The sequence below is a fragment of the Lactuca saligna genome, chromosome 4 (assembly GCF_052625555.1).
Source record: "Lactuca saligna cultivar CGN05327 chromosome 4, ASM5262555v1, whole genome shotgun sequence".
In the NCBI taxonomy this organism is placed as follows: Eukaryota; Viridiplantae; Streptophyta; class Magnoliopsida; order Asterales; family Asteraceae; genus Lactuca; species Lactuca saligna.
The window spans coordinates 317,686,398-317,830,576 of record NC_136420.1 but is presented as its reverse complement, the minus strand read 5'-3'; the positions used below and the strand labels follow the sequence as shown (position 1 = coordinate 317,830,576).

General features: G+C 36.1%; 6 protein-coding genes, 1 long non-coding RNA gene and 2 other non-coding genes across 10 annotated transcripts; 3 read left to right on the top strand and 6 right to left on the bottom strand.

Annotated features, from left to right (window-relative positions):
• Positions 1 to 29,453: 29,453 nt before the first annotated feature.
• Positions 29,454 to 29,560, bottom strand: LOC145044523 (small nucleolar RNA R71). The gene has a single exon (XR_013681471.1). It is a non-coding gene; the product is annotated as a small nucleolar RNA R71 (small nucleolar RNA).
• A 4,111-nt stretch (positions 29,561 to 33,671) lies between these two features.
• On the top strand, positions 33,672 to 36,651 carry LOC145044028 (COBRA-like protein 4). The gene is made up of 6 exons (XM_078992828.1): positions 33,672 to 33,877; positions 33,953 to 34,032; positions 34,287 to 34,743; positions 34,831 to 34,978; positions 35,287 to 35,564; positions 36,290 to 36,651. Exons 1-6 carry the CDS (start codon positions 33,826 to 33,828, stop codon positions 36,565 to 36,567), a joined length of 1,293 nt encoding a protein of 430 aa, XP_078848954.1. The 5' UTR covers positions 33,672 to 33,825; the 3' UTR covers positions 36,568 to 36,651.
• Positions 36,652 to 36,806: 155 nt separating this feature from the next.
• LOC145044027 (protein COBRA-like) lies at positions 36,807 to 41,186 on the bottom strand. Its single transcript, XM_078992827.1, has 6 exons — positions 40,849 to 41,186; positions 40,142 to 40,221; positions 39,186 to 39,642; positions 38,091 to 38,250; positions 37,273 to 37,550; positions 36,807 to 37,194 (listed from the first exon to the last, which is right to left on the bottom strand). Exons 1-6 carry the CDS (start codon positions 40,937 to 40,939, stop codon positions 36,911 to 36,913), a joined length of 1,350 nt encoding a protein of 449 aa, XP_078848953.1. The 5' UTR covers positions 40,940 to 41,186; the 3' UTR covers positions 36,807 to 36,910.
• A 21,469-nt stretch (positions 41,187 to 62,655) lies between these two features.
• Positions 62,656 to 62,761, bottom strand: LOC145044576 (small nucleolar RNA R71). The gene has a single exon (XR_013681525.1). It is a non-coding gene; the product is annotated as a small nucleolar RNA R71 (small nucleolar RNA).
• A 10,898-nt stretch (positions 62,762 to 73,659) lies between these two features.
• On the top strand, positions 73,660 to 76,920 carry LOC145044026 (Mitochondrial substrate carrier family protein). Its single transcript, XM_078992825.1, has 6 exons — positions 73,660 to 74,092; positions 74,596 to 74,977; positions 75,365 to 75,561; positions 75,644 to 75,788; positions 76,323 to 76,476; positions 76,574 to 76,920. Exons 1-6 carry the CDS (start codon positions 74,034 to 74,036, stop codon positions 76,597 to 76,599), a joined length of 963 nt encoding a protein of 320 aa, XP_078848951.1. The 5' UTR covers positions 73,660 to 74,033; the 3' UTR covers positions 76,600 to 76,920.
• A 557-nt stretch (positions 76,921 to 77,477) lies between these two features.
• On the top strand, positions 77,478 to 79,710 carry LOC145044025 (uncharacterized). Of its 2 annotated transcripts, XR_013681194.1 has the most exons (3): positions 77,684 to 77,839; positions 78,045 to 78,669; positions 79,369 to 79,710. It is a non-coding gene; the product is annotated as an uncharacterized LOC145044025 (long non-coding RNA). The 2 variants fall into 2 exon arrangements; XR_013681193.1 differs by having other exon boundaries at positions 77,478 to 78,669.
• Positions 79,711 to 95,128: 15,418 nt separating this feature from the next.
• On the bottom strand, positions 95,129 to 96,271 carry LOC145040890 (heat shock 70 kDa protein 16-like). The gene is made up of 5 exons (XM_078988777.1): positions 96,257 to 96,271; positions 96,044 to 96,190; positions 95,827 to 95,955; positions 95,617 to 95,747; positions 95,129 to 95,231 (listed from the first exon to the last, which is right to left on the bottom strand). Exons 1-5 carry the CDS (start codon positions 96,269 to 96,271, stop codon positions 95,129 to 95,131), a joined length of 525 nt encoding a protein of 174 aa, XP_078844903.1.
• A 404-nt stretch (positions 96,272 to 96,675) lies between these two features.
• On the bottom strand, positions 96,676 to 120,789 carry LOC145040888 (heat shock 70 kDa protein 16-like). Its single transcript, XM_078988776.1, has 6 exons — positions 120,555 to 120,789; positions 120,260 to 120,448; positions 120,006 to 120,205; positions 97,263 to 97,819; positions 96,942 to 97,185; positions 96,676 to 96,825 (listed from the first exon to the last, which is right to left on the bottom strand). The coding sequence occupies exons 1-6, from the start codon at positions 120,787 to 120,789 to the stop codon at positions 96,676 to 96,678; spliced, it is 1,575 nt and encodes a 524-aa protein (XP_078844902.1).
• A 4,581-nt stretch (positions 120,790 to 125,370) lies between these two features.
• LOC145039692 (small acidic-like protein) lies at positions 125,371 to 126,770 on the bottom strand. Its single transcript, XM_078987714.1, has 6 exons — positions 126,559 to 126,770; positions 126,410 to 126,462; positions 126,259 to 126,322; positions 126,026 to 126,068; positions 125,881 to 125,928; positions 125,371 to 125,724 (listed from the first exon to the last, which is right to left on the bottom strand). The coding sequence occupies exons 1-6, from the start codon at positions 126,765 to 126,767 to the stop codon at positions 125,563 to 125,565; spliced, it is 579 nt and encodes a 192-aa protein (XP_078843840.1). The 5' UTR covers positions 126,768 to 126,770; the 3' UTR covers positions 125,371 to 125,562.
• Positions 126,771 to 144,179: the final 17,409 nt, after the last annotated feature.

The following is a 144,179-nucleotide window of genomic DNA, read 5'->3' as shown; positions in this document are numbered from 1 at the left end:
CGGAATTTTTATGAGGAATGAGACCATAAACAAGTGTTTATGGTCTACGAACCTCCTTAGGCCGTGAACACCTCATATGAGGGTTTTGAAGCCTCAACACCCCTCCAAGACACTTTTAGGGCTTAGATTCGGCCTAGAAACTTGCATGCATGAGCTTAGGACCCCAAAATCGTATAATATGATGTATGGACATGAGTTTACGGCCCAAGCATGTTCTCGAATCGTAAACCCTCATTCATGGACCATAAACTCATGTTAATGAGTCAAAATGCCCTTAAACACCTTCAAAATGCTTCCATGGGAGTGTAGAACCTCATAAACCTTTATGTGATGCACCAAATCATCATCAAATGGGATAAACTTGAGTTTACAGCCCAAGAACATTCATGGACCATAAACCCACCTCCTTAGGCCATAAACACCCCTCAAAGGGTGTTAAGGTGCCTTTAACCCCTTGAATAGCTTGGATTTGGACCTAGAATCACATGTGATTAACCTACAACCACCAAAGCCCTTGATTCTTGGACAAACATGAGTTTATGGTTATAAACACATGATTTTAAGATAGCAAACTCCCCAAGAACATCTCTTTAGACCGTAAACTCATTTCCCAAGGCCATTTCAAGTCCCAATCACTTCCTAAGCCATGGAATCAACCCTAAAACCTTCCCGTGTGCATTGTATGACCATTTGGCATCCAAGAACCCACCACCCATGAGTTTATGGCCGTAAAATCATGGGGATATGGTTAATGGGTGGTAAAATACTTAAGGAGTTTACTCTTGAAGAGTAAACTCCATATTTAGGCCCTACACACCCTTAGATGCTACCCGGATCACTCCTACCACTTGAATTGAAGTGTTTTCACGTCTTGGGGTGCATATTCATGTCTAATTAGTGGTTCAAAGTCTAATTAGATAAAATTGCATATCATTTCATTTTACATAGGAACCTCGCGCGTAATCAAGCCCCGAACCGTCACATAGCATCCAAACCATTGCGTTTTCTCGTCTGGTGAGTTCATACCCCTACCCATTCTCACTATTTTCACTGTTTTCATGGGGGAATACAAGTAAAGTACAAGTGATACTTGTACTTAAAACTTGTTTTATATACATTGTGTTTCATACTATATATGCTTTTAACACTGACAGTCGTAACAAATAACCGTTTGAACTTAGAGGATACATTATCATGTTATTTGTGAATTACATTATAAATTGTTGTATTTATATTTTCACAAATGTTTTCCCACAATATAACAGTTAAAAGCATAACATTTGAACATGGTTTTGTCCTCGGTAACACTTCATAGAGATACGCAAGTGGAGGATAGTCATTTGATCTTTCAGTATTATTACTAGTAAATTTTTTAATCCTATAGTTGGAGACACGTCCTCGGTGAACACTCCACAGAGATACGAGAGTGGAGGACCGCCCGCCGTAACCCGAATCTCTTAGATAGAGAGTGTGACTTGAGTGTATAGATCTATACTGGGCTGACTACCCCGTACCTGGCTGCTAGCTACAGCCGAACCGAAAGGTTCAAGGGTGACGTAAGTCATATAGGGTGATGGACTATTTATTGCCCTAATTAGTCTATTGTATGGTTATGGAACTCGCAATTTGGATAACAGAGATTTACATAATAGTAATAATGGGTTAAGTAACTACTTTACTTGGAATATGTTAGTTGTATAAACGTGTTAAAACTAATACGTTTTCGGAGTACATATTTTACATTACATTTTGGGTTGGTGAACTAACACACACATTACAAGGATAACCAGGTTTTCAGTATACATCTTTCACATTAGGAATATATAGGATTTTCCTGGTATCTCTGTTGAACATAACGAGAACAGTGTAACCTAACAGTTAACCAAACATTACTTTTAAGAAAATATGGGATTTTCTTGGGTCGTAACATTTTCAGAAACCAAAAGGAAACTCGTACATTTTCACAAAACAAAACCTCTTATGAACTCACCAGATTTATGCTGATTTTCAAAAATGCTTGTATTCTCAGGTCCGCATTAGACAGGTACCCGATGATTCCTTTTTGACGAAGACGGAGTGCATTGAAGACACGTCTTGTTTTTGTTCATATAGACTATGTAATATAAATGTATAACTTTACTTTTGAACGAATGTAAATTTCTATATGTAATGTAATGGTTGTTTACTTTACTTACTATGTGCATTGGATTTGATACTCAACGTGGAGTCCGCCCCGGAAATTTTTCCGCCTTCGGTTTTCGGGGTGTGACAATACACGAGTTAGGGACCAGATTTTGGTCTCCGATGTACCAGTGGTCAGGGAGTTCAAAGATGTCTTTCCGGAGGAGTTTCCAGGGATATCTCCGGAGAGGCATGTCGAGTTCAGGATCAACCTAGTGCCAGGTACGCCCCCTATCGCTAAGGCGTCATACCGATTGGTGCCGCCTGAGATGCATGAATTGTCGTCGCAGCTGCAGGAACTGTTGGGCAAGCAGTTCATTCGACCTAGCAGTTCTCCATGGGGAGCGCCAATTGTTTTCGTCCAGAAGAAGGACGTGTCACACCCCGAAAACCGAAGGCGGAAACATTTCTGGGGTTGACTCCACGTAGAGTATCAAATCCAATGTACATAGTAAGTAAAGTAAATCAACCATTACATTTCATATATGAAAGATTTACATTTGATTCAAAAGCATAAGTTATACAAGTGATACATAGTATATATGAACAATACAAAATGAGTCTTCTAAGAACTCCATCTTCACACAAAAGGATCTTCGGGTACATGTCTAACATGGACCTGAGAATACAAGCGGTTTTGAAAATCAGCATAAAGCTGGTGAGTTCATAAGCGGTTAGTTTTTCTGAAAATGTACGAGTTCCTTTGTTTTCCTGAAAAGTAGTTATCCAAGAAAATCCCATATTTTCTTATGTAAAGTTAGTTTCCAAATCCGAAAGTAAAGTAAACGATGTTTAATTAAAACATGATTGTTCTTGTGAAATGTAATTCAATTGTTTAACTTATTACACTTCTCTAATTTCGTACTACTATTACTCAGGAAGAACCCCATGTTCTCCTGACTGTGTGTGTGTGAACTGTTACTAGCTTCTGACTATGTTCGGTGTCCTTCCCAGGAAAACCCCATGTTTCCCTGACTGTGTGTATATCTTTACCGGTTTTGTTCATGTTCATTGTTCTCCCCAGGAAAACCCCATGTTTCCCTGACTGTGTGTATATCTTTACCGATTTTGTTTATGTTCAGTATTCCCCCCAGGAAAACCCCATGTTTCCCTGACTATGTGTGTGTGTGTGTCTTTACTGGTTCTGGTTATGTTCAGTATTCTCCCCAGGAAAACCCCATGTTTCCCTGACTATGTGTGTGTGTCTTTACTGGTTCTGGTTATGTTTAGTGTTCTCCCCAGGAAAACCTCATGTTTCCCTGATTGTGTGCATCTGTCATCCCTAGATGTACATTAGCTTTACTACGCACATAAAGCTAGTAACTGAGTCTAAAATGTTAATAATCTAGATTGCGAGTCCTTAACCATACTTAGACTGGATATAACTCGGACCATGGTCAGTATCCTATTTATGACTTTTGTCACCCTTGAACCATTTGGTTCGGCTGTAGCTAGCAGCCAGGTGTGGGATTGTCAGTCCCGTATAGATCTATACACTCAAGCCACGCTCTCCTACGAACGGAGATTCTGGTTACAGGGTTAGTCCTCCACTATCTCGTGCCATGGAAGTGTTACAAGGACGTGTCTCCAATCATTAAGATTACTCTTTACTTTTCAACTAGGAAAGTAGTATTTACAACTGGCTTTATTCTACGTACCTGTCCTTTACACTCAAGCCTAGGTGTTTTATTAAGGACATTACACTCGAGCCTAGGTGTTATTTAATGATGGCTGTCCTTTTACACTCGACCCTAGGTGTATTATTAAGGACATTACACTCGAACCTAGGTGTTATTTAATGATGGCTGTCCTTTTACACTCGACCCTAGGTGTATTATTAAGGACATTACAGTGGTTTGTGCGTTATGATGGTATTTATCTATCACACTCGAGCCTAGGTGTATTGTTAAGGACATATAGATGTTTCATGTTTTCTAATGGAGTCTGTCTTTTACACTCGAACCTTAGTATTTTATTACAGACATTACAATGGTTTATGTATTCTATCAGTTTAAATGTGAACAATCAATTACCAAGTACACAATATAACAGTGTATAATAAGAATTGAAAATCGGGTTAAAAACAAACAACTCTGCAAGTTAAAACGGTTTGTTTAAAAGGTTTTCAATTCTTAAAGTGTACAATTATGAAACCATTTAATTGAAATCATGTGATTCAGTACAAGATATACTTGTACTTTTGCTTGTATCCCCCCCCCCCCCCCTGAAAACATTGAAAAACCATTGAAAAAGGGTAGGGGTATGAACTCACCGGATGCGGAAATGTGTCGATTTCGGATGCTAAACGTCGAATCGAGGCCTGATAACATGCGAGGTTCCTATGTAAAATGAAATGGCATACAAATATATCTAATTAGATTTACAAACTCTAATTAGATATGAAGTTACACTCCAACGAACGAAAACACCTCAAAACGGGTGTTTGGAGTGACCCGGGTGACATCTACGGACGGGAATTGAAGCGTGGGACTTGAGATTTGAGTTTACTCCCCAAACGTAAACTCCCTAATGATGTTTACGGCCTAAACACCCATTCCCCATGAGTTTACGGCCGTAAACTCATAGAGGGGTGGTTTATGGTGTTTAATGGCTCACAAATGGGTATGGACACTTGGAAATGCTTGGAATAATTTTAACTAAGGCTTGGATTGAATTAAAATCATCAAATACAACACTTAAGGGAGTTTACGGCCTAGGTATGGGTTCCATGGCCGTAAACTCACATATCTAATAGAATAAGTGTTGTTAAGGTCCCAAAATTAATCACATGTGATTCTAAAAATTCTCACAAGTCTAGATATCAATTTTGGGCACCATTTGACATCCTTTTAGGAGTTTACGGCCATGGGGCATGTTCTATGGCCGTAAACTCTCAAATGTGGGATTTTGATGTGTTTAAAGTCCTTAAACTATTTTTGGTTGGTTCTATGATTTATTCCAAGGCTTTTGGTGGTGTTGGATGGCTTTCTAACACCTTAGAATTGATTTTATACCCATTTATAAGGAGTTTACGGCCCAAGCATATGCCTTGGCCGTAAACTCACATAAATCCCCCAAAAATAATGTTTAAGGTGTCCAAATGCTAAAACCAATATTCTATAATTCATATCTAGGCCTTGTTTGAGATTTGGAAGGGTTTAAGGGCATGAAAACCCCATTTATATGAGTTTACGGCCCAAGCACATGCCTTGGCCGTAAACTCCTTCAAACCTCACAAAATCCATGTTTTAAATGTTTAGAGTCCAAATCTTGAAGCCATTTAACCATATCTAAGTCCCAAACTTGTCAAGGAGGGGTTTTGTTGCTCCAAAAACCCTCTTTATGTGAGTTTACGGCCTAGGACTATTCTAGGGCCGTAAACTCATGTTAATGGTCCTATCCTATGGTTTGAAATCGAATTTGAGGGCTAAAGATGTTGCATAACAAATTAGGGAAGGTACCTTGGTGATTTGAAGCCTTAAACTTGAGATTTTGACCCTAAAATCTAGTTTGAGGAGAGAGGTTGGAGTGATAGTTGTAAAATGGAGCAAAAGCTTCAAAATGGAGACTTGAGTCACTTTAAATAGTGTCCAAGTTCGGGACATGGTAGAATTCTACCCGATACCGGCGTTAGACGGGGCTTTTGGTCGCACCCGGCCAATTTGCCGTAACCCGATATGGTTGGTTCTAAAAATGTTCCGATCATTAATATGAGACGTTAGAATGAGTTCTAAGGGTATTAAGACACTTATTAAGTCATAAAATAAAATTCACATTAACGACTTAATAAAAGGTCGGAAATGGAAACGAAATCGGAAACGGCGATTGGATGATCGGAACGAGTCGCAAAATGGGTTACAATTAAGGATATGAATTTCGGGTTGTTACATTATCCCCCCGTTAGAGGGAATTTCGTCCCGAAATTCAAAGATTCGACCATAGATCACGAAGTGGAAAGATATATGGGGATGAATTTACTGCATTCAGGTCTCCGCTTAATATTCTAGCGAACCCTCACTGTCAGGATGTGGCTTTGTTACGCATGATTAATCTCTCAATCTACGATCTCAATTGATTCATACATGAAAATTTGGATTTTTATTTCCTCAAAGGAATTTACTAGGGTTTCGTCAGGTCGGCAAGCCTTACGAATAAAGATGCGGAATACCAGATGATTGTTACTGAGTCCTTAAGATAGCTCGGAGAGGGCTATGGAATCGATTCCTAACGAAGATCTCGAAGGGTCTAAGGTTCCACAAGTTAAGTTTTCCGCACTTCCCAAGATGTACTATGTCTTTCCAGGGTAAAACCTTCAACAAGTGGGTACGCTTTCACATGTCAGAGTAACTAAAGGTCCAATGGTTCTAAGGGGAAATCCTACGTGAGTCTACGATCGTAGCCGACGGGACCCAAAGATCGACAGGTCTCATGGGTGCTCCCGATGTCGACTAATTCTTTATTGCCTTAGCTTTTGAAAGGATCTACGAGTATGACTGCTTTGCTTATCTACATGAACAAGAGAATGGTTCGACCGAAGGGCGTTACTACCTCCTCGTAGTGATCGTATCATGCCCTGATTGCTGACTTGCACACATTGTGCTTACTGAGGTTCGGTTACGAGGAAATTCCCGGGATTAGATCGATGCGAGACTAGACTACACGTTCGGAAAGAATTCTCAAGAATTCTTTAGAAACAGCATTGGGAAAGGATCGTAGACTTCTCGTTTCTCGATGATCACTTGGACGAGAGATACATGGGCAAACTTTTTAAGCTTTGATGTACAAAGATCATGAGAGTCGAGTTGGAGGAAGATTAGAACAAATGGATTTCTCGAATCTAGGAAAGACAGTATGAATGAGGATCAGTCATTACATGCTAAGGGTGACATCAAAGCATTTCATAAAAAGTTTACCAATAGATAGAATGGAGAAGAATAATCACTCGGATTGAGAAAACAATCTACGAATACGACACAAACGTTCTTGTTTCCATGTGATAACCATCTCGAAGACATACATTTTCGGTTACTCGTAAATGACAGGGGTTAGAAAATGTTCAAATGGATGGTTAATGAATTTCTTTCGGTGCTAGAATCGAAAAGAATCACAGGCATATAACTTTAACGAGGGAAAATATACATGTGGCAATGGTGGGATCGATGGCTGTCTCTTCTTGTCCTATCGCTAGAACTCTTCCAATGTTACCAGGTTTTACAGTCTTAGGACAGTTTCGCTTGAGATGTCCCACTTCTCCACAACCATAGCAGGCCCAACTGATGCCCGCTCCGGAAGTTTGACTCGTTGATTGAGTTGGCGTCTTACGGTTCTTCTCCATGTGACCCTTTATGCCACATTTGTTGAAAATTACCTCTATACATGGACCGGACGAAAGATGATGATAGTTGCACTTGCCACAACTAGGAAGGGTTCCAGCATACCTATTAATAGATTTTCGGGTTGAGGACCCATCAACAGAAACAGTTGTAGAGGAAGTGACAGCGTGAATTGCCACCGTTTGCTGTCTCTTTGAAGACTTGTGTGATGTTTGGCTTTTCTCTTCCTTCCCAAGTTTTCTTTTCTCGCCACTCCTCACTGTTGGTTCAGTAGTGGTAGCTGCCTCTTCAAGGTCATCACTGTGATCGATTAGGATTTGTGCTAAACATTTGGCGCTGTCGTACGTATCCGGCCTCGCAGCTATGACATTTCCTTTCGTTGGCTGAGTCAGTCCCCAGATAAATCTCTCTATCTTCTTACTTTCCGGGGTAACCATTCTCGGACAAAGTAGTGCCAAGTCGTCAAACCTGGAAGTATAAGTAGCAATGTCGGAACCTTTCATCTTCAAGTTCCACAGTTCATGTTCTAACTTCTGCATTTCTCCCCGATGGCAGTACTCAGCCAGCAGAAGTTCCTTCATGGCTTCCCAACCCATGGCGTTGGCTACAGGTAAGGTTAGGGATTTGACTCGGCCGTTCCACCAAGTCAAGGCTTTTTCAAGAAAGGTGCAGGCGGCAAACTTCACCTTGTTTGAATCTGAACAAGCGCAGATTTCAAAGATAGATTCGATCTTCTCGAACCATCGGGTAAGGGAAATGACACCTCCAGTGCCATCAAAAGACGTGGGTTTGGTGTTCATGAAATCCTTATAGGAACCCTCTTTCCGGCGTCCCTGGTTATCTTCTGGGTTTTGGGATTGAGGACCACCTCCTGAACCGCTAGGGTTCATTTGTGACATGGCTGCCACCATTGCAGCTGTCATGACTGTCTGGAGTGATGCTAGGTCAAACTGAGGAGGAGGTGATGGCGGAGGAGGATTGTCGTTGTTCTTCGAGCTGGGTCTCTTTCTCGGAGGCATCTTGATCTAAAAAGATCAGGAAAGAGAGGATCATAAGTCCTCTGAATTGAATCAAGAGATATGGAACAGGGGATATCTCATCAAGACAGATATAGCATCATACTAAGCGATAAAGTAGGAAAGAGTTATCAAGACAAAACATTTTATCGCTAGAGGAATGTTCAAGTAACATCACATATACGAGGATTTTCTACGAAGGATTGGCTCAAGAAATACTCCCATAGTATTTCATGGTTCACTGTAGCGACGATTCGTTGTTTGAGATATTAGGTAAGTTTTAGGCATGCTGCGTACTACAGTCACTCTCAAGCACATGTTGGCCGTGTCTCGAATGAATATAGTTGGCCAGGCTATATTGATCCTAGACACGACTACATAACTGCCCAGGTTTAACCGCAGTGTACAACACCCAATTACTTATGTTTTGTTCTACATGAAGTTACGGATTTCGACGGTTCGGTATACTTGTATACTTTTGAAAATACTTATAGTTTTGAAGATACTTTTAATTCAGAGCACTTAGGCCCTTTAATGTTTATAGTTTTATACCATGTAAGGTTTGGTATACTTCATTCACTATAAACAAGGGCTCTGATACCAATCTGTCACACCCCGAAAACCGAAGGCGGAAACATTTCCGGGGTTTACTCCACGTAGAGTATCAAATCCAATGTACATAGTAAGTAAAGTAAATCAACCATTACATTACATATATGAAAGATTTACATTTGATTCAAAATCATAAGTTATACAAGTGATACATAGTATATATGAACAATACAAAATGAGTCTTCTGAGAACTCCATCTTCACATAAAAGGATCTTCGGGTACCTGTCTAACATGGACCTGAGAATACAAGCGGTTTTGAAAATCAGCATAAAGCTGGTGAGTTCATAAGCGTTTAGTTTTTCTGAAAATGTACGAGTTCCTTTGTTTTCCTGAAAAGTAGTTATCCAAGAAAATCCCATATTTTCTTATGTAAAGGTAGTTTCCAAATCCAAAAGTAAAGTAAACGATGTTTAATTAAAACATGATTGTTCTTGTGAAATGTAATTCAATTGTTTAACTTATTACACTTCTCTAATTTCGTACTACTATTACTCAGGAAGAACCCCATGTTCTCCTGACTGTGTGTGTGTGAACTGTTACTAGCTTCTGACTATGTTCGGTGTCCTTCCCAGGAAAACCCCATGTTTCCCTGACTGTGTGTATATCTTTACCGGTTTTGTTCATGTTCATTGTTCTCCCCAGGAAAACCCCATGTTTCCCTGACTGTGTGTATATCTTTACCGATTTTGTTTATGTTCAGTATTCTCCCCAGGAAAACCCCATGTTTCCCTGACTATGTGTGTGTGTGTGTCTTTACTGGTTCTGGTTATGTTCAGTATTCTCCCCAGGAAAACCCCATGTTTCCCTGACTATGTGTGTGTGTCTTTACTAGTTCTGGTTATGTTTAGTGTTCTCCCCAGGAAAACCTCATGTTTCCCTGATTGTGTGCATCTGTCATCCCTAGATGTACATTAGCTTTACTACGTACATAAAGCTAGTAAATGAGTCTAAAATGTTAATAATCTAGATTGCGAGTCCTTAACCATACTTAGACTGGATATGACTCGGACCATGGTCAGTATCCTATTTATGAATTTTGTCACCCTTGAACCATTTGGTTCGGCTGTAGCTAGCAGCCAGGTGTGGGATTGTCAGTCCAGTATAGATCTATACACTCAAGCCACGCTCTCCTACGAACGGAGATTCTGGTTACAGGGTTAGTCCTCCACTATCTCGTGCCATGGAAGTGTTACAACAACGTGTCTCCAATCACTAAGATTACTCTTTACTTTTCAACTAGGAAAGTAGTATTTACAACTGACTTTATTCTACGTACCTGTCCTTTACACTCGAGCCTAGGTGTTTTATTAAGGACATTACATTCTAGCCTAGGTGTTATTTAATGATGGCTGTCCTTTTACACTCGACCCTAGGTGTATTATTAAGGACATTACACTCGAACCTAGGTGTTATTTAATGATGGTTGTTCTTTTACACTCGACCCTAGGTGTATTATTAAGGACATTACAGTGGTTTGTGCGTTATGATGGTATTTATCTATCACACTCGAGCCTAGGTGTATTGTTAAAGACATATAGATGTTTCATGTTTTCTAATGGAGTCTGTCTTTTACACTCGAACCTTAGTATTTTATTATAGACATTACAATGGTTTATGTATTCTATCAGTTTAAATGTGAACAATCAATTACCAAGTACACAATATAACAGTGTATAATAAGAATTGAAAATCGGGTTAAAAACAAACAACTCTGCAAGTTAAAACGGTTTGTTTAAAAGGTTTTCAATTCTTAAAGTGTACAATTATGAAACCATTTAATTGAAATCATGTGATTCAGTACAAGATATACTTGTACTTTTTCTTGTATTCCCCCTCTGAAAACATTGAAAAACCATTGAAAAAGGGTAGGGGTATGAACTCACCGGACGCGGAAATGTGTTGATTTCGGATGCTAAACGTCGAATCGAGGCCTGATAACACGCGAGGTTCCTATGTAAAATGAAATGGAATACAAATATATCTAATTAGATTTACAAACTCTAATTAGATATGAAGTTACACTCTAACGAACGAAAACACCTCAAAACGGGTGTTTGGAGTGACCCGGGTGACATCTACGGACGGGAATTGAAGCGTGGGACTTGGGATTTGAGTTTACTCCCCAAAAGTAAACTCCCTAATGATGTTTACGGCCTAAACACCCATTCCCCATGAGTTTACGGCCGTAAACTCATAGAGGGGTGGTTTATGGTGTTTAATGGCTCACAAATGGGTATGGACACTTGGAAATTCTTGGAATAATTTTAACTAAGGCTTGGATTGAATTAAAATCATCAAATACAACACTTAAGGGAGTTTACGGCCTAGGCATGGGTTCCATGGCCGTAAACTCACATATCTAATAGAATAAGTGTTGTTAAGGTCCCAAAATTAATCACATGTGATTCTAAAAATTCCCACAAGTCTAGAAATCAATTTTGGGCACCATTTGACATCCATTTAGGAGTTTACGACCATGGGGAATGTTCTATGGCCGTAAACTCTCAAATGTGGGATTTTGATGTGTTTAAAGTCCTTAAACTATTTTTGGTTGGTTCTATGATTTATTCCAAGGCTTTTGGTGGTGTTGGATGGCTTTCTAACACCTTAGAATTGATTTTATACCCATTTATAAGGAGTTTACGACCCAAGCATATGCCTTGGCCGTAAACTCACATAAATCCCCCAAAAATTATGTTTAAGGTGTCCAAATGCTAAAACCAATATTCTATAATTCATATCTAGGCCTTGTTTGAGATTTGGAAGGGTTTAAGGGCATGAAAACCCCATTTATATGAGTTTACGGCCCAAGCACATGCCTTGGCCGTAAACTCCTTCAAACCTCACAAAATCCATGTTTTAAATGTTTAGAGTCCAAATATTGAAGCCATTTAGCCATATCTAAGTCCCAAACTTGTCAAGGAGGAGTTTTGTTGCTCCAAAAACCCTCTTTATGTGAGTTTACGGCCTAGGACTGTTCTAGGGCCTTAAACTCTTGTTAATGGTCCTATCCCATGGTTTGAACTCGAATTTCAGGGCTAAAGATGTTGCATAACAAATTAGGGAAGGTACCTTGGTGATTTGAAGCCTTAAACTTGAGATTTTTACCTTAAAATCTAGTTTGAGGAGAGAGGTTGGAGTGATAGTTGTAAAATGGAGCAAAAGCTTCAAAATGGAGACTTGAGTCACTTTAAATAGTGTCCAAGTTCAATACATGGTAGAATTCTACCCGATACCGGCGTTAGACCGGGCTTTTGGTTGCACCCGGCCAATTTGCCGTAACCCGATATGGTTGGTTCTAAAAATGTTCCGATCATTAATATGAGATGTTAGAATGAGTTCTAAGGGTATTAAGACACTTATTAAGTCATAAAATAAAATTCACATTAACGACTTAATAAAAGGTCGGAAATGGAAACGAAATCGGAAACGGCGATTGGATGATCGGAACGAGTCGCAAAATGGGTTACAATTAAGGATATGAATTTCGGGTTGTTACAGGACGGTTCACACCAAATGTGCATTGATTACCGGGAGTTAAACAAGCTAGAGGTGAAGAACCGTTATCCACTCCCGAGGATTGACAACCTCTTTGATCAACTGCAGGGCGCATCTTGGTTTTCCAAGATCGATTTGAGGTCCGGGTACCACCAGGTCAGGGTTAGGGAGGAGGACGTGGAGAAGACTGCATTCCGAACTCGTTATGGACATTACAAGTTCGTGGTGATGCCGTTTGGACTCACCAACACGCCAGCAGTGTTTACGGACCTGATGAATCGGGTCTGCAGACCGATGCTTAACCGCTCGGTCATAATGTTTATAGATGATATCTTGGTGTATTCCAAGATCCGAGAGTAGCATTAGGAGCATCTACGAGAGCTTTTGGGGGTCCTGAGGCAGGAACGATTGTACGCCAAGTTCTCGAAGTGTGAGTTTATGTTACGAGAGGTCCAGTTCCTTAGACATCTCGTTAACCAAGAAGGGATTTTGGTCGACCCGGCAAAGATTGAGGTGGTTATGCAGTGGGAGGTTCCAAAATCCCCCTTAGATATTAGGAGATTTTTAGGATTGGTAGGATACTACCGGAGGTTTATATGGGATTTCTCTAAGATTGCAGTACCCCTCACTCGTCTCACGAGGAAAGGGGTGGATTTTTGGTGGGGTCTCAAACAGCAGGGAGCGTTTGAGACCCTCCGTCAACATTTGTGTGAGGCGCCAGTCCTGACACTCCCGGGGGGAGTTGAGGATTTTGTGGTGTTCTGTGATGCATCCATCACAGGGTTAGGGCGGTCCTTATGTAGAGAGGACGAGTGATAGCCTACGCGTCACGACAGCTGAAACCGCACGAGGCGCGATACCCTACGCACGATTTGGAGCTGGGGGTGGTGGTGTTCGCCCTCAAGATATGGAGATATTACCTTTATGGGGTCCGTTGTACCATTTACACGGATCACAAGAGCTTAAGACACATTATGGATCAGCCGAACCTAAACACGAGGAAGCACAAATGGCTCAATGTAGTCAAGGACTACGATTGCAAGATCCTTTATCACCCTGGTAAAGCAAATGTGGTTGCGGATGCCTTGAGCCGCAAGTCGGCTGGGTCTTCCACTCCCACAATATGTATGAATATAGTTGTGGATTCCCGGCTTGTGAGCTTGATCAGGGATGCCCAGATAGAGGGCATTCGACCGGAGAATTTGAAGAGGGAGAGGATCAAGGGTGAAACCACCAGGTTCGTGCAGGATAGTCGGGGATTACTGACCAGATATAGTCGGTTTTTGGTTCCGATGTTTGGTGGGATCAAGCAGATGGTTATGGAAGAGGCTCATAAGTCTCACTTCTCCATCCACCCGGGAGCCACCAAGATGTATCGGGATATGAGTTTGAGCTATTGGTGGTTGGGTATGGAGTGCGAGATTGCTTGGTACATCGAGAGGTGCTTGACCTGCAGGATGGTCAAGGCTGAACATCAGAGGCTGCATGGCAAGCTGCAGCCCCTGGAGATTCCCATGTGGAAGTGGGAGCAGATCACGATGGACTTTATCACCAAGCTGCTAAAGACGGTGAAGGGTTTTGATGTTATTTGGGTCATCGTGGATCGATTGACCAAGAGTGCCCATTTCTTGGCCATACGGGAGAGTTCGTCGGCTGAGAAGTTGGCCGAGGTGTACGTTCGCAAGATCGTCTCGCCATGGGAATCCCGATTCCATTGTCTCAGATCGAGATGTCAGGTTTACCTCCCATTTCTGGCAGAAGTTTCATGAGGAAATGGGCACGCGGTTGCACTTCAGCACAAAATTTCACCCTCAGACAGATGGCCAAAGCGAGTGGACTATTCAGACCCTCGAATACATGTTGAGGGAGTGTGCCATCGACTTCGGTGGGAGCTGGGATTCTCACCTACTACTTGCAGAGTTCGCCTACAAAACCAGTTATCATTCTAGCCTTGGCGCCCCGCCATTCGAGCTGTTGTATGGGCGGAGATGTCGCACCCCGATTTGTTGGGGCGAGGTAGGTCAAAGGATAATGGGCCATACGGAGGTGGTTTTGCAGACAACCGAGAAGATTCAGCAGATCAGACAAAGGTTGCAGATAGCTCAGAGTCGGCAGAAAAGTTATGCCGACAGACGCCAATCTGAGTTGGAATTTCAGACAGGTGACATGGTACTCCTGAAGGTCTCGCCCGGGAAAGGTGCGATCCGTTTCAGAAAAAGGGGGAAATTGGGCCAGGATCATTTCCAGGGTTGGCAAGGTGGCTTATAGACTAGAGCTTCCGGAGGAGCTTAGTCGGATCCACAATACTTTTCATGTATCGCAATTGTGAAAGTTCATTACTGACCAGGAGGCTGTGGATCATTGGATGATGTTCAGATCGACGAGCACCTGAACTATGTGGAAAGGCCTGTGACCATTTTGGAAAGGAAGACGAAGGTTCTCCGGAACAAGTAAATACCCTTAGTAAAGGTACAATGGGAACATCGAAGGGGATCCGAGTGGACATGGGAGCCGGAGGAGAAGATGTGCGAGCACTACCCGACATTGTTTATTCCAGCGGACTTCGAGGGCGAAGTCTAGTTCAAGTGGGGGAGTGTTGTAACGCCCCGATTCTCAAGTATCGTTCAATTATAGTTTTTTGGTTTTGGCCCTACTCAACAAGTTGGTTACCCTACTCGTCGAGTAGCAGCGGGCTTGGATCGCAAATTAAGTGACTGACTCAGCGAGTAGGAGCTGGCAAGTGAAACCCTAATTCCCGGGGTTTGTGTCCCTATTTAAAGGAGCCTTAGCCTCCCTTGGGCCTCTTTACAGTCTTAGAGAGTCCCTGAGAGGTCTTATTCGAGTGTGTGTGCTTTGGTGAGTATGTGAAGCTTGATTTGAAGATTTTGAAAGAAGAAGGCTTGAAGGAAGAGGATGTTGGAGCAAGTAAGGTGGGGAAATCAGCACTATTCTTAGTTGTCATCTTCCAGAGGTATCCTAAATCACCATATCTTCTGTGAGTTTTCCTTTTTATGAAGTTCTAGGGTTTTCTATGGACCTTAAGGGCTGATAAGTTGAACAATGAGTTGGATCTGAAGTTGTAACTTCATATCTGAACATTCTCCAAGCTCTACCAACATAAAGTCGTAGAATTGATCATGTATGAGGTCCCTCTTGGGCATAAAGCTCCATTAAGAGCTTAGATTTGGCATTTAGAGCGTTAAAAGCAATGCATGTACGAAAAGTTTGTGACTTTACGTGATAAGTATGCCATAGAAGCCTAGATCCATAAATTTGAGCCACTACATGGATTAGAATAAGTCTGTATGGAAAGAGGACCGGACGAACTCGGCGAGTCACAAGGATGACTCGTCGAGTCTGATGAAGAAAGCCGTGAACTCGACGAGTTGGATGAACAACTCGGCGAGTTCGATGAAGATCGTCACGAAACTCGGCGAGTTGATGAAAACTCGATGAGTCGAATGAATTTCCCCCAAAGTTATGCACACGTGTGTACCCGTCGAGTTTCGTTTAGGAAACCCGATGAGTGGCTTTAGAATTCAGTCGAGAAATGACGGAAACTCGATGAGTCACTCGATAACTCGGCGAGTGCACCGGAAGCCAAGGAAACACAGCGAGTAGCCAAGGGAACTCGGCGAGTCAGGTCAACATGGACTGTTGACCTTGACTGTTGACTTCGACCATTGACCCAGGTTGACCCTTTGACTTTTGAGGACAGTTCTAGAAGGATCAAAGACTTACGTATACAATTTGTGATAAATACAGGCAGTGGAGTTCGTGACAGTGACCTGAGGGTTTGAGCTTATTCAGTGAGTCGACATTGCAAGGTGAGTTATCCTCATTATACTAAGGGGTCTAAGGCACCAAGGCTGGCCCATTGGATTTGATATCCTAGTAGTTATTGATATGATAAGTTGAGTCAGTAATGTAGGCCAGTTGATATGCTAGTCGGGTAGATCTATAGGACTGGCTGTGACATTGATTGACTATATGTATGTGCATTTATCTGTTACATGTCGACATGTTATGTGGGGAGGGTTGAGGTTGTACTTCTCCGTGCGGTAGCCAACAAACCCGAGAGTATTCCAGATATGAGCTGAGGGCCCGGTAGGCATTCCAGACTCATACTGAGGACTCGAGAGCATTCTATATACGAGTTGAGGGCCCGGTAGGCATTCCAGACTAGTACTGAGGGCCTGATAGGCATTCCAGACTCGTACTGAGGGCCCAGGGGTAGTCCATCTTGTAAAGTTGTGGACCCAGTGCATGTTGTTTTGTTTTATTGATATAATATGCCAATGCTGATATTGCTATGTGAACTGTATGTGTATCGGTATTTGGGGGTATCTCACTAAGCTTTCGGGCTTACAGTTTTAGTTTATTGTTTCAAGTACCTCAGGGGAGTGCGGCAAGGCCAAGGCGTGATCGTACCGCTCCTCCTATTATGTCATGTTTCTGGGAAAAGACTGATAATCAATGTTTTGAAAACAAAGTTGGAATATATTGATGAACTTGACATGTTTTTAAAAGTTTAAATTTGTTTGAAATTTTGGATGTTACACCTTTTCTCTTGGTTAATTATGCCACTACCACAAAAAAAAACAATTAAGCATCAGTCCACATTTAACATTGCTAATAATACAAATATCATGACCAATTTTCGTAAATGCCATTGCAAGGAAATGAAAAGCAAATACGATAAAACCAAAAAATTTACTTTATTGATAAAATGCGGAAAAATTTATCCTTATAATGCAAATATATGAAAACTATGTATCTAGACATATTTCTTAAGCAATCTATTAGATTATCATAACTCCTAATCAGCAGCTCAAAAATCTGATTCTCGAACCATGCTATCGAAATCCATCTCTCACGATCAGATTCAACTATCTCTTCTTAAGCTTCCTTCTTTCTCTTAGATTCTGAAAAACATCAAAATTTGATTATCACGTCATGTAATAAGGTGTACGAAGAGGAACTTAATAGATTTAGATAGTGGATATACCTGGATTGGATTTATACAACATGACTTTACTATCTCTAAGATCTTTCATGTAATCCGGGCAGTTTCGCATCCAATGACCCTTCAATTGGCAATAGAAGCATATGGACTCTTTGAGAATGGCATATGGGTTTTGATCATAACAACAAACCTATGTGCTCATGAAAACCTAATTGCTTTGGATCTAAGTTTTTCACTAGATGAACATGCAAGTTAAATACCAAAGCAAAACCCTAGATCTAGCATATATAATTCGAAAATTACACAATAAAAGGGTTTTGATATTTACCTTTCTTGTTATGTAGCAATAACAAGAACTCCTTGTAGATCCTTGACTCTTGAAAGCTTAATGCCTCAAATTAAATATCAAAGCAAAACCCTAGATCTAGCATATATAATTCGAAAATTACACAATAAAAGGGTTTTGATGTTTACCTTTCTTGTTATGTAGCAATAATAAGAACTCCTTGTAGATCCTTGACTCTTGAAGGCTTAATGCCTCAAATGTTGCACCTCTAATGGTTTACAAACACCATTATCAAGAGTATGAGAGGAGAGAGGAGGGAATGATGCTTAGAAATCGGTTCCACTAGGGTTCTTAGGCATAGGAATGAAAATCCTAAGAGGTAGGGTTCTTTATATAGCTGTGGGCTCCTAGGGTTTTTTAGAGGAAACCCTAATTTCCGGCTTAAGGCTTAAGTAGCCCATGGACCCTTATTAAAAATCCTTGGACAAAAATCTGATATGGCCTCCTATAATTTTTTTTTTCCACTCCATTGTAAGGAGTCCAGTAGCCCAATTTTACAACTATCAATAATTTGCAAAACAGCCCTCATTCTTTTAATCAGTTCCTTTAATCCTAAAATTAATTCCAACTTAATTTCTGATTAAATACTAACTAAATAAGATGATGTATTATTTCCATAATACATTAATAAATTAATTTATTATTCCAAATAATAAATTCAACCTCTCTCTCCAAAAGTCATCCTCTCAAGTTGCTATGGTGAAGGCAACCCAAAAGGTCCATGTTGCTATCAAATCAAGTACACACCAATTATAGTTATAGGCTTAGACACCTAATCCAATAAACACTAGGCCCAAGCATCTAGGATACACATAAATCCTGTATCTACTCTCTCAAGAGTGGCTAATCACTCCTCAATTGGCCCGCTACACCCATACTCGCTCAGGAAACTTCCACCAACCCTGCAACCACTCGTGCATGCTAATCATACATAATATTGGATCATATAGACAGTCAAATAATTGACTCTACCCTAATCCCTTAACTAGAAAAGAACAAGATAAGGCTAAATCAAACATTCTTAGGCTATAAAATCTTAGTTATGTACAATTATGATGCACATACTAAGCAGCTATAGTAATGATGTTAATTTCGTCTTGCATAGAAGCTAAGCTATCAAGTATCATACATTGGGAAATTCTATCATCCAATTCCTGAAGATCCTTAGCCTACTACTAGCATGCAGTTCTATCATAATCATCATAAGCAAATAAAAGTGTAGGTATCTTGGGGTAAACTTTCTTGCTCCGGCTGATCCCACACATCTCATCCTTCATTGGTTACTTTTGAAATAATTTGAGTTTACTTTGAAATAATTTGAAAACTTTCACAAATCCTTAGTTTGAGTCTGGATTCACACGAATGTTCATCCAATTCTCTCAAACCAGGGCTTTGATACCAACTTGTAATAACCCAAAAATCATAGAAATTTAAAATTTTAAAAATAATCCTTTTCATCCATAAAGTGTTTACAAAACCATTGTTTAAAAAGTATTATTCAAAATCAAAGTATCCTAAGATCCAATTTCATAAAAAAATAGGAAGATGTCATGATCATGTGATTTTCAAGTATCTACCTTTTAGTCCTTGAAACGAGTTTTGCTGGCAAATTGGTCCCATGCGTCATAAGGAAGAAAAGGCTTTACATGAGTCGTAAGGCCCATAAAAGGAAACGCCATCATTTTGGAGTACACGGGGCGAACTCCTAGTGTACATCAGGCGTAACTCGTCTGGATGTAAACCTTAAGCCAAGGTTTTTGGACCTTATTTATTCATAATTATCTCTCAACCTGGTTCCTTTCATAAGCCTCCATCCTCTAAAAACGTTTTTGCAAACCCCAATCTACATTGTGAGCATTTTTAAGCTTGAGTGTATGTGTTTTGTGCCTTTGAAGAAGAAGGAAGGAAGTAGAGATCATCTTTGAGGAGTGAAGCACCTTAGATCTAGAATCACACCATCATTTGACATCTCCTGGTGGTATAAAGTTCTGAACTTGGTGAAGTATTACTTAGATATTCTTTTGGGCTTGATTTTATGTTCTTTTTGCCCTGTAAGCCTAGTATTGTGAGTAAGGGTTACCCTAATCTATTTGAGTTGTCCTTTTAGAGTTTTTGGAGCCTCTTGAGTCATAAAAATATAATCTCGGACACCAGTTTCTTCTCATGCATGGTCTTAATGGATTAAGAGGTTCGGATCTTGGGTGTTGGGCATTTAATGGCCATGCAAAATCATAAAGTTGGAAACGTTATGGTCAACGACATCATTTTGGACTTAAGGGATGAAGGATTAAGCTATTAATGAGTTGGGTTAGCAGCCAGCAGCGTACACAACCCATGACTGGTCAATCATCATGTACGTTGGGCGTACAGTTGAGAACGTTGGGCATACTCAGCTGGGTTGACTTGGTTGACTTTTTGGGAATTTTAAATTTTACATGATTTTAACCAAGTTTGACCTAAGGGTACTTTGGATTTTGTTTGAGAATTGGTCATTTGGATGGATAGGTGACGATTAGATTTGAGATTCTGCGTTGGGACCTCATCAACTACTGTTCAAATCGAGAGCTGAGTTTTCCTTACTGTACTTTCGGGTCAAAGGCACCAAGGCCGACCCATTGAATTAATATTCTGGTTTACCGTATGTTTCTATTTTTGTAGTGATATGTTAGATATGTAGCCTAGTTTATAGGAGGTTGCTATGCAGTAATGATTTGTAGATCTGCTTATTTGACAACTGACTGATTATATGTTTATATGTTATGTATATGACAGCTGAGGGTCGATTGGCATGCCAGACTCACATTGAGGGCTTGGGAACATTCCAGATACGAGCTAAGGGCTAGTTGGTATGCCAGACTCATACTGAGGGTTCGAGGGTATTCTAGTTAGATGATTAAATGGACCCGTTGTATATTAGCATTCTAGTATGATGACTGATTGGTCTCAGAGCAAGCCAAACGTAAGTTGTGGGCCCCAAGGGAAAGCCAAACTTATGTTGTGGGCTTAGGAGTAAGGCAGATATAAGTTGTGGGCCTGATAGGCAAGCCCGAATCATACTGTGGGCTTATGGGTAATCCAATCTTTTAGTTGTGGACCCATTACATGTTGTTATTTGTGATGTTTTCATGGTGGTACTTTGGAGGAACTCACTAAGCATTAGCTTATAGTTTTAGTTTTTTTTTCAGGTACTTATGAGGACCGTGGCAAGGTGAAGGTGTGACCATACACATCCTTAGTTTTATGACTGGTTTGATCTTGGGAGACTCTGATTTTAAATAATGTTTTGGAAACAATGGTTTTGTAGATACTTCTTTTAGTAATTGCGTCGTTTTGAAAAGTTTAATTTGGTTGTGATTTTTGTTATGTAACAAGTGATGTGTTTTGAGCATAATAACATCCTATGTGATTATGTAACATCAATTGATTTGGATCTTAGTTTTTCACTAGTTGAACATGTAATTGACTACCAAAGCAATAAACCCTAGATCTAGAATAAAATTTTCAAAAATCATATAGCAAAAGTGTTTGAATGATAACCTTACTTGTTATGTAGTAGTAACAAGAATTCCTTTGTAGATCCTTGACTCTTGAAAGCTTAGTACCTCAAATGTTGCACCTCTAATGGCTCAAAAACACCACTAGCAAAAGGATGAGAGGATAGAGGATGGAAGCACTTATAATTTTGGATAGGTTTCTCTCTTGGAGAGCATTGGCCGAAAATCCTAAGCCTAGGGGTCCCTTATATAGTTGTGAGTTGCTAGGGTTTACTGGAGGAAACCCTAATTTCCTGCTTAAGGCTTAAGCAGCCCATGGACACCCCACTAAGAAGCCTTGGACGAAATCTATACGGCCTCCCTATAGAATTTTGTCCACTCCTAATTATGGAGTCCATCAGCCCAGTTTCACAACTATCAATGATTTGTGAAACAGCCCCTGTTCTTTTAATCAATTCCTTTAGTACCAAAATTAATTTCTGATTAAATACTAATTAAATAACATGGTTTCTAATTAATATATTATTTTCATAATACATTAATAAATCAATTTATTATTCCAAATAATAACTCCAGCCTCTTTCTCCAAAAGTCATCCTGTCAAGTTGTTAAGGGGAAGGAAACCCACAAGGACCATGCTACTATCAAATCAAGCACGTACTAATTATAGTTCTGGACTTAGACACCTAATCCAATAGTCTCCCACTTGGATAACTCTAGTAACTATAATTTCAAATATGACTTCAAATTTGACCAGCAATCGTAGGTTTTAAAAGCCGTTGTCAAACTCTGACTTAATCAGTTGTGTGTCCTTAAGATAGGGGATCATATAATCCTCCGTTCTACAAGATATCATGTGGACAAAGACATGGAATAAAATCATTCTCAATGACCAACAGTTTGTTTCCTGATTTTTTGATTTGTATGACAAAGAACTTAATTGAACACATCAACTCAGTCCTAACTGGGCCCAACATATAAGTCAAAACAAAATCATCAAGGGGACCTAGATATCGTTTTTACCCTTTGGGATAAAAGGAACAGATAAACTTTGACTTATATGCTTGTACTATTTACTCATCAAATTGTAAACAACAATACATTTTATAACATCAAGTTACTAATACGTTTACACATTATCATCTCATAATTACCCATGATAAATTCCATGAAGTAGTTCTATGAGCGTGGATTTAATCCAATACTCAAATTCTCATTTTAGGAGTACTCATGAATGTTGCAGCAAACCATTGCTATGTCTAAACACTTAGACAATCTACAAGCCAATTCATGTCAGTCTTAATTCACTACTTACTTCCAAAGTATGATCGGCTGTGGATAATTTGAACAATCCAATTATTCTGGAAGTAAAACATGCAAATTGAAACACAAGATAAACAATTGACAAAAGATAGCAAACAATTACTTAAATATAAATCTTAATTACATAATCATCAATGTCAATTACATTTATATTGTTAAAAGTTTCTAAAATATCTATCTAATCACTAAAACTAACATCTTCCTTCAGACCAATGCTCCTCACATGCTGAATGTGCTTAATCCTACTCAGACCCTTTGTGAGAGGATCTGCAGGATTCTCTTCTAACGATACCTTCTTGATGACGAGGAGTCTATAACACCCATAAAATTTTGACCAATTTAAAAAATTTTCAAAAACATTTAAAACCAACAGTTATTACAAATTTGTTTCCAAAATAGTCTATATTAGAGTTTTCCCCAGAAATGGTAATAAAACATGAGGTGTTGTACGATCACGCCTTCGCCTTGCCGCGATCTCCTGATGTACCTGAAACAATAAACTGAAACTGTAAGCTCGAAAGCTTAGTGATTTCCCCCAAAATACTCATACGCACAACAATACACATATAATCATAAACAACATACTATCGGTCCAGTTAACCATTGGGTTGGAATACCCCAGGCCCTCAACCATCAAGTTGGAATACCAACATACTATGGGTCCAATCATTTTTGAGATGGAATATCCAGGCCCACAACCAATAGGTTGGAATGCCCACCTACTATGATTCTAATCATCCTAGGGATGGAATACTCATGGCCCACAACCAACAAGTTGGAATGCCCAGGTCTGTTGGCTTCGCACAAAGCAGATAAGCCTCAACCGCCCAACAAATATGTGCACATATAACATATAATCACATAACAATCTATACACAACAACTGATCTAATGAATTGTACCACATACCACATAATACCATCCTATCTACCAGGATACCGATCTAACAGATCATACCTCATACCACATAATATTATCATATCTGCTAGGATACCGATCTAACAGATCATACCACATACCACATAATATTATCCTACCCTCTAGGATCCTGATCTAACAGATCATACTAGCATCACATAACCAGATAACAATCCATAGAGCTGGCCTTTGTGACTCAGAACCCTGAGTATAGTAAGGATAACTCACTCATAACTGTCGACTCGTAAGATAAGCTCAAACTCTCGGATTACCGTCCCAAACTCCACCACCTATATTCATTGCAAAACCATACTTGTAAATTTCCAATCTCCCAAAATGTCCCCAGAAGTCAACTGGTCAACCATTGGTCAAATTCAAAGTCAACTGTCAAGGTCAACAATCCATGTTGACCTCAACTCGTCGAGTACCCTTAGCTACTCGCCGAGTTCCATGCATAACTCACCTCGCCGAGTTACTAGAGTGACTTGGTCGAGTGCCTAAGGTTTGTGGTCATAAACTCCTTGTCCGACTCGTCGAGTTTCCCTTGCAACTCGCCAAGTTCATATATGTCCAATAGTTGGGAAAACCCCATCTAACTCGTCGAGTCACTCATCCGACTCGTCGAGCCCACGACAATCTTCATCGGACCCGCCGAGTCGACCATGCCACTCACCGAGTCCCTTCAGTCCTTCATCCATACAGGTGCTTTTTAAGCCATGCAAAGGCTCCATATTGCAGATCCAGCTTCCCAAGGCATGCTTATCACGTAAAGTTGCAAACTTTACGTGCATATAAAGCTCTAAAGCCTTAAAGTGACAAAACTAAGCTTGCAAAGAAGTCTTGCACTTGAGGGGAGGCTCATACTTGCCAAAGCTAGCGACTTTATGGACTTAGAGGCCAAAAAGGTTGCAGATTTGAAGTTCCAAATTCAGATCTTAGCCCAAACACAAGAAAATCTTTCCAAAAACCATCCAAAAGAGTTCTAAGAAGAGATGACCTAAGGTAACAACTTAATACCTTCAAAAAGGGTGCCCACTAAAGTAGATCTTTGATTCCCCATGGGTTCCTTGCTTCTAATCACTTGTTTTCCCTAAGCTTCTCTCACTAAAATCCTTCTTCAAAGCTTAACACACCAAGAAAGCACACACACACACATGAATTTAGGGTTTGGAATGGCAAGAGGTTGTAGAGGAGAGGCTGGGGAGGCCAATGATCCTTTAAATAGGGTGCAAAACCCCGGAAATTAGGGTTTCATCCTCCAACTTCTACTCGTCGAGTCCCTCCTTGGACTCAGCGAGTAGGTCACTAAACACATGGACCAACCCGCTGCTACTCGACAAGTCGAGCAACCAACTCGTCGAGTAGACCTTGAAATCAAAAGGATCTTATAACAAAAGAAATCAATACCTGAGAATCGGGGTGTTATAGAGTCCTTCTACCTGATGTCTGATGAAGTGGTATTTTGTGTCGATATGTCTAGATCTTCCATGATCCCTTGGTTCCTTGGTCAAGGCAAATGCTCCTTCATTATCGTAGAAATTTTCCATGGGCTCCTTTATGGATGGCACTACTCCAAGGTCTCCAATGAAGTTCTTCAAACATATAGCCTCCTTTGACACTTTTCTTGCAGCTATATACTCTAACTGAGACGTTGAATCATCCACGGTCTCCTACTTGGAACTTTTCCAAGTCAATGCTCCTCCATTGAGTGTAAACACCCAACCAGACTGAGAATGGAAGTTGTCTCGGTCAGTGTGAAAATTGGCATCACTATAACTAGTAACTCTCAAGTCATAACTGCCTCCAACAAGAAGGACCCGGTCCTTAGTCCTTCATGGATACTTAAGAATGTTTTTAGCTGCTATCCAGTAGGCTTTAATCGGTTTCCCTTGATATCGACTAACCATGCTCAAAGAAAAAGCCACATCAAGGCGAGTACATGTCATAGCATCATGATCGAGCCAACGGCAGAAGCATATGGAACTCGACTCATATTTGCTATCTCAGCATTGGTACTCGGACTATGAGGCTTACTCAACTTGGTGTTGCTCTAGATAGGTAACTCTCCTTTCTTGGAATTCTCCATGCTAAAACGCTTTAGTACTTTATCCAAGTAAATACTTTGACTAGGTCTAATTAGTCTTCTACTCCTATTTCTCAAAATTCTTATTCCCATATTATAAGCAGCCTCTCCTAGATCCTTCATAGCTAAATACTTTTCAAGTCAGGACTTAACTTCCTGCAAGGTTGGAACGTTGTTTCCTATGAGTAGTATGTCGTCAACATACAGTACTAGAAAGCTAAAAATAATCCCACTAGATTTGACATATAAACAGGACTTGTCCTTACTCCTAGAGAAGCCAAACTCTTTGACCTTCTCATCAAAGCAAAGATTCCATTTACGAGAAGCTTGCTTCAATCCATAGATTGACTTTTCAATCTTACACACTCTATTGGGGTACTTAGCATCCACAAAATCCTCTAGCTGACTCATGTAAACATATTCAGCCAACTTTCCATTAAGGAAAGCGATTTTGACAACCATCTGCTATAGTTCATAGTCATGAAACGCATCAATGGCTAGCATAACCCTAATAGATTTGATCTTAGCCATTGGTGAGAAGGTCTCATCATATTCCACCTTAGGGTTTGAGTAAAGCCCTTCGCAACTAGTCGTGCCTTGAACGTGTGTACCTTTCCATCCATGTTGGTCTTCTTCTTGAAGATCTATTTGCACCCAACTGTCTTACGACCTGGTACATTTTCAACCAAATTCCAAACTTTAATGTCATACATGGACTGGATCTCGTTGTCCATTACCTCTTTCCATTTGGCAGACTTAGGGCCCGCCATGGCTTCCTTGTAGTTAGCAGGTTCATCCAAATTTATTAGTGTACTATCACTAATAAATGTATCACTTTCTGCAGTTATATGAAAACCATACAACACAGGCGAACGCTTAACCTACTAGAACACCTAAGAGGTCACGACTCCTCAATTGGTTCAACATGAATCTCTTCCTCAGGTTGAGCGCTAATATGTGCATATTTAGTTATATATTTTGTGTAGAATCTTAATACTTTTGGCTATTTTATTTCAATTAATGAACAAAAGGTACTTAATTATGTTTAAATTATATTTTCATCCTAAAAGACATGCTCGGAAGCAAAAGGAAGCAGGAAATGCAATCGGAAGCTTGGGAATTGAAGAAAGAAGAAAAAGAGTCAAAAAAACCAAATGTACTCGGCGAGTCGGACACCTACTTGACGAGTAGGCACGAAACTTCGTGAACCAATGGGTGTCTTACCGCACACGGATTTTAAGTGAGGTACTCGGTGAGTCGGTCTATGGAGTCGATGAGTCACCCCTGTTTTCAAAAAAGTATATAATAGGCATAAACCCACGACACAAGGACTTCTTTCTGGAACCCTTGGGAACTGAATTGTGATTGAAAGTGCAGTTGGAGCTCTGGAACTCGTGGATCAACCTTTGAAGGGTCTAATCAATGGTTTGGTCTAGGCTTTCACTGCAATAGGGTCTTTTGGTTAAATATGCATTTTTGGTAGTGTGTGTGTGTGTTAGTTTACAGCCAAGCCAGAGTTTATGACCGTAAGCCTGTTTACGCCCGTAAACCCAAAGGTCAGCCCAGGTCTGTTATAAATAGGGGTTTGCTAGTTCGTTTAATGGTTGTTGATGCCTCAGAGTCTCGACTGCTATTCCACAAGTTGTACCAAATGTTTTTGCTAATAGAAGCGTGTGCAAGGTTGTTGATATTCTTGTTTCTACTCTGTTCTTGATTGTGTTTACTGTTTGATCACTGGTAAGATCCGTTTCAGGACCTTACAACCTTAGCATTCAATTTTAAGGATATCGAAAGGCACGATCATATTCTCTTTTCTTAATCTAGTGTTTACATCATGTTTGAATCATTAGGTTTAGTTTATGAGACGTTTTCTGCTATGAATATGAGCTAAAAACTCATTTCTTCTATTTACAATAGACAAATTTATGACTATGGTTTGATTTCATGGTTGGATTAATTTAATTTGGTGAATTTTGTTTTGTTAAGCTTGTTAAAGACCCTCATGTGTTGCCAATAACTATTTTCTGTTAATTACCAAGTGTATAATTACATGGACATCTCTTGATTGCTTATCTCATATAATTTATGTGAAAACAATGTTATGTGCCTAGGAATAGTGAACATGAAACTAGGGGTTAATTAGAAAATAGGGAAATCAATGTGTGAGCTTGTGTGACGAACAACCATATAAGAAGTTAACTGAATTAGCAATTTAATTAGCCAACTACAAGTCTTACTTAACCCGAATCAATAAATTAGTAAACTCATTAATTTAACCAATTGGCCACTGTTTGAATTGATTTGTTTTCTAATGATTAGTAATAGTGAACATGAACCTAATCACATTAATCGGTAGCCAATGACAAATTAATCCATTGCACATGCCATAAAATCAACCATAGGAATAAGTAAGTTGAACCTGAACAGAAGTCTCCTTTATTATTGAATTTAGTTGATTTTTACTTGTTTTAGCTGATAATTATTTTGTTTGAGTGTTAGTTAAGTACTTAAGTTTCTAGTCTTGTAAAACTAGAGAAAATCTCTTTTCGTTTACTATTTGTTTTTTTTAGATAATTCTAGTAGTTATTTACTTACCGTTCCCTGTGTTCGATAACCTCTTGCTTAACTATATCACCCATTGACAGATACACTGCCTTTTGTGTGTCTAAACTATATTTACAACGTGGGATTAAAACCAGTGCATTTAACACGCATTAAGTTTTTTGCACCATTGTCGGGGAACAGTTCAAAAATAAAAAATTTAATTGCTAGTGTTATCGATCCTTTGTGTGAGATGTATCTTACACAAAGTTACTACTTTAGTAAATTAGTTATTAGGCTTGAGTTTTAGTTTATCTGTTTTTAGGATTTTTGATTTTTTTTTTTTTTCTGTTTTATCTTTGACTCGTTGAGTCCAGTCGCAGGTACTCAACGAGTCCAAAGCAATTTTTCAGTTTTATTTTTATTTCATTTTTTGTTCTTTTTACACGTGTTTCTTGTTTTCTTGCATGTATTATATGACCCGAGGTTCAAACACACTTCTGCTTCCTCTATTCGAAGACCCGGAATCCGCTCTTAGGAAGAACAAGGATAAAGTCGTTAAATACTCAAACCTGTCAAGCAAATCACCCTTCAAGGACCTTAAATCAGTATTTGGGAAGAAGAAAAGCAAGAAAGTAGGTGAGTCTAGCAGACAAAAGAGCGAGGAAAGCAAGTTTGAGAGTTTTGAAGAAAATCTAATCCCAAAAGTAACCGAATACGAAGAAGAAAGCGAGCAAGAAAGCGAACCCGACAACACCATGGTGAACATTGCCGACCTCTCGATGGAGGCATACAAAAAGAGGATTAGAGACGACACCGGTCTGGGCCTGTGCAACCCTCCATACCCACCACTACCACATTTGAACTTTAAGGGGCACATCCTCTCTGCATTAAAGGAGATTCCTTTCATCGGAAAGGATCATGAAGACGCTTATAAGCATCTCGATGAAGTTAACGACATTGCCAACTACTTTAACATTCTGAATGTACCAAGAGAAACGGTGTTATTGAGGATGCTCCCTGTCACCTTTAAAGGGGCCACAAAGGATTGGTTGAAAGCACTACCACCGGGCGTGATTACTACATGGGCAAAAATGTGTGAGAAATTTTTAGAACAATTTTGCCCACCATCTAAAGTTGCTAAACTCAAAAAGGCCATTGTAAATTTTGAACAAAAAATGGATGAGTCGCTATATGAAGCATAGGAGTGCTACAAGGGTCTAATTAGGAATTGCCCACAAAATGACCTCAATATGCAACAAGAACTATCGATATTTTATGATGTGGTAAACGTCACCACTAGAAAACTCCTAGACTCTCAAGGACCATTAACAAAAAAAAAAATTAGGCTGAAATTAGGGAAATTATTGAAGAATTCTCTAAGCACTCTAGAGAATATCATAACCCAAGGAATGACTCAACTCAAGAGGTGGTGAATGCTATAATCGATGATATGGCAGCAGTAATGGAAAAATTGGAGAGCATGGATCGAAGAATGAATAAGATGGACCAATCCATCCATGCCATTAGAGTGGGATGTGATAACTATAGAGGACCTCATCTTACTAAGGATTGTGATCTTGATGAGAACGGAAACCGTAAAGCCCAAGTGTGTTACTCAAGCGGTGATAGATATGATGATGATTGGTGAAAACTCAAGAAAGAATGGATACCATATGATGAATACAAGAAGGCGAAGGAAGAAAAGTATAAACAAAAAAGCAAGAGGTTTTTATCAAAAGGAGGAGCTGGTGCAAGAAAAGAAATTAGACTTTAAAGATATGCTTATAAGATTTGCAGTTGCATCCGAAAAAAGGCACGACGATACCGATGCTACAATAAAAGATCAACAAAACATGTTGAGAGATCAACACAACATGATTAAAGAGCACCAAATTATGATGAAAGATCAGCAAGCTCTACTTAGGAATCAGCAAACCTCCATTCTCAACATTGAAATACAGCTAGGTGAACTTTCACTTCAAATAAATGAGAGACGATCAGGAGGACTTCCTACTAATACCGAAAATAATCCAAAAGGCGCACATATAAACATCGTGACAACAAGGCTTGAAGCTTAAGGTTTCATCATCATTGAAGGTATGTATTTTGAGTATTTTATTTCCATATTCTTTTTATTAGAAATTTGTTACGAAATCATATTTGTTAATATTGATTTCAGCAAAGAAATTTCTGTTTTTTGCACACATAGTTTCAGATTTAGAAGGCATCTATTTTTGCCGTCCAACTGTTTGTTATAATGTTTGAATCAAATATTTCATCCATTCAAGTATTTATACGCATTTGAAAATCCGCCAATGTAGTTTTGTTAATATGATCTCTTGTTAGTCTGATAAGGTCTTTATTTTCTCTATTTTGACTTTGCTTATGATTAGTTATTTCATAAACATGATGATTTAATTAATTTATTTGAATTAATTTCATACTTTTTAAGAATATTCAGAACCATTTTTGAATTAATTTCATACTTTTTAAGAATATTCAGAACCATTTTAGGAGAATATTTACGGTATCGTTCTTGAAGATTAAAGCTAGGACAATTGGATAATGCACAGAAGGTGTTCGATAGAATGCATAAGAGATGTTTCAAGCCAAATTCTCGTTAATTGACTAATTTCATATTTAAAACATAGTTTCTAGTAATCTTAGATATGGATTCTGTCATATTCTATGTATTATGTCAAAATGTACTCTATTTTTATGTCATATTCTATGTATTATGGCATATTCTACGAGAATGTATTTTGTAATATAACATGTATTCTATCAGAATTACTAGTAACATGTATTTTATGTAACATTTATTCTCATAGAATGAACGGGCCTTAGCTTTCATATAAGAAACTTGTATATAATAAAATGTGTGACAAATCATTTAAATTGACTCTTCCCACTCAATTGTTTTCTTTCCATAGTTGTTTAGGAAATCGAATGGATGAATGTTTGAGTTTGTACACAAAATAGTTGATTATTTGACATTAAAAAGTAAATTGAGTGGTTGCATCTGATTTTATAGTTTTATTCTTATCAAGTTACATACAAAGGTTCAATATCTATCACATTCTATCAGAATGATTGTATTGTGTACTTACGAAAAATTTCACTTCTTTATTGTTTACCATATTCTATTAGAATTTATAGTTTTATTCTTTTATAACATACATAATTTAGAATGTTCATGGTGAATGTATAGAATGTTACTCTTACATATTCGATTTCATGACAGTTATTCTCATAGAATGCTCGGCTTTAAGGAAGTTATTCTCAAAGAATGCATGAAAGGAACATGATGATCAAGTGCTTGATGGTTAGATGATGGCATGTGGGATTAAGATGGACAATGGTTAATGATCTTCACAAAAGAAAAAATTGGCAAAATCATTTACAATATAATGATAAGACTATATCTTATAGTATATTCTTGTAGAATATTCAGTTAAAATAATCTACAAATTGTGTTTGTTTTGTTATTAATGAGTGTTTCATTACCATATAATAGTATATTAAGATTTTCATTTTTTTATGTAATGACAAAAATTTAACTTGTATCAAAAAAAATTGCTAATCTTAGAAAGTTCATTCAATCAAAAAATATTGTTATTTCGTTTGAGGAATGATATGATCTGATATTATCATAAAATATAACATTCTAACAAAATGTCATTCTAACTGAATAAATTCAGTTATTATAAAAAATAAGTTAGAATTAATATTGAATTACTTTTAAAAATCAGATTTTAAAAAGTAAGAGAATTAATTATCCCTAAATTTCCGAAAATTTCCTTGTTTAAATATAGTTAACTGTCCAAAATACCCTTATACTGAAACTTATGTGATTAAACTGATAATTTTTAATTAGTTAACAAATATAAAACCCTTACTTAATTTACCCCAAATGATTGGCACATAATCAATTTCACAGGCACACAATACTTAGTAAAACAAAATAACCTAATCCTAAACTTATGTGATTAAATTGATAATTTTTAATTAGTTAACAAATATAAAACCCTTACTTAATTTACCCCAAATGATTGGCACATAATCAATTTCACACTCACACAATACTTAGTAAAACAAAATAACATAATCTTTATATATATATATATATATATATATATATATATATATATATATATATATATATATATATGAAAGACGGGTCTTTTCGGGTAGGTGCTTTTTCGGTACTGTATCGTTATATATATATATATATATATATATATATATATATATATATATATATATATATATATATATATATATATATATATAGAGAGAGAGAGAGAGAGAGAGAGAGAGAGAGCTAGATTCAAATGTGGATTGACATCTATTGTGTAGACGTGTGTACAATGCTATTCTGTGATAATGACAAATAAAATATATTGTTTGATAATATGAATACGTTCAATATTATATAATTATTGTAATTGTTATGCATTTTCACCAATTAAATCGTCTATAAGGATATTATAGATTTTTTTTTAATTATTATCGTTCTGTCAGAATGTTATCAGGATGTTTATTGAGTCGTATTCTGTACCAATGAAAATAAATGAAAATTGATGCATGAAAACAAAAATGAATTAGAATTAGTAAGAATCTATTAAAATAACAATAGTTCTATGAGATTGAATGTATTCATGTTACTAAACAACATATTCTCTTAGTAATTCTCATAAAAATAGCATTATCTACATTATAATATATATATATATATATATATATGTCGGTCCTTTTTCAGTCTGGTATCATTTTAAACCGATTCGATCTTGGTCTTTTTATAACCTGTCTAAAGCCGATCTTTTTGTTCATTATGCCTATCTTTCATACTCGCCAATCTTTTTTCTATATGGTTGTTACCCGATCTTTCATATTCGAGAGTTCAATTTAAATTAGTCGATCTTTATAACTTGGTAATCACATTATTATTAGGTTAGCATGTTCATTTCGAATTTAATATGAAAATGACGGTTATACCCCCCAAAATTGTCAACAAAAACCCGAAACGAATACCTATTTCTCACATGTCTAGAAATCCAATCGAACTTCAATTTACAAAAAAGGACAAGTCCTAGTCAAGTGATGATTGAGTAAAATGCGATCAGTTTAAGTGTCACATTCTTGACAGAACAGGTGGCCGTTGGGAATAATAGCTCCCGCTTTCTTTTTCCTATTTTCTTTGCTTCATCTGATCACAGAAAGTCTTTGCTTCAAGAAACAGAAACCCCAACAGACAAATTTAAAATTCACACAATGAATGTCAATCCACATGTCCACATCTATATATGTATGTGTTTTTAGTGTGTGTATGTATTCTATTATATAAATATTTCAAAATCTAACAACCAGTAGGTAAGCCATCGATCTTCAAGCTCTATAACACACTCATCCCATCCCCAACAGAAAAGCTGTGAACTTGCTCAATCTCAGAATATAAATCTTTAACTTTTGAGGAAATTTCAAGAAACACGAGAAGTCTGAGAAGTTGAGATGAGAATTATCATCTCTGCTTGTGTTTTTCTTGTGTTATGTTCTTTCTCAGGTACGTATTACGAGTTTTCAAATTCATAAAGCTACAAGAATGTGAGTTTTTCTAACAGATTTGATCGTTTTGCAGCTGCTTTTGATCCTCTTGATCCAACTGGAAACATAACGATCAAATGGGATATAATGTCTTGGACCCCAGATGGTTACGTGGTATGAAAAATATCATCTTGATGGTTTCTTGAACATTCTTAATGTTTGCTTTAAGATTCTTGATATTTTCTAGATAATTTCATCTTTACTTTCGGCTTTATTGCTTGTATTGTTTTTTCACTTTAGTCACATATCTATTATGGACCCATGAGCATGGACCCGGTTTTTTTTTTTTTCGTATGTTAGGAGGTCATTAATGAAAACAATATATTTTCTTGATTATCACTTGAAGATTCTTGATGTTTTGACTATAGGCAACAGTAACAATGAACAATTTCCAAATGTATCGCCATATCCAGACACCAGGGTGGACCCTAGGGTGGACATGGGCTAAAAAAGAAGTGATATGGTCCATGGTTGGGGCTCAAACCACCGAACAAGGAGACTGTTCAAAGTTCAAAGCCAATGTTCCACATTGTTGCAAAAAGACCCCTACGGTTGTTGACTTGCTACCTGGAGTCCCTTACAACCAACAAATTGCAAACTGTTGCAAAGGCGGTGTTGTGGCGGCATGGGGTCAAGATCCGTCAGCTGCAGTCTCAGCCTTCCAGGTCAGCGTTGGGCTAGCCGGGACAACAAATAAAACGGTCAAAGTACCGAAGAATTTCACTCTTCTAGGTCCTGGACCAGGGTACACATGTGGACCTGCAAAAGTGGTTCCTCCAACTACTTTCTTGACTCCTGATCGAAGAAGAAAAACTCAAGCCTTAAGTAAGTGCTCTTTGTTTTGAATAGGATGTAGTCTGAGTTTGACTTTGACTTTGACTTTGACTTACGGGTGGTGTATGTTCGATGCAGTGACGTGGAATGTGACGTGTACGTATTCACAATTTTTGGCTACAAAGCACCCGAGTTGTTGTGTTTCGTTCTCATCGTTCTATAATGAAACTATCACGGCTTGTCCTACGTGTGCATGTGGTTGTGAAAATAAGAACAAATGTGTCAAGTAAGATTACCATTTCTTAAATGTAATTTACTTTGTTACATGGGACATGACTAGACAAGTCTTCTAGCTAGTGTTGTTTTACATAATCAGGATGGAGAGGACATTCATGTCTTTTGCATAGATAGGTTTCAAAAGTGAATTTGTCTTGCACCTTTTTTGGGTGGTCATTGACATCAATCTTATGTCCAATCTAATCTAATGCATGCAAAATGTTGTACACCATGTTTTTTTAATGTCCTATGTGACAAAAGAGGCTTTAGGGTTTCTATAATCTTTTGATAACCTAATGGTTTTTATGATGATTGTAGGAGTGAATCTAAGCTTCTAAGTGTTGTTGGAGTAAATACACCGAAAAAAGATAATTCACCGTTGCTTCAATGCACTCGGCATATGTGTCCCGTGAGGGTTCATTGGCACGTAAAGCAGAACTACAAAGAATATTGGCGCGCAAAGGTGGCAATAACAAACTTCAACTATAGGATGAACTACACTCAATGGACGCTTGTGATTCAACATCCTAATCTCAACAATGTTACTCAAGTTTTTAGCTTTGACTACAAGCCCCTTGTTCCATACGCGGCTATAAGTAAGTGGTGCTTCCAATATTTTTATAGATTGTTGATTGGACGAACATGTGGCATTACTTGCATCGACATGACTATGAAATGACTTTTTCTTTTCAATGTCGTGTTGGCACAAGGATAAATGTGTAATGCCACATATCCATCCAATCAACGATTCTATAACATGTGGCATTACTTGTGTATTTTTGCGTTGACGTGGCAATTAGATGGATTTTTATTCCCAAGGCCAAATCAGCACAAGGATACATGTCTAATATCACATATCCATCCAATCAACAATTTTGTAAATTTGTTGATTGCACAATCTTATGACATTGCCAGTGCATCTATTTGTGCATCTATTTGCTGACATGGAATGAAATGACTATGTTTTATTCTTTAACGCCATATTAGCACAATGATACATATACATAAGTGGATCAATTGTCCATCCAACAACAATTCTATCAAAACTTGACAAAATTGTTGATTGGACGATCATATGGGATCACTTGTGTATTTGTGTACAAATGTGGCACTTAAATGATCATTTTCTATTCTCAATGCCACATCAACACATAAGTAACATGTAATGCCACATGTGCATCCAATCATCAACTTCTTTAAACAAAACGAACAATGATGATGATGGTATCACCATTAAGAAAACACAAAGGCCAATCTACCATTTAGTTCTAAGTTGAAAATCAATGTGCTAAACGACTTTTTTGTAATTTCTCACGTGTAGATGATACGGGTATGTTCTACGGCATGAAATTCTTCAATGACTTACTAATGGAAGCCGGGCCCACAGGCAACGTACAATCCGAAGTACTACTACAAAAGGACCAAAACACATTCACATTCAGACAAGGATGGGCGTTTCCTAGAAAAGTCTACTTCAATGGTGACGAATGCATTCTACCTCCACCCGAATCATATCCATTCCTACCAAACTCCACTCCCAAAACCCTAATTGCTCCCTTAACATTATTCATTTCTTTGTTCATGTTCTTACTCTTTTAATCTCCACACAATTTATCTCCCACTTTGTTAGTACTTCAAGTTTTGTAACAACACAAGAGATTATATACAATTGTTGTTAATTCATTTCTTTTTTCATGTTCTTAGTCTTTTAATCTCCACACAATTTATCTCCCACTTAGTTTAGTACTTCAAGTTTTGTAACAACACAAGAGATTATATACAAATGTTGTTAAGATACACGATTTCACACAACAATAATTACCACCACGATAAATAAGTTAAATTACAAACCAAGAACAAAAAATCATAAGTTTTAAATTATTGTGTACTACAATTTCATATATATATTCAAACACTCTACAAAACGATGCATGGATTTTACCTACTCAAAGAGAAAGAAAAACGCTAAAAATGTGATCAAGAGACCAAATAAAGAGAAATTTACACGAGAACTTGCATTTGGGAGATACGGGTAGGCATCAGGAGGTGGCATAACACAATTATCTCCATTAAAATAAATCCTACGTGGAAAAGCCCAACCCTCTTTGAAAGTAAAAGTAGTTTTATCTTTTCTAAAAAGTAATTCGGATTGAACATTTCCCAAAGGTCCCGCTTGATTAAGAAAATCATTGTAGAATTTAACTCCCCATAGCATAGCAGTATCATCTGTAATAACACAACACACATGTTAAGCTTATAACTTATAACAAGTTATCAAAGAGATGAAGAGAATGATTTACTTACTTATAGTAGAGTAAGGAGTTAAGGGCTTGTAGTTAAAGCTGAAAATTTGAGTGAGGTTATCAAAGTTGGGGTGTTGAACAACTAAATTCCATTGTGAATAATTCATTCTGAAATTGAAATTTGTGATTGTGACTTTCACACGCCAATACTCCTTGTAGTTGAGTTTCACATGCCAATGAACACGAATTGGACACATGTGTCTTGTGCATTGAACAAGAGGTGTTAAGCTGTTCTTACCAGGTCCATTAACAACTGAAGCTAGATATGGGGAGTTTGGGCTGCAAAATAGTTGAGAATTTGAAAGAGAAATTATCAAATTTGATATGATGATGATGATATAAACATTAGAAGATTTAGCAATGATGTTGAAAAGAAAAGGAGTAAATTATACGAATGGATCATATGGTTTGGGGTAACTTGCACGTTTGGTCCCTAACTTATTAATTTAACTCTAAAGGTCCCTACAGTTTGTTTTTGTTGCACGCTTGGTCCCTGTCTTACCTAAAAAGACTATGTTGTCCTTAATTTTTTAATTTATTTAAATAAGATGGGATAGGTAAGGTAAGGTGAGGTGGAAGGGGGTTTGAGGGTGTGTTTATTTAAATAAATTAAAAAATCAAGGGCAAAATAGTATTTTTTTTAGGTAAGACAGGGACCAAGCGCGCAACAAAAACGTCTTCTGAGTTAAAAAAATAAGTTAGGGACCAAATGTGCAAATTCCCCAAACCATAGGGACCATTCGGGTAATTTACTTAAAGAAAAAAGAAGCTAATTATTTTTTGTGTTTTATGTATGAGAGAAAAGAAATGAATACTTACTTTACACAACTTCCAGGATGAGTGTCATTGTTTTGGCATCCACAAGTGCATGTTGGACATGGAACAATCGTATCATTGTAGAAGGATGAAAGAGAGACACAACAAGTAGGAGTTTTTTGAGCTAAAAATTGTGAATATGTGCATGTAACATTCCATGTCACTGCCAAAACACAAGTAATGAAATTAGAAATCTTTTAAGGGTAGAATCGTCATTTCCAACAAAAGCTAAATGCAAAAAAAAATATCATCATACTTTTGTTTCTTTCGATTACACCATTATACTTTCCATTTTTTTTTCTTATCGAGGCATTGTGGTTTAAAAATCAACCCAATTATAGCAAATATAATATCAACTTTTTTTCTTAAGAGAAAAATTGCTTTGTATCAAGATGATATTGTTATAATTGGGTAGATTTCTAAAGTAGAATGCATTATTAGCCAATATGAAGAAATGGGAGTATAGAATTAAAAATCTTTTAAGGGTAGAATTGTAATTTCCAACAACGACTAAATGCAGAAAAATAAAAATAATTCCACTTCCAAATTTTTTTCTTATCAAGCCATTGTACTTTGAAAAATCCACCTCATTATTGCATAATACTTCCAATCTTTTTCTAATTACTACATTATACTTTCAAAAATCTATCCAATTATAACAACAAAAATTTGCTTATATATGAATGATATAACGATACTACTATAATCGCATAGATTTTTCAAAATTAAAATGCTTTAATATGAATAAACAAAAACATGATGCTATAATAAACAAAGGGAAATCTCCGATAAAGTCCCAATATTTTGGGTCAGTTAACGGTTTAATCCCAACATTTATTATTTGAACAGAAAACTCCCAATCATCTAATTTTATACGATAATCTATCATTTTATGTTGAAAAAAAAGTTTCGTTAATTCGGGCAAAACACAAAATATTTAGGACTTTTCTGTTCAAAAAATAAAAATTGGGATTAAACCGTAAACTGACCGAAAATATTGGGACTTTATCAGAGATTTCCCATAAACAAATCAACAAAAGTACATTGCTATTTCTTTCATTTAACCTTTTTTCCAACAAAAATCAAAAGAAAACTTACTCATAGCTTGAGTCACTCGTCTTCCATCTGGAGTTACAAACTTTGAAGGTTTACCAACGACAGCGGGCCCACACGTATACCCGGGACCCGGTGCAAGCAGAGTAAAATTCTTAGGCGGTTTAACCGTCTTGTTAGTGGTCCCCGCCGCACCAACACTAAGTTGAAAAGAACTCGCGTAATTATTGGGCTCTTGGGCCCACGAATTAATAACTCCACCTTTACAACAATTTGCAATTTGTTGATTGTAAGGTGTTCCAGGTAATAAGTCAACAATTGAAGGGGTCTTTTTGCAACAATGTGGTGGTGTGGTTTTGTATCTTGAACAGTCTCCTTGTTCGGTGGCTTGACCGCCCATCATGCTCCATATCACCTCCTTTTTCGCCCATGTCCACCCTAACGTCCACCCTGGCGGTGATATGTGGCGGTATTGTTGGAAGTTGTACATTGTAACTACCGCCTATAGGAATTGTTAAACTAATTAGGAAATTTAAACAACATGAAAATTGAAAATTAAAATATGTCCATGTGAAGTGTGTATCTCACCTTGAAATTTTGTTGTTAAGAAAGAAATAGCAATGTTGTTTCTTGAATTTGTTTGTTATAGCATTATACTTTAGTTTTGTCATATTACAACATTGAAAAATCTAGCCAATTATAGCATTGTATTTTCAAGTTCTTTTTTCTTGTTGTGACATTATATTTTGAAATTTTCACCCAAATATAGTAATGGAAATTGCTTTGTATTTAGATGACAATGTTACAATTTGGTTGACTTTTCGATGTACAATGTTGTAATAAGAAAAAACAATTTGGTTGCTATTTCTTGTATTTAACCAAAACTTGATTATTGAATCATAGATTAAATCATTTGATGATACTAAAAATCTTGAACCCCCATACAATTTTTTTTATTAAGAAACATAAACTGAGGGAGAATCTGAGTTAATGATACTTACAACATAACCATCTGGAGTCCAACTAATAATGTCCCACTTGATTGTGATATTTCCATTTGGGTCAAGTGCATCATAGGCTTCTGCAAGTAAAAAAAGGAGAAGGTTTTATTTAATAATCCCGAAAAATTTTGTAATTAGTAAGTTATTCTTTGGTAAACGATTTCTATGTGATTAGAATTAGATATACAAATTAGAGTTGAGAATCTAAGCTAGAATATTATAAGAAAACTTCACTTGACCTTTACTGATCTTATTTTATATAAACCATCTTATATAGAAAAATGATCGATTACATTCTTCTTTCAGATGAAGTCAATCGTCAAGAGAAATGAGAACTGAAACCATTTCGGCGTAAATTAAATAACACCCACTTGAATTTACCAATTAGTTATCATTAATTTCATAAAACTTTGAAATTTCTCAAATCCATTAGTCAACTAAGTCAGTCAAGTGGAAAGATTAAACCTTTTTTTCTAAATTTCGCAACCCATAAACCAATTTGATCGAAGAACAACTTCCTCATTCACCGATAATCAAAATCTTGCATGTCCATTAGTTAATTTAGTTAATGAACAAAATTTCTTGATATAAAAACTCAGATCAATTCTATCAAATAAACCCTAGAAGCAAATTTGATTAAACTCGCAATTAGAAGCTTCGCGAACTCAAGTAATTCAAAAACCAAAAACAAAACAAGAAGTTCAAACCTGTGCAAGTGAAACTGAATGAAGAAAGAATGATCGCAAGAACAATGGTGGAAATCGAGAATCGCGTGAGGGATCTAAAGCAATAATCCATCACTTGATGAGGAATTTGATTGATTTGTTAGTTTCTTAGCGGGGAAAAGAAAGATTTTGTTGTGGGGGCGGTGGATGAGCTTGTAGCCCTCACAAATCCAGTGATTGAGAGGAAAAACGTGTTCGAGACTTTAAAAAGAGAGTGGGAACATTAAAAAAATAATAATAGAAAAAACATTACACGCCCTGGATAATGCTGTACAGGATGTGTGTTGTTGTTTTGAGTTCTCTGACTTTATGCTGGACATTCTTTTTGATTAATTATAAAAGTACAAAGATATATATGTTAGATCAAATGTTTCATATAACTTCATTTAAATAATGCAAGTATAAATAAGGTTAATATTATAAAATAACTTATATTTTGATTTTTTTTCATATTAAATATTAAGTATTTTTTCTGAAAAAAGACATTATAGTATGCCTAGATTTCGTATTTTATGTATTCATTACAAGTGGAGATTGTGTCGCATATGATAAAAATATGAAGACCTCTCTTAGAAACCCTAGTTTCACGAGTTCTTCTTTTCTTCTTATTCTTCATCCATGGTTTCTTCTTCTTCCATGTCTACCATCTACCATCAGGAGAAATCTTGTAACACCGTAAATTTTCAAACAAAATTTTCATTTAAAATCACATTAATCTCATTAGCACAATCACAAAAATCCCCAAAAATATCAAGTTATCAAAAACACATGTTCAAAATTGTTTATAACACAATCCAGAATCCTCCAAAACACATCTCCAACTCGTGTATGTACAATTAAGTCGATGTCTTTCTGTGATCCTGAGAAGTACCTGAAACACATAACACGGTAAGCACGAAGCTTAGTGAGTTCCCGAAAATACCACACATATCTCTTTAGCTTCTCATGGCTATGCTCAAATAAGACCATTCGGTCAATGTGTCTCAGTGAGACCCTCCAGTCCTAAGTCAGTAAGCTCAAAATAATACACAGCATAAATCGCAAAGACATAATGCAGGACATCAGAATACGCAATATAAACACATAAGACCCTCCGGTCACACAAAGATTACCACTCTAGGTAAATATAGTGAGAAGACTCACCTCGTAAGCAAGCAAGCAAATAATCTCGTACACGAATCTCGAACTAGCCTCTGTCTAACACATAGGATAATTGTCTCTAATTAACACTTAAATCACGACTCTAAATAAACTAAGTTATTTTCTCTCTTAAACTCTTGGAATGGGTAAAATACCATTTTACCTCTCCATGGTCCCCAATAATCCCTGTCTTGACCAACTCTAAAGTCAACAGAAGTTAACACTCGAGTCAACAGTCCATGTTGACCTGACACGCCGAGTTCATCTGTGTGACTCGCGAGTCCCTATTGTTCCTTCAGAATTGTCGCAAAAACCCAACTTAACTCGTCGAGTTGTCTCATTAACTCGTTGAGTTACCCATGTCCAGACTCATTGGGGAAAACCCTAGCCGACTCGCCGAGTCAGCTCGTTGACTCGGCGAGTCCATTCAGTCCATGTGATCATTCAGACATTTTAAGGCAGATCCATGACCCCAAACTCTAGATCTGGATCCCTAAGGCTCGAATATCACGTAAATATGCGAGCTTTACATCCATGCATGGCATATTAAGCTCATAATGCCAATACAAGCTCCAACAAGGGCTAGATGCACAAAAGTTTGCCTCTAGCTCAATAAAGTTCGGGTCATTGGGCTCACTAGACCACCTACAGTCCAGATCTGAGGTTTCAACCTTAAGACATGCTCAAGTGACTCAATACCATCACAATGGATGGGAGATGACCCTAAAAACACCATAACCTAAAATCTCATAAGGAAATGATCAAGTTAGCATCTCTTTACCTCCAACTAAAGCAAACTATTGAAAACCTATAGATCCAAAAGCCTCCTCTTGATCCAAGCTTGATACTCTCTTCTTCTCTTCCATTGTATCACAAAAACATTCAAATCTTAGCCCTCTTTCTCTCTTAGCTCACTATGGTCGATTAGGGTTTCACAAAGGGGAGTTGGTGGCTGGTGAGGCGGTAATGAGGGCTTAAGGCCTTTTAAATAGGACTCAGCCCTGGAGAATTAGGGTTTCCACACTCAGTTCCAGCTCGCCGAGTTGGTCGTAAAACCCACGTGGTAAATTCGTCTCTACTCGATGAGTTAGGGCACCCACTCGTCGAGTCGCTCAGTTTACTCATAAATAAATATGTAAATACTATATCTAGAATTCGAGGTGTTAGAAATCTTGTTGGTGATTTTATATCACTAATATCATTTAAGTGTAATGAGTTTAATTTGTTGATCAATGTCACTTTGACAATCATTGAACAAATTAGTATGGTGCATAGTGTACATTTGTTTAATTGTCTTTGTTGAAAGTATACTATTGTTTAGGGGCAAATACCGTAAACTGATGGGGGTCCAAGGGCAGTGCTATAACGCCCGAATCCTAGTATGTATTTTAAGCCAAAATATTCATTTTTGCAAAGGGGCTCGACGAGTTGGAGGCTCCAAACTCGTCGAGTAGAAACGGATTTTGGATGTAGGACTTGAAGTCTACTCGACAAGTTGAGAAGCCTCAACTCGGCGAGTAGGGCTGCTAGAGTGAAACCCTAATTTTCAAGGTTGGCACCCTATTTAAGCACCTTAAGACTTTATTATGGCCTCCCTCATCACCTCCCTCAGTCCAGCAAAATCGTAATTCATGATCTTGAGCCTTTTAAGTGTGTGTGAGTGAAAAAAGAGTGATTTATTGGTATTTCCTTGAACGAGTGGAAGTTTGAAATGCTTAGTTGAAGGAAGAAGTTTTGTATCCAGAGAGTTCTTTGTGAAAGTAGCCTTATTAAGGTATAAAGTCTATACCTTGGCTGTTCATTTACTGTATCTCTTCATGGAGTAGTTTAGGGCCTTAAGTAGACTATTTTGGAACCATTCATGTACGCAAGCATGTTTTGGAGTCATGGCTTCAGATCTAGAGCCTTTGAGGGACTCCATGGCATAAAGGTGCCAACTTTATGGCCATAGGAGTCCCACACAACTTGTGAACCAGTTTTTAGGGCCTTTTGAGCTAAATAACCCATTCATGAACGTAAAGTTAGTAACTTTACGTGGTATATCGACCCTAGGGAACTAGATCTGTGGTTTGGAAGCATGGAAACCGACTGGAAACAACTGTATGGTTTTAGACTATAGGGGGACTCGACGAGTTGTTCATACAACTCGGCGAGTTGGTTTGTGGTTCCCCAACCTTTTCTGGTATTAGCCAAACTCGTTGAGTCTAGGAGATGACTCAGTGAGTTGGACATGTTTTCTAGTTTGAAGATTGAAGAACTCGATGAGTTCAAGCAGGAACTCGACGAGTTGTGAGCGAAATGTCTCGACTCTGTATGAAGGGGAACTCTACGAGTTCATGAAAGAAATCGACGAGTAGGGTCGAGATTTCAGGGTTTTATGGATCATCGAACTCGATGAGTTGATGGACCAACTCGGCGAGTTGAGTCAACCGGGATGTTGACTTTGACTTTGACCATTGACCAGAGTTGAACCCTCAAAGGGGTTATGAGTATGAAAGAGTAATTAAAGGATATTGTTATGTGTAGAAGTGGGTCGAAGGCACCAATATTGGCCCACTAGTAGGTTGATTATACTAGAGATGATTGTCTTTGTGATAATTTTCTTGTATGCCACTATCTGTTATGCTATTTGTGCTAGTATGCTATGATATTATGTGATAGTGGTAGGAGGGGACTAGTCCCTAGACCCGGTTGAGATATACCGGCAGGGTAGGTAGGGCACTTAGATATGCCTGACAGTATGATGTGCTATGTTATTATGTGGTAGTGGTAGGAGTGAATAGCCCCTGTAGCCGGTTGAAATAAACCGGAGGGTAGGTCGGGCACCCAGATATGCATGGTAGGGTAGGTCGTGCACCCACATATGCTTGACAATGGGTAGGTTGAGCACCCCGATATGCCTGAAAAGAGTAGGTTCACAGCCCAGATATGCTCAGCAGGGTAGGCCGGACACCGAAATATGCCTGACAGTATGTTTATTGTATGGTATGTAGTATGCTGGGGGAACTCATTAAGCTTTACGCTTACGGTTTTCAGTTTTTGTTTTAGGTCCTTCTTCTTCAAAGGGAAAAGATCCGGCACTGTAGCAGCGCATCACACACATGATTTTCTATATATGAGATTCTTGATGTTGTTTTCTATAAATTGTTAATTCAAAAATGAAATTTTTGGTCTTGAGTTTTGGGATGTTTCAAGCGCCCTTAGGAGCGAGGTCCAAGGGGCGGCAGCCCCTGGCGGGGTCAAGGGGCAGAGTCGTTTTTATGTTAGTTTGTGACAGACAACATGATAGTTTTTGGACAGGAAGTTGTTTTCCTGTAATTACCGTATGACAGTTTTAAGACGGGAAGTTAGTTCATGTTATATGATCAGTTTTGAGATCTTTTTGGGTACAGATTGTCATAGAATCTTCTTCATTCTCCATTCTAGAAACAATGAGTTTTATCTGATTAGAAATTTTCGAGTGTACCCTCGAAATGCTTTAATCTGAAAGTGTTTCACAACTCTCATTGATCCAAATATATCTATACCCTAATTTTCTAACAAATCATAGACATGTTGCAGTCCAATTGTGTGATTGTGAGTTTGAAGTTTCCCTATTTACCTTATAGAATCCAAACAATCCACAAAGAAAGTTTTACGGATATCCAAATTCCAAGTTAGTCATGGAACCCCAAAAGAATAAAATGTTTCATCAAAGTTAGTTGTGGAAATTGTATACATATTCATATTTTTTTTTATTTTACAACATAAAAGAGAAGACTATACATTATTCACATGGATTAATTGGGACAACATAGGAAGAAGGTTTCGTGGCTGCTCTAGGTAAATGTATAATTTGATCTCTCGAACTATTGTCCCTCCTTAAATTAAATTTATAATTCATTTTATAGGATTTTGAAAGTGGTTGTGGTTATTTCAAAGGGGTTGACGATGAAGAAGAATTTAGGCCTTTTAAGAAGCAACTGAACCTCCATCATAGAGAAACTGTAACATTGCTCAAACTGATTGTAGGCCTGCTAGTGGCTATATTGTTATGTCTTATTTTAGTGATTATAAATATGTAATTTATTTGAAATGATAACAAGTTTTCAATGTAGTTTCATCCGTTGTAAGGTTCTACTTTAAGATGTATTGTATTGAATTTGAAGTGATATTGAAGTTTGAATGGTTATCATCTTAATTGTGAATTATTTTGTGTGAATTGTACTATAAAATATGAATGGTTTTGTATAAAACATATGGGATGCCAAAAATGTAAAGTACATTATACAAATGGAAAGTGCACTACATAAATGATAGTCCAATTTAATAGTAAGGGAGAGCACATTCATAATAACATAAATGGAAAGTACATTGCATAAATGGTAATATATTTTGACATTAATGGAGAACACATTAATCATAACACCAATGGAAAGTACATTTGCATAAATCGTAACCCTATTTGACAATAATTGAGAACATATTCATCATAACAAAGTGGAAAGTAGGGGTGAGCATTTGGACTAGACTAGACCGAACCGATTTTTGAGAATATTGTGGACCGTGGACTGGACTGGATGAGACTTACCAGGCCCAAGTCCATGCCCCGGTCCAAGTCCAGGTTTTTCGGTTCTTGGACCCATCTGGACCGGTACAACTTTACATGCATACAGTACAACTTTACATGAATACGATACAACTTGTTAGAATGCATTTTTGGGTTTAATACAACTCATTAAAATGAATATGTTGATGGGTTTAATTTGTTATAACTCCATAAAAGGAATATTTTTTGGGTTTGATACGATACAACTCGTTAAAATGAATATGTTTCCGTTTCTTATGCCACTTTGACCTGTCAAACTTTGATTGTTTATACCTTATACCATTTATTTGAAGCATTTTAACTAATTAAATATAACACCAAAAACAACAAATTTATAGTCTACACTCGTCTACAAACTCTGAATTATACATTGGAAAAAACCGCATGTCAATTCGTGTAACATCCTAAAAATCACAATAAATTTTAACTTTTCAAAAACAACCCATTTTATCCAAAAAGTGTTTACAAAAAGAATGTGTCAAAAGTATTATTCAAAATCAGAGTATCCCAAGATCCAATATGTAGCGTCCCAAAAATAAGACCCAAAAATTTCATTTTTAATTTAATAAAACAATAATCCAAAACATTGCCATACAACCAAGATAGATCAAAGTATATCACTACATCACAAAATATCAGAGTAAGTAACAAAATGTACAATAAAGTGGTGTGTGTTCTGAAATCATCCCATGCTCTTCCCTTTCGTACCAGAAGTAGCTGAAACCTAAAACATAAATTGAAAACCGTAAGCACAAAACTTAGTGAGTTCCTAAAAATACCACATACCACACATATCAAAACATATAATAGGCCCCGCCCGATGAGTGTAATGGGCCGTGCCCTAACTCGCATAACGGGACCCGCCTACTGAGTGTAACGGGCCTCGCACGACTTGCATAATGGGCTCTGCCCACTGAGTATAACGGGCCTCGCCCTAACTCTCACAATGGGCGCCACCCAACATACAAACATACAAGTATAACAAGTAATAGCATACAGATTGCCCATTAGGCCCTACCCACTAAGCATACCAACACATACATATGCAAGAGTCACACAAACATCTAGCACCCTAACATAATAAATCGTGGGTCGACATTGACGGCTTCAACCCACTAAACATGGTGAGGAAGACTAACCTCACCTTGTTTTGGCTTGGTGGATGATTCTGTCACACCCCCAAACCTGAACAGCGGAAACATTCGGGTGCGGAGAACATCATATATAGTATCATAACAGTTGAATAGTAGTGAAACATAGCAACCCAAACATTCATACATTAATATCTAGCTTACATTGTTTACAAAACTTGTTCTGTTCAAAAGTTAAACACAAATAACAAAAGTAGAAAAAGAAAAAAAAAAGACATAATGTAGCGACGTCAGGCCTCGATCGTGGTGAATACATGTCTACTAGATCCCTGAGAATACAAGTCATCTTGAAAAGCGTCAACTAAAAAGTTGGTGAGTTCATAAGCATTTTTGTAAGAAAGCTTTGTAATATCTTCATTCATAGTAAGTTGTAAAACTCCCGAAAATCCAATATTTTCTTATAAAAAGTAGCTTTTGAGTTTCATTCCAAAATCATGTATAATTGCATGCATGTTCTTGGGTTTCCCTTTTATTGGTTATCGAAAAGAAATTATTCCCAGAAAATCCTATATTTTCTGTATATAAAAGATGTTTTGGTCATAAAACCCCAAGACCAAAGTTGTGAAATCGGTTTACAAAATATACGAACATAGTTCTACATTTTTGTAAAACTAGCAGAGTGAGTATTCTTTGTAAAATCGTGTATAGTTGCATGCATGTTCTTTGGTTTTCATCTGTTTGTTTCTAAAAATAAAGTGTTCCTAGAAAATCCTATATTTTCTGTATATAAAAGATGTTGTGGTCTTAAAACCCTAAGACCGAAGTTGTGAAATCAATTTACAAAATATACGAAACATAGTTTTGATATTTTATAAAACTAATGGGGTGTATATTCAACATGATTCCAATGTGAATAGATCCCTACTCTATATGAGTCATTACAACCATAATCATATGACGAGAACGTCTTTCCTGACGTTCTTCAGGTGCCAGCTACTATGAAAGATATTTGTCACCTTAGACTAGTCTGTCTAGCTGTAGTGGATAAAACAGGTGTGGGGTGTCAACCCCGTATAGATCTATACACAATTATTCCACTCCCCCTCCAGGAGACTCTGGCTATAACTATAGGACTTACAATGTACACTAGGTAGGTACGGTGAATAAAAAAACAAATCTCACAAGAGTCGTAATGGAATTTACACGAGTTTTGACTCCCATTTTAAATAATGCAAATAATGTTTTCCTTGTGTAAAGTTATGACTGCAGCTTTATGACACACGTTTTATTGCTTTATGACATATAGCTTATTACTTGTATTTCTGAAAGTTGTTGATGGACAGTTTATGACACGCATATACTACTATCATACAAACTTTGTTTTCTATACCGACTTGATAAAATTATTTATATTATAAATAATCACTAATAGTTTGTCAACTTGTAATATGGTTGCATGCAATTATCTAAGGATTTAAACAAGATTTAACTTGTATTCCCCCTAAAAGAACGAAAACTTGAAAAGAGTGGGGTATGAAGCTCACCTTGGTTTGGTTTGGTGGATGATTTTGAAGAGATGTTGAGAAGTTCCCAAGTTCTAACACTTGAAGAGTTTGATAAACTCTTTGAACCTTAGAATATCCAAAGAATATTAACACATAATATCATGTGTAAATATGATGAAATTAACAGAATAATGTAGAGAATCACTAGCCAAATATGAGATACTTACAAGAATCCAGGGGATGCGTTGAAGAAATAAGACTTGGAGCTTGAATACGTTTCAGAGCACACTTAGAAGTTCACAAAATATGGATATGATAAATGAGATATTATGAAGAGTGGTTTACATTCATATAGGGAGTATGAAGTATCCACAAGATGAAATGAGGTAATGGTAAGGATTAACAACAGGGGTTCCTGTTTAAATAAGGGAAGTGAAGTTGATTTGAAGTTTACTTGGATAATTGTTGGATAATTCATGAGGAACCGTGATTGCATGGGAAAATGGCAAAATACAACTCATAAATCCGTAAACACTTAAAATATCTAAGTGTTTACACCCAAGATGCTCCCTAGGAAAGTGTTTACGCCATGATGTTCCATAGGAAGGTGTTTACACCTAAGATACCTCCTAGTGTGATGTTTATGTCCAAAGAATGGTCCACCAAAGGTGTTTACGCCCAAGGATTGCCTCCTTAAGGAGTTTACGCCCAATTATGAGTCCCTTACGGTGTTCACGGCCTAGCTTTGGTCTATTAAGGTGTTTACGCATAAAGGGGTCCACAAAGGAGTGTTTATGCCCTAGGATCCTTCCTAGGGTGGTGTTCATGGCCAAACATGGCCCAATAAAAAGGGTTTATGGTCTTAGATGGTATTCTTAAGTGTGTTTATGTGTTGGATGATTTTTATAAATGTGTATATGTTTTTAGTGCTTAGAAAGCTCAAAATGATGGCCTTCAAGTTCAAGCATTCAAGGTTGCAACATAACATAAGTTCTTATATCCACCTCATGTGATTCTTAATCAATTCCATTTGTCTGGTTTGCCTTGATAAACTTGTTTACTTTCGAGAGGTTACCTTACATCTGACTTCCAAAAGGTATGCTTCCATATACAAGCACTCATGCCCTTTTAGCTTTCAAGGTTTTCATTGTAATAGGGTTGAAATTTAGACCTTGCTTGATCCAAATATTTCGGGTTATCATAGATTTAAAGTGTTGTGAAGAGATTTCGAGCCTAAAAAACTAGTATGTGTTTGATGAACTTCTTGGAGATTATGATACCCTAAGGATGTTAACAGACAATAATGTGTGTAAATAGGATGAAATTAGCATAGTAATTTAATAAATCACTAGGGGTTGACGAAATTGCTTACCAACACGCCTAGAACCACTTAGATGATGATGATCCCTGCAAAGCACCTAGTTTGTTATTGAGAGAAGTTTTGAAATATGAAGGTGGAAGGAAATAAGATGATGGAAGAAGATGGTGCGTGGATGGAAAAATGTGTTCTCTGGATGTGGTTATATGGGAAGGATGGGTATTGATATTTGATGGTCATTGAAATGTTTTGCATAGTTGTTTATTGGCAAAGTTGTGTAAAGTTGGATCCCTTTTCCTAAGTAAATCTTTGACGTACAACAAATCCAATAGAAAACTCCTCCCCGGAATGTAACAACCCAAAAATACAGTCTGAAAATTTCCTTTTTAAAACATTACTTAAAACATAATTGTCAACCCACAAATAAAATCATAACATAAATCAGAGTGTTAATTCCAAAACATATTTTCATTATCAGAGTAAAACATCCCATGCTGACTAATCAATGGTGTGTGCCATATGATCACCCCGACAACAAGTATAAGCTATCATATAAACCATTCCTTGGGCACCCGCACACTATCAATGGACCTTGGTCCTGAATACTATACTAGCATACTGTGCCTAGGGCTAACCCCCGGGTCTTCCTACTCATAACTACATGGGTCGGCATTATGGCCGTAGACCCATCCACACAAAGGGAAACTCACCTTGCACTGCTGAAGCTCTGACTAATACTCTTCTGACTATTATTTGACAACTCCCCAAATGTTGCTCCAATAGCTCCCCGAGCTTCAATATCAATATTACATTTAGTCCCAAACTGACCTCCAAGAGTCAAACTAAGTAAACCATGGTCAAAGTCAAAGTCCTAGTCAAAGTCAATCTTCCAAGTTGACCCTACTCGCCGAGTTATCCTATTGACTCGCCGAGTCACCCCGCGACTTGTCGAGTCCTTCAACTTCCGAGTCCTAGTTCTGGTTCTGACCAATCCACCGAGTCACCACCTTAACTCACTAACTCGACTCGCATCCAGAAGAGGGTAGGGTTTCGACCCAACTCGAGTCCAAGAATAGAATCGCCGAGTTCACCTTCATCATTTTCATTTTGTCGATTTCAGTCCATTACATTGCTTCCCAATCGTAGATTTGGACTCCTAAGGCTAGCATCACACATAAAGTTGCTAACTTTATGTGCATGCAAAAGGTTATGAAGCTAAAACACCAAATCCAAGCAAAATGGTGGTCTATGACATAGAATGGAGCCATGGATGGAAAAAAGCTAACAACTCTAAGTTTCTAGAACCCAAAAGTACTCAGATCTGAAGTCTTCTTCATCCTTAAAGGCACAATACTCGGATTGGCCTTGGAAATGGCCTAAAAGTGATAAAATCTAACTAGGAAAGGGGATCTAAATGAGTAACAGCCAATATATGAGCTTCATACCTTCAAATGATCTGAAATATCACACCAACTCTGGATCTACTTCCCCTTTTTGTATCACCAAAGGTTCCTTTCTTCCTTTTAGCTTCAAATCACCAAAAATGGCAAGGAAAGCTTGAGAGCACTTCAATGGAAGCTTAGGGTTTTGAGAGTAGGTAAAGGGAGTGATGGAGGCTGGGGTGGAGGCCTGAAATGATGCTTAAATAGGGTACCAAGTCCGGAAATTAGGGTTTTCCAACCCAAACCTTACTCGCCGAGTCGGTCACTTAAATCTCGACGCGGAACCCACTCCGACTTGTCGAGTTCACCCATGGACTCGACGACTTGACCCCTTTGACTTAGGGTTTTCCTTTCCTTTCTTGGTCTTCCAGATTCTGGGTTTTACAATTCTCCCCCACTTAAACTATACTTCGTCCTTAAAGTGTGCTACGACTAGCTGTCATGCAATCTCTTCTCGACACTCCTGTCCGAAGAACACATCTCCTACCGACCATATCCATTGGCCTTTCGCCCGCTTCTTCCATAAAATAATCCCTGAAGATAAGAACCCCAAGAATACTATAATTACCATCAATCCAGAAAACATGACTCTTACCCAACCGATCAACTAACTACCCCATACAAAAATCTCTTATCAATACTGCTCCCGACTGAAAATCATGTTGTCTCTTATCTGCCTTCCGGATGAACTGAGACCACCCCGGTCCCAACTAATCTACAATCAATTGGGTCACCGGACTCCCACCGGTTACTGAACCTGATCTCAATCGCTTCGTCGCTCCCAACAACTCCCGAAGGAAACTTCCGCTATCTACTATTTTTCTAATTACCTTGCCACCCTGGCTCTACAAATTCTGGGGTACTCGATCCCTTATCCTGACCGCAAGGTCTCTACCAGGTCCCACCTGCACTACTACTCACATACGGGCCTCGCCCACGGGTCTCACCTAACTATACCTTGAAGCGGCCCCTCCCAAGATCTCACCTCTTTAGGGCCATGCAGACCAACTCCCTACTAATTTTCTATGAACTATCCTTTCCTGGTTCCCATCATGCTAACTAGGAAATACAGGCCTCACCCAAATTCCGCTAACTAGGAGATACGGGACCTCACCCTCACTCCTATGACTTAGGAGATATGGACCCTCGCCCACACTCCTCTACTAGGTACTAACAAATGTTGTCACAAACCCTCAGTCTCACTACACTCTCTAGGCTACCTCTACTACTGATTACCAATCCGAAGGCATCCCATGTCGGTCGCTTTCATTATCTACGCCCTGACTCACTCGAACCCTGCTGACAATCCTCCCACCTGGTCTTCCCCAAACCAGACATCTACAATTGTGAAAATGTGAACTCCATGCTGAGAAGTTTCCCAATCTCCCAACTCGCACAACCACTTGAGTCGTCTACCTTCTTAATGAGGATGCAAACTCATCCTGAATCCACGCTCCCTTCTGCTCCCGAATCTCTGGGAGAACTCTGCCTAAATTCGATTCAACTTGATCCTTACAGTCTATTAATTGGATAGGATTTCCAACCCTCCCAACCATCCAATAACTAACCAACTGATAACCCAATACTCACTGCCGCTAATGATCCACAACTCCATAGTATCAATTCTGATCCACCCTTGAAGATTAATAGAATACTTTCAGAATCCCAATCACACCCTTGCTACAATGACTGCATCCTGAGAACCTACTCTAAAGGGAAACCTTCGAACTACTACTCTAACTTTCCAGGGTATACAGATGGCATTTAATCCGAACACAAACATGAATAATTCATATATAAATACTCATCAAAATGCAGTACCATAACAATATTCATGAATAAAAATTAATCAGGAGAGTAAAAGATACGCACCTACCACATCCGGTGCTGCTCGCAGCTTCACTGTAGATAACTGAAAAGCCCTGCCTCCTACCGCAGGCGCCTCTGCTCGACCCTGTCGGCCGTCTGTAATTCTCAACGTCGTAGGGACAGGTGTTATCACCCATCCTGCTGAAAGCAAACTCAGACACCGGGCCTTCTTGTGGCCCCGCTGACTGCAGTGAAAACATATGAGGTCTGATCCCTGGGTGGTGGTCGCAGTACAATCTCTGCTAAAATGACCAATTCGGCCACACTTGAAGCAGCCAGAATCACCACCACTACCACTCCTGCATGCATCCTCATGTGTCCTGCCACACCTGCCACAATGACTGTGGCCTCGAACATCCCCCGATCCCCCATCTGGCCCCTTGGTCCTCTTGCCAGAACCTATGGCTACCTGACCCTTATCTGGCTTTCTCTTCCTCTCTGTCTCCAAATCAATCTCCCTTTCTCTGGCTCGCACAATCATATCCTCCAACGTCTTGCAGTTGCACCTGCTCACAAACTTCCTGATGTCACTCCTCAACATCTCATGATATCGAGCTTTCTTCATATCCTTGTTCGCCACATACTGCGGGACCAGAAGAGCCCTCTCCCTAAACTTGGCGGTGATCTTCGCCACAATCTCAGTCGTCTGCTGAAGGTCCTGAAACTCACGTGCCAACTGCTGCACCTCAATAACTGGTGCAAACTCAACCCTGAACCTAGCCGAGAAATCACTCCATGTCATCGCGTCCAACATGGCATCATCCCCCATAGCATGACCAATCTCCTCACAAAAATCCCGCTCTCTGTCCTTCATAAGGCAGGAGGCAAGTCTGACCTTGTCCCCCTCGGGACAGCGGCTCGTATGGAAAGTGTTGGCAACATCGGCCAACCACCTACTGCTAGCAATGGGATCCCTAACCCCATGATAATCTGGTGACCCACAAGCTCTGAACTCTCGAAAAGTCAAGGTACGCTCCCCTACCAAAGCCATCATCTTAGTGCGGAAAGCTCTCAGCTTCTCATCTAGAAGCTCCAAAATACCCTCCTTGACCAAACCGAAGATAACAGGAGTCTGATCTAGAATACTGCACGTAACCTCAGCTAAAATAAACTCCTTCATCCGCTCCTCAAGCTGATCGGCTCCTGAACCTGAGCCTGATCCCTCTCTGGTGCTTGATCCGACCACTGGTCTCTCACGCAATGTCACCATGCTGAAAACATATCACAATAACCATCAAAATACTTTTCACTGCTGAGGGATCATACACACACACTACAATTTTCCTGGTCTCATCTCAGCCTTTCTTGAATCGAGTACGGATCCTCTGCTTTCAGTAGTACAGGCCCATACTACATTCCACATCTATCCGTACTTTCCTCAAGAACTGCCTTGACTCCACCAATTCACTACTACTGCTACCAATCTCTGCTACTCTCATCCTAGGATTACCCTAGCGAAATCTCCGACCCAAACCAGTCCTTAGCTGATGAAGGAGTCCTTGTAATGCCAATTAGCCATCACCTGAATACCATCACATGTGACGAGGCTCGGATAATCCTTCAAGTAAAAGACTCGTCCCCACAACGGTTAGACTCAAACGAGAGCAGCGCAATGCGGCCAAATCCATCACTCTGAGATTATTCAACCCTGATCACATGTGACGTGACGTATTCACCTAATGGCTAACTCCCATCACTCAGGGCCCCACAAAGCACAAAGCAAGCAACATTCGGACACATGAACTACGCAAGCAAAACTATTCTCATAACGAGAAACTGTACTAGCATACAATGCTAAGCTCATACTTTCAGGCATAACCTAAATAGGCTATCCTACTACTGTCTACTCAATACTAGCATGAAATTCTCATAAAGCTTAAACACATATAGCAGGCACGTAAGGCATCACTCCTAGATCCTTAGTCCTATTCTAGCATGCTGTTCTACTGAAACTAAAACTAATAATCATAACATAAAGTTGTATGGGTAATTTGGGAGTACTTACTTGAGCTTGGCTGATTGCATGCACCACACCCTTTTTCTCTTTTCAAACTTCTTTTCTTTCTAAATTTCCTTTCGCTTTTTCTACAACTCTTTTCTTTCCTCAAAACTCCTTTTATAAAAAAATGATTTCCCTTTTGAAAATTTCCATACCAACTCCTTAGTTTGAGATCAGGCACACCCGAAAGTATATCTGAATCCCTCAAACCAAGGCTCTGATACCAACTTGTAACGACCCAAAAATATAGTCTAAAAATTTCCTTTTTAAAACATTACTTAAAACATAGTTATCAACCCATAAATAAAATCATAACATAAATCATAGTGTTAATTCCAAATCAATTTTCATTATCAGAGTAAAACATCTCAGGCTGACTAATCAATCGTGTGTGCCATGCGATCACCCTGAGCTCTTCCCTCCGCTACCGAAAGTACCTGAAATGAAAACTGAAAACCTTAAGAACGAAGCTTAGTGAGTTCCCCCAACCTACCACATACCACACAAAACTGCATACTACAAATATAGGGCCTCGCCCACTACAACAACCCCCGCCTACCCCAGGCCCTACTTGGCTTCGAGCCCCGCTCGGTGTACAAATATGTGTCTCTTAGGCCCTGCCTATCTCTGAGCCCCGTCCGCTAACATATACTAACACATAAACATACCACAACACATACACTAAGCATATACTACTGAATCCTGTTCTAAGGCCTCGCATATCTTGGGCCTCGCCCTTATCATGCTACTGATGAGTCATGGAACCCCCTCCACACTCACTCCCTTCCTAACATGGGCCTCGTCCCTGATTTGCTGCTAATGAGATATGGAACACCATCCATACTCTGCTATTGGTGAGATACGGGACTTCGCCCATGCTCACCTCCCTACCAGGTACATACATGTATCACACAGACAACAAGTATAAGCTATTATATAAACCATTCCTTCGGCACCCGCCCGTTATCATTGGACCTTGGTCCTGAATACTATACTAGCATACTATGCCTAAGGCTAACCCCCGGGTCTTCCTACTCATAACTACATGGGCCGACATTGTGGCTGTAGACCCATCCACACAAAGGGAAACTCACCTTGCACTGCTGAAGCTCTGAATGATACTCTTCTGAGTGTTATCTAACAACTCCCCAAACGCTGCTCCAATAGCTCCCTAAGCTTCAATATCAATATAACATTTAGTCCCAAACTGACCTCCAAAAGTCAAACTAAGTAAACCTTGATCAAAGTCAACCTTCAAGGTTTACCCTACTCGCCGAGTCAGCCTATTGACTCGCCGAGTTCATGGATTCAGAATCCCCCAAAATCACGACTTGACTTGCTGAGTCACCTCGCGACTCGTCGAGTCCTTCATCTTCTGAGTCCTAATCCTGGTTCTGACCAATCCACCAAGTCACTGCCTTAACTCACTGACTTGACTCGCATCCAGAAGAGGTTAGGGTTTCGACCCGACTCACCGAGTCCAAGAACAGACTTGTCGAGTTCACCTTCATCATTTTCATTATGGCAATTTCAGTCCATTCCATTGCTTCCCAATCGTAGATCTGGACTCCTAAGGCTAGCATCACACGTAAAGTTGCTAATTTTACGTGCATGCAAAAGGTTATGAAGCTAAAACACCAAATCCATGCAAAATAGTGGTATATGACATATAATGGAGCCATGGATGAAAAAAATCTAACTACTCTAAGTTTCTAGAACCCAAAAGTACTCAGATCTTAAGTCTTCGTCGTCCTCAAAGGCACAATACTCGGATTGGCCTTGGAAATGGCCCAAAAGTGACAAAATCTAACTAGGAAAGGGGATCTAAATGAGTAACAACCAAGATATAAGCTTCATACCTTCAAATGATCTAATATATCACACCAACTCTGTAATTACTGCCCCTTCTTGAATCACCAGAGGTTCCTTTCTTCCTTCTAGCTTCAAATCACCCTAAAATGGCAAGGAAAGCTTGAGAGCACTTCAATGGAAGCTTAGGGTTTCGAGAGTAGGTAAAGGGAGTGATGGAGGCTGGGGTGGAGGCCTGAAATGATGCTTAAATAGGGTACCAAGTCCGGAAATTAGGGTTTTCCAACCCAGACCTAACTCGCCGAGTCAGTCCCTTTGACTCGTCGAGTCGGTCACTTAAATCTCGACGCGGAACCCACTTCGACTCGTCGATTTCACCCATGGACTCGACGAGTTGACCCCTTTGACTTAGGGTTTTCCTTTCCTTTATTGGTCTTCCGGATTCCGGGTGTTACATGGAACTACTTTTTAGTGAATTACTTTATGGTTTTACTGCCATAAGAAGGGGTTTGTTGTCATAAAGAAGGTGTTTGTTGTCCAACATGACCGAAATCATTCTAAATCACTCACAAAAGAGTGATTTCGGTCCTAATGGACCTTAAAGAAGGGATTTCGGTCCCAAAAGGTTGGGTTTTCGGCCCTATTGGGCTTTAGACATTGGGTTTTCGGTCTTGGCTAGTTCCTTGAAGGTGATGTCGGTTCTAGCTTCTTAAAAGTAATTGATTTCGATCCTATAGTGTTCCTAAGAAGTTGATTTCGGTTCTATAGTGTTCCAACATTCTAAAAATCGAAATCTTTTAAGTAATATACAATAACATGCATATACATTTATTACTTGGACTTGTGTTGACTCCTTTGAATCCTTGATGGCTTGTTGACTTCATTTACCTTTCAAAGGTTCATTACAACTTGGCTATCACAAGTGTATATACATATGAACTTGTATAAGTATGCTCTCTTGGCTATCCCAACAACTTTTTACTATTCACATGTTCCAAATCAGCTGGTCACTGGGTCTTTCGATTCCCAACAATGCACTAACACCAAAACATGCCAATAAGACTAATGATCTTAGACCGAAGAGTCTCAATCAAATGACTTCCAAGTCCCTTTCATGTAAATCACACAACCGTTGGTTCATGATACATCGTGACACCTTCTAACCACTCAAACGATAAGCTTACGGTACTACGTCGATCTTGCCACTATTCCATCACTATCCTAAAGACTCACGAACAACACCACAGGGGCCTAAAGGGGCTCAACCATCGACCTACCAACTTGCAGGAATCCAATCGACATCCCTCTTAATCACTAATTAAATACATCACGAGCCATACCCTCCTATAACGCACAATTCCTATTACATCTACCAACACAAAATTAGATGAAAACATGTTACACACAACCAACAAAATAGATAGGAGGTTGTACTCTTGATACAAATCAAAATCTACTGACCGAATAAGAACCATACCAATAAATTCCGACCAAGTGTTCTCATGCTATCTCACTCGGTCCACATACACCCCCAAGGGAAACACACAACCAAACTTAGAACTACAATATTCCTCCTTCCTCACAACCTTACCCAAAGGGTAAGATACCAGTAGATCTAACTGAAATGAAGAGCCTCCGCCACTAATATAAACGTCCTCATGGATGTCCCAAACAAAGATCCCATACCTTAATTGAAACTGAATAGATCCTACCAATACATAACTAACTCGATAAATCTTCCAAAGTTATCCAAAAATGTTTTTAAAACTTTGGGTCTGCTACGAATAATACTTCCATAATTAACATTTAAGGGTACCTATACGCATAGATTAAAAGGTATAATGTACAGATTTTGATGATGGTTGACGCATCCATTGACTTTTGCTGATACATCTTGAAACTCCCAAATAAACTCAGCTATTGATAATGAACGAATGACCAATGATCGTGTAACGTCCCAAATTTAAATTAATAAACCTATTATCCAAAACCTCATCATAAAACCATAATGGAACAAAGTGCATCAAATGCATCATAAAAATCAAATTAATCATAAAATACGGAATAAGGTGGTGTGTGCACTATAATCATCTCGGGCTCTTTGCATTCGAACCAGAAGTACATGAACAATAAACTGAAAAGCATAAGCAAAAAGCTTAGTGAGTTCCCCAAAAAATCACATACCATACATAATAAATACATAATTGGCCCCACCGGACATCGAGCCTTGCTCGGTATACATATTTTTCAGTCGTCGCTCAGTATATATATATATATATAATCATATAACAGATAAACACATAACACATGCAATAATAACAAAGATAAATAGCATACAAAATGGTCATCGGGAGACATGCAAGAGTCACATAGACATCTAGCATCCTAACATAACAAACCATGGGCTGACATTGATGCCTTCGACCCGCTAAATACAATGAGGAAACTAACCTCTAGCTGCTGAATCACTCAAATGAAACTCTGTATGTGATATGTGTGTATTATACACATAATTATACATAATATCTTAACATTCCTAATTACTTTTATGCCCTTTATTGAACAAAAGGTACTTAATTTCTTATGAATTGTGTTGTAGGGGTAAAAGACATGCTTGAAGCAAAAAGGAACCCAGAAGCTGGAAGCTAGGGGGTTAAGCTAATATTTTAAAATGAAGAAAATATACTAAACACGTCGTGGTGACCCTACCACGACGTGATATTTTGAAGTTTCCTAGTTTATTTCGAAGGCTTGCCGGATACATGATAATCATGAAGACCACAATGTGGTGGCCGCAACACATCGTGGTTAGACCTGGAAATTCGTGTATTTGTGTCATAAAAACGTGTCAGCCACGAATTTAACATGATACAATTACACGATGAGAAATAAGCTTTATCTTAATTTTTAAGATGTACTCGTGTCGTGTCGTGTCTCTCACAGATTCGTGTCTTCGTGTCTGAAATTGTCAGGTCTAGTTGTGGTGCCCTGATTTCGGGAAAACTATAAATGTAACTCATTATCCACTGAATTAAGAACCTTTTGGCTGAAGCTTCTGACAGTTTTCGAAGACCAAAGTTCAAAATTAAGGCTTGGAAGTGAAGAAACCAATTAAAGCTTGGGAATTGAGAGCATTAAGGCAAATAAGCTCTTAGTTATGATTTTCTTTTCTAATTTAATCATGTCTATGCTTATGAATTTCGTTTTTATTACTTTAGTTGCTAAAATCATGGGCTAAACCTCATGACCTTCGTTTAGCCAAGGATTGTCTACTTAATTATGAATTGATTTATGGATAGGATTTAGTTTTTATTAATTATTTGTTGATCCACCTTATTAAGGAACCCCGCGTACTTTTGATTTTTATCTTCGCTATTTATTGTTGAATTTAATTAAGTTTGCATGACCATCTTTCTTAGTTAAATTTGTATCTTATGATTTTGTGACCACCAAATTGTAGGACTAGAGTTTTGAACAAAACCTAGGATTAAGTAGGAAAATCCTAGGATTAAGTAGGAAAATGGGTAAAAAAGTGTAGGAGCTAATATATCACGACCAATCATATACAGAATTGAATCAAACAACCAATTTGATCAATTATTTATAAGTCTAATCAACTCGAACTGAAAACTAGTAAACTTGTTAGTTTCTCCTCCTAGTCACCGTATAAATAAGCTTGGTTGCTAAAGGATTAAATAAGTGAACACGAATTTGGTCATCTTAGGAATCGGTAACCAATGAAACTAAAATCCATTGCACTTCCATAAATCAATCATAATAACAAATAATCTAAAGCTAAAAGGAAGTATCTCAATTACCTTGATTAAATCATCTTTGTCTTCCTTGCTTCAGTTTTAGTAATTACTTCATTAGTTAATAGTGATAGTTAATTTGGTAATTTAAGTTTCTAGTCTTGCAAAACTAGAGAAAAATCCTTTTTTCTTATTTTATTCGTAATACAGTTAGTAGTAGATAAAATTTAGCTAAAACACTGTTCCTTGAGTTTGACACTTGTTCTTACCATAGCTACATTGTTACATGATTAGGTACACTGCCTAGTGTGTTTAATAATTTAGTTGAAAGAAAATTATTTTATAAATCTAAAACCTGAATAACTAAAATATACATTAAAAACACGCATCAACTTTTTGGCGTCGTTGCCAGAGAACGGTCCTTTTTTAGTTACTTTAAATCTGCTATTTTATTAGGAATTTTTCTGTTTATTTGCTTTTAATTTTCATTTTTGGGTTTTCTTCTTTTTGACTCACCACGTCGTGATAACTAGCACCACATCATGGGGTTGTAACAGTAAACCTTTTGTTTTTCGTTTTTGTTCTTTTTACGTGTTTTATTTGTTCTTTTGCAGAAGTTTATGACCAGAGGATCTAACGTACCTCTAATTCCACCACTTGAAGACCCAGAGTCTGCCTTTCGTAAACACACGGATAAAACCGTAGGAGAAGATGCAACACCAAAGAAATCACCTTTTAAGAAACTAAAATAGGTTTTTAGTAAGAAGAAGGGAAAGCAAGTGGGAGAATCCATCAAGGAACCAAAAGACGAAAGCACATACGAAACATAAGAGGAAGGAAGCAAAAATGAATCGGAAAAAGGTAGCAATCAAGAAAGCAAGCCCGACAACATCATGACACATATTGCAGACATTTTGATGGAGGCATACAAGAAGAGAATTTGTGATGACACTGGACCAGGACTTGTGCAACCCACCATGCCTACCATTGCCACATTTGAACTCAAGGGGCACATCCTTGTTGCACTTAAGGAGATTCCATTCACCGGAAAAGATCATGAAGATGCCTACAAGGATCTTGATGAAGTCAACGACATCACCGACTACTTCAACATTCCGAATGGTCCATGAGAAATGATGTTGTTGTGAATGATTTTGGTCACTTTCAAGGGAGCAACTAAAGACTGGTTGAAGGCACTACCACCGGGCACGATAACTACATGGGAAAAAAGTGTGAGGAATTTCTAGAACAGTTTTGTCCACCATCCAAGGTGGCTAAGCTCAAAAGGCCATTTCTAACTTTGAACAACAAATGAGGGAGTCACTGTTTGAAGCATGGGAGCACTACAAGGGTCTACTTCAAAATTGCCCCCAAAAAGACCTCAATGTACAACAAGAAGTTTCTATCTTTTATGATGGGGTGCATGTCACAACTAGACAACTCCTTGATTCTCAAGGCCCATTAACCAAGAAAAATCCCGCGGAAATCAAGGAGCTCATTGAAGAATTCTCTAAACATTCTAAAGAATACCATAACCAGCGAAATGATGTAATAAGGGGATCGACTAATGCTGCTTTGGAAGACATGTCGGCAGTTTTGGCAATGCTGCAAAACATGGATAGGAGGATGACTAAGATGGATCAAACAATCCATGCAATAAGAGTTGGGTGTGAAAACTGTAATGGGCTAAATTTGAATAAGGATTGTGATCTTGATGAGAATGGAAACCGAGAGGTTCAAGCTTTCTACTCGAGCGACGATAGATTTGATGAAGACTAGAGAAAGCCCAAGAAAAAGTGGTTACCTTATGATGAGTACAAGAAAGCCAAAGAAGAGAAATATAAACAAAGAGGAAGAGGCTTTTACCAACGATAGGAACCAAGCCTAATAAGAAACCCGATTTTGAGTCAATGCTTACCTGTTTTGTTGATGCATCCGAAAAAATCCACGAGGAAACAAAAGCAACAATTAGAGAGCAAAAAACTATGATGAGGGAACAAAAAACTCTACTAAGAAATCAACAAGCTTCCATTTTAAGCGTTGAAAAACAACTTGGGCAACTAGCTAAGCAAATGAATGAAAGATCATCGGGAGGACTTCCAGGAAATACCGGACAAAACCTGAAGGGAGCTCACATCCAAGCTGTAACAACAAGAAGTGGGAAAATTATTACACATCTGACTCCTATTAACAGAAACAACTCAGATGTGGAGCAGGAAGTTCGAGAAGAAAGACAACAAAAAGAAACTGAGCAGTTACCACGATGTGGTTCTGATGCCACGACGTGGCAAGATTCTGAAAAGAAACATTTTGAACCTATTAAGCCATACCGCCCACCGTTGCCCTTCCCAAGTAAAGCAATCAAAGAAAAGAACGCAAAAGACCACCAGAAGTTCTTAGATCATATCAAGTCCCTTGAAATCAACATTCCATTCCTTGAAGCCTTGGATGAAATGCCAAAATATGCTAAGTTTCTCAAATACATGTTAACAAACCGCAAGAAAATGGAGGGATTATCTAAGGTGATACTGAATGAAACTTGCTCCGCTGCAATGCTAAACATGCTACCAAAGAAGATGGGTGATCCAGGAAGCATAACTTTACTGTGCCAATTCGGGAACCTAGCCACTAGTCATGCTCTAGCCGACTTGGGAGCAAGTGTTAATTTGAAGCCTTATTTGTTTTTCAAAAAGCTTGATCTCCCTAAACCAAGACCGGTTCGAATGGTCATCCATTTAGCTAATAAGACTATGACCTTTCCAAGAGGTATTTGTGAAGACTTACTAGTAAAAGTTGACAAGTTTGTATTTCCCACAGATTTTATTGTATTAGACATGGAAGAAGATGAACAAGTCCCAATCATCCTTGGAAGGCCCTTCTTGAGCACCGACCGAGCCTTAGTAGATATTACAGAGTCCAAATTCACTCTTCGAGTTGGAGAAGAAGCAGTCACTTTTGGATTGAATCGAGCAATTCAACATTCAAGGATAAATGATGACGTGGCTTTTTCAGTTAATGTTATTGATGATGTACTTGAAAAAGAGCTAAGAGGGTGGAAAGAAAAAGAGACCGAGGGATATATGGTGTTAGGAGACGGTGATTTTGATGCCGAAATTGATATACAATAATTAGAGAAGTTATTGGAAGAAAGTGAGTACTATGAAGTGAAGAAAGAGGTAGAAGAAGCAACACGACGTGGCACTATCAACACATCGTGGTCATCATTTTTTTCCCGATCTGACATTAAAACTTCAACAACACGAAGTGGCAAGAGGTCCACGTCGTGGCATCTGACGAAAAACAAAAAGTCGAGATTAAAGCTTTGCCCGAACACCTGGAGTATTCATTATTGGAAGTTATCTAATCTCTAAAATGTAACTCCACTTCCATAACAACAATTACATAATACAAGTCAGTAAAAAATCTATAAACCTTACACATATTTATGATACAATAGTATTTATTCATGCTATTAAATTGGTATAAACTTTGATTTTCTAGATTCTAAAACATCTAAACTAGGCTATATGCCATCGGGATGAGAGCTTAGTTGTTGAGTGCAATATTCCACACAGGAGGTTCAGGGTTAAAATCATGACACGCCTAAAATATTGCTAGAGTTCTACGATTGAAATCACTTATGGACTTTAGGCGGATTGACTTGGGTCACTCAACGGTTTACCATTTTAACAACTTTTGTTAATTTTGTCCCTACATGATTGTCCAACTTGTAATGAAGTGTTCATCCAAAAATGGGGTATTTGGAGTTGGTAGGCTTCAGGGTGTGGTGTGACCCTTACGACATGCGATCTTATCTTGCCACCAAAAGAACCACGCACCATGCATGGTATATAGTTTTCTCTATGTTATAACATGTGAATACCATTTCCTATCTAAATAGTATGATATTAAGGATGATGTAACATGTGAAGTAATAATTTCTTGATTTTATAACACTGGCCCAAACCCACCGGCTTTGATAGTGCAAAATAAAAGTATTAAATAAGTTATAGGTTTTAATTGGAAAAAATCTTTTGGTTTAAACCAAAAAACATGAAGATTTTGGGTGATTTTTAAATAACCCAAAATAAGAGCTCAATTACTCCAAATAATATCTAAATAAAAAATATTATGTTTTTATACATTTTGCCATATATTTTAAACAATTTAAAAAAGATTTTATATTTTCATTAGAAAAAAACACTATTAGCATATATTACACATGTTTACAATTATTTTTGACCAACGTAAGATATATCACATTGTTATGTTTTATCGAGTTTTTTGGGTGAATTGATTTGGACTACAATATTTTCGACAAAACTTAGGGGTTTGTTTATTTTTCTAAGAAAAACCATTTCTAATCATTTTTTGTTACGTCGTGCAGTTAGGAATGCAAAAAGCTTTCGTGGAACCCCAATTTCGTAGGAGATTAATTTTTTAAGAATTTCGGGGGCGGGGGCTAGAGTAGGTATTTCTGTCCCGTACTCCCGTGGGGGACCATTTGTGTGTGTGTGTGTATATATATATATATATATATATATATATATATATATATATATATATATATATATATATATATATATATAGGGTTATGATCAAACGTGAACCATAATTATTGTGTGAACGTATGACTAAATTTTGGCCATCAGATTATAAGAAATGAAGAGTTGTGATTTTAGAAGTGCATGGTATTAACATGGGGATAACATTACTATATTATTACACATAATTAATTGTAAGGGTAAATTAGTCTAATTTGTTAAGAAGAATTTATGGAAGGTAAGGATATTAATGAATTCAAGTTAAATTAGATTTAAAAAAATGAAATTATATCTAAAATTACAATAATCTTTAATATTATTAGTAAACTCTGGGGTTCTTTTTTTTTTTTTTAAAGAAGTTGATTATTTTTTGTCATACTCTTTAAAAATATGATATAATAAATTTTGCATATTGAAAATTGTTCACGTGTATAATTCTTTAAGAATAAGAGAATATAGTCTAAACTATTCTTGAAGAATAAGCAATATTCATGGTTAAAAAAATTATTTTTTTAATTTAAAGCTTATTTATATCATGAGAATCGTTACAAATCGATTATTTTAATTAGAACTTCTTGATGATGAGAATAGTTGATATTAACATTCTCATAAGAATAAAATTAATTATATAAGAATTATAGTTAATTCTTTAAGAATATGTTGCATGAGATATGAAGTTTATAAATGAGATTTTTGAATAACAAGACATGATCAAAATGCACAGTTTACATCTTTTAAAAATAATATAACATTTGGAAAAAAACAATAAAAAACATTATTAATAAATAGTTCATAAAAAATAAAAAGGAAAACAATTACAAATATATGAAACATTCTTATTGTAAACATGCTTTATTTGCAACTCCATTCAATAATTAGTTTCCATTCTTCATTCCATTCTTCTGAATTCTATCTTCAAGAATCGTTTTTTAAATATCTTTGCTGAACTCTTATATCTACAATCACATTCTCTAAGAATGAGATAACAATTACATATGAGAAACAAAAATCCATAAATCAATAATTATTGTAAATAATATTCTTGAATTGTTATAAACAACTAAAAGTTCATGAGAAACAAAATATTGAATTATTTAAGAGTAAGATAATAATTCTTGTAAAAAAAATTCTTGAATTCTTTAAGATAGGATAATAGTTTCCTACTATGAGATTCTTTAAGAATGACATAAATGTAAACTTGTAAAACTAAATCTTAGTGCATAAGGTTAGAAAAATAAACTAAGAAAAAGTAAATATAAAAAATAATTAAAGTTTAAATTGTCTTCAACATGGCCCATTGATATTATGAGGATATGATCATAACATTCTCAGATACAAATCTATACCCAAATTAAATGTACCAGCTTAGATATCCTCTTCATATCCTCCACAAACAAACAAACATTAAACTTTAACAATGGAATAATGATCAAACTTTCTAATGTCTTCCAAAATCTTTAAAAAAGTTGAAGAAATTAATCAACCTTTAAGAGTTACATTAGGTGCGGACCTTTAATGAAAATAATCTTAGAGGATTTGATGAGTTCAGGAGCGTCCAAAAGACCAGTAGCATGGTTATAAATCGGCTTCTCAACAGCCACACCATCTTTAAGAGCCTTAACCTATTCATACATAAGATCACAGTCATTGGCTTCTGGATCAAGTGCAGTCACTCCCTTCGCTTTCCTGCCAGTTCTGTCCAAAGAATGGTAATCATCTAGACATATGACTGTAACTGTATCACTTATGAGTGTATCTGAGTCGGGATTCCCTCCTTTTTGAGGGGAAGTTGCACCATCGAACACACTAGTCAACCTTTTCTTAAAGATTGTGTTCCCTAAATTTTAAATTTGTAAAATGAAAACTCTTTTTCTCATATAACATTCTTTAAGACTTATATTTTTAATGAAACATTTGGCAATATTTTTTTTTTAGAAAACATATAAAAAAAATCATTCAAATTTAACTTTTGGATTTCGTATGTCAAAATTCTTTAAGAATATCATAGTTACTGTGTGCCTTGACTTTGAAAGTAATAATAATTATAATGACTTCAATGTTGGAGCTAAGCCCTAAATCGAGAAGACGAAGCTTAGGCAAGTCCTGTACTAATGCTAGCTCAAATGATGAAACCCAATAGAACCTAAGAATCCACCATTGAGAACATTATATTTGCAATTTCATCCAAAAATTAACTTCAATGCTGGAACTAAGCCCTAAATCGAGAAGACAAAGGTTCAAAAAGAAACCAAAAAGCAAAATATTTTAGATAGAATCGAGATTCATCATAAAAAATGAGAAATATAGATTCAACCACAGTCATCATAATGAAATTGAGACATCAAGAAAGAAAGGAGATATATTACCATATGAAATCCCAACTGATGAAATCAACAACATCCTAAATTATTAAAAAGATGTGGGATAATTATCAAGAAATATATTACCTGAATCAAGTTTTGATAAAAAAAAAAAAAAAAAACAAGTCGTAACCCTAAAAAAACGCACATGTAGGGTTGTTTCAGTACCAAAATCAGACCACTAATATTCAAGGGGAGGTGATTTCATAGGGTCGACGGATGCTCTAATCGTTAGGGATGGAGCAGGAGCTGGAGTAGGGGGGTCGATTGCCACACACATCCTTGATTTTTCCTTCTGGTTCTTCCTAGGATTGTGGTGAATACGGTGAAAGAGTGATTTAAGGGAAAGATATTAACTGATCCCATGTCTAAGGGATATATCCTATGTAAAATTCCAAATTTACCCTTGAATGTTGATTAGTCAAGAATCAGTCACACATTCACATAATAATTAGAGATTATATATGAACCTAACTCTCTCTCTCTCTCTCTCTATACATATATATATATATATATATATATATATATATATATATATATATATATATATATAATATAAAAATATGTATAGACAATAACAATACATTATCTAATTTTAGGGTTTTTTTTGACTTTCTTCCACTTCACAACATACGACGATAAGACAGTGAATTGGTCGTATATTTTTGGACATGTCGTATTCTTTTGGTGGATTTGTTGTATTTTATATTTGTAAGTATGCTGGATTTGTTGTATTTTATATTTGTAAGTATGTTGGATTTGTCGTTTTGTAATATTGGATTTTTAATTTTTTAGTTGTTAAAAAACTAGATTTTAAGCTTTTAAAGTTATGAAAAATAGTTTTTTTAGCCCAAAATATAACAATTTTTAGCAAAAAAAAAGTCAATTTTAAGTCTATGAAACAGGGAACTGGAGCGGGATCGAGGGCGATGAAAGTATTCGGGGCCGGATTGGGGGCTATGTAAACGGGAGAATCGGGGTCGGGGGCGGGTGCTGAGGCAATAACTGATTTCGGGAGCTGGATCGGGGGTAACTATTTCTGCTCCTGTTGACATCCCTACTTGCAACACACATATAACACTTGGATTTTTGCAGTTGTTTGTTGTTTAGAAAATTTCTGACTTCAAAACTGTTACGTGTATGTTGTGTGACGCAAAACTAGACTCTCTCCTCTCTAAACCACTTATCACCTTTCTTTAAGTATATTATTTAAAATAGATTTGTTTTAATTTTTTTTGACAATATGTTTATTATTTTAATAATATTATAAAAGATATTGTAAACAATATATTTATTATTTCAACAATATGTTTACATATTTTCAAAATCATTTGGCAATTTTCATATTAATATTTTTTTGTGTTACATCGTTTATAACAAAATATTAATTAATTATAAAGTTAATCACTAAAATTATCAAATTTATTGAAGCTACCCGAAAAAATAACCATCGTCTTCGAATATATAACAAAATGAACATGTTGTTCATTAAATTAACAATTTGATTTATTGGTATTTAACGAATATTATGTTGAATTATTTTATAAGGAGAATTTCATATATATCCCTCTTAAACTTTAAAATATCATATTTATCCAGCTTAATTTCTCAATATCATAATTACACTTCATAAACTTTCAAAATATCATATTTGCCAAAATCCTTTTTAATAATGTTTTAATATTTTATAATCATTTTTTTATACCTTAGAATTATTATAATAATTAAAAACTTAAATATTATCTTTACGTCTAAGATAATAGAATGTGAACTTTTAAATTGTTGAAATGTCGGCCTCTTGACAGAAAAAAAGATTGATCTTCAACCCTTTCTATGAAATGTATATTTTAATTGTTTAGTTTTTGTTGTTGTTTATTAATATGTTGTAGATGGAGGATATTTTAGATATTACTATTGATATTTTGATGTTTGAAAAGTGAATATACGATATTTTGATATTTACGAATGACATATATGATGTTTTGATGTTTAAAAAGGGCATATATATATATATATATATATATATATATATATATATATATATATATATATATATATATATATCTTTACTATCTTATAAAAGAAATCTAATTATTTCTAAAAATAGATTGATTATAATAATAATATTTTTTTAAGACGTCCAAATGATGAAGCTGATAGTACAAGTAACCATTAATAAATTAATATTAAATTTTAACCATGTTTTGAATTCAAATATTTATCATTAAATCTCCTTATATTTCTCAGCAATTTGTTATGGTTCCCTTAAATCCCGGATTCATTCAAATTTTGAACCCTTTTAGATATCCTTAAATTTAGCATGTTGATTCAAATATCTCTCTAATCGCATATACCTCTTTGTTCCCTCCTCTGCTATAAAGTCACCGTCCAGGAACAAAAAATGACTTCATCTCCCATCTTCCACTATCCCCAACCACTGGTTCTATGACACTGCTTCTGACGTCTTTCCTTCCAAAAACGACTTCACCACAAGAACCCTAAATTACTTTTGGAAGCTCACCCTCTTCTCATTCTCTATCTTTTTTCTCTCAATTGGCATTTAGAGTTTTGATTTGTCATATGTGACGCCGTCCACCGCGACCATGACATTTTTTGATCGTTTTTACACCATCGCTTCCATTCAAACCCAACCATTCCCAAATGTCGGCCTAATTGATACACACTTTTGCCATTTTCACGGTTATGCCTTCATATTTTATGTCGTCTTGATCCGTTTCTTTTTATCGGTTATTTGATGTATCATGTAACAAATAACACCATAGTTTGATTATTTTGTCTTCGACATGTACTTTTTTTTTGTAACATAACATTTTTGTAGAGGAAACATATCACCGAAAGAATTTACACGCCCCGCCGCTTTGCGCGGGTACACTGCTAGTATATATATATATATATATATATATATATATATATATATATATATATATATATATATATGATATTTTGAAATTTTATAAAGGGTAAATATGATATTTAGAAATTAATTAGGGTAAATATGATATTTTGATGTTTAAGAAGGGCATATATGAAATTCTACCTATTTTATATAAACGTAATTAAAAATCATATCATCACAATGATCTTTGTATATATATATATATATATATATATATATATATATATATATATATATATATATATATATATATGTTGTAGATGGAGGATATGATATTTAGCAATTTTGTTGTCCCTCTTTTGGTATTCTCGTTGTTTATGTAATAACTGACCAATAAAAATTGGATTAGTGTCCCATTCACCGATTGTGTAAGCCAATAACAGTTAGATTGTTGTCGATTCTTCTCTTTTTTACCCAGGTATCCCTCCCCATCTTACATACACATACACACACCGACTCACTAGTCAAAATGTCTCTCTCCCGTTGGGCACCTCAGTTGGCCATATAATGATGACACTAAAAAATCACCAACACAACATAACGACTTGTTGGGTTCTTTCATGGAACACAAAGAAGAACTCATCGACGAACACATCGCCAATAACATCATCGAGGTTAAAAGAACCATCAGGGAGTTATACGTGAGTGGGACGGGTTTAACTATTTAGGACATACGGTGGCAGAGCGGCGGAAAACAAGGTACAATAGGAAAGGCGATATCCTGAAAAAGAGATACAAAGAGTATATTCAAAAGAGAATATAGTGAAAAGAGACAGTGGAGAGGAGAAAGAGGCGACTTGGCCTGGCTTGTGTTCTCCAAGGTTGATGATTTGGGAGATTACAAATACATTAATGTTTATGGTCTACATCATCTTCAACCACATGTACAACATTCAAAGAGTTGGGTACACATATATGTTTATCTAGTTGCAGATTTTGGTTATTGTAATCAATATTGATCGTGCGTTTCATTTACCAATTATGTTTGTATTGAAAGGTGGTTGAAGATAATTGTTGAAAATGGCAAGACTTTGACAAGAGGTAAAGGGGTGAGATGGATTTAATTAATTTATTTTAATTAATCAAAAGCCATTTTTACATAAAATTGTACATAAAATGGACTTAATTTATTTATTTTAATTAAGTAAAAGCCATTTGTACATGAAATTGGGAATTTTCAGTGAGAAGGACTAAATAAGCAGGTGAAAACTAATATTGTTCTCTCAAAAGGCTTGAAAATAATTTAAGAGACTGAATGAGCAAATATGCAATACATAATTGGGCTAATATGTCATTTCCCTTGTTTTTTTTTTTAATAAAAACCATTTTTGACCATTTTTGGTTGTGCCACACAAGATAAACATATCACTTGGTCTTTCACAATTGTTTGTTTTTTTAAAGATTAATGATTTTAAAACTACTACACATGTGATGCGCATGTGTTTTGTGGTGCAACACAACTTTCATCTTCAAACCACTTCCAACCTTACTTTAAGTTATATTATTCAATATAGATTTGTTTGAATTTTTTTCGACAATATGTTTATTATTTTAATAATATTATGAAGGATATTATAAACAACTAGAGTATACTTTACATAATTTCAAAATCATTTGGTAAATGTCATATAAATATTTTTTGTGTTCTATCGTTTATAGCAAAATATTAATAAATTATATAGTTAATCTTTTTTTGAACCGACAAATTAACATACTCCTAAATACCACATATGTTTCCTAATGAGACTTGAACTTATGACCTCTCATTTGATAGTGTCACTCTTTACCGATAATCACTAAAATTACCAAATTTATTAAAGCTACCCGAAAAAATAACCATCGTTTTTGAAAATTTAATAAAATGAACATGTTCGCTAAATTAACAATTTTATTTATTGGTATTTAGCGAATATTATATTTAATTATTTTATATAAATGTTTTTAAAATCATTTCATCATAATGATCTTTATACTTGATTTCATATGATTAAAATAAATAAAGTTTTGATTTAGAATTAATTTTAACTACTACATTGTTAATTTCAATTTATTTCAGCAGTTTGCAAATTTTAAAAGACAAACATAAATTTATTAAAGGGTACAACCATTTTATCAACTTCTTTCTTTGCAGCAAATGGTTACATATGTGGTTTAAAGACTTCCCATATTTTTGTTTCGAAATAACAACACCACATGTCCAAATTAATATTTGTAACATGCTAACCGCTATTAACAATGGTTTCAACAAATGTTTTTGATCATCAATATTTTGTCTGATGTTTTTTAATTATAAGTTCTTAAGTGAAAAGCTGAAATATAGTATTATTTATTTATTTATTTATTTATATCTATTTTTAAATTTATTTGTTTATAATTTGTCCTATAAATTTACAATAACTTGGTGGACAAGGCGTAGACAAATGTTTGGGCTTATTTTGTAGGCGTGAATCGTGATGAGCCGGAGACCGTGGATCTAAATCCACCTCCTTTTCCTTCTTTCTTTGAAAAAAAGAATAAAAAGAATCAAATTGGCAGACGCAATTGGACTGAAAAACCTAACTGTCATCGTGGAACTTTTCGACAGTTGATTTATGGTTCTTCTTTCCCCTTTCCCATTTCCCATTCTTTTGGACCATTTTGTTCTTCCCCCAATTTTTCTGCTGAGATTCTAAAACCGTAATCAAGCGCGATTTGATTTTCAACAACCCTAACAGCGAGAAACTTGTTTGTAATTGGAAGAAAATAATTGTCTTGAGGTTCTGTTAGGGTTTTGTTTTCTATTTCTATCGTGGGTTCTTGAAATTTTACATTTAGCAAAGATTTGATCGAGTTAATGGAGACCGCTCGTTCGGAAACAGGATCTTTCGCCCAAACCGAAATTAATTGGGACAAGTAAGCAATCTTTTATTCCCTTTTCGACTTATTATCCCCATTTAATATTCATTCCTCATGCATTTCATGAAGTTTGTCATCTCTTTTATGGGTGGCTTTGAAGGTATTTTTGTCAACATGTCGAAAATTTTGGGTAATATCTTGACATTGCACATGAATCCTGTTTTTTCTCTGTAAATAAAAGCCTCCTTATGAATTTTGTGTTGAATAAAATATCTCTACTTCTAACTTTAAAAAATTGATTTAAGGGGGTATTTGCATATATGAGTTTTCAAAGCTAAGATCATTAGGTGCAGCAAAGTAATCAAAGAAGCGAATGTTTTTAAGAACAAAAAACGATGACTACATTAACTGTGCTTTTTCTTTTTTACTTTAGATTAAATAGGGTAAGCTGTATATATTTGCAACATTCCCATTGTCATCATTATTTCACTTTGTGGTGAATTGTTATTCTGTTTTGATTATTCAGAAATCTAATGACATGAAATTTAATTTTTATACAGGCTTGATAAAACGAAGTTTTACGTGGTAGGAGCAGGAATATTTACAGGGCTTACAGTTGCACTCTACCCAATATCAGTGGTAAAAACAAGAATGCAGGTAGCTACAAAAGAGTCTGTTGAAAAGAGTGCATATGATGTTATTCGAGGTTTACTGAAAACAGAAGGCATCCCAGGTTTATACAGAGGTTTTGGCACAGTTATCACAGGGGCAATTCCGGCAAGAATTATATTTCTGACAGCATTGGAGACCACAAAAGTTGCTGCTTTCAAAATGGTTGACCCGTTTAAGCTTTCGGATCCTACAAAAGCTGCTATTGCTAATGGACTTGCTGGAATGACAGCTTCCCTTTGCTCTCAGGGTGTCTTTGTTCCTATTGATGTGGTATGCTCTTTGCTTTCATCATATCTTTATTATACTAATCAACTTTAACATCAACATTCATGATTAATACCCAAATATGGGATGACTTTATTATAGTAAATTACTAATCAACTTTGTTTCTTTTAACCTATAGAAGATTGTGTTTTCTACAGATTGTATCAATATGTAACCAATAATAGCAACTTGCTTACGTGTCATGGTATTATTGGGTGCACTTGCACATTGATATTATCTGTAGAAAATGTAAGTAAGTTGCTATAATAAGTGGGTACATCATATTGATATTATTTTGTAGAAAGTGTAAGTAAGTTGGTATAATAAGGGGGTAAAAAGAGTAAATAGTAGGTAGGGTAGGGGCTAATGTTGTAAATATTGAAACATGAACAGATAAGTCAAAGATTGATGGTTCAAGGGTATTCAGGGCATGCGAGCTACAATGGAGGGGCAGATGTTGCCCGTAAAATCTTAAAACAAGATGGAATCCGCGGGCTATACAGAGGATTCGGTCTGTCTGTCATGACTTATTCACCTTCTAGTGCCGTTTGGTGGGCCAGCTATGGCTCTAGTCAACGTCTTATATGGAAGTGGGTCTTTATTATTATTATTTTTAAAAAAAAAAATATATATTCGTATTGTTGTATAATTTGTTTTTGTTTTTGTTTGTAGTTTATTAGGTCATGGAAATGATAGCAATGGATCTCTTCCAAGCCAAGGGACAGTTGTTATGGTTCAAGGTGCGGGTGGAATATTTGCGGGGGCCGCAGCATCTTGTGTCACAACTCCACTTGATACTATAAAGACTCGACTACAGGTATAGCAAATTACAATTTTGGTCCTTATTTGAGGATCTTGTAACGTTTTTGGTCCGTGTTCTAGATAAAATGACTACTATTGTGGACTCTGAGTATAGCTGATTTTTGCAATTTTGGTCCCAAAAGTTTATTAATTTAAGTGATTCGTTTTATGTTACTTAGAACAGGGACCAAAAACGTTACAAAAACCACAAATAAGGATCAAATTTGCAAAAGAAAACTTTTCGGGACCAAAATTGAAAAATCACCGAAACTCGGGGACAAATGGTAGAATGGTTTAACGGGTTAAGCCAAATTACCTATTCGCCCTTCTTTTTTCCACCGACGTGTTAAAATTGATGAGTCGTGTGAAAGTTGTTTGTTGGAATGTAAGTGTAAAATGGTCATTTAATCTCATATTCAGACGGTTTATTCAGTCTAGAAAAACAACAAACTTTATGTATAATACAACACTTTTTCTATACATTACCCATGGCATTCATTCACTTTATCCATACACGTTGATGCTCATTTAATTTAATTTTTTGTAAAAGGTAATGGGACTAGAAAAGCGACCCTCTGCACGCCAAGTCATCAAAACATTGATTGCGGATGACGGTTGGAAAGGTTTCTATAGAGGGATTGGTCCGAGGTTTTTTAGCATGTCCGCATGGGGGACTTCCATGATACTCGCATATGAATATTTGAGTATGATTTCTTCCCTTTTCTTTTAACCCTAAATGCAACAAAATTAGCAATCTAATTTTATATAAATAACCCTTTTTCTTGTTTTTTTTATTTGTAGAGCGGATATGTGCTCAAGATTTGTAGTTACTACGCGTTTAAATCCATGGGGTTTGTTGGATATACTTTTGTGGTTCTTACTTGTTGAGGATGCATGCATGTATACATATACTCTATTATATAGTGTCTGAAATGGCACAAGGCTCTCTCTCTCTCTCTCTCTCTCTTTGGTTTACATGAAGAGTAAGAATTAGATCACTTCACATAAAAAAGCAAATGTATGGATTCATACATCATTCTTGATTCTTTTAACCATTTTTGACATACTAGAATTGATTCGATGATTCAAGGTTGTATTTTGTAATCTCTTTTTTATCACATAAATAATAAGTAGATGTTTTTTTTTCATGTTTTATATAGCCGAATTTATGGTGTTTTTGGGATGTTTTGTTGGTATTTTTAAAAGCTAGGCTAATAATGAGTGTGAAATTACATTTTTAACCCTTGTTTCTCTAAACTCTCTTTCATTCTGGTCGTTTCTGTTTTTCAAGTGTTACATTTAACATTTGGTTAAAAGGTCAACCGTTTTTAATTCATGATTACTTGCTCAAAGTTCCTATTACACATATCCATATTAACACACCAAGCAAATTTAAAAAATCAAAAAGATAGAGATTTGATTTTGGAAGAAATTTGCAAACTAATTGTAAAAATCTTTAAAAGTTTACATGAAGCTCCGATAGTAGGGAAGTTACAAATTGGAACTAAATAAAATTGTGTATTCAAGGTTTGTCTTCCATGCCTATAATTTAATTATTTAAAAAAGTAAAATCCTTTTAGTATAAAGCGTATAACGCACAATAAAAAGATATAAAGTAGGATAAATAAATTTAAATAATAAGACTGAGATATATGAAACGAAGAATAATTCAAAACAACTAATAAGGTGCTAGAAAAAATTTATTCCAGAAAATTATTTTACAAGTATTGAAAACATATCTTGCTCTACAAAGATGATAAAGTCATGAAAAGATGGTAAACTTTAGCAAACCATCACTACTAATCTTTACTATCTTATTAAATATATTGTCTATTTTTTAAAATTTAAGAGGTATACCTATTACAACATGTTGTAAAATATTATTAAGCTTACAATCATACCGTGTAACTCATGGTATCTTTACCCTATCTTAATCCTAACCTTATCGACACAACATCAGACGCCATCAAACCCACATCTCTTCTATATCTCTCCTTACTCACTTCAGTTTCCAATGGACCTTCGATACCACCACCCTCCTTCCGCCATCGCTGCAACCTATAGAAGGTCATCGAACATCCCTTCCTCCATTAATTGTCATGTACTCACTCAAATGCTCATCCTTATTCAACCTTACATATGTGAAAAACCTAGACCACAAAACATAGCCGTTGTCAATTGTCAAATTTGCCTTTTCTAGTCGTTGTCAATTGCATCTGTTTTCATGTGCAAGTTAACAAGATTATATTTTGTAATCGTTGCAAACTTGCAGGTTTACCAACGTCTAGCACACAGGCAGCGTACCACCACAAATTTGCCGCCCTCATCACCCATGTTCTCTCTCTCTCTCTCTAACTTTGTTGTTGTCGATTTCAAGTTTCTTTTTAGTTTTTGATTTTTTAAGTTCCTCTACTTCATCTTCTTTTTGTATTTTTGACTATGCCTTCCTCTCATTCAAAGAATGTGTACGATAGTCTGCATCAACCTCTTAGTTCTCTTTCCTTTTCTATTAGTTTGCCTAACTATTTGTGTTTTATTTGTTTCAATTTGTTTCTGTGTAAGAACATTTGGGAGATGATTCATCTACTCCAATTCTAAAGTTGAACACGATGATCAAAGAACCGGGTGATAATCAGAACATGTCTCCACACCCTGCAACTCTCCTTTTGTTGCTAAACGATGTCCTCTGTTTCCCTTCATATTCAAGTGTAAACCCTAACTCCATTGAATATAAAAATTCTTATTACTCTATTGTTTTGTTAATTTTCCAGGGAGCGAATTGGGAATTAGATTTAGTAACTTAATTTCTTCATGGGAAAGAAAAGGATCAGGGGTGAGATTAACCCTGTTACATGTTGGATTTTATCACTTACATGCCTTTTTTCAAGTTGTTTCAGGTATGGATTGTTCAAATTCTCCTAGTGTTGGTTTTTTTCTTGGCTTATTGCCGTATTGGGATTTTTAATGTTATATGCAAATAAATAGTTTCTATTGTTATGTTTACTTTAAGATTAGCTTTTCGATCTACTGAATTGCAGGCAAATAAATAGAGATAATCATGTAAGCTTTTATTGATTTGTTGAATGACAGAAATTATAAAAGGGTCAAGACTATAAAGTGTTTGTTGACCATTTTCTCAAGTTTGTTTTTAGGATTTTATTGATTATTGTTTTCATATTATGGTTTGATAAGTTCGTGAACCTTTTATTACATGCCTGCTATGTTGCTTTTATTGGATTGTTAGAGGCTCACGCATATTTAAATGGGTGTACTACAATATGAATCATGCAATATCTTTGTCCATTTATGTTATGTTTTGTCTTGATAGTTAGCCTCCTTTCATGTAACCTTTGTTCTTATGTTCAAACGCCTTGTATTGGTTCAACTTCTGGTTGGTCTTCTATTTTCTGCTTTATATATTTTTTCTAAAAATATTATATATTTTCATTAGTTTTAACAAAATTTGGTTATCTCTCATGACTTTCAATAACTGTCCATATTTCTCATGACTATTAAATGTTGCACAATTTGTAGCTTAGAAAAATTTGTTATAGCATTCTACAAAATTTTCTAAGCTAAGTGATTGGCAAATGTAGGTAAACGAAGAAACTGAAATGATGGACAATCTTGAACTTCATTATCTTGAGGATTACCCTCTTCAGGGAAAAAACTCAATAAGCATTTGAATTGTCAGTTATGTTGATTAAATGGTGGCATGTATGCGTTAAATTGACATTTGATTTGGACCTAATACTTAAGTGCGATTAAAACAATCTTCACCAAAAAAAGTTTATTGCAACTAGAGACCAACACCAGGGAGTATTTGAGTTGCAACATGGTTGGGTGTGGTAGCCTTTCCTATGTTTTAATTTGTATTTCTTAATCTTTTTATGTATATTCTATTAAACATTAATCAAATTTTAATACTTTGAACTAAACTCCACGAATAAAATAATCAATTTTTCTTTCCAATATGTAAAATAAAATTTAGAATACATAAAACAAAGATCTTATCTATAAAAGTACAATTAACATTTGAGAGAATACAAAAATCTTATTTATAAAAGTACAATTAACATTGATTATTTAATTTAATATTAAAAGTTGTTTAAAAATTGTTGAAAAATTATATCCAAAAACATTAGTTTATATTATTTATTTAATTTCTTTTAAAAAACTGATATTAGTTTCAAGTTATGCATATAGTAGTTAATATGAGAAATATGACACTTATTTGAGAAAAAAAAAACTATTTACTTTTATTAATACCTTCTATCTGGTAAGTAAAAAAACATTTATATACTTACATTTCTATTTTTGATACACTTAGAAGGGATAAATGCATATTTATGCAATCATGTTTCATATTTTTGTAAATTTATTCAACAAAGGTAATATGGTGAATAGGCATTCGAATCATGGATTATTAAAGAATCCAATTCAAAATTTCAAAGAAGAAACTTAACATTTAAACAATTATCTAACATTATACAAAAATAATTATTTGTAAATTTATGATTAATTTTGAAATTAGTTTGGATAGATAAATGTGATAAGTTTTATATCATTGCCTTTTTTTTTTGTTTTGTTTATTTTTACTTTAGTTTATAAAATATATGGTGGTGGTACCAACAACTAAAGAGGTGATATGATAGTTTCGATGTAGTAAATTATTTGTGTAATAAACTAATTTCCCCTACAAACTAAATTCTGAAAAACTATTTGCACCCGTCACTTGGTACGGGTAAACGGTTAGTAAATAAAAGAATATCGGGAGCGATTTAATACCCACTAATCTATTTTGCAATGCAGATACACATATTGACTACAATTTGCAGTAATCTTTTTACAAAAAATATCACAATTTTCATGAAAAATAGTCATTATTAAAGTAGGTTTCATTAGGCTAGGTATTTTCTCATTTTACAATGAGACATGGTCCTGAACAACTAAAAGTTATATAAATAGGCTAAGTAATATACACTAATATGTCACTATAATTTGAGCGGTAGGTCTTGGATATGAAATTCATGAATAAAAACGTGGAAAGCTCGTTCGTGAAGACGTCGACATACTAATGGCTAGAAGATACGTGAAGGATACAAATTTGTCTGGTTGCAACCTTTACACAAATGAAGTGGATGTTGTAACGCCCACAAATAGGTCTTGGATATGAAATTCATGAATAAAAACGTGGAAAGCTCGTTCGTGAAGACGTCGACATACTAATGGCTAGAAGATACGTGAAGGATACAAATTTGTCTGGTTGCAACCTTTACACAAATGAAGTGGATGTTGTAACGCCCACAAATTTGGGTAGTTAATTTATAGATAATAAACATTAAAAATGACTTTTTGATAGAATATTATTTTAAATAAATAATCTTAAGAAAAGTTATAGTATATGTCACAAGGATTTTGTACATATAAAGAACGTTGAAATCCGACTTATAACGAAGAAGTTATAACCAATTGAAGTTTTGTAATTTAAATCGGGGGATAATGTCATAAAAAGCCTTAAGTTTGGCAGAAAATATCGGTTTTACCCTTTGGCAGATTTTTGGTTCGTTTATACCGTAAATTTGTCATTTTTTTGTTGGTTTTGCCCTTGTTACCTGCAATAGCAGGTTTCCAGATTATTATGAATTATTTTTTTGCAAAAAAACCCTTAAGTTTACAAATATTTTGCAAAAAAACCCTTAAGATTATAAACATATAAAATATAAATATATATTCAAAATTTTATAAAACTAAATAGTTTTCTACTGAAATATATTTTTAGCTTTACATACGGTAACTTTTATATTTGTTTGATATAAACTTTTTATATTTAAATTTTAAAAAACTTACTTAGTTTTAACAAAATTTGAATATATTTCTTAATTAATACTTCAACTTTTCAAAACAAAATTAAAAAACATTTGTTAGTTAATAAGTAATTATGCTAAAATAGTTGTTATGAATAATATGGTATCATGTACATTCAATTAATTTTTTTAAAAGGTAAATAAAAATATTTTATATGTTTAAAAGGTTTGTATTTCAGAAATATTAACATATCGTATTTTTTATATGTTTAAATACATAATAATATTATCATATTTTTTTATAAAAATATCATAAACATGTTAAACATCAAAAATAAATATAAAAATTTTAAACATATAAAATATAAATATATTTGTCTAATTTATTATATAAATATATTTATTTTTATATAAAATATGATAGTTTATTATTTCTGAAATTCAAACCTTTTAAACATATAAAATATTTTTATTTTTCTTTTAAAAAAAATTAATTGAATGTCACTAATGTTATATTATTATTAGCTAACAGACGTTTTTTAATGTTACTTTGAAAAGTTTAAGTATTAATTAATAAATATTTAAATTTTGATAAAACTAGGTAAGTTTTTTAAAATTTAAATATAAAAACTTTATATCAAACAAATATAAAATTTACTGTACATAAAGCTAAAAATATGTTTCAGTAGTAAACTATTTAGTTTTATAAAACTTTGAATATATATTTATATTTTATATGTTTATAATCTTAAGGGTTTTTTTGCAAAATATTTGTAAACTTAAGGGTTTTTTCGCAAAAAATAATTCATAATAACCTGGAAACCTGCTATTGTAGGTAACAAGGGCAAAACCGACAAAAAAATAACAAGTTTGCGGTATAAATGAACCAAAAATCTGCTGAAGGGTAAAACCGACATTTTCTGCCAAACTTAAGGTTTTTTGTGACATTATCCCTTTAAATCGGTATAACTCTGTGTAACGTAAAAAGTAATTTTTTGATAAAATACTTTTTAGACTTAGTATTCGTTAAACCGAGAGAGTGCATATAGAAAACGTTCAAATCTGACTTCATAAGAGGAAGTTATGATTTTTCAAAGTTTCAACGTAGCAGTATATAACTCAGAAATCGAATTCTAGATCAGTTGATGTTTAGCCGAGATGATCTAAACAAGAATTGAAAATCTCATTAATAGGAGTTCAACGATAAAAAGACAGTCGAAAACGGAGTCCGTATGTAGAAGTTATGAATTTTACACGGTCATTAACAATGTAATCTTCTTAGACTGCCAGATTTAAGATCGGTTGGGGATTAGCTGACAATGTCAAAAGGAAAATTGTAGTAGTCGTTAATACCTATGTGTGGATATAAATAACGTAAAAAACGAAGCTCGTATGTGAAAGCCATGAATTTTTGAAGATTTGTAGTTTTACCTGTGTCCAGTGCCACGTGTCAACACCAAATGAATCCTTGGTGCCTACGCAAGCTCATGACGTGAGAAGCATGTCTTACGACATGAGAGGCCCCTAGACATCCTATAAATAGAGCCAAATTTCACTCTTTTCTTCACACCTTTCCATCCAAACTCTTCCAAAACCCTCCTAAGGTCCCAAGACCTTTCTCTAGCGCTTCCTAGGTGTTTGTAGTGAACCTCCGGAGCGTCAGAAAGCTCCGAGAAGTAGAGATTTTGACTCAGAAGCTCTGTCCACGTAAAGTCTGGTTTCTCACTAAACCACCTGTAAGTTAAGTTATGCTTAGAGTACTTCAAGTATAACTTATGTTTAAGTTCATTATCGTTATTATGAACCTATAAACAAGATTTATTAGTGGTTCCAAGTCATTATACTGATTGATATACTTAAAAGAAAGGTGTCTAGAATGGTCACGTTGGCTTGGTTGCTGAATTTCAGAAAGGCTATATGCCGAAATGATCCTACCTCCCAACCGTCCTGTCTGGCTGATCCTTACTTGATAGATCTTGAAGTAGACTTTGAATTAATGATGAATCTAGACTTTGAATTAGTCGCAAGAAATATTAGACTAAGACTAGTTATAATAATACTAGGTTACGTCGAAGGAAAAGACCGTTGCTAGGAGCGAAACACTGTCCGATTTTCAAGTCGTCACTTTAACAATTGAGTGCATAGTCTCTTTCATGAACATGATTTTTAATACAATTATTAATTAAAGTATTACATATTTGTTAAAGGGTTATGTGTGAGATATTTTCTATTGCCTGAAATATGTGTTAAGAACATATCTGATAATATATGATGATTTAGGACTTACAAAATAAACTTATATTAATTAAGATGAATATCAGATAGTATCTCCTTAATAGTACGATTGAGATATAAACGGAGGGTAGAACTCTAAAATTTGTCTTTGATTTGTGAGTATGGATTAGACATAGTCATCCGTCCCTAGTCCGAGAGTATAGAGTAGGCATAGTCATTTGCTATTTATCCGAGAGCATGGATTAGACATATTTGTTCATACCTGATCAGGGAGTATGGATTAGGTAAAGCCGTTCATTTTAGATCTGAAAGTATGGATCGTGTTGTTGTGAGGATCGACAGGGTGGGGTAAATTGCTTATATGAGGTGAAATTGTATCTTGTGAGTTCATATATATATATATATATATATATATATATATATATATATATATATATATATATATATATATATGTTATAATATTGTCTGATTGAAATTCTTATGTACTCACCATGTTTCCCAACATGACCAACTCAGTTTATTGTATCACATGTAACGATATCAGGGATATATTATGCTGAGAGATTCAAGGAGTATTAGGCCACTAGTTTAATTATTGTAAGGCTTGTAATATTTTGTTATACTTATATTTATGTATTGACGATGGAATCTCAATGATTTAATATAAATAAAATACATTTCTTTAGAAATGTTATGATAATATCATTATCATGTTTTTTGGGAACAAATTTCGCAATATTATTCTTCAAAAAGGATACTCTGATTTTTAAATAAGCATAAACTAATAGGTCTTTTCTAGCCGTGAAAATTAGGGATGTCACAAATGTCAATCTCAATATATTTAGTTCATTGATGATGAACCTAGTTATTGGAGGTATACATGGAGTTGGAAATATTGTAGTGAACAATGGTGGCTTTGGCAAGAGGATTGCATAGTTCACACAGAAGATTGTGAAGCTAACAGGTTTCAATTAATACATTCATGAATCTTCTATAATCTGCCTTGACACTGGATATGGAGACAATAGGTTGTTGCTTAGAGGACTAGGATATGATACTATCATTAATGACCATGGTAGTTGCTAGTACAGAGACGTGATGTAGTTGCTAGTAGAGAGATGTGATGAGGGATATCTCCTATATCAAGTCCCACACACATATCGTAAGATGCATTTAAGTGTATATAGGTGAGGTTCTTGAGGATGATACACATAGAGTCATATTTGTTGAACAAAAAAAGAGAGACGCGATCGGGTAAAAGCCAATTATTACACGCTATCAACCATGTTACAGTACAAGGTCGAGTTTGAAACTAGTGTTCCTACTTCATGAAGCTTTGATTGCATGTCATTGGGAGTATGAAAATGGTTACAAATAGCCATATTTGACATTTTAAGTATCTCATGGGCGTACTTCTAAGAGAAGAACATTCCATGGGAATTTTCGGTGACAGAGCTACCCAAGAAGTACGATAAGTCTCAAGGATCTGTCATAGCAAATTTCCTGCCCAAGAAATAAAAAATGTGGTGAAGCAGCTCTCTAGAGGAAGCTGTTAAATTAATGTCGTCAACATAATGCAAGTAATCCATATGAGATCTCTTCTAGAAAATAAACAAAAAACTAATCAGATTGTTATGAACAAATCAGTTGTTACTTATAAAAGAGGCGAAGCAATGGGACATACTCTTCGACATTTATTGAGCCATAGAGAGACTTCTAAAGATGGAAAATAGAGTATGGGTGTTGCGGGTCATGGAAACCCAGAGATTGATGCATATAAAAAGTCCCATTTAGTTAACCATGTAAAACGTGTTTTTTACATCAAGTTGATGAACTGGACAATGATGTGAGATGGCAAGGATCAATACGGTATGGATGGTCTCTAGTTTGACAACCAATGAAGGTCTCATTACAATCAATATTGGAATAAGTGGTTAAGATAATGTCGTCCATATAAAGGGGGAGGTATGTTTTTTATGGATTAAATTGATAACACGTTCTTTTAATAAAGTACATTATTATAATGGATAAAAATTATAATATGTTGTTATTATGGATTAAATTGATTGCTATAAGGGTTATAAAACTCAAAGTGTGTTTTTATTTGAAGTATATTTCTATATTGGCTAAAAAGTATAATATGTTGTTGTTAGGATAACTCACGAAACCATACACACATACAAAGACAAAGTATTTATGTGGTTCGATCAAGATGACCAATGTCTATAGGTAAGAGGGAGTATTCATATTCAAGAGTTCTCAACACATAATTTACAAGTACAATTCAGTAGAGATTCGACCTACTCACTAAGGAATCAAGATACAAATAAATGACTGACAAACGTTCCTATTTATAGACAAGGGATGAAAACTAAAACCATAATAGGCCAAGCCCATGAATTCATATGTCCATAAATGTGTTAAAAAATCACAAATGGCAATGTACTTTCTTCTAGAATCTTCAACCATTGAATTTGGAGAACAACTTTGCATCAAAGAGAGCACATTTAGACATAAGCTACACTTTTAGGGAAACCCCAACACGTTTAGAGACATCCCAATTCTTTCAGTGACATCGTAGCACTTTTAGGAACATCAATACTTTTAGGAACATCAACTCGTTCAAACTATTTTTCAGAAAGGCTCCACCAGAAATCTCTTTCGGACGCTCTGGGTTCTGCCAGAATGCTTCGTTAGAAAGCTATGCCAGATAGCTTCGTTAGAAAGTTCTGTCAGAAACCTTTGCCATAATGCTCTGTCATAATTCTTTGCCATAATGCTCTGCTACAATTCTACATCACAATACCTTGTCATAATTCTCTTCCATAATGCTTCATCACTATGCTCAAATCACATTTAAAAATCTCCACCTTGAATTTAGAATACTCTGAATGACTCCAGAAACCAAAAACTTTCTTTCCCATCCTCCCATTTTGCCTTGCAGGGACTTAACTCTTGTGAACATCTACCAAGTCCAAGCAAAGTTTGAACTTCTTTGTATGCAACGACCTTGTCAACCTTTTTATTGGATTATCCTTGATACCAATACTTTAAATGCAAAATCTATACCAGAACATGATAGGTTTCTCCACCTTCAAAACATGACAATACACCATTGATCTTCTTTTCAGTAGATCACCTTCATAGTTCGAGTATACATATCTAACCAAGTCAGTATGTTGTACATTAGCACCATACACAACAAAAACATCAAATGTTTCCTTCAAGTGTCTCATGATCCACTTGAATGCTTCCCAATGAAAATTTCACTTATTACTTTGAACTGCTAAAGGAGTACCATCAGGCTTGGACAGATCAAAATAGAATGACTGCGAGACTTCCTCAATGTAATGAGAAATGTATAATTATCCTACTCTTATATCCCTATAAATCTCCATACTTAATATCTTATTTCTAGCTCCCAAATCCTTCATCACAAACTCATTCTTCAGTAGCACCTTCAAGTCACATCTCTCAGCATCAGCATCACAAGGCTCTTCTTTAATGGGTTGTTCATGAGATTCCTCACGCCTATGTTGTTCCATGTGTCTAGGTGTTCCTAATTTATCACAACTCTATTTGGGGTTTGTGTTATAAACTCCACCTTCTTGCTAGCACCCTGATCATTCCCCTACAACATTTGTACCACCTCCTCTTTGGCTACATATATTCATCAAGGGTCACATATATGCTAATAAGAAATTTTGGAGCTTTTCCTTCTTTTGTACACCACAATCGATGACCTTTCACTCCAGTTTCATATCATAAAAATATGCACTTCATTGACCTTAGATCCAGTTTACCATCATTTACATGGGCATAAGCATGACATCGAAATATTCATAAATTAAATCAATAAGAGGGTTTCCAGACCACACCTCTTGAGGAGTCTTATAATCAATAGTGGTTGATGGCGATCGATCGATGTATCAGATAACAAGCAAAGTTGACTACTTATGCCAATAATTGTTGTGATAAATAGGCAGATAGTCGCATGCACCGAGAATGTTGCATCATTGTTTGCTTCATTTGTTCTACCACTACATTCTGTTGTGGTGTGTGTTGTATAATGTGATGTGTCGTTATATCTTCTATTTTATAGAAGTTTCCAAAAGAAGTGTAGAAATCTAACCAATTTCTATTCTGAGTGACTTAACTTGTTTCCTAGTCTATTTTTCAACCATAGTCTTCCATCCATGAATCGCACAAACACTTCATATTTGTCTCTTTTATTCATAAAATACACCTAAACCATCCTTGAGTAGTCATTAATAAAGGATGCAAAGTATTGACATCCACCATGAAACTTCACTTGAGAGGGACTCCATAAATCTGAGTGAACACCAATACTTTTACGGATGTCCCTCCACTTTTAAGGACACCCCCAACACTTTCTAGATTACCAATTCTTTCAAATGCTCTGTCAGAAAGCCCCAATACAAAGCTCCATCAGAAAGCTCTATCATAATGCTCTGATACAATGTTCTTCAATAATGATTTGTTAGAATTCTCAGCCACAATGCTCTGTTGGAATACTTTGTTAGAATAATCTGACACGATGCTTCACCGCAATGCTCTGTCAGAATGCTCCATCATGATTGCTAAATGATCAAGTTAATTTTAACAGTTTTAGGGTAAATTATACAAATGATCCTTGTGGTATGGGGTAGTTTGTGTACTTGGTCCGTAACTATTTCTTTTAACTTAGGTCATATCTATATTTTGTGTTTGTTTCAAGTTTGGTCCCTAAACAATATAAATTGACTATTTTTCCCTTAGTAATATTTTTATTAAATTTTTAATTCTTTTCAATAACTTATATTATTACTTAAAAATAAAAAACCAATTTAATATCCCACGATCATTCCCATAGATGAAACGCATCCCTTTTCGCCTACTGCATCATTGCCACCGTCTCTTATCACTCTCTTGTGTTGGACGATGACTAATACCCGCCACTGTCACTACTACCACTACTAAGGTGCTGTTTGTTTTTTGAAAAAAACCTCTTCAAACCTCTTACTGCTGCGCGGCGCAGCACATGTGCAACACTTTTCATCTCGCAACTGTTTGTTTTTTAGAAGTCTTCTGAGTCAAAAACCTCTGCGCGTGCTCTGTTTGGCGCAGCACTTGTACTGCCTCTTCCAACCTCTTCCAACCTCTTCTTCTTCTTTTTTTATTGCTGAAATTTTGATTATAATACTATTAAAATTTTATTTCACATTTTTTTTTCCTTTTTTTCGTTTATTCTTATTGAATTTTTTTTTATTTTTTTTATATTCAATAATGATAATTTCTTGATGAAATATCATTATTTTTTACTGAAAATATCTTTATTTTTTTTGTTGAAATATCATTCTTTTTTACTGAAATATCATTAATTTTTACCGAAATGTTATACATTATTAAATTTTACGTATTAAAAAGCTATTTTCGGTTTATAAAATTAGTTTATTTTAATTTTTTTAATATCTGCAGCAGTATGCAGATGTTAAAAAAACAAACACGCTTCTTATTATAGTCTGCAGCCGTTTGGTCTACCTCTTCTACTGCAGAGGGTTGCAGAGGTGGTCCACAGACTTCATGAATTTTTGCTTCAGAAAATCAAACAACACCTAACTCTCTCATGTCAACCCAACCATTGTTGCAAACCCTTCCTCCCTTTCACATCACATTCTATTTGACTTTCATATATGCATGCACTCTTCTACACCCAAAAGAACATCAACAAAGCAAGGTTGGTGAATTTGTGCATGTAATAACATCGCCGAAGAAGAGAGTCGATGACAAACATCAGAATCCGACCCAAATCAAGCACCATTAGATCAATGACTTGTTATCTAGGTTGAAAAACACATGAGAACAGTTTTTATTCGTTTTAAATCAAGAAGATTTTGACATAAAAAATCCCATCACCACCTACTTTAGATTTCGACACAACCCTTCTACATTTTCCACATATTATAGATTTCGGTATCACCACGACCCACCATTTCTTCGTTCTAAAAGGCACATAGAAAAACCCTACTAGAGATTACCATTCGCTCTTTGTTTCCTGAAAACCGTCAACTAAAATACATCTATGCATTTAGAGACACCAACATAGTGGTCAAAAAATTAAGTTTTTTCACCCATCGTTGGAGATCTGAAACCTTCGTTTGTTTATGGTGGAAATCTGAAACCTTTGTTTTTTCCGGTGGAGATTGATATTGTGGGAAACATATCTAGCAGAAATCGAGTCATGGTTCATGGTGCAGAAATGGAGCGGTGACGTATGGTGCGAACATTGAGTAGTGGTGGATGGAAGGTGTGGATCAGCAACTAAGGCAGTTCGGTTTCATAAGGCGACGATAGTTCGATAATAGATGGTGACAACCTTAATGTTTGGTGATTTAGTGTTTAGAGAGAGAGAGAGAGAGAGAGAGAGAGAGAGAGAGTAGGAGAGAGAATACATGGTTCACTTTAGCTAGGACGTAGGGGTGGGTATGACTTAGTTTTTTTAAAAGCTTAAAAAATAATATATAATCTACCAAAAATTTAAAAAGAAATATATTAGCGTAAAATAGTCTTTTTAAGTCACTGCAATGATTAATGACATAACAAAAACATATCATAGGGACTGTCGGAGTCAAAAACTGAGTTAAGGACTAAACACACAAAATAAAGTAAATTACATCATAATAATGGATAAAAGTATAATATGTTTTTATTATGGCTTATATTGATTTCTATATAATGGATAAAAACTTAAATATGTTATTACGATTATATTGCTATAATGGAAAAAAAGTATAATATATTGTTTCTATGGATTAAATTGATATATGGATATAAAGTATAACATGCTGTTATTATGGTTTAAATTGATTGTTACAATGGATAAAAAAAACTCAAAGTATGTTGTTATTATAAGTTCATTGCTATAATGGACATAAAGTATCTTTTGTTGTTATTGAAGATTAAATTGATAATATGGTCTTATAATAAATTGAAGTATATTTTTATTATAGATTAAATTGATTGTTACTATGGATAAAAAATATAGTATGTTGTTATTATAAATACATTACTATACTAGATAAAAATAGTATAATATGTTTTTATTATGGATTAAACTGATAACATCTTTGTAACATACGGATCATCGATGTATGGAATTTTAAGTAAAATATGATTTTTGAGTGGGTCATGACATGGGGGAGGGACTGTCATGACGGTACCATGGTCGCAAGAGACGCGAGTCTCATTTAAGTGTCACGATATGATACTATGATGGTCACAATATGACACCTAATCAAGGACAAACCCTAATTTATGGACTTGGACCCTATTTAAAGGAAGTTAGGGGATATGGTTTCCTTCACCCTCATCCTTCATCACCTATTAACCCCCTTGAAGAAACCCTAATCTCTCTCCTCCATTTTTTAGCTCATCTTGGTGCTTTTGGTTGCTTTTAAAGGAAAAAGAAGGATTGGGTAGTGTTATGAGCATCTTGACAAGTTGTGGGACTTCATTTTGGCACATTTGGACCTTTGTAAGTGTTCAAGATCCAAACTTTATTTTTCTAGGATGTTAGATCTAAGTTTTTGTCCCTTTATCTTCAAGTTTGAGCAAGTTGAAATGATAGGATTCCATAAACTTGCCAACTTTATGGATCCTTGAGGTCCTTTGAATGTTATATGATTTGGATATGAAGTTTGCTAGTGTATTGAACCCATGCATGAGATTCTTGGTTTTGTCTCTCCATTTTTTACCTAACTTGAGCTTTAGACTTACAATGGCCATGCATGGATGAAAAACATCGATCTTTAGGTTGTTTTGGACGTTAGGAAGCCTTCTGGAAGGAATGATTGGATGGCTTAATGGTTGGAGTGTCGAATCCATTAAGTTGTGGAAAGCCTAATTTCACGACGTAACAGCCTCTTTATCACGACGTGACGTCTGGGGGGTTTCTTGGGTATTTTGGACTGAATGTGACATGACGTGATGGCCTGATCATCACGACAAAATGGTAGTGCGAATCGTGATCTAGTTGGATCATGATTGAGTTTATGATTAGGCTAAGTTTGTTTTCCCCACGGCGTGACCAAGGGTTGGTCACGATGTGGGAGATGTTGACCGTTTACTTGTTGACCAAGGTTGACTTTTGGTCAAATTGCTAGCTCTGGAGTATAGACTAAGGTTGGACCTTATTTGATTCGATAGGTGAATTGTAGCAGTACCTATTTCAAGGCATCAACTTGTGGCTTATCTAAGTTCATGAGACATGTGAGTCTTCTTACTATACTATGTAGGTTGTTATATTGTCTCTGTGACTTTTGCATGAAAGACTGTGGTTGGATCACAATAACTATTTGAAAGACTATGGTTGGATCACAACATAAAATTGTAGTTAGATCACAACACATGTATGTGAGATTATACGTGATACTGTGGTTGGATCACAACACTTGTTTGTCTTTGTGACTTGCATGAAAGACCATGGTTGGATCATGACATAAAGGTTATGGTTGGGTTGTAATATGGAAGTGACTATAAGACTATGGTTGAATCATAGCTTTCACATAGGGTTGAAATACACCCCTAGGGTTGGGCCCACTGATATGTATGATATGCGGAATTTTGGGAACTCACTAAGCTTTATGCTTACAGCTGGTTTTGTGGTTTAAACATTTTTAGGTACTTCAAGTTCCAAAGAGAAGGGTCTGGCTTGACTGCACAACATCCCTTGATGATTTTTCGTACTGATGATTTTTATTTAATTCCAATGATTGTGATACATTTTACTACGAGTGATTTTGGAACAAATATCGTGTGAATTTGACGATTAAAAATGAAACATTTAATTATTATTTTTGAGATGTTACAATCTTTTTATAATAAACTAAAGTACATTGTTATAATAGTTTAAGGTTAAGTAGATGTACAAACTACATTTTTTTGTCTTACCATGTTTTTAAAAGAGAAAACCATGCACAAATGGAATTGGAAATGGAACAAAGGCAAAGAAAACATTTGGATGCAACAAAGACAAGCCTATCTGGAAGTGAAAGTCTTTGAAGGCAATCCTTACTTATAGCACAATTGGCGGCATTTTTCAACCAAAACAATCCACCCGATGATCCGCCAAATAGTTCTTAGTTTTATCTTCCAAAACACGTGGTAACGGTATTTGATATTTGCTTGTAATGTATTTGAAATATAGATTGTATTTGGACACTTTTTATTATATATTTAATCAGTTGTGTTGGACTAAATGCTTGTATTATTATACATGTAACATATTGGTATTTTCTGCATTTTTAGGGGAAAAAATTGGATTTAAAAAAAAAACTTTTAATAACTAAAACTTCATTTTAGTAACGGAAAAAACTATGAAATGTTAACAAAATCTTCATAAATCTGTCGGTAATATTAGTCATTGACGTTGCCAACCATGTCAAACGTCGTAAATGATCATCGTTGGAATTCCATGGAAGTGTTTATCGATAATGCATCGCTAAAAGTGTTCGTTGGAACTCCGTCAGTAAAGGTTTCTATCATAAATTTGTCGGTAATGTGGTCAAAGAAGGTCAAAACATATCCATCAGAAATCCATGACTGTGACGTTGTCACGAACGACAATGAAAACAACTATTCCATTACCCATGTTCAAGCTATATATGATTTTTCATGTATGCCACCACCTTCGATATTTGTTAAGCATATTAGTCATTGACATTGCCAACCATGTCAAACGTCGTAAATGATCATCATCGGAATTCCATGGAAGTGTTTATCGATAATCCATCGCTAAAAGTGTTCATTGGAACTCCGTCAGTAAAGGTTTCCATCATAAATTTGTCGGTAATGTGGTCAAAGAATGTCAAAACATATCCATCAGAAATCCATGACTGTGACGTTGTCACGACAATGAAAACAACTATTTCATTATCCATGCTCAAGTTATATATGGTTTTACATGTATGCCACCACCTTCGATATTTATATCTGCATTTTCAACCCCTCTAGTTTGTAAAATGATATTGTTCACCTATGTTGTGTAAAATGTCACTTACACTGCCTCAACTTTGAACTTTTTAAAATATTACTTTCACCCATTTATTTTCTAAGCTTTTGTGTTTCCCCCGTAATATATATTATCTAATTTTCTTATACACCCACATTTTCTACTCCTCTACTTTGCAAAATGACACATTCAACCCCCTCATTTTATAAACATTTGTATTTACCCCCATAGTATATATATAATCTAATTTTCCTTCAACTACCACCCCTCAACTTAGTAATGTTAGGTTACAAATAATTGTCAAAATCAATTAAGTGAATATTAGGTCATAAAGGAATCACCATATATTTTTTTATATTAGACATGAATAAATAGGTTTGACAACTTGTCCGTCCTAAGTTTTTATTGCTATTGAAAGTGTTACTTTATTTAAAGCCAGGCGTTGGGATACTATAGTATCCAAAAAAAAATTGTTATATATATATATATATATATATATATATATATATATATATATATATATATATATATATATATATATATATATAATATTATTTGTAGACATTCTTCGTATTATTGTACCCTCAACTAAAGAGATTATAGCATGTTTTTAATGTCTGATATCGGATAACTACATATAATATATACCGACAATGTTTGTATCTCCGTATTAAAATTTCTAACTCTGCCAATCACCGCAATGCATGGCGGATCCTAGTTCAAAGCTAAAATGAAATAGGCCAAACAATGCCATTGATTTATATTATATCCACCACAAATGCTACACGGTTAGCTTGAAACAAGCAGGCATGAAAGATATATGTTACGAAACTTGTCTCCATACTCATTCATTGAGAAATGTTTAAAAGAGTTTTATGTTGCTATATCCCTCCCATTTCGGTCATTTATATTTACAATGGCCTTTGTAATGGACAGATTTCCCATAAAACATGAAAGGCAAAGATCCTTCTGCAAAATGATTAGTCCTATTTGTCAAATGTTTAAATTATTGCTAGCTATAACAACCCTCCCATTTTTGTCATTTTTTAGATTGGCCCTATAAAGAAGGTCTGTTCTCATGATCAAGTATCCAGTAGAAGATGAATGATTAATCAGAAATGCTAACGAGTGTGCATTTTTCATATCACTTAACCAAAGTGTTTTCACAAGCCTGGCTATATGTCTAATACATATATGAATTCCCAAAAACAAACATAAGCATTGTAACTCCAAAAACAGAAATCATGAAAGAAAATTAACTAGAAGATTGTGTGTTTGATCCCACCAATCCAAAAAGACCCACATCAACAATCAGTTAGCATACCATCAGGATCACGCTTACGATCAGAGTCCACAGATTCATTGCACTTTGGGAGTGAAGGTTTCGATCTCATTATGGCCTTGTACCTACTGATGAAATTTACATAATAAAGTAGTCAGCAATGATTTGCAATTTTTAAAATACATGCAATCCACTATACGCAATAAGCAAAGTTACACTATCTTTAGAATAACAAAAACTACATAATCAGGTTCGATTTCTATTTATTATTGTTAGAGTAAAAAATATTCTCTACACTCAATGTGAGTCTTACGGAAAATAAAAAGCTAAGCTCCTATTTATAGCACTAAGGTACATTAACATAAGAAAAGTAGTATGTTCCTACTGAATATACTGATTCAAAAAGAAATAAAACTATATACTAACACATTTCAAGTTAATCGAATAAAATTTAACTTGACCTTTAATGACTGGATTCACATAAGTACATAGCAAACTGTAGAAACTAACCTTCTAAAGGCTTGCATAATTCCACTAATGGCACTCGAGCAATAACTGGGGGTCGCGTTCTTGGCCAATGAATCCTGAAGCTTAGAAAGATTAGTCAGCCACCACTCAGATTGAGTACATTTATCAATCACCTGACAAAATGAGTGATAATTATTTGAAAGCATGAGAAAGGTAACCATATTAAATGTGATAAGAAAACAAAGATTATACCTCTTTTTTGTGGCTAGGGGGTAGTGAATCTGCAGGAAAACGGTTTTCTTGAATACAAGTATGCAGAGCTTTCGTTACTTCTTTTCTAGCTGTTTCATCCTTGTATCGATTTTCAATTGGATGTAACAACTACATGAAAAAACATCATATGATTCATGCAAGCGTTAATTCACAAGGAAGTTCACAGTTTAAGAGTTGCGTTAGATTACTTATAAACCTTTTTGAGATCTTCGAGTTTTCCAATATAGACTTGTTCAGATTCATCATCACCATCTTCGTATAGCCAGTCTTCTGTTCCTTGCAGCCTTTTAATAATTTCTTCCGCCTCTGAATCTGTAGTGACACTACGATAAGAACTCTGAAACTAAATTACAAATAAAAGGTCAGTTTGTATGCAATCCATATAACCAAAATCTAAAATGTCAACAACTTTTAAAAGAAACATGTACCTTGGTACGAGTGTCATAGATAAAAGACTCTAGGATATTTCTTATTTCCTTGGTTTTCTCCACTTTTATATCATGTTCTTCAAACATTTGTAATCTCCTTTGAACTACATTTAGCTCATCTTTCGTTATCACAACATTCAAATTCTTAGAAACTGGAACGTTTTGCCTCCTGACCCAACCTTTTCTTGCTTCCCCAGTCTGCATGGTGAAACAATATCCAGTTTATACATAAAGATTTTCCTAAAAACTTTGATATGATTCAAAGTATCACTTACATAATGTGAAGTTGAGAGGCTTGAGCCAGTGTGTTTGCGATCAGTAAGAGTTTTGTCCAGGTTTTTATCTTCTAAAATCTGAAGCCATGAATAAAAGAAAACATAAGGTCATTCCCACATCAGGATTAATTAATCCATGTTGAATATTTTGGTAATTTAGGCAACAAATTACTTACCAATAATGCAGATTCAATTTCAACAATTCCATTGATGTTAAGATGCATTTTAACTTTGAGCACCACTTTCTCTGCAATCGGAGGTTGAGAAGGACCAATCTAAAAGAATATTTAACAATAAACATTAAGATATGAATTAGCAAAAGTGATCCAAGTGTAAGTAGAAATGCCTTGAAAAGATGCAACATTCTAATATATATGCATGACAAATTTACCATAAAATAACCAATATCAAGTGATACTCCAACAAGGAAGCCCGTGTTGTTGGTGTAGAAGAACTGACAATAACATTTAATCCATCCATGGTATGGAAGTGTCTTGTTACATGGAAATGGAATGCCTTTTGGAAAAGGATTATACTCTTGGTGTCTTTTGTTTTCACCATCATGGAAACGGAGTCCAATTGAGAAAGGAAATATATCCTGAACCTGAAAATGAAAGTCATATAAATGACAAACCCTTAAAAACATAATAATGCAATATTCACGAAAAAGTTGCTTAAGGGTGCATACAAAAAGTCCAATGATCACATCAACATTAGTGGCTTATCACTTTCTTCAGATGTGCGAATAGCATTAAGGTATTCACGCCTTTGAAAGTCTGTAAAATACGATGGAATTCCAATCACGCAATCTATAACTGGGGACCCTGTGTTCTTCTCTATCACTTTCTTCAGATGTGCGAATAGCATCCCTAAAATATCCACAGGCTTAAAGGTCCATATCTTACTCAAGTACTTTACATGGATCAAGATACCACCATGGGAGCTCTCACTGGTGTCAAAAGGTAGCAATCGAAGATCTTCTTGCACACTTGGATCATTATAAAGCTTTCCAATCATTCTCTTGATTTGAGAAATAGTTGATTTCGGATTTGTAGTAGTAAATGCAGCACCTGCGGAACCTAAAAATCTTTGCTTCTCACCAAATGACACCACAGCAGGCGTCTCGCGCTTCGATTCATCATTCAATAACACATCGATTCCACCACGCTTTGCAACTGCAATAGCACAGTTCTCATTCCCAATATCAAGTCCAACCACACTCATTATAATCTTTGGAAAACAAGCACTGATTATGATCCTCAGCGACACCTAATTCATACAAACAAACAATCAGTTTATAATCAACTTCATATCAACTCGCAGGATAACAATGTTCATTAGTTCTTTTATGAACTTGATTTTCCATTTGTTTGTTTAAGATTTTTCATTCAGTAATCAATATTCTTAAGCTAGAGCCCAAGATTGATTTACAATACACAAACCATCAACATGCATAAAAATTTAGATCAATTGGTAGCAAACAACATGCAAATTCAGATACAATGATCGAAATATATATGAGCATCAAATCAAATGTAAGAATTAAGATGAAGGACGTTTACCTGATTGAGTAAAGTGTGAGTGTCTGGTGTAAAATTTGTAGAAACTTAAGTACTCGTTGAGTAGTCGTCGGAAATAATTCGTCGTTTTTGAATTTAAAATCGTCATGTTCATTAATTATCATTTAAAACGTAAGTGTGGGTGAACTTTGGCTCCTCCTTCGGAGCAATAAGCTAAAAAAAGCACAAGACGCGGCAAAAGCTGAAACGACACCTTAATAGTGCGCATATGAGATAAATGGTTTGGAGCTTTGGTATAACTTTTCAAATCCGTTTTGATTAAATGGGTGACACACTACATAAAAAAACTGATGTTAAAGCTGATAATTTCAAGTAGAAAATGATTTATTTACTTATATGTAAACTTTTTTAAATTCTTTAGATAAATTGAATCGACCCAAATTCATAGCCATATATATATATATATATATATATATATATATATATATATATATATATATATATATATATATATATATATATATATATATATATATATATATATCTTCCTAATAAAAGACTCTCTAAGGAGCCACATGTCATACTTTCTACACCTTAATTTGCCACGTGGCATTATTCTATGCATCGGGTTTTCATTTTCACGCTCATTCAAAAAGCCTTTGACAAAATCCAATATAATCCATTTCAATTTCAATTTGAATCTTTCCTGTGTTAGTATCCAAAAAATCAGGCACCTAATTGATCATTCAAATTCATATTTTAAATCCAAAAAAACCCAAAATGTTACCCTAAAATTTCGTCAATCAGTATCCCTAGATTATAGCGTTTTGTTTGGTATGATTTCACCTTCTTATACGATTGCAACTCCACCTCCATCCTTTTATTTATTTTTTCGGTTTCTTGATTTGTTGCGCCTCCACCCACAACCAATTGTGCTGCTAATGGAAGTTGTTTAACCCTAATGTTGATTCAAAACTGGTGATAGCAACGACACTCCAACCAAGGGTCGAAAGGGAGATGTGATAGGAGTACAAAGTTTGAAATTGGGTTATGCAATTTCATCCATGAATGGTACGTATGAGATACCTACTTATTTATTTATTTTGTGAAAACTTTTAACTTGATTTTATTATAACGATTTATTTAGGTTTGGAAGTAACTATTGTCTACATTTGATTGTTCTTCTGTTTCTATTCTATCTACTTCAATGTACATGAATTTGATTTTAAATCTTTGAGGAAACGTAGAAGGTATTTGTTGTTAAGAAAAATGAGGATGTTAATTTGGTATTCTCTATAGATTTTAGGTTTCACACACATCATAAGTACATGAAAAACCATTCAAATTAGGTTTTGACAATTTTTATTTGCTCCAATGAAATTATCCTTCCTTTTGTTTTATATTGTGATTCTTAAATGTGATTATTACTTTAAGGGATTCACTATTCTTTTGAATATGTTAGAAATATGACATTTTGAGCGAATGAACAACACACGGATTGATGGTGATGAAGGACCATTAGGAATCAATGGGCGTTTACAAAGATGGCATTTTGAAAATGCATTCCAAATGTGAGCCCCCACCTAAAAAAGACATTGGTTTTGTTTATATGATGATTAAGTTCTTATACGTGATTGGAGAAGTGTGTTTGTTCTCTACTTATCTATTCATTAATGATTTCATTGAAATGAAATTATATAAGGATTATAATTATTAGTTTAGGTTGTTCGTCAAGAGTTGTTTATGGTTATAATTTTCAAAACATTTGGGACTAAACAGTATGGTTTGGATAAGTAGGTAATTTGTTGAAAGCTTTGATTGTTTTTGTTGTGCTGTGGGGCTTTATTTCGCTCCAACTCAATGATCTCATAAAATAACAATTCGTCCATTTTTTAGTCTAAACATGTTTATAATATGTTTTCAAGTTTATTGATAAGCTCATATAATTTCTTTCATCTTTTTTTTTTAATTTTTTTTTATATATATTGAGTGATTTCATTTTTTACAAATTCTTAGAATGTGATTATTTTTCTTTAGGTTTTTGGTTCCTTATGTGATTAAGATGAACCCATTTGGTAGATGTTATGGTTTAATGCCCTGAGTGTTTTTCTTTTTTATATTTAAACTCCATAGCTTGTGGTGATGATTTAGAACCATAGTGTAACCGTGGGGACAAGAAAGATAAAAAAAATATTAAGATATAAGCCTATATTTGGGTATTTCTTGAAAATTGCCACCCAAAAATAGTATTATACTTTTAAGGTACAAGGCTATAATTGGGAGGGTATATGTTGAAAACCGCCACCCAAAAATAGCAATTTACTTTTAAACTACAAGTTTTAATAAGTAAAAATTAAAATAAATGTGAAATGGTTTTGATGCCACCCAAAAATAGCATTTATACTAAACATCCTCTTTCATTTATTTTATCATTACTTTTAAGCATGTTAGTGACGGTTTTGCCCTTGTGTGTTGCACACTTATGTTGAGGGTGGTTATGGTTGATCTTCACAGTTAATGCTTAATAGTTCATGGGATGTGCATTTGTTGGTTTGCTCTTACTTTCTTCTAGCTGTTGGTGAGTTTTTTTAGCTTGGTTGACGGTTTTGCCCTTGCTTCTTGTGTGATTGTCATATTTTGCTTTTCTTCACAATTTTTCATTTTAGTTTAGTTCTGTGGGATGGTGTTGGTCTGTTTTTGTCCTGGTTAGGCTTGGTTTCCTTTTTGTGGTTTTTTTATTGTAGTTCATGTTGATTTGTTTAGTTTGGTTTCTTGTGTCGTGTATTGGCTTTGGTTGGTTGCTCTTTTCCTTTGTATTCATGTTTATTTTTCCAGCTATCTGTTGGCCTTTATATCACTCTTATGTTTTGTCCTTTTTGGTTAGGTGGCTTGTGTTGGGTCGTTTTTTTTCTACTTGAGATGGGGGAAAGAAACTCTTGAACCGAAGAACTTGAAGCTTCATATTCACTGAGTTTTGTAAATGGATATTGTTTGGATTATAAAGGTCGCAATAGAGGTTATGACATCATACTTTGATAAATGAATATGTTTCAGAAATTGTTTTTCCATAAAGTGCTTTTAGTTTTTTCATTTATAGCATCATATGTTTGTTGTAACAGTTTTGAGTTATGACAAAAGAAAATTTGTTTTTCATTTATAGAATCATACTTTTATGTTCTAACATTTTTATAACAAGAACTTTTTTTTTTACTCAAAAGGGAAAAAATGACAATGTACTTTTGTTATTGTCTTATTATCCTCATATTATAGCATCATTTAAGAGTTTCATAGTTGAAAAGTTGTTCTGACTTTTTTGTCTTGGTTGAAGTATAATTTATATGTTTTAAGGGCTATACATGCATTGAGTTTGGTAAATGGATATCTTTTGGGTTATGGACCTCACAATAGAGGTTATAAGTTTGGTAAATGGATATTTTTTGGGTTATGGACCTCACAATAGAGGTTACAGTATCAAACATTGGAAGTCATACGATATTCTGTTTTAACAGTTTTATAACATGAAGGGTTTCATTTAAACAAAGTTGTATTTTTTTTTAATAATGGTCAAAAAGTTTTATCTCTTTAATTTTTTCATTTATAGAAATTGTTTTTTGTTTCAACGGTTTTATAGCATCATAATTTAACTTTTTAAAAGGCCAAAGTAATGTATTTTTGTTATTATTTTATTATTATGATATTATAGCATCATACTTTCATGATATTATAATATTTTTTAACTATAGTTTAATTATTTATGTTTTTCCAATATAGGATTACATAGTGGTAACATTTTTAAAGAGTCTAAGGTAAGTGGCATTTGTTGATATCTTTTACCTCGTGTTACATAATTCTCCTTTTATGTTTTAAAAGTTATATATTGCACTTTTTTAAATACGATTTTAGCATTTTTAAATTAAATAAAGACCATATTACCCCTACTGTTAACTTACTTATACTTTTCGTATTTTTGTATTTCTACTTATTTCTTATTAACGTCATATATCAATTTTTAATAATTGTTTAAACAATTCAAATTTCAGTTTTTCCTATTAGAGGCATATTTTTTATAGAATTATTTTCTATTATAGCTCCATACTTTATATAATGATTTCTTAACTGTAACAATGCCATAAAATGGAAAAAATACATCTTTGTAATATATACATACGAAACTATGATGTTATAAAATGTAAATAGATGTATGTAAGTTGCTGCATAATTGTAGTACTTCAACCGGTAAAAAGATACTCACATGTGTATATGGTATTTGTTTCACAAACTAAAATTGATAACAACATTTAACATAAAATCGATTTCAAATTTCTTTGTTTGACAATAGTCTACAAATTTTATTTTAATTGCATATTATTTTTTTCATTTTTGTTATGAGGACAAAATTCACTTTTTCAATTTAATGTAGAAAAATAACATACGACTTAACACCATCTATCTTACTACTATAACACTGACACATGTTATTATATTAATAATTAAGTTATAATTTAATTAAAATTATTTTTAAATTTCTCATCCGTGGAGTCCACGGGTTATAACCTACTATATATATATATATATATATATATATATATATATATATATATATATATATATATAAATTAAAAAAAGTTGTGTTGAGTTGCTTTGTTTCTTTTAAAAGATATAATAAACTTGCCTCAAACTTGACATTGTCACAAAAGAGGTTTTTTTGTCTGAGTTGGTACGCTTGGGACATTGTAAAATTGTTAGGGTCTTAATGTGGAAAATATGGAAGTTGAAGGACTCGATGTTCAATTAGTTTTTTTGCCGATCACTGAGATATACAATTAAAAACTCCAACTATTAGTTATCAGCTGTCAATTGCTAACAACCAATTACCAGTTTCTAGATAATTTTGCGGAACTCACGTTATGTATATTGAAATTGAATTGTGGGTGAAGTTTATACATTATATATTAGTTAGATACCAAGAGTTGTGAGAATAAATTCATTTTATTGTTATAAGTCTCTTTAATTTATTCTTATGTTTACGTTTTCTTTGCATCGTCTTTAATAGGGTCCTTTGTAGCTTAAGAGTTCTTGTTGAGTCTTTAGATCATTACGTCATTTGTATGAATGTGAGAGCCGGGAGCGGTTCGATGATTTTGAAGACTTGTGTGAAAAGTAAAAATTGAAAAAGAGGCTCCTAAATATATATTTTTTATATAAGCAAAAATTAATGGTAAGTCGATAAATGTTATAAAGTTAATACCAATAAAAATTCTTGCTAATCTAATTAGCTGATCTATTAATATTTAGTCACTAAACTATCACTAAAACTAATTGACGTAAAAACTATGGGCCCCTAAACGACACAAGTTGTGCGGTTGTACACCCTTTACATGCCTAGGGCATATCTAGTGACATGAGTTTGTACTGAGATTGTTTTGTAAATTTTTCAACATCAACGAAAGGTATTTTTGGTTTAAGTTTTTTTGTTTTTTGTTTTGTTTGTTTGTTTATTTGTTTGTTTTTTTTTCTTTTTTTAATTTGTAACGTGAAAACAATTTAGATATATAGGTCAAGACTTTATTTTCATTTTTTCTGTAACATCCGAATTTTCAGGTGTTATTCTTTTATATTTAAATGCTAAATTTGGGAATTTTGTCGTGTCCACGGCATGGTGAACGTATTGTCGTGGTGCCACGTCTCTACGACGCGACATCATTTAGCGACCTTGGCGCGACGTTGTATGATGCACAAAACCCTAAGTTTTGGGCTTTGGGCCCTATATAAGGATTATGGGGGATAGGGTTTCGACTACCCTCAACCTCCATCACCCCAAAGACACCCTCAATCAACCCTAACTCTCTTGCATCCATTATTTAGCTTCTTTTGGTGTTTTGGTCATTTTGAAGGAAGAAAGAATGAACATGGAGCAAAGGATTCTTCAAGCAAACTTATCTCCATCCTCTTTTGCATACTTTGTACCCTTGTAAGTCTCAAAGTTATAACCTTTATGGTTCTTTCCTTATAGATCTAGGATAATGAGCTTGCCTCTCGTTTTTTAGTGTTCTTTGCCATGGCTAGTTTTGATAAGTTAGCAACTTTATCGCTCTCTGGGCTCCCAAGAGTAGTATATGTTTAAATCTTAAGTTTCTTGAGGTTTGGATGCCATGCATGGAGTTTTGACTCCATTTTTACCATTTTGACCTAAGTTTGGAGGAGGGCATGCGTATCCATAAAGTTCTGATTTTTATGGTCCTTTGTGATGTAAAGAAGCTTTCTAGAAAGTTTGAGAAAATGACTTAATGAATTAAGGACTTAATAGAGAAATGGATATGCCAATGTAACCGCGACGTGGCGAGGGCCTTGCCAATATACGGTGGGTACGTCCATCGCGATTCTGTGATTGTCGAGACCGTTAACTTCTTGACATGGTTGACTTTTAGTTAAATTGTTAGTTTTAGATGGTAGACTAAGGCTTGATCTTGTATGTTTTGTTAGGTGGTGTGTAGACCCAGTTCTGCATCTGTACGAGCTTTGGTGTATTCGACATCAATTGTGAGGTAAGTCTTCTCACTATACTACATAGGAAAATAGGTGTCGTATGTGCTTGTTGTCTTTATGACTCTTGCTGCTATGTTTGCATGAAAGACCATGGGAGAGCCCATTACAATTGTTGAGGTGTTGTAAGACTACAGTTCAGTTTATAGCATTTTCTTGTGATGAAATAGGTTGTTGCAGGAGTGATTGTAAGACTATGATGAAGTCCATATCATATCACTTAGGATGAAATAGGCCCGTTGGTTGAAATAAGTTGTTTTGTCATGTTTATGATTATGTATGGTATGTCGTACTTTGGGAAACTCATGAAGTTTTGTGCTTACGATTTTAAGTTTATTGTTTCATGTACATCTAGTTCCAAAGGAAATGACTCAACTTGATCTTATTACATCTACTAGAGTTTTTTTGTATAATATGTTTTATAACATTACTCTGGTGTTTTGAGAATTCATTTACACTATGATTATCTTTTGAATGAATGAATGAACGATTTTGGTTGTTTGCAAAATAAAATTTTTACTTTGTATTTTTGGGACATTACATTTTCTTTTCTCTCAACTTACTTCATTTTCAAATTTTCTTTTCTCTCACATACTCCATCTCACTCGACAACTTCCTCCTCATCATCACATCGCCTCTCCACCTTCCAACTCTTATTCTTTCAATATATATTTTTCACTTTTTTCATTTTCTCCCTCACGCCTCCCAAACTACTACTATTTCAAGTTATTTAGTGTTCCCACTTGACATGACACGATACATTTACAAGATCTAAACCCGAACCTGATATGAAAATAAATTGATTGATATGAAATGACTTGTTAATTAAAATGAGTTGGGTTAGGTTCAAGCTCTTTCAAACCGTTTAATGTTTCGATTCGATTCGACACACACCTGACATGGCATGACAGATTGGCCAAGTCTAACAAATATATTCAAATATATTCTTATTGAAGGGGGTTTACTAATTCTATAATTCCCATTGGTTTTACAGTGAGAAATATATCTTGTACTTATATTTAAACAAACACTTCACATTGAAGCGGGTTTACTAATCCTATAATTCCGACGGAATAAACCAATGTTCTAAATAACGTTAGGCGTTGACTTGGCGGCAATATCAAGCCTAAAGCTTTCACGAGCCGTGGCGAGCCACATCGTTTGTGAGGCATGACTTAAGACGACAATTTTATATATAATTATAATTCAATATATGTTTTCTACTATTATTCATTTTTGTTTACATACATGGTTTAAAGCGACATTTTGTTAAAGTTTGATAACAAATAGAAGCCTTGGAATATATGGTTTCATTATTTTCTAAAATTCTCTTTCTTATTTAGAAGATTAATTATTAGAATTGATTATCAATTTTAGTTTTTAATTTAGTCGTACCTACCAAATCTAGCATCATCTTTTATAAATGATTCTTGTAAGCTTTATATATATATATATATATATATATATATATATATATATATATATATATATATATATATTGAATTACACTAATAAAATACTTTGAGTTTCTCTCTATTGTTTGCTTTTGTTTTGCATCAATTTTCCATATTAACCTAAAAACAAATATATATATATATATATATATATATATATATATATATATATATATATATATATATATATATATATATATATATATCATGTTACAAAGCAGTTAGTAATTTCTAAAATAAAATAGATATTTTGTTAATATAAAATATAATTGAAAATGTATGGTTATTTTTACATATAAACAAAATGTAAGAGTTTTTTTTTTATTTTTTTTTATTGTTTATAATATTGGTAGATAAACGGTTGTTTTTTTTTTTTTTTTTTTTTTTTTTTTTTTTTTAATTTTTATTTTTTTATTTTCTATATATGGACAATTTATGTAACTTTCATAATATTTTGTAATTTTGTTATCCATTTACTGACATTATGATCAAGGTTTGTAAGAAATTTAGGGTCATGATTAGCCTGATTAAGATAATAAAAATGTTTAATTATTTGCATTCTAAGAAATTTGGGGTGATGATTTTTCTATTTAAATAAGAAAGTTAGGGCGATTGAACCCGAATCTTGAGCAGCGGTTATGGAGGTTGCAATGATCCGTTAGGCTCGGGGGTGTGGCTATGGTAGATGCCACACCTCCTATGCTACATCATCACAAACACCGCCCCTCCACCGCGGTTTGGGTGCAGTGGAGGCCGCACTATGGTACGTCAAGGGAGCGCTCATGTCTTCCTATTCTCATTCTAATTGACCGTTGAATGATCAAATTCTTTTAAAGAAAATGTTTTTTTTTTCTTTTTAAACTTTTTAAATTGAGTGTGGCACCACTTTTTGGGTGTGGTATGAAACCACACCTTTGTGGTAATTGCTGACATGTCGCCCACTGCAGTTTCATAAGCGAGTGTGACATCACTCCCTCCAGACTTAGGAGAAGACAAAAGAAAGGGGAAATGAAGGGGGATATATGGGGTGGTTGTGTACATAATCTTAAAGTGATTGTATATTGGTTTGTCACATCCCCAAACCAGAATGACGGAATCGTTCGAGGGCGGATGATTTCATGTAGTATCGTAACAGTTGAATACATAGTAAAGAAAGTAAAACAACCATCATATATATAATTTAAAAGTTACATTGTTGAGTGATACTTGTTCAAAACAAATTACAATATGATGACAAAATGAGTTTTAAACTGACATCATAGCGTCACTTCTCCACAAGCTGAAGTTTACCTATATTATTGAATTCCTGATAAATACAAGTAGATTTGAAAGAGTAGATCAACATTTAAGCTGGTGAGTTCATAAGTATTTAATGTCAATGTTTGTTTAAATTTGAATGAAATTGTTTGTAGATGTTTGAAAGCTCCTAGAAAATCTCATATTTCCTACTAGTATAAAAATAGTCTTCTACCACGACCCGACTGTTTTGAATGTTTGCTTCTAGAAATCCAATATTTTTCCATAAGTGTATGGTAGTTTAAAAGTTCCAAAATTGTAATGCAATAGTGTTTTTCATGCCTAGAATAATACATTTATGTATGTATAAAATAACAAAGGCATTTGATAACCCCGTAAAATCATTGTGTTTTTAATACTCCATGTGAGTTTTATAACCATGCTATTGACCTAGACTGCCTGTAACAACGTTCTTCAGGCGTTGGAATGTTAAGACGTTTGTCACCCCAGACCTACTGGTCTAACTGTAGCTAACAGTTTAGGTGTAGGATTGTCAATCTCGTATAGATCTATACACAAGTATCACGCTCTCCGTACAAGATATTATGGTATATAATACAGGACTTTAACTGCATACTTGAAAGTACGTGAAGATGAATGGCTCACAAAACTTAGTATTAAATAGATTTATATATGAAAAGTCCACTTGTTCTTGTATATGAAAGTATTTCGTTGATATAGTACTTATAATATGTAAAATCTCATGATTTCCTTGTAAACTATACCTATTATAGTTTTTTTTTTTTTTTTCAAAAGTGTGTTTCGTTTGTATGGTAAACTGTGACATCCCCAATTTCACGGCCATAAAAAACCGATTTATTTTATGCTTTGTTTTATAAATCAGAGTAATCGTTTAAAGAAAACGGTTGCAGAATTTGTTCCCAAAACAAGATATGATAAAAACTTATCAAAACATTTCTCAAAGAGAATGTATTTTCATTAAATAATAAAACCTCGGGATGTCATGTTCCGATACAAACACATAAGCATAAACAAAACATACATTCATTTACTCTAGTGATTTACATCTCCTTTAATCTCTCAGTGCAAAGCAGCTTCGTATCGATACCTGTGATACAATTAAACTGAGTGGGTCAGGCTTGGGAGCCTGGTGAGCATATAGGGTTTTCATCCCACAATGTTATATCATATAAATATATATAGAACATCCAAAATTATATAATTTCACCATATAAAAAGCAACTCTTATCCCACCCCATCGATCCTCACAATGCCACGATCTAAACTCTCGTATCTAAACTTTTCCTCTTTATCTGATCCCTACTCACGGATCAAAACTAATCTCTCCACCTGATCCATACTCTCGGACCTAAAACTAACCTCTTGGTCTAATCCATACTCCCGGATCTAAACTAATCTCTTGGTTTGATCCATACTCCCAGATCTAAAATTGTGCCCAATCCATACTCCCGGACTAGGGACAATTTACTATGTCTTAATCCATACTCCCGGATTAATGATAAGTTTACCTATTGGTCTGATCCATACTCCCGGATCTAAAACTGTGCCCAATCCATACTCCCGGACTAGGGACAATTTACTATGTCTTAATCCATACTCCCGAATTAATAACAAGTTTATCTCTTTTCCTATTCCATATTCTCAGATCTAAATCCAATCTCTTTATCTAATCCATACTCATGGATCTAAAACTAACCTCTTGATCTGATCCATACTCACGAATCTCATCTACCCATGTCCTACCCAACATATTCATAGATACAAAAAATATATATACAGTTTAACTCATTAAAACCTATATAGTTCATCCATTCCATACTCAATCTCAAATAAACAAACAATATGTAAACACATAACACGTATTTCATAACAAATACTTAATATTTATGTGTTAGAAGAATGTGACCACACACTCACCCAAAACATATACTTAATACATTCAAAAAATACTTGTATTATAATCGTGTTTATGAAAGGGACTATACACTCACTTGATCAGAAGATGATCGGACAGCACTACGACTTGTAGAAGTAGTATTCTTCGGTGAAACCGGGATCACTTCACACACCTAGTTTCTCGTGGGAAGAGCATCGGCTCGGAAACTCTTTTCTTCTTGGGATCTTCAGGCTTTGGGACTTGCTTCAGGTCTCGGGGTTGATACCGGGGCTTCGGGGGGTTAAAATAGGGCTTAGAGGGTGTATCGGGAGTGGGAGAGAAGGGATGGAGCAACCATAGTCGGCTGGCCCTTCAAATCTATTTATAGGGTAAATTTGGCCCTTACCACATCGTGGGCTTGATCGTCACTGCATGCGTCATCCCAAGTTGCATCTGGGGGACTCCCGGAGCTGTCAGGAGATTTTCCACGTCGTGGCACTGCTTGCCACGTTGTGTTCTTTGACAGTTTTGGGGTTTCGCGCCCCGAGCTTCAGAAATTCATAACTTTCGCATACGAACTCCGTTTTCAACGTTCTTTATATCGACGCGAAGGTGAGATTATGCTATACAACTCTAGTTTAGACTCCATTGGCTAATTTTGACTTTATTTTTAATATATTATAAGTATATTACTTATATATTATCTATAGTAGGCCGGGACAGGAAAACTCCGTTCGAAATTCATAACTCCTTCATCTGAACTCCGTTTTCGTCTGTATTTTTATCGTTGGACTACTATCGAATAAATATTCAAATCTTGTTTAGATCACTAAGGATAGATATCTATCTACCTTAAGTTCACTATTTATGTCGTGCTGGGTCGTGCCGGTTCTGTCGCGAAACTTCAACAGGTCATAACTTCTTCGTTATAACTCGGATTTTGGCGTTCTTTATATGCACAGAAACCTTGTGACATATACTACAACTTGGTTAAGATCAATCCTTCAAAATAATCTTCCATCAAAAAGTCATTTTTTGATGCTTATCGTCTTTAAATTGACTAGCTCGGATCTACGGGCATTACAATTATCTCCCCCTTAGGATGATTATGTCTCGGAATCATCAATGAAATAGGACTTGCATACTGATTCCACACGTTATCTCTTCATCCTAGGTAATAACCGTAACTTCTATGTTTCCTTGATAGATTATTTAACTCTATGGTTTTCTTGACCACAGACGATGCCCAATCTTGCATCTGCTTATCGTACTATGTTGTACTTTCAATCGTAACGTTCAAGTTACCAAATAAGTCCTCATCGTGGACTCTTCTTCTCAGGATAAATTCTTTTATTTATCTATTGTAACAGACCAATGGGTCGTGTTCTAACGACCTCTCATCATAGTTGGACTCAATTTGATATGACCACTAGGGTCGGAATAACAAACATCTTACTAGTCACTACCGAAACAAGGGTAATGACACACTTGAACAAAACGGAATCAATTACTAGCTTCTTGGTAACCTTGTGACTTTCCCTGATCCAAGTGCGAGTCCTGTGCTTCCGGTAGTATATGCATCTACTACCTTTCACACCTACTCATACTCGTCCCAAGTATTGTCCCGCAGTCGACCAGTTCACCATACAAGAAAATCAGATAGTCATTCAACACATCAGTTAGCAAAACTAGGGTTTATATTAATTCCTTGAAACGATTACACAAAAGTTCAAGTTCACCCTATACTATGCCTCTAATAGGCTACACCACATGTTACTTTTCATATCGCTACTTTATAACTTGATCTTTGGATATAAAATCCTCATTCCTGATTCCTTGCATTGCCATCTGCTTCATCAAGGATCATTTGAAAGGTTCTTGCCTTTGGCCTTGGCGGCACATTTGGCTTTGTAATTTCTTCCCTTCCTGGATAGTTTTGTTTGAAGTGTCCTTCTTCACCACACTTAAAGGAGGCTTCTCTTTTGTTTGGGCATTTGCTGGCATAATGACCCGTCTTCCCACATTCGAAACAAGTCATTTCTTTAGAGCATTCCCCAATGTGCTTTGTAACAACCCATTCCCGGTATGTTAATTCATTGGTAATTGTTGTAAGTTTTTCAAGAGGGACTCGGCGAGTTCATAGCCTGACTCGCCGAGTAGGGTCGCGACTTCGAGCACGCATGAGCCGGGGACTCGGCGAGTCCATATCCCTGACTCGGCGAGTCCATCCGTCTGGGTGAAACCCTAAATCCCCGGGTTGCCCACTATTTAAGTCACCTTATAGCCCCATTCTCGCCTCCCTCACCCTGAGAACACTGTGAGAAAAACCCTAATCCACCTTGAGAGCTTATAAGTGTTTTTGTGCCATTTTGTGAAGGTGTGAAGAAGGAGAAGAAGAAAGGAGCAAGGAGAAGAGTTGTAGTGCAAAGATCCAAGGGCAAATCTGAGTTATTGGAGGTATTTTCGGATTTCCCCTCTTGTTATATGCTTTAAACCTCCATTAGAGCTCTTCTAAGATCTAGTTGATGCTTGTTCCAAGCCTTATGTTTGCATGAATGCCTTAATAAGTCGAGATATCTTTAGATCTGAATGATTGGGTGTTGTAGAGCCCAGATCTACTGTCTTTTTGGAGTTACTTTGCATATTAACCATAGATCTACCCATTTTGTGCATCTTTTAGCCTTATTTCCCTTATTTATGAGGTTGTGCACGTAAAGTTGGAAACTTTACGTGGTAAATCAGCTTATTGGACCCAGATCTGTCAATTGTATGTGGTGGATTCAAACAAAATCGAGTAAAAATCAGTTGCATGGCGGCAACTCGGCGAGTCGGGAAGAACGACTCGGCGAGTTGGGTCGCGAGTTCCCGATTCCTTCATTTTTACCAGTGTCGAGTGGATCTAGTGAGTTAGAGAGTGGACTCAGTGAGTTGAGGGTAGACTCAGTGATGGAGGGACTCGACGAGTTGTTCATACAACTCGGCGAGTCCAAGGCAATCTTCTTAAGATCAAGAACAACTCGTCGAGTTTGTTCATCCGGCTCGGCGAGTCGGATGAAGATTGTCTGAGTTCTTGGATCAAGAGGGTACTCGTCGAGTCGATGCCACACTCGACGAGTAGCAGCGAGTAGAACTGAGAAGTGAGAGTAGGACTCGGCGAGTTGGGCGGCCCAACTCGGCGAGTCAGCCCAAAAGAGAGTTGACTTTGACCAAGGGTAAAAGAGTCATTTTACCCCAAGCGCAGTGTTTAGTATTTGATTGAGTGTGTTTATGGACTTGTAGCCGAGGAGATTCAGGAGCAGCAGCCGTTAGCTTCCCGAGCCACACACTCAGCAGCCAGCTTACGAGGTGAGTTTCCTTCTAGTAGGGACGGATCTAAGGCCACAATGCCGGCCCGTTTAGTTAGCAGTAGTTTCCAGATTTAGGTTCGATGCAGTAGCTAGTATGTTGACGCCTTCGTGGCTCGGACAGGATTTGTGTGCTATGTCTTATGTGTTAAGTGTTATGTGTTCCGAGCTACGGCCCGATGTAGTATGCAGTATATGTGTTCATGCTAGATGATGTGTTATGCTATGCGATGTTCAGATAGTCAGTTCCGGACATCGGTCCGATGCAGGGGACAAGGTCCCTGTCGGTTCCGGACTTCGGTCCGATGCAGTTAGTTCCGGACTTTGGTCCGATGCAGTTAGTTCCGGACTTTGGTCCGATGCAGTCAGTTCCGGACTTCGGTCCGATGCAGTTAGTTCCGGACTTCGGTCCGATGCAGGGGACAAGGTCCCAGTCAGTTCCGGACTTCGGTCCGATGCAGTTCCGGGCTTCGGCCCGATGCAGTGGGCAAGGCCCAATATGTGTTTATATGTTATTGTATGGTATGTGGTAGTTTGGGGGAGCTCACTAAGCTTCGTGCTTACAGTTTCAGTTTTGGTTTCAGGTACTTCCGTAAGCAAAGGGAAGAGCTCGGGGTGACGGCATCGCACACACCACAGTTTTAGCTTTTAGCCTGGGATTGATTTAGTTTGTTTTGATTTGCCGTAGTATGATACAGTTTCCGCACTGTGTTTTCTATTATGTTGGGATACATCACGTATGGTTTTATTATATGACACTCTGATTATGGTTTTGATTATATCGAAAAACAAAATTTTTGGGTCGTATTTTTGGGTCGTTTCATGCTTCCTTTTGCACTTGTCACACCATTGTGCTCCTTCTTCGAGCTTCTTCGAATTAGACTTCGAAAATTTTCTCTTCTCATCGGACCTTGAAGATCCTTCAATATTTCTTTTCTCGCCAACTTCAACCTTGCTGGCGGTTCTTCCCTTAATCATATCTTCAACAGACTTGGCAGCCCAAATAACTGCCTCTAGAGTAGGCGCCTGACGAACTGGCACTGCATACTCCCATGAGAGTCCCTTTGCGTACCGGTCAACCTTTGTCAACTCATCTGGAACGATGCGCAAAGAAAACTCCATCTTGTCTGTAAAGTTATTAGTGTATTCATCAACTGATATGCTGCCTTTCGTCAATGTCAGAAACTTATTCTCCAATTCCAACAGATTTTGAGCCGACCAGAACTTGCGCTTGAACTGCACCAAGAACTCTGCCCATGACAATTGCAGTGGCTCATTAGGGCTTAAAGTCTTCCCTTGAGTGTTCCACCAACGAACGGCTCCACCTCGGAACTGACGCACTGCATAGGTAGTCTGCAACTTGCCTCTGCAGCCACAAGTCATGAAGGCTAACTCCATTTCGGAGATCCAATCCATCACTCCGATCGGATCCTCCTTTCTAGTGAAGGTCGATGGTTTGCAAGTTAGAAAGTCCTTGTACTTGCATCCCATTCCATCATTCCTTCCATCATGGTTGTTTTGCCTAACTATCGGTGGGTTGGCTTGACCAACCGATCCATTGAAGTTTCCACCTTCCGAGTGCTCTTCATTTAATTCGGGCTCTTCCACTTGAATTGACAGTTCTTCACGATTCTGTTGAAGCAACCGTCTAGTCTCCTCCATTTGACGATCGAACATCGTTTGAATCATCAATTGTACACCAGCCATTGTTATCGACTCAGGTGCTGCTACTATGATAGGTATTTGCTCAATCACTGGTGGTTGATTCCTATTTTCATCAGCATTTCCAACTCCACTTCTTGTTCTCACCATTTTTGATCTACACACCCAATAAGGTGAAATTAGATCCTTATTCACGATAGATATTCAAATCATCCTTATCACTCCGAAACGTTTACATGCTAGTTCTAATACCGTAGTTGTATGCTTAGAATCCTACACACATAAGGTTTCCAGATCCGGTCGGCAACAGACCATAGATCCGAACAAATAATAGCATCAATTTAGCTATCACACAAAACAATTAGCACATAAAAGCATTTTAGGCATCATTCCTAAAATAAACTAGTGCTTGTGTCAATTTAAGTGTACTACCCAACATACTTTAGACACACTCCTCACAATCATTACTTAGCATTCTAGGTTTAAGTCTAGAAATTTCCTACAAATTCCTAGTTCGCTTAAACTAATGCTCTGATACCAACTGTGACATCCCCAATTTCACAGCCAGAAAAGACCGATTTGTTTATTCTTTGTTTTATAAATCAGAGTAATCGTTTAAAGAAAACGGTTGCGGAATTTGTTCCCAAAACAAGATATGATAAAAACTTATCAAAACATTTCTCAAAGAGAATGTATTTTCATTAAATAATAAAACCTTGGGATGTCATGTTCCGATACAGACACATAAGCATAAACAGAACATACATTCATTTACTCTAGTGATTTACATTTCCTTTAATCTCATAGTGCAAAGCAGCTTCGTATCGATACCTGTGATACAATTAAACTGAGTGGGTCAGGCTTGGGAGCCTGGGGAGCATATAGGGTTTTCATCCCACAATGTTATATCATATAAATATATATAGAACATCCAAAATTATATAATTTCACCATATAAAAAGCAACTCTTATCCCACCCCATCGATCCTCACAATGCCACGATCTAAAATCTCGTATCTAAACTTTTCCTCTTTATCTGATCCCTACTCACGGATCTAAACTAATCTCTCCACCTGATCCATACTCTCGGACCTAAAACTAACCTCTTGGTCTAATCCATACTCCCAGATCTAAACTAATCTCTTGGTTTGATCCATACTCCCGGATCTAAAACTGTGCCCAATCCATACTCCCGGACTAGGGACAATTTTCTATGTCTTAATCCATACTCCCGGATTAATGATAAGTTTACCTATTGGTCTGATCCATACTCCCGGATCTAAAACTGTGCCCAATCCATACTCCCGGACTAGGGACAATTTACTATGTCTTAATCCATACTCCCGAATTAATAACAAGTTTATCTCTTTTCCTATTCCATATTCTCGGATCTAAATCCAATCTCTTTATCTAATCCATACTCACGGATCTAAAACTAATCTCTTGATCTGATCCATACTCACAGATCTCATCTACCCATGTCCTACCCAACATATTCGTAGATACAATATATATATATATATATATATATATATATATATATATATATATATATATATATACAGTTTAACTCATTAAAACCTATATAGTTCATCCATTCCATACTCAATCTCAAATAAACAAACAATATGTAAACACATAGCACGTATTTCATAACAAATACTTAATATTTATGTGTTAGAAGAATGTGACCACACACTCACCCAAAACATATACTTAATACATTCAAACAATACTTGTATTATAATTGTGTTTATGAAAGGGACTATACACTCACTTGATCAGAAGATGATCGGACAGCACTACGACTTTTAGAAGTAGTATTCTTCGGTGAAACCGGGATCACTTCACACACCTAGTTTCTCGCGGGCAGAGCTTCGGCTCGGAAACTCTTTTCTTCTCGGGATCTTCGGGCTTTGGGACTTGCTTCAGGTCTCGGGGTTGATACCGGGGCTTCGGGGGGTTAAAATATGGCTTAGAGGGTGTATCGGGAGTGGGAGAGAAGGGATGGAGCAACCATAGTCGGCTGGCCCTTCAAATCTATTTATAGGGCAAATTTGGCCCTTGCCATGTCGTGGGATCCTTTTGCCACGTCGTGGGCTTGATCATCACTGCATGAGTCATCCCAAGTTGCATCTGGGGGACTCCCGGAGCTGTCAGGAGATTTTCCACGTGGTGGCACTACTTGCCATGTCGTGATCTCTGACAGTTTGGGGTTTCGCGCCCCGAGCTTCAGAAATTCATAACTTTCGCATATGAACTCCGTTTTCAACGTTCTTTATATCGACGCGAAGGTGAGATTATGCTATACAACTCTCTTTTAGACTCCATTGGCTAATTTTGACTTTATTTTTAATATATTATAAGTATATTACTTATATATTATCTATAGTAGGCCGGGACAGGAAAACTCCATTCGAAATTCATAACTCCTTCATCTGAACTCTGTTTTCGTTTGTATTTTTATCGTTGGACTACTATCGAATAAATATTCAAATCTTGTTTAGATCACTAAGGATAGATATCTATCTATCTTAAGTTCACTATTTACGTCGTGCTGGGTCGTGCCGGTTCTGTCGCGAAACTTCAACAGGTCATAACTTCTTCGTTATAACTCGGATTTTGGCGTTCTTTATATGCACGGAAACCTTGTGACATATACTAAAACTTGGTTAAGATTAATCCTTCTAAATAATATTCCATCAAAAATTCATTTTTTGATGCTTATCGTCTTTAAATTGACTAGCCCGGATCTACGGGCGTTACATAAACCCTAGTGTACTGTCGACTTTGTATGTAAAGTATAACATTTGTATTAATATTATTGAACATTTATACTCAAAATATAAATAAAGTGTTTGATATTTATATAACATGTTTTATTTCAAAAGGACAAAGTGTTATCGTGATATGTTGCCTGAAAACGTGTTCGTATGATAGTTAAAAATCATATATAATTGAGTATATAACAAAGAGTATAGCAAAAGATTGATGTTTTTCACACGAGGATAACCATGTGTTTACTTGTATTCCCCCTCCCCCTAAAAGTGTATAAAAGCATTTACAAAGCATTTGAAAACGTATTTGTAGGGGTATGAACTCACCTGATAGATTGAAGAAGGTGAGATGAAAACCGAGCAGAACTCTGACCAGAGAAAGTTGATTTCTCGGGATTCTCGGGAATCTCGGATATGTAAGACCTTCCTTTGGAACTCGGATGTGAAGACCAGGGCTTCGGGATGGCTTCAGGGGTTAAAACACAGAGCTTTGGCACGTGAAAGAAGAGAATTGAGCACCTAAACCCGAAACCATCAGTTTCTATTTATAGGGGTGAATTTTGAGGGTTCACATCGTGAGCTCGGCATGGTCTTCTCCCGTAGACTTGGAAACTCGTTGATAGGCTCTAGAATCCATTAGTCACAGGTTCATGTCGTGAACCTCTGGTTCATGTCGTGAGCTGCCTGACAGTCTCGAGTTTTGTGTCTCGAACTTGTAAAATCCGTAACTTCCGCGTACGAGCTCCATTTTCAACGTTCTTTATATCCACGCATAGTTCAGATTATACTCTACAAATCTTGTTTAGACTCTGTCGGCTAATTTTGATTTATTTTTAATATTATATTTTTAACAGGACGTGATAGGAAAAGTCCGTTAAAAATCCATAACTTCTTCATCCGGTGTCCGTTATCATCAGATGTTTTACCGTTGCACTAATATTGTTAAGATCTTCGATTCTCATTTAGGTTGTTTCATCCAAAAATCCATCGATCTCTATTTCGAGTTTTTAGCTGTCTACTGTTATCCCGAAACTTTGAAAAATCATAACTTCCTCATACGAAGTCGGATTTCGACGTTCTGTTTATGCACGTTCACAGTTTAGTATAATCTACGACTTTCGTTTGGATACCTAAGACTAAAAAGTATTTTATTGAAATTTCACTTTTTACATTTGTCAGTGTTTTACCGGTTTTGACACGAATTTTCAATTGGTTATAACTTTTTTGTTATAACTCGGATTTTAGTGTTCTTTATATTTCTGAAACCCTTACCACGATATCTATCATTTATGCAATCCAGTAGAGACTTTTGAACATTTTGTTTTTGATGCTAATTTCATTATATCAAAAGAGATTACAATTCTTGACTTTTTAGGTCATTACATTGATTCGAAACATCGGGTTGTCACATCATCCCCCCGTTAGAGATAATTTCGTCCCGAAATTAGAGTTTAAGTAGAATTGATAACTATGCTACAAATAGAAGTTTCACTTGATCCTCGCATTCCTAAGTGAATTTAGGTCCGCGCATGGCATTCCAACGAACCTTTCACTATCGGGATACGACTTTGCTTCGTTCGTTGAACTCGTTGGTATGATAACTCATGGTCATATATGTGTGAGTGTTTTTGTGGTTTGTGAACATAGTAATCTTTGCACTACACAAGTAGTCTCTCCATATCTTAAGAGCAAATACCACTGCTCTTAACTCAAGATCGTGTATCGTGTAGTTGACTTCGTGTGTCTTAAGCTGACGGGAGGCATATGCAATAGCCATTCCTCTTTGTATAAGAATGCAACCAAGTCCTTGGATTGGATGCATCGCAATACATAACAAAATCTTTTATCCCTTCGGGGAGGGATAGTATCAATGCGGTGCACAAGGCTTGTTTCAGTGTTTGGAATGCCTTTTCTTGTTTCTCTTCCCAGTCAAAGGCCACGCCTTTCTGGGTCAATGTTGTAAGTGGCTCCGTGATTCTTGAGACGTCCTGAATAACCTATGATAGTATTCAGCAAGGCCTAAGAATTTGACGAGTTTTGGTAGATGTTGACAATGCTCCTCCTTACTACGAGAGTAGATAAGTATGTCATTGATGAAGACAATGTTGAACTGTTCTAAGTGAGGATGGCACACCCTATTCATTAGATCCATAAATATTGCTAGTGCGTTGGTTAATCTGAACGACATCACTACAAACTCGTAGTGTCCATAACGAGTTCGAAAGGCTGTCTTGGGGATATCCTCCTCTAGCACTCAAACTAGGGATACCTGGATCTTAGATCTATCTACGAGAAGTAGTTCATTCCTTGAAGTTGATCAAATAAGTCATCAATGCGGGGTAGAGGATAACGACTCTTGACGGTAAGTTTGTTCAGCTCTTTGTAGTCGATGCACATACGAAACGATCCATCTTTCTTCTTCACGAACAAGACTGGTGCTCCCAATGGTGAGAAGCTTGGTCTAATAATTCCCTTTATGAGAAATTCGTTAAGCTGACTGGAAAGTTCCTACATCTCAGCCGGTGCTAGACGATAAGGTGATTTGGCTGCTGGGGTAGCCCCTAGAACTAAGTTGCGTACTTCTGGGTAGTTCTTCTGGAAAAATGTCTGGAAAGTCGCGTACTTCTGGGATGTTCTTAATGTCTTTCACTTCTTGGCTCGTATTGACGATGTGTGTAAGGAATGCATGATATTCCTTTCGTAAGCACTTCTGATCCATCTGCACCTCTTGTCCTGATCGGTAGGAAGGGCATTAGTTTGGCTTTCAAGTTTATTCGCGCGGCGGCACGATCACTCGTAGTCTTGAGCAGTCTCCGTCTTGAAGTTCATAGTAGAACTCATACCTGGATCATCAATCACAGTCTCGGGTATACGAGTTGTATATAATTAAGATTGAAAAGGCCGTCGAATAAATGATTCTTCTCTAAGCTCACATCCAAACAAGGAAAAGAAGTTAAAGCGGAATCATCAATGCTAAACCTGTAGAACCTTGATTATGTACCACCCTAAGCCTTATAGAAGCACGAGAATCAAAGAAAACATCAATACTATATTGCTCTTTGAATTTTGAAGAAAAATGTTTGAATAAGACTTCATCAAAATCTCTACCTCCCAAGTTTTGATCAAAAGAATGGGACAATATTGTCATTTTCCCTTTTTCAAAAGCAACAACCGTCACTTGAGTGTCCGAGTGGCCAATGTCTACAAATATAACATTAGTTCATTTTTTGTTGGAGAAATCAATCTTGTATATACCATACCCTAATGCAATTGCAGTACAATCATGCATCAATTTCAAAGGTCTTAATCCAACAATATATGCAGCATCAAGGTATTCACGCCTTTGAAAGTCTGTAAAATATGATGGAATTCCAATCACGCAATCTACAACGGGGGACCCAATATCCTTCTCTATCACTTTCTTCAGATGTGCGAATAGCATCCCTAAAATCTCCACAGGCCTAAAGATCCATATCTTACTCAAGTACGTTAAATGTATCACAATACCACCATGAGAGCCCTCACTGGTTTCAAAGGTGTTCCTGAACACTTGGATCATTATAGAGATTTCCAATCAATCTCTTAATCTGAGAAATAGTAGATTTAGGATTTGTAGAAGCAAATGCAGCCCCTGCAGAACCTAAAAATCTTTGCTTCTCACCAAATGACACCACAGCAGGCGTCTCGCGCTTTGATTCATCATTCAATAACACATCAACACCACCACGCTTTGCAACTGCTATAGCACAGTTCTCATTCCCAATATCAAGTCCAACTACGCTCATTCTAAATACTCAAAGAAGCCACAAGTATAATCTTTGGAAAACAAGCACTGATTATGATCCTCACCAACACCTAATTAATACAAATAAACAATCAGTTCATAATCACTTTCAAATCAACTTGCAGGATAACAATGTTCAATAATTCTTTTATGAACTTGATTTTAGATTTTTTTTTGTTTAAGATTTTCCGTTTAGTAATCAACATTCTTAAACTAGAGCAAAATTTTTACAGTACACAAACCATCAGGACGCGTAAACATTTAGATCGTTTGTAGGCAAAATAAAATATAATGATCGAAATATGAACATCAAATAAAATCAAATGTATGAGTTAAGATGAAGGACTCGACGTTTACCTGATTTACCTGATTCAATCAAGCGTGAGTTTTTTGTGTAAAATGTGTAGAAACTTTAAGTACTCGTAGAAAGGAAGTTGAGTAGTCCTATGAAATACTTCATTGTTTTGAATTTAAATCATCATGCTCATTAATTATCACTTAAAATGCTTAGAGTAACAACCTAAAAAAGCGAACTGAATAGACAGACAACAACAAGAGACGGCAAAAAGCTGAAACGACACCTTCATAGCATGTGGAAATAAAATTATAAATGGATTTAGGGGGTGTTTAGCTTAGCTTTTTAGCTTTTTACAGCCAAAAGTCTTTTATAAAAAAGAAAAAAAAGCAAAAGATGTTTGGTAAACTAGTTTTAAAAAGCTACTTTTGGAGTTTTTATACAAGGAAAATCAACTTTTTGAAAAAGTCATGAAATCCTGACTTTTTGTAACTTTTCTAAAAAAAGAACTTTTGGGGTTTGAGAAGCTAAGCCAAACACCCCCTTAGAGCTTTGTGTACAAGTTTTCAAACCCATTTTAATTAAATGGATCACCACACCATAGGAAAAAAAAAAGTAAGGTTAAATTTGATAGTTTCAACTAGGGATGAAAATTTGGTCTGGAAACCTAAACTGAACGAAACCCAAAACGAATTAAGCCTGAACAAGCAATTCGATTTGGTTATCGGGTATGTATGTTAAGTTTATTCGGTTCTCGGGTTATTCTGTAACACCTGTGTTTTCAGGTATTTCATTTATGGCTCAAATGTATAAAAATGTTACAACTTCAGTCCTTACGTAGGGCATACCCAATAGGTACGTTGAGCGTAAACCTTTTAAGAGGGGGGTAAGTTTTATCCGGTACGCTGGACGTACTTGTTTAAACCTTAAACCCTAAATTTGAGGGTTTAACCCATATTCAAAGGACCTTATGCCCTCTAAGTCTCCATTACCACCAACCTACATCCCCTTGAGCTTAAAGATTGAAACCCTAATTCCTTAGAGCAATTTTGAGCCTTTTTGGTGTGTTTTTGTATACTTTGAAGAAGGAAAAAGTTGAGCTTGAAGAGATGTTGAAGCCAAGCTTGTAGATCCATAATTTCTATCACATTTCTCAACTTCAGGATGTATAAAGTTCGAATCTTGCTCATCTATATGATAAATCTCATTAGATCTTGTTTTTTCTCAATATTTTGTCCCAAAACTTTATGTCTAATGAGTAGAAGTTACCCCAGACCTTAGGAAAACTAGTTTTTGTTATTTAGTCATAAAAATGGATTCTTACTACTTTTCTTTCATACAAAGGATTTTGGTCATTAAGTGAGGTTAGAAAGTTAGGGTTTTAGTTGGTACTCCCTAAGGCCATGCATGGGCATACCATCATCAACTTTAAGATTCAGAATGTTCATTAGGATTAGATCTGAGCACTTGATAACTTGCCTTCAAGAGTTAAAAGCTTAATACGGAAAGAACATATCAGCCCATTACACGAGGTGTAATATGAGCTACGCCCAACGTAGCGCATGAGTGGCCCGTAGTTTTTGTTTAATTGAGCTCTATGCCTAACGTAGAATAGGGAACGCAATGCATATGCCCCCTATGTTTGACCATTGATTTTTCTTTGACTAGTTGGGCCGAGGACTTGAAAGGGTAAAATGGTCTTTTGCCCAATTAAGAGCTTACTTTAGTTTTGGGACCAATGAAGTAGGAGATTTTCTTGTTTCCTAGTTTGGTTATGTTCAGTAGGAGAGCCTTTAGCTCCAGCAGCCCGAGAGTAGTAGGATCTATTCATTGACCGATTGAGGTGAGTCCTTTCACTGTACTCATGGGTCGAAGGCACCAATGCCAGCCCATTGGATTATATTTGTAGGATGATAGTTGTCTTTGTGACATTTGTTGATATGCATGTATGTGCTTGTTTGTCCTTGTGACTCTTGCTTATATGATTGTATGCTTAGCTGTAGAAGGTGAAATAGACTCAATACCAGTCGAAAGAGGCCAAATAGGGGGGGGGGGGGGAGGGGTTGAAATAGATCTAATTTAGTTTTGTACTGTTATGTATGTATGTTATGAGGTATTTTGGGGGAACTCACTTACCTTTGTGCTTACAATTTTATGTTTATGGTTTCAGATACTTCAAGTTCGAAAGGGAAGGGGCCGACATGATCGCACCGCATCCACCAACATTCAACATTTTATGACATGATTTGTACTCTGATAACTATTTTATACATTATAACGTTTTGATGAGTTTTGAAATGAATGAATGATGTTTCTATTGGTTTTTAAAATGAAATTTTTACTTGGTAATTTTTGGGACGTTACATATTCGATCCGAGTTACCCAAATAAAGGCTTATTTGGTTCTAAATACCTGGTCCGGAATTAAAAACTCATTTTTTAATTGTATTTTTCTTGCTACACCAAATGACCTACACTCAATTGATTTGATCGTGTTTTTCCTTGTCCTTCCTTCTGTGGTCGAGTCGTACATTCCAAAAAAAAACCTATTGCATCATATTACCGAAGTCGAGTTCCTACTCAATTGTATTACCGAAGTCGACTTCCTACTCAAGCATTCCTATTCAGAAATTGAGTGTTGATCCTTCTTCTTTATATTCAGAAATCAATCATTCCTTCTTTGTCTTTAAAGATTCACGAATTCCTATATTGTCTAGTCATGGAAAATTGGGTTCCAAGTCAAGAAACTCAAGTAAAAATTTAAGCTTCATTATGTTAATCTATTGTGTATATTGCTATGGAATCATAAGCTTTTTTGCACCTTTGAAACAATTACCTATACTTTGCATTATTTTTAATTAAAATTTTTGTTTCTTTAAAAGATTTGTTATAGAATTATAATCTACAAAATTTATAAAAAAAATACAATGTTTATAATCATATTGTAAATGTTATTCAGGTAATTTGGATTACAGAATCATAAAACGGTTTACTCGGTTCTTTTCGGTTATATTAGACCATTAATCATCTTGTACATATTATTCGGGTTATTTGGGTAATAACTAGACCGGACCAATTAATACCCGAACTGAACCAAACTCGTATTGGTTATTTGGTCTGGTTTTTGGTTCATACAATTTCCTTTATTCGGTTTTCGGGTTCGGGTCAATTCGGTCAAGTTTCAAACCTGAATAACATCCCTAGTTTCAACTCGAAAATATATGTAAAAATTTTAAATTTTTTTTAGATAAATTGAACTGATCCAAATTCAACACTATATATAAAATAAAAATATTTGAAGCTGTTCCGTACACAACAATTTGTGTTTTAAAATGTTATATCATACAAAACATAAATTATTATGTATGAAGAAAAAATATTATGTATGAATCACTTCTTAAACATAATAGGTTGAGTTGCTTTGTGCTAAAAGATATAAACTTGTCTCAAACTTAACATTGGATTTCACAAAAGATTTCTTTGTCCGATTGAATTAGAATATTTGGTACATAGTAAAATTGTTTAGGGTCTTAATGTGAAAAATATGAAAGTTGAAGGACCAGACATTAGCGATTTGAAAAGCATGTAGTTGCGACCTGCTTGGAAGTTTGTAGCTTGTTGAGGGTGCTAATTTTAGTTACTTTTCCCGAACACTTTTCATATATAAATAAATATTTCAGAGTGTTTAAACTTTAAAAGATAAATTCATTTTACTCTTATCACTCATTTATTCTTATGTTTTTCTATATCGTCTCCAATAGGTTCTCTGTAGCTTTAGAGTTCTTGTTGAGTCTTTAGATCTTTAGTTCATTTTAGATCTTTAGGTCATTTGAAAACTATGCCAAAATTAAAAACGGGCTCCTAATAATATTTTTTATACAATCAAAAGTAATTGATAAGTCGATAATTGTGATAAAATTAATAAAAATAAAATTGTCAATAATCAACCATTAATTTGTAAGTAGTTCGTAACTAACCCGTTGCTAAACTAATTTACATTAAAAAAAATTATAGGCACCTAAATGACACGGGATGAGAGTGAGCATATAGTGAGGTTGTTTTGTAAATTGTTCTACATTAATGAAAAATACATTAATAGATTGTATTTTACATGTCTTTTCATTGTTATAAGTTTCATAAAATAATATATATCACAAATAAAAATATTTAAGTACACTTCTAGCTTTTTACCCAAAACTAATGAACTGAAGATGTATTTTGATGATATATAAACTACAAAAGATGAATATAAGAGAATATGTTTATGATGCAAAAATGGTGTAAAAGATGAATATAATGAGGGCATGGTATTTTTTAGAGGACAAAAATGGGCCTAACTCGCTGAATTAAACGTACATAATGCAGAAAAAAAAAAAAAACACAAGAAAATGATCACATAGAATCACACTATCACTCCTGTTGTTACAATAAAAGATGCTGTGATTCTTAACCCTAATTTAATAATATATTAAGAGCATTCTCAGTTAACTACTTGGGTCTCATCTTCACTGTAATCCTCATCTTCATCATCTCTCGTTGTGCCTGCATATGCTTCAAGTGACTCAGCTTTAAACAAATCACCAGCTTTTTTATCATTATCAGTTGGATCTTGTTCTTTTGTTTGTGTCTTTCCTTTGTTCATCTGTCACATAGCCATAAGAATAAGCATCAAGAACTCAAAATACATATCATTTTTCCTACAATTTTCTAGTTTTATCCAAAATAAGAAATCAAGATTTGTGTACAAGATTATCAGGATTAAAGAGAATTGGAATAGAAAAGGCAAAAAGAAACTTACAGCACGAATCAAGGATCTCTTGTCTCTCTCACGAGCATTACCAATGGCCTAAAACAAAACCAGGGTTTTAACGAATTAAAAAAACAAAAAAGATGATCAAACACACTCGTATGCGAAATGTTGAAGTTTAGAAATTAGAACAAACCGCTTGAAGCATCTTCTGTTCAGCTTCTACTTCAGTAATATCTCTGCAAGCAAGTTCATTGACGCTCAAATTAGTATATGTATATATATCATGGATGATACTCTTTTCTAAATGCAGTGAATTGATTTGATTTTGATTGCAACTTTTTGGATTTTCCAAATGATTTAAAACGGAAACCCTTTTTCATCATACATGTATCAAGAGAAATCTGAAAACGAAGAAATTCTCAAAACCTTCCAACGATTCTGTCAACGCGGCATGAACATTTAGCACATACGTTATGTTCCCTAGCACAAGCTGCAGATTATGTTACGATTCTTAGTGCAAAAAACACAGAAGAACACAAATTCAAATTCAAAAACTTGTTAATTATCAAGGACTAACCGTTACAGAGATTATGGTAAGCCTGACGAACAGCACGTTTGGTACATTTCTGACTGTTAAAAAAATCAATGAAAAGTGGAATCATCAATGAGAATTCGACATTGAGAAGTGAAAAGAGAACCGATTAAAACAGAGATTGTGTTAATTACCATTTGGCTGGTTCTGTTAGGGGTTTGTATTTGCCGTATTTGCGTTTCCATTCGATTTGATCTTTACACTTAGGGCAAACTCCGGTGATGTCAGATAAAGGCCTAAACCTTCCTCCGACTTCGGTTTCGTTAATTTTGACGCCGGCGTTGGGTTTCCAGGCGAACTTGTTGGCGTGTTTCGGCGGACCGGTACGCGGCCTGCTACTCATCCTGGCTTTCTGCATAAGAATGAATAACGAAGTGTTCTTAAACCTAGAAGAAAAGTTTAATTTAGCCCCTGTATTATTGTTTATGTGTAAAATTGGTACCTAGACCAAACAAACTTTTACAAATTTATTTTTAGATAATTTTGGAAAGACAAAATTGCAAATTTGGTTTCAATGGTTCGTTAAAAATTGTAACTTTAGTTTAATATTTTGAAGTTGCACCACCGATACAAAATGTTTCATTTGTTGTGATTTTTGTCCAATTTTTGTCCAATTTGTTATGATTTTTTTTAAATGAATACTTTTTTCTGTTTTCATTTTCTAGGGCTCTGCGAAGGTAGGGCTTCAAAACCGAAAAGATAAAATTTTAGGGCTTCTCGGGGGTCTTGGGATATGTTTCGGGTGCTAAAATTGATACCAGGGCTTCGGGAAAAGTCAAAATAAAGAAAATAAGGAAAAAGGGGCTAAAAGTGGCAAATTTCCAAAGTTAGTCGGAAAGGTTCGCAGCCCCCTTTATATAGGGCCGAGGCCGAAGTCGGTTTGGGAGGGCAGCAAGCAGCGAAGTAGCTCGGTGGCGTCACCAGCGAGGGGCAGGTGGCGCGAGAAGCGAAGGCCACGAGGCCTGCTGCGAGGCTCGGACGGATGGGTGACAAAGCAACTCGGTGGCTCGGCTCGCAAGTAAGCACGCGTCGGATCCGGATTGGCTCGCACATCGGTCCACTCAGCATGCGACATGCGATGCTTCTCGGATCGGCCACGTCTCTGGTGACGCTGCTGCTTCGTGCGAAGTGACGTGGCAGCGAGGAGGGTCTCCGGTGGATGTACTGTTCATGCGAAATTCTCGGATTTCGAGCCCCGAACTTCTAAAATCCATAACTTTCGCATACGAGCTCCGTTTTTGACGTTCTTTATATGCACGTGTAGCTAAAATTACGCTCTACAACTTTCGTTTAGACTTCGTTGGCTAATTTTGATTTTATTTTTAATATTATTATTTTTAGCAGACCGAGAAAGGAAAATCCGTTAAAAATTCATAACTTCTTCATCCGATATCCGTTTTCGTCAGACTTTTTACCATTGTACTAAAAATGATGAGACCTTTGATTCTCATTTAGGATGTATCGGTCAAATATCGCTCGATCTAAAATTCGAGTTTTTAGCTGTCTATTGCTAAGTTGAAACTTCGAAAAATCATAACTTTCTCATACGAAGTCAGGTTTTGGCGTTCTTTTTATTGAATTTCTCAGTTTAACGAATACTACGACTTTCATTTACATTACTAAGGCTAAAAAGTAGTTTATCAAAAACTTACTTTCTACGTCATTCGGCGCCGTACCGATTTTGTCGCGGATCTTCGGTTGGTCATAACTTCTTCGTTATAACTCGGATTTTGATGAGGTTTTTGCCTAAAAGTTTCTAACGAGATGATTTACAACATCAAATAATAAAATTTTACTTATTTAAAATTTTATATTTTCGCTAAATTTCACTATTTGACAATTAATTGGAGTCTCATAACACTTCCAATATTTTATGAGTGATTCTAAACATAGTTTTACTTCATTTCTAGTAAAAACTAGCTGTTAGAACTCAACACTTAATTTTATTCACTTTTAATAATAACAATACACAATTTCAGAACGTGTATGTTACAAATACCTCCTCCTTTTGAGGATTTCGTCCTTGAAATCATAACGATTAAAACAATTAGGGATACTTCACTCTTATTTCATTCTTATTTTTCCCAAGTATAATTTCGGCCTCGATGGTGTTTCCACTTGAGAAGCACAAACTTCAGTTCTTTATTATGTAGATTAGTCGTTCTTTCATTTACAATCTCTTCTACTTATTATCCAGTTTCACCTCGGATAATAGAACCATTTCATCATATATGCTTAACCTTTACACAGATAGCTCACATGAAACACTTCATGAATATCTGTCAAATCTTCAGGCAATTTCAAGCAGTATGCTTGCTTACCAACCGTTCTTTCTTCCAAAGTAGTATAACGTCTTTTCATGAAATACCTTCAGTATTACTAAATCATCCACCTGGAATTCTACGGGTCATCTTCTCTTTTCTTCATAGGGAATTTATTGATCTTGGGCCGCTTTCATTCTTTCTCGGAAAATTTGTATCTTGTTAGTGATGTCTTGAATCATTTCAGATCCTCTAAACATCTTCCGGCTTACGTCACTCCAACATATGACATTTACGCTCATACAATACTTTATATATCTTTAGTATATTTTCTACTGTTTAGATTGCTCTCTTCTTTTGACCATTTTTTCTGAGGATGATAAGTTGTACTAAGAGCAACTCGAGATCCTAATTCATGTGTCATTCTCTCCCAAAAGTGAGGAGTGAAACGAGTATCACAGTCGGAAATAATCTATAGTGGCGCATCATGACTTGCCACAATTTCGTCTAGGTAACTTACGCGTATTTCTCCACTGGAGTCGTTTCACGTGTGGCGAGAATATATGTACTCTTCATCATCCGGTCGATAATTATCCAAATGTTATCATTCACAGTTTTCTTCTCCTCTTTCAAGGTATTAACTGTATAAGCTGGATAAGATGAATATCCCTTCGACATAATTTATGAGTTTTTAAGAAAGAAATTTATTACTTTCACCGTAGACATAAATAGGATTTTCCCTTTTGATAGGGATGCATATCATCTCTTTCTAGATCAAGAGCTTTGCGTGGTTCTTTAACAAACAATCCATGTCGAGAATAATATCAAAGATAGGAATTAGGTTAGCAGGAAGGTTAGAACTTTCAATTCCTATAACACTAACTCTATAGGCTTTATCAGCAAGTAATGATATATTTCTTATGTTATCTATATGAAATGATTGGACAACTGCGTAACAAGCAATTTGAAAAGAATATGCAAATTTATAAGGCACGAAAGAATCTGAGGCATTGAAATCAAATAAGATGTGAGTAGATCTAGAGTTTACGAGAAAATTACTAGTCACAATATTTGAGTTTTTTTTTAAACTTACTTCCTTTGTGGTAATCTAAAATGTACGATATTTAGCTTTTAGTTTGCCAAACGATTGTCAAATTCTTCAAACTTCCTAATTACTGGCGGTGTTCAAATTTGCACCCGCTCTTCATTCTCTATTGAACATTCGATCCTAATCTTTGAGTTTGAGTTTTAACTCAAATGAAACTCCGGGACAAGATCGGATATGAGAACCTTGTTGCCGATCATCTAAGTCAGATCACTTCAAATGAAACTCCTCTCCTGTTGCGGGACGAGTTTCCGGATGAGCATCTCTTTTCCCTTACTCAATCTATTCCTTGGTATGCCGATATCGTTAACTTTTTGGTCACAAAGAGGTATCCCAAAACATTCACACATGCTAAAAAAGACAAGCTCAAAAGTGATGCAAAATACTATGTGTGGGATGAGCCTTATTTGTGGAAACATTGTCCTGATCAAATCATCAGGCGATGTGTACCCCAACAAGAGCACCAATCTATTTTGCAATTCTGTCATGAATTTGCTTGTGGGGGACACTTCGGACCTAGCCAAACCTTGAGAAAGGTTATTGAATGTGGACTATTTTGGCCGACCATGTCACGCGACTGTTACTTGTTTTGCAAAAGTTATGAACGGTGCCAAATGACAGGAAACATTTCGCCAAAGAACCAAATGCCCCAAAATCCAATCCTTGTTTGTGAAAATTTTGACGTATGGGGGATTGATTTCATGGTCCCATTTCCCGTCTCATTGGACAACGTTTATATTTTGCTCGTGGTTGACTATGTTTCTAAATGGGTTGAGGCCAAAGCCACAAGATCGGACGATACCAAAACGGTTATCAAAATTTTGAAGTCTAATGTTTTTGTAAGGTTTGGTGTACCTAGGGCGTTGATTAGTGATCGAGGGACGCATTTTTGTAACAAGATGATGGAGGCCTTGCTAAAAAAGTACAATGTGACCCATCATGTCTCTACCGCCTACCACCCTCAAACGAATGGTCAAGCAGAGGTATCGAATCGTGAAGTGGAGTCTATTCTAGAGAAAACAGTGAATCCGACAAGGAAGGATTGGAGTTTGAGACTTGACGATGCCTTATAGGCCTATCGGACCGCTTATAATACCCCGATAGGAATGTCGCCCTTCAGACTGGTTTTTGGAAAACCATGTCATCTTCCCGTCGAATTAGAGCACCGCGCATTTTGGGTGGTCAAGCAATGCAACTTCAACATTGACGAGGCGGGAAGGCATAAGAAACTTCAACTCCAAGAGCTAGAAGAATTGAGAAACGAATCCTATGAATACACAAGGATTTATAAGGAGAAAACGAAGCTCTTCCATGACAAGTCCATCACCCGGAAGCATTTTGAACCGGGGCATAGGGTCTTACTATACCATTCACGATTGAAGTTATTTCCAGGAAAGCTAAGGTCAAGATGGATTGGACCTTTTGTTGTGATAAAGACCTTTGACCATGGGGGGGGGGGGGGGGTAGAAATTCAAAGTGAAAAGACGAGACAAAATTTTAAAGTCAATGGGCACCGGTTGAAGCCATTCTATGAAGGTTTCAGTGCTAATACTCTTGAAATCATCCATTTGGATGTCCCGATGTGTTGAAGCAAGCCAGGAAGACGTCTTGCCAAAGACGTTAAAAAAGGGCATTTTTGGAAAGCAATGTGCTTTCACCTTTTTCAAATTCAAATAAATCATTTTTCAAAGCGTTTTTTTTTTGGGATTTTAAAAAATAAATTTTTGAAAGGTTTCACCATTCATTCCTCGTTTTGCTCCAAATTTTGTCAAAATTTTGAAATCGGACCTTACGGGGATCGTTTTGGCTTAAAAATCAAGTTTGATGGAAAATCTTAGTGTTTTGAAGTACAGGCCTACCCGCGGCCTGCGTGAGGAATAGCAAGGAATGGCCCGCAGCTCGCGTAGCTCACTGATCCAATTATCGTTTAGCACTCGCGGCCCTAGCCCCACCCGCGTGAAAGGTCAGGGAGTTCAGGAATTTTTCAGCAACTAGATGCGGCTAGCACGCAACCCGCACCTTGCCCGCGTGGATGTTCTAAACACTTAGAATTTTTTTTTGTGCCCATCAGTACCCGCAACCCGAGTTCAACCCATGTGTGGGATTAGAGAGCATCAGTACATTTTGAGCAAGTAGACGCGGCCAGCACGCGACCCGCACCCTGTCCGTGTGTTGGTCGTTTGACTGATTCTTTTGAGCTGTTGACTGCTTTGACTTTCGTTGACCAAGGGGTTTAATGAGTTGACCAACATTGACTCGGGTTTGACCTTTCTTGACCATAGATTAAACTCCTCCAGTACCCTTCTTCTTCATTCTAACCTAACAAACTCCCCCATTTTCTCTCTAGAAGCTTAAGAACTCCATAACCTACTTCTCACAAAAATCCATTTTCCCGGAGTTCTATCAGTCGGAATTTCATGAAGCCACCGCCATTCTTCACCATTTTTCATCCTCTACAAACTCCACCCAAATTCCGGTCCGATCTATGGTCGGAATTCTGGGCGCCACTACCACCCACCACTACCTCCTCGCGCGTTTTCCGGCCAACTCCGGCCACCATTGGAGATTCCGAGCATGGGGTTTTGTTTCTCTCCTCAAGGGCTTTCTAACCATACCAATCTTTCCGCAAAAACTCACGAAAAATTTCCGTCTAATTTCGGGTGCCACCACTCTAGTCGCCGGAAAGTAATCTTGAAGCTCGATTGTGGGGTTGTTTTTAGCGATTAAAGCGTCAAATATGGAGCAAAATTGTAAGCTTGGGGTGTGTCTTGACGAAATATTTTTGGTGGCACTAATTCATCCCGGGTCTAAGAAATTGGGTAATTTCATTCCTTTAACTTGATTATTTACATCCCAATTTCCCATTTGTTGTTGGTATTGTGTGCCTTTGTTGTGGCTTGAAAGTTATTATTGGTAAAATTTTGTCCCAAGTAAATGTCTAAACGTGCAAAAATGGGGACGGGGGCTACTTACCCTAAAGGAGTGTCGAAAGGAAAATCCAAGGATCCCCCGTTTCGTTTGTTGAATCGTGAGGACCGTAAAACTTTTGATTTTCTTGTTTCAAATAGGCGTCAAGTCAAGTCAACAAAATTCCTCCATAGGGAATCTTTTGCTAGTCTTGGGGTACTCGATGGAGTCCAAGCGTTATTTAACAACATCGGGTGGGGTCAATTCCTCTATAACCGCACCGCCACCTATGTTGAACCCACCTTGGAATTTCTTGCCACATTCAATCCCGAGGAGGAAGCCCAAACCATCACCTTCCAAATGCTCGGTGAGAAACGATCCTTACCGCATCGGGTCGTGAACGCCATGATAGGCACTCCAGTGGACAACCTATATTACCAACAAGACCCATGGTCTGGAAACTTCAATGAGCATCACTTTTGGCAACAAATTACCAACGAGCCACAATATTCATCGTCTTCGTCAAAGGCCTCCTCCATAATTCACCCATGTTTGCGCCTAGCGCATCGAGTTCTCACATGCACCATTTTCGCCCTCTCCGAAGTGGGACAAATTTCAAAGGCGAATTTATTTTTTCTTTGGTGCATGACTCGTGAGAACGGTCCACGGCCAGATTTTGCCTCCTTTTTTCTTCACCAAATGTTACAACCTCACAACTATGGACAAAGAAGACATTTTCATTGGGGGATTGATCACCCTCATTGAATCTCGGCCACCGCTTCAACTTCATCTCTCTACTCTTCCATTCGAGAAGGCTTCCAGCCCCTCTATCCTTGACGGCCACGCACTTCGCCGAATGCAACTCATCCGGGATTCGGTCGTCGTTCCCATGTGGATTCTTAACAACCAACCATATCTCATTCTCCCCCATGAGTATATAGGGAGTTTTGAGCCAACCAATCCCGAGCAATGGATCATTCCATCAGACTACCCTCCTCCTGTAGATGATGAGGATGACCAGTTTCAGCCTGCACAACAATTCGCCGAGCCTCAATTTCAGCCGCAGCAGCAGGGGGGACACGAAGTCCCACCATATTTCCCCCTTACGTTCTTTGAACAATTCGCCACAATGTTCTCCACGGTGCAGCGCATCGATACCCAAACACAAGAGAACACTCGAGCCATCCAGGATGTGGTGACCCATGTTGATCGGTTGGAGCAGTCCTTCCCGCCCACTTCCCGCCAGTTCCAAGATATGTGGGACTACCACTATCGCCACAGGCATTTCCCGCCGCCCGACCCTCCGATTTAGGTTCTTTCCGCCCTTTCCTTAAGCATTGAGGACAATGCTTGTTCTTAAGCTTGAGGTGGGGCATTTCCCTTATCTTTTACTTTTTCATGCATTTTTAACTAGGTTGCATAACATTTTAGTATTAAGCTAATTTTCATTCATTTTTTTTATTTATTTAAAATTCCAAAAAGATTTTATTTTCTTCTTTTTCACCTTTTATATTTTTGCATAACATTTAGCCTAAGGCATTAGCATTCATGCATTTTTGTTGTCTGTTTATTCTCATCTCTCTTGGATGCCATGGAACAGGTTCACAATTACTGTATCATTATTGGTTCAGGATCTTGTTGCTATCTCACCCATCGAACCGGGACCACTAGTTGCAGTTTGGGATTTCATACTTGGGATCAGATGCTGGTAGCTTAAAGGGGTAAGTGATCATGGCCAGGTAGTTTCATGAAGAATTATGCATACAATACTAACAACTGTAGGATATACTATAGCAATGGATGTTCTAAGCCTTGCGGTCACTACCGCTGAGAGGATCACACTTGATCATGTTTGAACTGTTAGGATGAAGCATTGGTGCTTGTCCCCGAGTAGAATCCATATCCGGTCTCTTTACATCTCCTTATCCTTTTTGCGATTTGTTAGGATTTTAGAGAGTCTTTTAGTCCACATCTGGACATTTTCATCTTCTTTGAAAAACCACAAGTTTGAAAAGGGGCTTACATTACATCTTTATGCTCCACACATGGTCATTTTCACACTTAGGCCATTCGGATTATATCACTACCCTTTCGGTTCCACTTTCACACTTTTAGGAACCTAATTTTAAGTCAAAGGGTTTCTTGTTAAAAATTTCGATTGTTAATACATTACCCTCAAATACGAATTAAAAAAAAACTAAAAAAAAACCGAAAATGGCAGGCAAATTTCTAGTTGCAACTATCTGAGACGGGTGACCGGTTCAATTAGTGAACAAATTTTCCAACATTTTGGTCACCCAAAATTTGATATTCATTTATATAGGCTTGTTTCATTGTATATAGATCGAATTGTTTTTTCGCAAATTGATGATGTTAGGGAGACTGTCGAGTCGAATACTACGGGAGGTTTGGGCCAACACTAAGTGAACTGATTCCTACAACGGTGCCCGAGCGATTAAACCCAATTACACATAAGAGAAACCGACAGATGAGAGATCAAAGTGTACACTTAAAGAAGAGCTCCACACGAGCCCGTCCAGCTGCTTTCTCCCTACTACAAATGATCTTCATTGTATGCATGTTCCAGTGGGGTTGCGACTGCTCATCCTCCTTACTCACCTAAAGGAGTTGTCATGGCTGTGGTTTATGGTCCCATTGTCATCGGATGAAAAAGTCATGAGGTAATAGCAAGATCAATTCTAACCATGTTGACTAACAGTGATCAGGTTCCGCGATTCTATCCATTATTTTTGTTTTCCTTAGGATAGTTCATCTCGAGTTCATTTTAGTCTTGTCTTACTTGAGGACAAGTAAGGTTTAAGCTTGGGGTGATTTGATAGCTTCATTTTATTTACTTTTTTTTTATAGTTTTTTAGCACATTGCATTTGCATTTTAGTTAATTTCCATGCATATTTTCCTTTTTGTTATTTTTATGACCATTTCGGGTACTTTCTAGTTTCTTGAACATTATTGCAGATTTTTTTGGAGACTAGCGGAGTGGGACTTTTTTGAAAGGCGATTGGACTTGAAGAGCAATGGGGATTTCGTGCTTGATGGTTGTGGAGGTGATTCATGGAGTGGGTTTGTCAATTGCTTGAAGGTGTGGAAGTGTTAAGCTTTAAATTTGAAAGGGCATGTGAGAACTCTTGGGTGTGCAAGATCGATATTTAGGAGTTTGCGGAAGTTTTGAGTGATTTGGAGAGACAAATTGGGCTCAAATTGAAGAAATATTGAAGAAAAATGGGCTAGGACCTGATTGGACTCGAACTGGGCCAATGGACTAGCTGTTGGGGCCCAAGATATGAAGGAACCCAAAAACTCGTCAAAGTCACGTGACCTGCGTAAGATTCCCCGTGGCCCGTGTGGATTCCTGACAAGGACAATTTTGGGATTTTACTAAGAGCACTATATTGGGAAGGTTGGTGTGCCTCTTCAGCCTTATCTTGGAGGTTCGAGTTTGACACTTTCTCTCTAGAGTTTGGAGCACTTTTGAAGGCCAAGAACACCTCAAGAATATCTTCTTTTCATCTCTTGATTCTTGTCAAATGTTTGGTATAATCTTATCTAACCTTGTTTTACTTGAGTTTAGCCATGCTTGGCCAAACAAATCTTGGTTGACTTTTGTTGAATCCTTTGAACTTTTGTTGAATATTGAAGAATCCATGAACTTGTTCTTAAATCTTTATGGAAATGTTTGTGTTTTAACATATTATTACTACTTGTATGTTTTAGTTCATGAGTTTAAATGTATTTGTGGTGATTAGTTGGCTAATTTCTTGATTAAGTAAAGGACCCTCAAATTAGCAAGCAACAAATGATTTTTGTGTTGTTTTTTCTTCACACAATCATAAAAACATTTCTTCCAACATGGTGGTGAAAGCAATTGACCTCTCTTGGATTTGGTGACTTTTTGGTTCTTAATGCTAGTTGACTTTCACTAATTACATGCTTAATGGAAATTGTGACTTTGACTAAGGAAATTGTTATGAGCTTCTCTAACCATTTTAACAACTAAGAAAATTCTAGGTAATCTCAAGCTTCTTGGATTACTATAGCCAAATTAAGGATTTAAATCAAGTATTGCATCATTGGATTCTAATGATATGTTCATCAAAAGTCAAAGTGAGGAAACCTTAAGTCAACCATCCTTCTCTTATTGATTTTACATCAAACTCTTATTTTTGCTAAAATTGTTTATTTAAATCTTAGTTTAATTATAGTTTATTTCAAGTTTTTCAAAATACCAAACCCCCCCTCCCCATTTAATTTATTGTCATTTTCAAGTATTTTTTTTACAAAGAGATTTTTCATAGAGTTATAAAATTGAACCAATCTCCGTGGATTCGATCCTTTTACCACTATACACTATTTTAGTGTGTAATATTTAAGGTTATTATTTTTGTTGGCCTCGACAACCACCAATCCATCCATCTCCACATCTTCCTCAAACACACACAAAGTCCTAAGTCTTGACTTGAAATTACCACCAGATAAAAAAATGGATATCACTGCAGCTATAGGGTTTTCGCCACTGGAGAAGTCGGGCAGAGAAAGACAGAGGTGCAACTAGAATGTGTTCGACGACTCCGACATATGGCGATCAATATCGTTCCATGTATTGACGTATCTACCCAGCTTTAGCCCTAAACCTCGTTGTATCTACCTAGATTTATCCCATACTAGACTCTAACACCTCTAGCGCTAGGGTTGATTTCTGGAGTGTATATATGTCTCTCAACCTCTTCGTATCTACCGAGATCTAGCCCAAACCCTAATCTTGATTCAAAAATTATCTTAACAATCGATATATGAAGATAAAATGATATTCGAAGGTAAGATGTCAATTTATAGAGTGTATGTTTGTGTTGTTTGGTTGTTCAAACATTATGTATTTCTAAGATTTATTTCCCTTGATTTATGGCTTTTGTGTGTTATCTCTAAGATGAAAATAAGAATAATAGTGGAAAATATGGGGTTTGTGTGTTACCTAATAATTCTTTAACTCGATTTCTAGGTTTTTTGTGACAACCGGCAAGCTTCTTGTCAAGTCAAAGTCAAGTCAAGGTCAACAAGTCAACCTGGTCAACTCAATTAGTGTTTATATGTTAGGGATTTCTTTATGTTAATAATGTACAACTATAAATCTTAATGCAAAGCAACACTTGAAAGTTCCAAATGTTCAAAATTAAAAACCTTAACCTGATTTAGGGAAGTAACAACTCTATAAAGTACTATTAAGTACCCTTTGGGGTGTATATCACTCAAAATGGGATGTAACTAAATCTAAAGTCCTTGCTCTATGAAGAAAAACATTAATAAAGGCTCCCGACAAAGTATTCTCAATCTCTCCCATTGGATCTCCCTCTCTCCCAAATCTCTCCAAGTATGTGAAATCTCTCCCAAATCTCTCCAAGTATGTGAAATCTCTTCCAAATCTATCGAAGTATGTGAAATCTCTCCCAAATCTCTCCAAGTATGTGAAATCTCTCCTAAATCTCTCCAAGTATGTGAAATCTCTCCCAAATCTCTCTATGTACCTTCCTCAGTCAAAAATAGCCCAAAACTGAAGAAGAAAACTCAAAAGGACCCTCTTGGTCTGGAATCCTCTTGGACCGGACTCCTCATGGTCCTGAACCTCTTGGTCCAAAACCCTCTTGGTCTGGAATGCCTTCTAAAGAACCAAGAGGACTCACAATCTCGGAACCCCTCTTGCATCGGGTAATCTCGCTCCGGATTAAGCCCCTCATCTGGACCACAACATTATGAAATCCTCATAATTGCCTTCAGAACTGTTACAACTAGGAATTTGAATGTTTGTAACAATAACAATTATATCAAATGTAAACCAACAATGTGAAATCATGTATGATGCTTATTCAATAACAACAAAACTTCAATCAAACACTTCATACAAGCACTGCAAATAGTCAACAAAGAATTGGAAACCCTAAAAATCCTGATTTAAGTCCATTTTTGACTAGGATTTCCTTATTGGGCCTAATGGGCCAATAAGCTTCCAATTTAACTATCTTGCGCTTAGAACTCTCAAATGGGATCTAATTGGACCAACTTCCATTTATTTTAATATTTTGGGCCATATTGGGCCTATAATGAAATAAAATACCTTAATGGATCGTATTGGGCCATAACTAACCTAATTAGCCCTAATGGGCAATAAAAATCATTTCTTGATTTATTTTGGGCCAAGAATCATCTAATTGAGCCATATTATGGATTAAACACCAAAGGCCCAAAAAAATTTCCTCCTCTTTCTCTAATTCTCGACCCAACCTCAAAGCATGAAGAAAGAAGAGTTGACTTTCCATGCCACCTCATTTTTACATGTTGGTCTTCCATGCATTCATCCCATGTTTCCACGCAGACATCATTTCAACACTCTCTCTTCCTCTCTCCTTTCTATCTTCGACCGAGAACCACAAAGAAACACACACACACACATCTCACTTAAACACTCTCAAAGAAACTCTCTCCATTCTTCATCAAGTTTTCGAGATTTAGGAAGCTTTTCAAGGAGATTATCCCACAAATTCATCATCTAAGGTAAGATCATGCTTGGATATATAATCTAGATTCTTTGTTTTATCAAAATCTCTTCCTAATCTATTCAATCTCATGATCACTCTCTTAGAAGCCTCTAAGTTCAAGATCTTCCACGAAGAATTGCTAGGATCGAAACTTTCCTCATTTCTCCCTTCAAAATCGAACCCACAAGTCAAGGTGAGTTTCATACCCCTCTCTTTTTGGTTTTCATATGTTTTATGGGGGAGAATACAAGAAAATGTGTAGATCTATTTGTATGTGTATACTATGTGTGATTTTATGCATGTATGTATGACTTTTTGTGTTTTTGTGATGAACATGTAATCAAAAAGGGGTGAAATTTCGAGATCTATGACATAAGAAAGAAATCAAACATGATCTAAGATATCTTACACTAAACTAGTCAAGAATAATAACTTATAAGATTGTAATAAACATAATTCACCACAAACCCATTTTTGGGCTTAAATTGTCAAAAATACAAAATTTGGGTTAAAGGGTGGCAAATCACGGTTTCTTAAGGGTTAAAGAGTCAAAACAATTAAAATAATTGTTTTTTATGAACATTAAAATTTTCAAAGGACTTGAAATGTAAATCTTTAGCTAAATGGGCTTTTCGGCCCAATAAGCCCAAAATTACGAAAAATGACATTTGAAGGGGGCTGAAATGATAATTTCTTCAAAACATGGGAAAAAAAGTGTAACAAAACTATTTTAAGGATTGAAAGTGCTTTTTATTTCCAAAAAGGATAAAAAATGTAAAGTTTTTGGATTTTGGGCTAAAAGTGTAAAAATTGCAAAAAGTTGGGCTTTAACCGGAAAATATCATTCTGGAAGGGCTGAAACCGTTAACAAAATAACTTTCGAGTTAAAAATATCATTTCAACAAATCTATGATCCAAAAGTGTCAAGAAAATATTTTAAGGACCTAAAATGACTTTTCTTTTATATTAAGGACTAAATTGTTATTTTACAAAAGAAAGGGGTTGAAAAGGTCAAACCACTATTTTTAAACCAATTATGTTATTTATAGAATATTGAGTCAAAAAAAAAATACTAATCTACGGTTTACAAAAATTGAAAGACAAATACACGTATAACTCTAAATATCGTTATAAACAAATCGATCGGTCTCGAGTCGATACAAAACAACAATCGTTAAATCGAAACTCTCTAGTAGATATGCGATACCTAAGACAAGTAAACATTCGACACTTGGGCTTGAAAGTTTCAAATCATGCTTGTTGGACCTTGCAAGTCCATTAACATGATCATTGGGCCCAAGGGATAATGCTTATATGCTTTTGGGCCTACTATGACCCAATCCCGTATAAAGGGACCTTCAATGGCTCTCAAGTGCTTTTGGGCCCTAGTGATCCAATAGTATTGCCAGTAAGGTTAAAGTAATCAAATGCGATATGGGCCAACGAGTCTTTCGCATCCCTGACGACCTAAAGTAAACTCACGGAAGTAGCAAGATTTGTACTCCTCTTTTCCTCGTTTGCTAGGCTTCTGAGTAATCAATGTAAACAAATTCAGGTTGATAATCGAGAGCAATCAAGGTGGTTGGATTAAGTGAGTTATAACGGGCGATACCTCTAAGGATCGTTCATAAACTGTAGTTATAACTAGTCATTACTAATGCATGATTATAACAACTCACAAATTAACCCTAATTAATCCAACACCACCTGAGTAATCAAGGAAGAGTAATCGAAATCATTCATTGTGGCGGTATAACAATTTGAGAAATCACTGTATTTTATGTTTTAGGAAAACATCGAGTTTTCCGGGGAAGTTCAACATTTTCACTTGTACATTTAATACTAAGTTTTTCAATTATACATGTTTTGAAATCATCATGTATATTGTACGGATTTTCACACCTTTTTATAAACAATGGCCTTTTTCAGAAAATATCGGATTTTCTGGGTTTTACAAACTACACATATGATTTTATCACAACATACTTATGAGCTCACCAACATTCCATATGTTGACCGTTTTTCAAAATAACTCGTATTCTCAGGTAACAGGTAAGCCGAGGAATAAGTACCAAGTATGTTAGGGTGTTTTGCTTATGAAAACTATCAAACAATTTATGTATGGATTTGTAATGTTAAAACAATGTACTTGATGTGAACAATTCCAGTTGTAATTTATTGATGCATGGTGATGCTTATGTTATGATTCATGTATGATATTCAATTTAATTCACGCGATCGCTCGGATGTTTCCGCCGTCTGGTTCGGGGGTGTGACATGTTGGTATCAGAGCTCTGTTTATAGTGAACTAGCATATCTAACCCACGTTGATATGCAACTATAAACCAAAAAGGGGAAAAAATCAGAACAAAACAAAACAAAGCAAATAAAAACACAACGATAAAACACTCTTACTCGTAAGACACAGGAAAAATAACATAGTACCAAACCAAACAAGATAATGTTGTCATCTCGGTTAAGACGGGACTGTTCATAGTCATATTAAGGAGGGAATGTAGCCTGATTAACTACATTTCCTCTGAGGTACAACTATCGCATGCTCCAAGGAAATCGCGATAATAAGTAAACCTAACAACGTACCCCTTTAGTACCAAAAAGAAGAACATCAACATAACTTATACAATAATTAAAACATCTTCGGAGTGATAATAGCTTATTCGTATACCTCCTCTCAACTTCTATGGAAGGGGAGCACCAATGCGTTCAGTTTTACCAGGCCCTAGTGGCCCATGGAATGATCGAGGAAGAGCCCGAGGGAGATCAGGGGGAAGCACACGACGTTGGACCTGACGAGTACACAGACATTGACTATGAGTTTAACGAGACCGATGATGACATGGAGGAAGAACAAGACTCAGGCGAGGACTCTACCACACCATCTGTCAGCGAGGTGCAGCAGGACCACCCCGCCCCACCAGGAAATCCCGCAAGGGAGAACCGCTCTCCAGAAGCTGAGATTGCTGCTCTACGGCAACAGCTATTCGCCATGGAAGCACGAGCAGTGCAAGATGACCAGGAGAGGGATGAAGTCATTGGAGAAATGACTGAGATGGCCCATTTGTTGGCACACCACTTCAGTATATGATCTCACTACAATCGTAGGACGCCTATGGAGTGTTAGGAGTAGACTTATCTTACTAGTACTATCATCTATGCTATGTACCATCGACTCTATGTTTAAGTGATTACACTACTCATAAAGTTGTTATGCTGCCGAACTTGCACCACTTAAGTATGCTCTTTAGAGCAAATTTTCATGTAACAAAGTATGAATATTATTATTGAAAATTATATGCGTTTTGTTGTGATGTTATTACTTGTTATGTTCTATGCTTCTATGTTTATATGTTGATATGCGAAACTACCTAAATACATGATATAAACCTAGTCATGAGGCCACAAACCCACAAAAACTTGGGCACTCAACATCTTTCCGTTTCGTGACAGAAAGATGCCTCGACGACCAACCCACGGAAACCCTAGACCAACTCCACCCGAAGTCAACTTAGCTGCATTCCAAGTGGTTGTATCTGCTGCGGTTATGTTGGATTAGTGTCTAAGTCCGTAACCATATTTGGTATGTACTTGACCCGAATGTGCATGGTCCTTTTGGGTTGCCTTCACCAAAGCAACTTGATAAGGTAATTTAATATGAGAGAGGAGATATTATGATTTATTAATATATTATAAGAATAATATATTAAAGGAGAAATCATATTTATTTAATTAGTATTAGTCATAAATTAATTAGGAATTAATTTGGTGACTAAAAGAGACAAATTAAATAAAGGGGTATAAACTGTCAAATGTGTGATAGTTGAGTTTTGGGCTAGGAAACCTAATGGACTAAGGGGGAACGAAATTATGATGAAGGATCATCATATTTTCGTCCAAGGCCTCATTCCAGAAGGTTCCTTGGGCTGCTTGGTGGCTAAGCTGTCCATTAGGGTTTTTGACTGAAACCCTAGCACCCTATAGTATAAATACATGCCCTATGCTTCAATTTAAGGCCACTTGATTCCAAGGGAACCCTAGGGCCGAAATTAGCATTATCCCATTCTCTCTCTTAGTTGCCTTCTTGCTTCAAGGTGTTTGTGAGCCATTAGAGGCACTACAATTGTGGTGCTTGCTTTCAAGAGTTCTAGAGAGTTCAAGAGATCAAGGAAACTAGTTGTTATTGCTATATAACAACAAAGGTATGTTTTTCTACACTTCTATGTAAATTTCGAAAATCATAGAAGCATGCCAGGGTTTATTTTGTGTTCATATAGATGTATGTCTTATAGTGAAAACATAGATCCAAACTAGGGTTGTATGCACACATAGGATTGTTTGTATAAAACCTAACAGTGGTATCAGAGCCATTGGTTTTTTGTTTTCAATTGGATTTGATGCATATTATGAACTTGCCAAATTAGGGTTTAAGGCAAGTAAACCCTAAGGCTTGGTGATTTTCGCAAATTAGGGTTGCAAAACCCTAGTTGGCGATTTTTTGATAGGGTTCTTAAACCCTTTTGCCTAGCCTCCAAAATTTCGAAATTAGGGTTATGAAACCCTAGGGATTTCGAAAATCCCTTGTCCCCAAGATAAGGTCCCAAGTTTTTAGGGATATGGATAATACTATCTTTGTGATTATCAATTTAATTGTTTAAACTAGATAATTGAAGATCTTGTGTTATCTTTTTCCATATATTTAAAAATAAAAGGATTAAATAAATTAATAGTTTAATTTTATGATAATCCCTAAAGATTTAATAATTCAAATTAATTGTTTGATTTTGATAATTATTAAATCAAAGTATTTTTTGGTGTTTAAAATTTTAAATTAAATTGCCTTAATTTTCGAAAATTTTTAATACACATTAAGATACTAGTATTTTTGAAATGTTTTAAAAATACACCCTTATACAATTAT

Coding starts and splice junctions, on each gene's coding strand:
- LOC145044028 (XM_078992828.1), top strand. CDS start 33,826: ATGAGAATTATCATCTCTGCTTGTGTTTTTCTTGTGTTATGTTCTTTC. Junction 34,033..34,286: donor GGACCCCAGATGGTTACGTG/GTATGAAAAATA, acceptor TTTTGACTATAG/GCAACAGTAACAATGAACAA. Junction 34,979..35,286: donor AATAAGAACAAATGTGTCAA/GTAAGATTACCA, acceptor TGATGATTGTAG/GAGTGAATCTAAGCTTCTAA.
- LOC145040888 (XM_078988776.1), bottom strand. CDS start 120,789: ATGAGCGTAGTTGGACTTGATATTGGGAATGAGAACTGTGCTATAGCA. Junction 120,206..120,259: donor TGCAATTGCATTAGGGTATG/GTATATACAAGA, acceptor TTATATTTGTAG/ACATTGGCCACTCGGACACT. Junction 97,186..97,262: donor GAAAGTGATAAGCCACTAAT/GTTGATGTGATC, acceptor TATGTTTTTAAG/GGTTTGTCATTTATATGACT.
- LOC145039692 (XM_078987714.1), bottom strand. CDS start 126,767: ATGAGTAGCAGGCCGCGTACCGGTCCGCCGAAACACGCCAACAAGTTC. Junction 126,463..126,558: donor CTAACAGAACCAGCCAAATG/GTAATTAACACA, acceptor TTTTTTTAACAG/TCAGAAATGTACCAAACGTG. Junction 125,725..125,880: donor AGAGATCCTTGATTCGTGCT/GTAAGTTTCTTT, acceptor GCTATGTGACAG/ATGAACAAAGGAAAGACACA.
- LOC145044026 (XM_078992825.1), top strand. CDS start 74,034: ATGGAGACCGCTCGTTCGGAAACAGGATCTTTCGCCCAAACCGAAATT. Junction 74,978..75,364: donor TCTTTGTTCCTATTGATGTG/GTATGCTCTTTG, acceptor AAACATGAACAG/ATAAGTCAAAGATTGATGGT. Junction 75,789..76,322: donor CTATAAAGACTCGACTACAG/GTATAGCAAATT, acceptor TTTTTGTAAAAG/GTAATGGGACTAGAAAAGCG.
- LOC145040890 (XM_078988777.1), bottom strand. Junction 95,956..96,043: donor AACTCGAAGATCTCAAAAAG/GTTTATAAGTAA, acceptor TTTTTCATGTAG/TTGTTACATCCAATTGAAAA. Junction 95,748..95,826: donor CCCCTAGCCACAAAAAAGAG/GTATAATCTTTG, acceptor TCATTTTGTCAG/GTGATTGATAAATGTACTCA.
- LOC145044027 (XM_078992827.1), bottom strand. CDS start 40,939: ATGGATTATTGCTTTAGATCCCTCACGCGATTCTCGATTTCCACCATT. Junction 37,551..38,090: donor CATCCTGGAAGTTGTGTAAA/GTAAGTATTCAT, acceptor ACTATTTTGCAG/CCCAAACTCCCCATATCTAG. Junction 37,195..37,272: donor AACTCCTTACTCTACTATAA/GTAAGTAAATCA, acceptor GTGTTATTACAG/ATGATACTGCTATGCTATGG.